We start from the raw sequence: 144,179 nt of genomic DNA, 5'->3' as shown, positions 1-144,179 counted from the left end.
AAAACTCTTCACAAAGTTCAAGAGGTCAAGACACAAAGGCTTTAGCAACTAATCCACACCTAATGACCCACCTAAGTGGTACTCAGGATATCACTCAAGAAATCACTCAAGATATCCCTCAAGCAACTAAGGAACAAAAGAAGAAAAGGCACACTAGCCTGGGAACTTCCTCTCGGCCCAGAACATTGGAGGCTATACACCACACCCCTCAACAGTATTTATAGGAACTCAAACACTGAGATCCTGCTCTGTTCCAGTAACAAGAAGCCGAAAGCACCAGCCTGAAGATGACGAGTGAGACCTCGTCGAAACGTCGCCTAGACACCCCAACTTTTACACGGGAAGACACCCGAGGACACCAAAACCTGCATATATATATACAGATGACGAGTGAGACCTCGTCGAAACGTCGCCTAGACACCCCAACTTTTACACGGGAAGACACCCGAGGACACCAAAACCTGCATACCTATACCCGTGAAAATCTACGAAAGCATATATATATATATATATATAAATTACAGCAGGTTGATAGACACATATATGGTTTGAGACAGAATCACTCACTCAACAAAGTTTCTAAAACACTTTTCTAAAACACAATTCTTGCCAATGGAACTTGTTTGATAAGCTTCAACATGTTTAAAGTCTGATCCTAAGCAATATTAGGCACACTCAACCCCTTTGAAATCCACAGGTAGAAGATGAAAGCCCTTTTAGGAGAACAATAACCCCAAAGCAGAGGGGGGATGAGCAGCTGCAATGGCTGCTACTATTCCTCCTCACCACTAGGGGCAGAAGTGGCTAATGGACTGGCAGTGGGGGGAAATGAGTAACTTGTACAGCAGCCAGTGTGCTCCCTCCCTCCATGACTACCATGGCAATTTTGGAGTTTCTAGGCAGTCAGAATTAGCTTGTGGTACACAAGGCAGTTCCTGTCCACTCCAAACCCACCCTTACATTGCCTACATTAAGAAAAAGTCCAGAAAACTAAATGCCAACTAAGTTATACTCAAAGTAGATCCACTGAAATTGACGGGCCTAAACCAGTTGTGTCTTTTCATTTCACTAGATACAGCCCCATGTGACTGATTTACTCAGGTCCTGGTTGTAGGCTTCCTAGAGACATCTGGTTGCCTAATGAAAATACCAGGATATTGGACAAGATCCAACAGAGCTCTTCCTATGTTCCTAGTCTGGAGGGTTCCTTTTTCACTGACGGAATCACCACCAAATCTGAATTGTTCCATCTTGCTTGCAAGCTTCCCATAGCTTCCCCTGGTTGGCCACTGTGAGAACAGACTGCTGGCCTCCAGTCTGCTTCATCAGGGCTCTTATCATGTCCTTAATTCCCAGCATGGTGATAATGTCAAGATTAGATAAAATATAGTCCTATATTACACGCTATTCAAGTACAAGAACTTCATTAACCCTGATGAACTATACTGAACTCTAAGGAAACCAAAGTTGCACTGCCTTATCCGGTTGTGCAATGAAATTTTTTTACCCACATACATGGAAAAGATTAGCATCTTTAAACTAGTAAGTAGCAGCTACTCAGATATTTTAAGAGGATTCCTGCAGTTACTTTATCCTAATACGGAAGGACCAGTTACCATTTATTATTTTTTTGCACACTATATGAATGAAGTACAATACACTGCATTTCAAAACCTTAAGTTTAAGTAATGATCTGAATGTCTGTGTTACGGCTGCAGGAACAGCTAAATGATTGCAGGATCACTCGGGTGATTTTGCTCATTCTTAACGGACAGGTCCCAGAGGGTGGTTGCTTCTGATCTCCATGGGTCTTCTTCTACAATGCCAGATTCCAAAGAAACAAAAGCCTCATGGAGACTTACTATATTTCACGCAATCCATTAACCATGCATTAGACAAAGGATCTGGGGGTGGACTCACCCTTCCTATTTCTTATAGACATCTGCTAACCATGGTGTAGCATGGCATTCATGCCAAGTAAAACCTAACAATTGTTACCTAAAGAAGAAGAAAACCCGATCTGCAAGCCAGATTCACCCCAGGATTTCAAACTCTGGTTAAAGCTAACCATGGCTGACATTAACTTTGATGCAGGGGCAATACTGATGTAACAGTGGTGAGGAATCCATGCAGGAAAGAGAAGGAGGGAACTTACAAACACATAAACATTGCCCTGGCTTGCACATACCACTAAGCCAAACTGTGGCTTAGTGTGAATGAGTAAACCAATGGGTACACAGAGCAAAAATCACAGCTGCTATACTCCTCCCCCAGTCCTGCTACCCAGAGCTAAGCCATGGTTTGGCTTACCATTATGTGCAAACCAAGACTCATGATATGCCTTGCTCCAAACTTGTCATGAGTATAGCCAAGGTTTGTTCTTGACTTATTGCTAATGGTTTGTTTCAAGTGAAACAAACTATAAGCCCAGGCTCACATGCAACACTTAGCTCCAAGGAGAATGGAAACAGCAGGACCAAGAGGAGAATGAAACAGCTGCAATTTTCACTCTGTATACACTAACGCTTATTCACTAGTGCCAAGCAATAGTCTGAGGTAATGCAAAATGCAAAATGCACCATGATGTACATAGTGTACAGAATGCTATACTTCTCTTACCTTTTCCCCAAAGCTATGGAACCACTTTCCCCTACATACTAGACAAACCTGAATTTTAGGAGGAAGGCAAGAACTCTTTATTGTGAGTCATTTCCTGCAGATGAGGCTAAACTGGCAGATGGCCTGGATTTCAACAACAAACACGCCAACCTTACACCAACCGCATGGGTGTTAAGATTTAGATTTCAGTGAGGTGGGACAACAGGTCAAAAGTAGATGAAGATGGGACAGCGTTTGTAGATTCCTGTATCAGACAAGAACCCGAGACACCAGGATTCAAATCCCCACTTAGACATGATGCTCATTGGGTGACCTAGTCACTGCCTCTCAGCCTAACCTACCTCAAAGGGTTGTTGTGGGAATTAAAACAGGAGGAGAACCACATACGTCCCCTGGGGCTCCTTTAAGAAAAGGTGGGGTAAAAATGCAATAAGTAAATGGGCAGCTCCATAAGGTAATTGGGATTCTCCACAAAGGCACAGGCCATGACACACTACGAGAAAGCAATTAAATTCAGCATTTGGAAAAAATACTCTGCAATGCAAGTTTACTAGCCATGGTGTATATTCCCACTGGATGCAAGAAGCCAGCATAATGCAGAGACTGTTAGCTCTCTCACCTATCCTTTGTCACAGAATTTTTAGAATTTCATATTCAACAGCACACGCTTAGTTCTTGGCATTGCATAACGCCAACAGCTCACTGCCTGGTTGTTGCAGGGTGTAACGCAATATGCTCCTTCCTCCAAAAGAGAAACAAAAGGGCTGAGGAACATTATATACTCATGGCATATAAAAGCTATTTGCGGACTTTTATGGGGAGAAAAGGGCAAATCTAAAATATTCCAACCTATTTCTTTGACTTTACGGACAAACCTGTTATGGGGCCAAGTTAAGCCAGTTCATTTATACAATGTGGTCTTATATGAAGCAACGACAATATTTAACAATATAGAAAGGAACCTGGGAAGCTACCTTTTTCAGGCATCAGACCATTGTCATCTAGCTTAGCACAGTTTCCTTAGCACAGCACCAGGATTTCAGAGGAGGGGGGTCTTTCTCAGTCCTATTTGAGACGCCAGGGAACTGAACCTAGAATCTTCCACTTGAAGAAAACGGCTGCATATACAGCGGTACCTCTGGTTACGTACTTAATTCGTTCTGGAGGTCCGTTCTTAACCTGAAACTGTTCTTAACCTGAATAACCACTTTAGCTAATGGTGCTTCCTGCTGCTGCCACGCCGCCACCGCATGATTTCTGTTCTCATCCTGAAGCGAAGTTCTTAACCCGAGGTACTATTTCTGGGTTAGCCGAGTCTGTAACCTGAAGCGTATGTAACCCGAGGTACCACTGTACTTATCGTTCAGCAGCAGAGTGTATAGCTTTGCATGCAAATGCATCTGGGTTCAATCCCTGACATCTTCAGGCAGGACTAGGGAAGACCTTGAAGAAATTGTGCAATTGTTGACAATACCGAGTTAGAGGGATCAGGTACAAGACCGGTTCCTCGGTTTCGTGTGCGAAGCATGTGCCCTACCACCAAGCTATGGCAGATGTTTATGCTAATGGAGTAGTCGGCAACTGAGGGCCTGTGTCTCAAATCCGGCCAGCTGACCCTATGCTCTCATAATGACTACAGAGAAAACGTTCCGTTCCGACTAAGCACACAATGGCTGGTTTCAAGAGGAAGGAGGAACAGAGACTCAAGGGTTTTTTTCCTTGCAGTTTCCCTCTCACTCTCAGCAGAAGAATGACATCAGTCTGTAACTTTCACCCACATCCACCTGCGGTGATCTGGCTAACCTAGGCAAGAGAGCAGGGGAAGAAGAGAAATGGACTGTGCCCTTCAGTGCACTGGCTTCACATTCAGTTCAGATACCAGCCATGGGAAGCTGGCTTATACCAGTATTGTCTATTCTACACTGACTGGCAACAGCCCTCCAGGATTTCACAAAGGGGCCTCTCTCAACCCTACTTGGGGGCTGAACCTAGGACCTTCTGCTTACAAAGCAGATACTCTACCGCTGAGCTGTGGCCCACCCTCCTCATTCAACCACATCACAACTGTAGATCGTTTTTCTGCCAGGAATTCAAACACCCTTATGGCACTTGATGAGAAAACGCATGCTCCACTTATTCCCGCGGCAGTGGCAATTCCAGCCATTTTACTGGTAGGGCTGGGCAATATATCAATATACCATCCAAAACCTGTTTGAAATCCTTATTGTGATATCAATTTCGTAGTTTTTGTCCTGGCAATATATCAGATGTCAAGGAAATAAACAATTATCTGACTTTTAGAAGACATCTGAAGGCGGCCCTGTTTAGGGAAGTTTTTAATGTCTGGTGTTTTATCACATTTTTAATATTCTGTTGGGAGCCGCCCAGAGTGGCTGAGGAAACCCCGCCAGATAGGCGGGGTATATATAATAAATTATCATCATCATCATCATCATCATCATCACGACTCATGGTGTGCGTTAAGGCAGGGTGATATGTCATCTAAAGCGGGTTTGAAGTCCATATCGTGATATCGGTTTCATAATTTTTGATCTGGCAATATAACGTGAATTATTGGGGGGGGGGGTGCTATGCAAAAATCACAATGCAGGAAAAACCGTGAAGCCAGTCAATGCCTCTACAGTAGTTCCATCCTTATTTCAGACATCGTGATGTATCAGTATATCACGATGTTTAGCTGGTGATATATCACCATGTTGAAAACTTGATACCACCCAGCCCTAACTGCTGGTGTTCCGCCCTCCCTCCCATCAACATGCTGCTAAGCCGTGATGGCAATGCACTGCCTCATAGGAGGAGGCAGCAATGCTTCTGAATATCAGCTGTTGGAAACTGCAGGAGGGGCGAGCGCTCTTGTGAAGCAGACGTTGAAAGGCTTCGGCCTGCCCATTTGAAAGCTTTCCTTAGAGAGGTGAGGAAAGAGCTGTCCCCGTGTTAAACCTATTGTACCTCAGCTCCCAAATTAGACTGTAACGTAATAGGTTTCAAAGAGTCATCATCTCTGCTGCAGAGATCTTGCTTTGTCACAATTCAAAAGAACTCCATACAGAGGGAAATCAATCCATGCGGAGTATAGTATATTGCAGCGCTCTTCCTCAAAATGACACCCTCTTTTTAAAAAAATAAATAAATCCAAAGTTACGTCTTTGAAATGTTTGGGACAGAGTATTGCCTCCACAGGTATTCTGGGGTCGTCCCCCCCCCCCTTAGACTCAGCCTAACTAATCCCTAACTAACTACAGTGGTGCCTCGCAAGACGAAATTAATCCGTTCCGCGAGTCTCTTCGTCTTGCGGTTTTTTCGTCTTGCGAAGCACGGCTATTAGCGGCTTAGCGGCTATTAACGGCTTAGTGGCTTTAAGAAAAAGGAAACAAACTCGCAAGAACTCGCAAGACATTTCGTCTGGCGAAGCAAGCCCACAGGGAAATTCGTCTTGCGGAACGACTCAAAAAACGGAAAACCCTTTCGTCTAGCATGTTTTTCGTCTTGCGAGACATTAGTCTTGCGGGGCACCACTGTACATGGTACCAATACACACCCAACATTAATTCCCTAGCAGACAATACACAAGTCCCAACCATTTTGGGGAGGCGAGGGTGTTAAGAACAGCCACCACAGTGCCTTTGAAAAAATAAAATTAAAAAAATTATACACAAGGAACTAAAGGTGGCACAATACTTTATCCACACAGCCCTGTGTAGTAGATTAGGCTAAGGCAGCATTCTTCAACCTTGGGTCTCCCGACGTTTTGTTGGACTACAACTCCCATCATCCTTGGCCATTGGCCAAGCTGGCAAGGAATGATGGGAGTTGTAGTCCAAAAACATATGTGCACCCAGAGTTGAAGATCACTGGGCTAAGAGATAGAAACTGATTTCAGCATAGCTCACATCTGAAGTCACACCGGTAAGGCTGAGGTGAAAAGCTAACGCTTTCAAAATTGTATACAATCGACAGATTAAAGGTAAAGGGACCCCTGACCATTAGGTCCAGTCGTGACCGACTCTGGGGTTGCGGCGCTCATCTCACTTTATTGGCCGAGGGAGCTGGCATATAACTTCCGGGTCATGTGGCCAGCATGACTAAGCCGCTTCTGGCGAACCAGAGCAGCGCACGGAAACGCCATTTACCTTCCCGCCAGAGCAGTACCTATTTATCTACTTGCACTCTGACGTGCTTTCGAACTGCTAGGTTGGCAGGAGCAGGGACCGAATCAACAGATTACATGAAGCCAATAAAGGACGGTTTTCACTGATCTCTTAAAGCAAACTTAGGGGCAGGCTGCACTAAACTCAAAAAATGAAGTTTCAGAGAGATTTGCATATTTAAGTGTCTGTTATTTATATTCTCTTCATTTGCTTCTGGAAACACTGATTTAACACTAGCATACCAGTGGCAAATGTAATTGTTGCATAAGCATAGAGCTGTTCTGTATACAGCAGATAAAAGACTTCAGTAATATGTTTAAGGGCTGGCGATTAGAAAGGATATTATTTTTTTAAAATAACATTATTTTGAAAGGGGCAGTGTTTAACAAAGTGCTTCAGCTAGCACAGGAGTTTCTGCTTGCACAACAGAACTTATTATCCCTCTCCTCATGCCCTCCTCAAATCTGTTCCAGAGAGTTTGGGGGGAGGACCCAGAATAGATGGGGGGTGCGGGGAGAAGAGAGGAAGGGAAAGTTTCGCTCGCACAGCCAAAAGTCGTTGGGATAGCGGAAGTACTTCATTGGGTACCCCCCCAAAATATTTATAGGCTGCACAGTCCTCACATGGCAGTGTATGATAAAATGAGATATATTTGTCATGCTCTTCCATTCTTCTGGAAAAAAAGGTCATAACTTTCTGCAGTGTGGGGGAAAACAACGAACCACAGATGAGATGAGAATAATGACAGGGTGATGGTGTTGTCACACGGTTGCCCTGTAAAACGTGAGCAAAGCATGACAATTCCATGCTAACCACTCGGCCTGGAACCCAACTCTCCAAAATCCATTTCCAATTCTCTACCTACTGGCTCTCCCTTCCGGATAATTTGAGCTCAGGAGGCACTAACACCAAGCATTAAACTCTTCGTATTATGATGCCGGCATTATCAACAAATCTTAGCGCATCAGCATACCAAAACATTTAGTAGCACCATTTCATCCCTACCTTTTAATATAAAACTTGCAAAAATCAAATTAACAGCTAGCACAAGAAACCTCACAGTTCTTAAAACCTGGTTAAGGCAAATACAATAATCCAATCTACAGCTCATACTCGAGTATTAAAAAGCATCCTAGCGAACAAGAGCCGCTGTTCTTAAACTGTTCTTAAATGGGCTTAATTTTTACTTTGGAATCAAAAATAAACTCTTAACTGGCACGTGGCAAGCACCTGACAGAGGGAAAAAACCCAACTATCTAGTCTCTGCAAGTTCAGGGTGGAAAGGGAAAGTTAATGAGAATTCCTGGGAGGATATGCAATATACTTCATAGCTATAAAAACGCTGATTAATGCTGCAGATTGTAATTAGTCTAATTTCTAATGCTTGGCATCTTGTCCCGAGTGTTCGGCACACAATGTGCAATAATTTCTAATCCAGTTTATATCATATACAAGATTCCAATCAATGTTTAATTACTAATTATTTTTATTTATTTATAAGACTATTTATAAAATGCAACGTCAAGGTGGTATACAGTGAAATCATAGAACTTTAAAATCTTAAACTTATAATGTTTATTTATAAAGAAGACTTGTATACCGCAACATCATTCTTTTAGAAAAATCAAACATGTTCATAACCACGCAAACATACAATAAAAGCCACATACAAAATATCAAAAAATCATCAGCCAATTTTTTTTTTTTACAGAAGATGCTCTCTCAATTGTCTGCGTACACCTGGCAGCATAGAAATGTTTTTAGCAAAGGTTTAAAAGTTAAAACAAATGGTGCCCGATGAATCCCTACTGGATAATCAATAATATACAGAACAAATGACCAACACTGCATCAGATCAATTCTCTAAAAAAGCTTGGCAAAGAAATAAATAAAAACAGAGGGTAGACTATTCAAAAGCCATGGTGGGAACTTTTCCAGCTGAAGAGTGGGATATAGATGCTTTGGGGGGGGACGGGACAGAAGTCCAACTTTGGTTCCTTATGCTCAATTGACAAAAGAAAACTGAATCTCTCTATAAAGAAAAACATAACAACACTCCAAAAGTACAGCCATCATCCTCACGGAGCAATCAGTCAGTGCATCTGGCTGTTTACCAGAAGACTGCTGGTTCAAGCCCATCCAGAGACAGATGTAGGCAGGATTCCTGAATTGCAAGGGGGTTGGACTAGATGACCCCCAGGATCCCTTCCAACTCTACGATTCTATCAAATCAGAACCGGAAGCTGCAATTGACAGGCTGCAAAAAATATTCCTACTGGCTGTTCCCCCTTTTCTGCGAGAAGAGGGCCAAAACACACGATCATCCTCCATATGGTTGGCTGCTCCCCCAATCCCCTCGATTTCTCCTCTCATCCAGTTCATCCAGATTGATTGCCATGACGACAAGTCATGATTTGTGCATGTCAAAGACACTGCGAGCTTGCACTTGGGAATGCAACAGTTGGCTATGCTGCAGTTTTGCAGAGAATATTTACCAAAACACATTTGCAATAAATAAAAAATTCAGTGTAGACATGTGCATGTTATACTTCTGCAAAGATTTGCAAAGAGTAGAGTATTAATCAAAGAGGTTCATACGACCTCGTTGAGAAGTTTCCCAAACTGTGTATCAAAATTGCCTTCATTATTATTTTTTAAAGAGCCTTCTCGGGTAACTTTTCCACGGTATGTTTAAGCTAGTGAGGCTGCTATCGTATTTCCATTTCGAGCTCTCTCTGTCCCTAAATTTTCAGGTGCTTGCGGGGGAAACACCAGAGTTGTCAGTAATGTTTTACTTACATAACACTTCCTGGTATGAAGAACTTGACTTTACAGTTCTTATCTCCGATCTTCCCTACTTAAGAGATAAAGAGACTGACAAAGCGGCCTGCTTGGTCCTGAGAATTTCGTGACTTCAGTAGGAATTTCAGGCTGGGCCTCCAACCAGGTCAGGAGGTATATATCCAATGCTAACATACCTTTCTTAGATTTTCTATTGCACATGTTTACAGAAACGAGCAAGGCTCAAAAGCACTTGTGACATCACACCTGAAAATGCTCTGCAGATGCAGATCGATCGTTCCTTCACAACCTAATGAAGGAGCATCTCCACCCCCATCATTCTACCTGGACACTGAGGTCCAGAACCGAGGGCCTTCTGGCGGTTCCCTCGCTGCGAAAAGCCAAGTTACAGGGAACCAGGCAGAGGGCCTTCTCAGTAGTGGCACCTGCCCTATGGAACACCCTCCCACCAGATGTCAAAGAGAACAACTACCACCAGACTTTTAGATGACATCTGAAGGCAGCCCTGTTTAGGGAAGCTTTTAATGTTTGATGCTTTACTGTTTTTTAATATTGTATTGGAAGCCGCCCAGAGTGGCTGGGAAAACCCAGCCAGATGGACGGGGTATAAATAAATTTTATTATTATTATTATTATTATTATTATTATTATTATTATTATTATTAACCTGCCCTGCTTCTCCTTCATAACAAGCTGGAACCCAAAAGCAGCCTGGGAAGAGGAGCTGGTGGTGACAGAAGTAATAGGGAATAAGGGACCATAAGAAGGAGTACTCATCAGCTTTGGGGAAGTAAGATGCAATGGAATCAGGAATCATGCTGAAGATGCAGGTGTTGGGTGCATTGGTCAACTTGTAGTAAGAAACATGGCTGTCTCTGAAGGTGGAGACAGAGCACAGCCATTATAGCTAGTTACATACTGTACTCATGACCCTAAAAGAACTGTGTTGATTGGCATTAGACTGGGCTTTCAAACCATGATTTGGAACCAAGGTTTTGACATGGATCTCCAAACCATGGTTTGGGGCCATCCTGGTTAAATCAAGCCATATTTAGCCAAAATATATATGTAACACTAAGCTACTGTTACAGCAAACTATGGAAGAGAGGCGGGGGGAGGGAATCATTCATAAGAGGGTGCACAGGAACCCACAGTGTGCTGCTCCCTGGTCACCAAACCATAGTTTGGAAATAAGGGACTGTGACATCTCAGCTGAGCAAAATAAGGGGTTCGTGCAATCACTCTCAATGCAAGTTACATGAGAACTGCTCAGAGACTGGAGAAAACCCCACCTACACCTTGAGGAGATTGTATGCTTTAATACAGGACATAGAAACATACTGGACAAATTCTAATAAATGGTCAAACTCAACTCATAATATATTCAGCAAGGGGGTGGGGCTAGAGGAGGTTTGCTATCTCCTCCAGCTAAAAAACAGGTGGGAATCGTGGAAGAATTCAGGCGGCCACAATGCAACTTTGCATCAAATCTACCATTAACTAGCAGCCGGGGTGCAGGGGTGCTCCAGCAATGTCTGAACTAGTAAATTATTTTCTCAGTAACAAAATACACGCACCCTGCCTATCTTATTAAGTGCAGGATTCCTGTTACTTTGAGTACAGATTCTAAAATTCCACTCTACCACTGCCTCCCCTTGTCATGCCTGCCCCTTGCTACTGTTTATTAGATGCAACCGGGGTTTAATCACTTTCCCATGTTACGGGGGCTAAACACATCATGGGAGTTTGCAGCACTCCTTCCAAAGTAGCCAGACCCACGGGCCTTGCTATATCCGGAAAGGGACGACTTTTCCCCAGTCTGCTCGCCATCGCGACAGGCCAATGGGGCTGGATATATACTGTCTATACTATTCAAACTTGTCTTGTGTTGCACTTGCTAAAAAGGCTAAGCACTATTACAAGCACCAGCCTCAAAGAGATGAAAGAACCAGATACTAGGTGGACCAAGAGTCTGCCTTGATATAAGGCAGCTTCCGGTGTTTTTAAGTCCACATCATGAAATGTTCACACTTAAAACAAATTAAAAAGGAAAGGAAAGTCTGAAATCCCGGAGAGCCCACAGCCTTCCCAATCTGGTGTCCTCCGGCTGTCTTAAACTACAAATCGCAAACATCCTTGACACTGCCCATTCTGGTTGGGGCTGACAAGAGTTGCAATCCAAAACATGCAGAACACTGGGTTGGTGCAGGCTAGCATAGACAGTACCAAACTAGCCGGACCAATGGTCTCATTCAGCACAAGGCAAGTATTTCTATGTTCTAGGACACGTCGAGTTGCGTAAGTAACCCAAAAGGCTTTCCTTCGACTTGGGAGGACATAAAATTCCTTTGGCATACCCTCATAGGGCACTCTGCTCACACAGCTAGGATCTGCTCAGGTTCCCAGATGCTCACATCTAGTTGAATATCTTCCCCTCCATAAACTTGTGATGCAGCAGGAGGGGGAACAACGGCGACTACCCCCAGCATTTTGCCAGGGCCTTGCAGAAAGCACTGAGGAAGTTCATGCATTGCATTTTGAGTCAAAAAGACTTGGAGATACTGCTTAGACAGTATAGTCAAACAGATGAAATCTCTCCCTTTTTCTTTCTTTTTTTGTTAAAGGAGCAAAGAAAGTACCCTTGGATTAGCAACACGGTCATACTGTTGTCTGGGTGTTTATGAATAAAGACTTGATTGTTCTCGCTTGCTTTTAACTTAAAATATTATCTGGAATATTTGATTTGGGGAATTCAGGTCAAGACAAGGGTAATAAGCAGCACAGAACAGTGGCTGAATAGAGCTGCAGCCACACATAACAGAAGTCATGGAAAACGGCCACCTTTGAAAAACAACTTCTTACAGCTGGCAAAAAATAAAATAAAATAGTGTTTAACCATTCAAGAAGTCTCCCAAATAGCCGTATGAAACCCCCCACTGTCTTCAGCGAGACCACTATATAACTCAACCTTGTGTTATATACCAAGACAATCGGCTCATTCATTTCTTCAGTTCTTAGTAGCACGAACCATTATGTTACCATTTTGGTTCTCAACCCAAAGCAAGAGTCTGTCTTGCTTTCCCCATTAATAAGTCCTAGAAGTCTTTGAACAGGAGCATGCAAATGGAGGTTTAATCGAACTCCCAAACAGCAAAGCGAAGAGAGACCCTGAAGTGCCTTTCACGTTCTTTAGGTTTCTCCAAAAAGGCTCTTGCAACGTTTAGGCCCATCTTGGCTTGGGAGAGAACCCTTTCCACGGCTTCACTTTCCAAGGGAGATGAGGCTGTCATTGCAAAAAGATGCTTGGTCCAGGAAGGCAAAACTGAGTGAGGCAGTCTATTAGTTCTTCAGATGTATGTGGCTCGCTCCATTAGAGAGCTTACCAACATTCTGTCATTTTTGCCTATTCCAGTGTTTAGGAAACTGCCTCGGTGGACCAGTTTACCAACGAGAGCATTTACGCCGCAGGAAATTCGCAAGGAACAACAAGCGTGGCTGCAACTTTCCTCAATATGTTATTCAGGAACCTTGCACATGTCTACATAATCCCCAAAGCCGCACATTATACCCCATCTGTTTTTGGTGAATCAGGAGAGGGGTGGTGGGGGTGGAGAGGAAGCCAAGCAAATTATAAGCTTTTCACATCATCATGGCTTTGGGCACTTTTCCTTTTTTTTTTTCACCTTGATCAGGGTGTTGTTATGATTTGTAAGGCTGGATTTCCCAACTGGCAATTACCGAGGTTCTAAGCCAAGCTGCACTGTGCAACTGCTCCTTCAATTTGCTCAGCAGACGATGATGATTAAGGAGCAAGAGGCCCGTCACATCCACATCCTCGGGAGAAGGGAGGGATGCTCAAGTGCCAAGTTAAAGAAGAGTCCCAGAGAAAAGGGAAAGGGAGGTTCTTTTGTCACAAACACACACATAGCATAATAAACCGCCGATCCTCGCTCCTTACCTGCAAAGCTCTGCGAACGCCTGGAAATTCAGCTTCTTGATTTTCTTCTCGCTCAGCCAATAGCCAACCCTTTTCCCTTTCAGAAACGTCTGCATCTTCCCTTCCACTTGCACCCCGGAGCAAGTTATTCTTTTGAAAAAAAGAAGAGGAGGAGGAGGAGGAGGAGGGTGCGTGCGCGTCGGGAAAGGCACCCCGTATGCAAAAAGAAAAAAGATGCAGGCACTCACTTGGAAATCTGCATATATCTCTCTATATGCACGCGCGTGTCTGTCTCTACAGGACACCCATTCAGTCTTTCTCGGGTGCCTGGGCACTCTGGAGGGGGAGGGGAAGGGCAGGTCTCTAAGCTTCCTGCTTCACATCTATTTGGGATTTCGCTCCTTTTAAGCAGCAGGACCCCTGGAGAGGGAGGCGGGGATGGCCAGGGAGGGAAATCTCTCAGCAGCCATCCGGAAACTTCGCCCCGCCAAAGGGCTTCTTGAAGGGCTCAGATCCTCCAGCAGCAGCAGCAAGCAGCAAGTTGGGTGCAACCCTTTTCTGCAGGCCCCTCGGCGGCGAGGCGAATCCCGGAAGGCTCCGAGGCGACGGGAAGAGCCTCTCCGGCTTCTCCTTCCTCCCCTGCCCGTTTTATAATGGAGCAGGCGCCGAGGCGGAGGCGGAGGCTAGCTGCTGCTTGCTTGCTTGCCGCCGCCTCCCGCCTCCCAGGAGCCGCGATGGCCCGAGGCGGCGGGAACCCGGAGCCTGGACGGGAAAGACCCGGGCGAAGCGGGCGAGTCTCCGGAGCCTCCTTGGTGCGCGGCTGCTTGCAAAGCCTTCTCCGCCTGCCCGCTATTCGCCGCCGCTTCCACTTCCTCCCGCGACGCCGGTCTCCTCCTCTCGCCGCCCCCGGCCAGCAGCGAAAGGTTGGGGGGCGCCGGGAGGACACGCCCTCAAGCGGGGGCTCAGCGGGGCCGGAGAGCCCGGGGACGCGGCCGGCCTCCGCAAGGGGAAACCAGCTCGCCTCGCTTCGGATCGACGTCGCCGGAGCCAAAGGGGGAAGGAGAAGGGGAAGGAAGGAAACGGGGCCCGGGAATCGACGGCGCCGGCAGGGGGCAGCGCTGCGCGGACAGCGGCGTGCCGCTTTCTCGGATGAAACCCCCGCGGAGGTCACCGGGGGCTGCTCGCCCGGCACGGGCAGACTTTTAAAAGAGACCCCGGTGCCTCCCCTCGCCGCCTCTGCGGAGGGTTCCTGTGTTCTTTGCCCCCACCCCGGGGTGGCGAGGGTGCCTCTGAGCTCGTGCAGAGCGGCTCTTCTTCTCCCACTGTGGCAGCACATGGCCATGGCCAGGGTTTATTTTATGGGGTGGGGGCAGGCTTTATGTTGGGGGGCAGAAGCGAGTTATCTCCTACCCTCCCACATTTCTCCGATGAAAATAGGGAGGTCCCATTCCATCATCATAATTTTATTATTTATACCCCACCCATCTGACTGGGTTGCCCCAGCCACTCTGGGCAGCGGCCAACATATATCAAAACATTAAACATTTTTTTAAAAAACAACACTTCCCTATACAGGGCTGCCTTCAGACAGCTTGTGGGTCAGATAACTCCATACCCTCCAACATTTCTTCTATAAAAATAGAAGGCCTAAGGAAAAGGGGACATTTCGGGATCAAATCAGAAACTGGGACAGCTTCTGTAAATCGAGGACTGTCCCTGGAAAATAGGAACACTTGGAGGGTCTTTTCTCTGCAACGCAGTTGGTCAATAATCAAGTATTTTCATTTATTTACTTGATTTGGGGGACCGCTGTTCCCCAACTCCCACCCCGCTACGCCATGTGACAGGAAGCAAGTTCAGATAGATTACATACAAACACACTCGCCCTGAGGGCCGTGAAGTACCATAGACTCACCCCAATTTTAGACAAACTATGTGCGGAGCATGAGACTCTTAATCTCAGGGCATGGGCATAGCCGGGGGCAAGTGCACCCCCTAACAAACGTCTCCCCCTCCAACAAAAATTCTGGCTATGACCAGGGTCGTGGGTTCAAGCCCCATGTAGGCAAAAAGATTCCTGCATTGTAGCAGCTTGGACAAGATGACCCCCGTGGTCCCTTCTATGATTCTTTGAGGTGCCTCCTCTTAATAAAATATATGTGTACCATTGACTCCCCCCAATTATAGACAAACCATGCCTCCTGGAAAGAGTAACTGGGGGGCAGGGTGCCAACTTGAATAAAATATTGGGGATCCCAGGTAAGCCCTGCCCCACATAATCACACACACACCATTTGAATGGCAGTGTCGATCAACTTGAGGGGAAGGAATGGCCTCAAATATTTTACAGGGAACTGCTACAGGGAAGCTGGCAGAGGGCCTTCTTGGTGGTGGCACCCACCCTGTGGAACCCCCTCCCATTGTTACCCTACAAAGGAGGTCTGGAAATAATGCTGGTCCTTTTTAGCCAAATAAAGACATGCAGTGTTGTGGAAAGAGCAGGCGAAGGTCAGTTGTGTATCAGAAACATGATCTGGGACAGAGGATGGGAGCATAGCTGTGCGTGTGCTGGGAGTTCTGACATACTTCCTGGGCCAGGACATTCACCTGGGTCCCAGGTCATGACACCCAGGTATCGCCATCAGATGTCAAACAGATAAACAACTATTTGGCTTATAGAAGACATCTGAAGGCAGCCCTGTTCAGGGAAGTTTTTAATTGTTGATGTTTTACTGTGTTTTTAATATTTTGCTGGGAGCCGCCCAGAGTGGGTGAGGCAACCCAGTCAGATGGGTGGCATATAAATATTATTATTATTATTAGGGTCCAAAGAGAACTTGGCCCCTAGGATTTGATGCTGAGGAGGTTCATTAAGAGGTCCAAGCACACACATACACACACCAGTTCCACACTGTCACAGCAGCTGCTTCTAAACATGTGCAGAGTGCAGAGCCAGTGCCAGACGTCAGCATCCTCAAGCACGTGCCACGGCCTACACATCAGCAATTGGGGGGGGGGGTACCAGTCCTTTTACCACTGCTGCCTGCTTGCTAATCTAGAGGGGGAGTGCAGTGGAATGGGCAACCTGCTTCTACCCACTAATTGCACTGGCTGTCAGTTTCCGGGCCCAATTCAAAATGCTGGTGCTGAACTATCAAGCCTTACACAACTCAGGACTTCCTCTCCCCATACAAAGTGACCTGAGACTCAGCTACATTGGCAAAGAAAAAACGCTTTATATGTGTTGTTTATGCATTCTAACAGTGTGACACCAGGTGGCGCTGTGGAGTTCCATGTTTTGCTTACCCAATTTCTCATACAAAGTTAGCAACACCTTTAACTTAAACGCTTCTTTGATGTGTCCAGCCCCAGCCCTAGGCCCTGCAATTGTCATCTGAGTACAGATGGAATGCTCTTCCCAGAGAGGCTCACCTGCCGCCATCATTACATGTCTGTAGGCATCGGGAGAAAATATTCCTCTTTACCCAGGTCTTCAACCATTCTATGACCTGTTCAATGTAGGGGGCAGAACCTGTTCTTATTTTTTTATTGTGGTTTTATTCTTATGCTGGGTAAATTATGTTCTCAATGTTGTACACTGTCCTGGGATCTTTAGAGAAAGGGTGGTATATAAATTGAATAAATAATAACATAATAATAATAATAATTTGCTCTTTCTCCAAGGCGGCGGTGGGGATTGGGCTGAGATGCAGCGGGAGTGCGGCAACGGACACACACACACACACACACACCTTTAAAAGTAGCATCCGAATCAGGCATGTACGGTAACTTTTTACAGGTCACATTCCTTGCAGACACCACGAGGCCAGAGGCAAATTTGGGCAATGAATGTGAATTTCACCTTTGTAAAATTCTCTCTCCTGCTTGCTGCTTTACTTCTAGCTTCTAGTTCACATCACATCCCAAAAATTCTACTCCAAACTCTGGCTTTGTCTGTTGAGGGAGGGGGCCAAGCCCATTTTTTTGTATTGCACCGAGCCCCTTTAATCCTTTGTTCTCTTAATGAAAGCTAGCCTGGCTTATAGTTTAACATTTACTGGATCCAGGATTTGGAAGGATCATCACACCCAAGCTTAACACCGCCAAACCGTAACAATATTTTATTATATTGTAAATAATAATAATAATTTAGTATTTGTACCCCACCCATCTGGCTGGGTCTCTCCATAAAGGTAAAGGGACCCCTGACCATTAGGTCCAGTCGCAGACGACTCTGGGGTTACGGCGTTCATCTCGCTTTATTGGCTGAGGGAGCAGGCATACAGCTTCCGGGCCATGTGGCCAGCATGACTAAGCCGCTTCTGGCGAACCAGAGCAGCGCACGGAAATGCCGTTTACCTTCCCTATTTATCTACTAGTACTTTGACGTGCTTTCGAACTGCTAGGTTGGCAGGAGCAGGGACTGAGCAACGGGAGCTCACCCCGTCGCGGGGATTCGAACCGCCAACCTTTTGATCGGCAAGTCCTAGGCTCTGTGGTTTAACCCACAGCGCCACCCGTGTCCCGGGTCTCCCCATAGGAAGCAATTAATAAATGAAATGATGGGGAAAGAGAGGGGGAGAGAGGTTTTCAACACCTCCTGACGAGAAGTAAGGCGGGGAAATGTCTTTGATCAGGTGCAGAGTTACTTTTATTACCCCATTCAGTCTTAAAATTATAGCCAATGCCAAGGTGTAACTATTAGTATGTAAAGCCCTCAACAGCTTGAGATCAGTTAAGTTGCAGGATCACTAACAGGTGCCACGTAATACTCGTTCCACACTTATAGAAAACAATCTGTCTGTGTGGCAGTACCCCACACTTTGGAACTCCCTGCCTATTGATATCAGACAGGTGCCTCTACTGTACTTTTTTCAGTGCCTGATTTAATTTTTTTTATATTATTATTTTCTGCCATCTGGCTGGGTTTCCACAGCCACTCTGATAGGCAAGCCTAAGCAGACACGTAGACATTTGCATGTTTTAATCTTATTTTAGTTACTGCTGATTTTAATCTTTTAACACATATTTTTGACTTGGGTTTTATCAACAATTTTCTTTGTTTTATTTTATTTTGTTAAATAAATAAAAAGAAAAGAAAAGAAAAGAAAGAAAGAAAGAAAGAAAGAAAGAAAGAAAGAAAGAAAGATGAGGAATAAGGGAAAATGCTATATTCTGTTTTTATTTAAAAAGAATATCTGTACTTGCTTTATTTTTAATTTGAATTTATTTTTCTCATTGTAATTCATGTAAACGCCTTGGAGATTTCCTTTTCTATTAAACAGTAGATACAAATACTGGTGAGAATAGCATATATCAGAGGTTTTCAACCTTTTTGAGTCTCATGGCTCCTTTGACCAAGTGCATTCTTTCTGCAGCTCCCCTGGGGGGAAATGTGCTCCGGAAGCCTCAGAAGGCCAGTTATGTCACCCCTTGCGTGCAAAGCTGGCAGCCCCTCACCCCTTTTCAAACACCCTCCCTTGTAAAGTGTTCGCTCAGCCCCCTCTCCTCTTCTCTGGCCAGCCCCAGAGGCACCATTTGCCTGGAGAGCTTGTAGCCAGGGCTGCTGCAACAAACAGCCACGCAAGCCTTTTGGAGGCAGAGATGCGATAAGGCATCAGAGGAGGGAGGGAAGGAAAGAGGGACAGAGGCCAGTGTTGCCTGTGGCAGCCCTGAGCATCATTCAAGGCACCCCTGGCATACATGCATAAAATTAGAGAACATTGCTTGCAAAAAATGTACACATTAGCGAAAAAAACATGTACAGCACAGTACAAAGAATGCTAAAATGCTAACAAATTTTCATGAGGATCTTCTGTAAACAAGATATCCAAACTGATGCAGGAATGTGGTGGACGTAGACTGGGAGAAGGAGAAACAGAGTGAAATTGAAATGGATAGATTTCTCCATAGCTGAGCATGTGCTCCTCTCATTTCCTCCTGCAGCCTGCTATTACACTTCCGGTGCCCCGCAGTGCCCTAGCAGGAAACAGATCCAAAGATGCTGAGTTAGGTGCTGCTGAGTCACAAAACTGGGTGTGACTCACTAAGCTGACAGTCTCTGGCTCCATTTCTTCCAGGAATGAAAGGGTACGAATGGGGAAAGTTGGTGGGAGGAAAGTGATGGAACATTGTGATAAGCCTCATGCATGTGGAAGGAGCCCTGGAGGTGCTGTTTGCATTAAGGGGAAAGTCAAGGAATACAGGACGTGAGTGGCAGCGGTTCACACAGAACTTCCCAAGGCAGGAGTGTGAAAATGCCATTGTGCTTTTTCTACAGGTGGTGCTTGGTGGCCAGGCTGCACCAACTAAAGAGGAGACACAAGAGGAGACACACTGAAATCAATGCAACTTAGGCCACATTCACACCATACCTTTCAAGCACTATAATAAAACACTTTGAATGGTCATGGCTACCTGCCCTGTTCCCCTCGCAGAGCTACACTTCTCAAGAGTTCCCTGTGAAGAGAGATTGATTGTTAAACCACTCTGGAAAGGGGAAAGAGGTTCTCCAAACCCAGATGCCAACTTTGCTGCCACATACACCCAGACAACACCATTACTGGCCCCAACAACATCACACATACCATCTCGGGACTATTTAATTGCTCATCGTCTAACATTGTGTATGCCATCAAATGCCAACAGTGTCCTTCAGCTCTCTATATTGGACAAACAGGCCAAACCTTACGCCAAAGAATTAACGGACATAAATCTGACATCAAGAATCACAAGACAGAGAAACCAGTAGGAGAACACTTCAATCTCCCAGGACATTCTATACAAGATCTCAAAGTAGCTGTTTTACTACAAAGGAATTTCAGAAATAGACTGGAAAGAGAAGCTGCTGAATTGCAACTCATTACCAAACTTAAAACCATGGAGAGACCTGGTCTGAACAAAGACATTGGATTCTTATCTCATTATACATGACAAAGCCATTTTTCACCTTCTCACCCCTTGCTTTTTCCTGTAAGACCTATTGCAGTCGTTAAGAGTCGTCAACAGGCTCATCTCAGCTATCTGCCAATCACCCATTCCCACCACCCTTCCCCACCTTCTCACTATATAGAAGGATCTGGCAACTTCTGTTTCAGTGTATCTGAAGAAGTGTGCATGCACACGAAAGCTCATACCAAGAACTAACTTAGTTGGTCTTTAAGGCGCTACTGGAAGGATTTTTTTTTTGTTTTTTTCTCCAAATACAGTGGTACCTCGAGTTACATACGCTTCGGGTTACATACGCTTCAGGTTACAGACTCTGCTAACCCAGAAATATTACCTCGGGTTAAGAACTCCGCTAACCCAGAAATAGTGCTTCAGGTTGAGAACTTTGCTTCAGGATGAGAACAGAAATCGTGCAGTGGCGGCGCAGCGGCAGCAGGAGGCCCATTTAGCTAAAGTGGTGCTTCAGGTTAAGAACAGTTTCAGGTTAAGAACAGACCTCCAGAACGAGTTAAGTTCTTAACCTGAGGTACCACTGTAACTCTCAGCACCAGGGCCGGCTCAAGACATTTTGGAACCTGAGGCAAACCACAAAATGGTGCTCCTCTCCCTGCCAGGGAAGAAGGGGCAAGTGAAAATCTACATCATGAACAAGGCAGGAATAAAAATCTGCATTGGGAACTGCTGCCCCTGTGCCTCCTGCCACCTGAAGCGTTGGGTGCACCTTGCCTCGTGGGTGAGCTGGCGCTGCTCAGCACCCTTAAACCACTGCTCCCAGAATTCTTTGGGGGAAGTCATGGCTGTTTAAAGCGACTGCATGGTGCTTTAAATGTAAAGCGTGAGTGTGGCCTAGTCAGGTTTGATAATAATAATAATAATACCCTGAGGCATAAAATCCAAATTTCATCTCCCTTACCCATAAATATAGCAATATTTTTAAAACATTAAAAATATAACAATAAATTATGTACAATTTACCACCTTTTAACAGCACACAAAATCTTACCTATATATGCCCACTCGACTGTACTAATCTGCCAAACTGGCACTGTTGCAGACGCCTCATAATACCTGTTCAGCCTTTTTAATAAAATGATCTGTTACTGGGGCAGCACCCACAATCTGGTACACCTGACTGTTGACGTCAGGCAGGCGCCTTCACTGTACTCTTTAAGGCACTTGCTAAAAACCTGTTGTCAGGAAACTGACATCGGAGCAGAGTAGAGAGGCTAGGCTCCCCAATGATGCCGGAGAGGGAACCAGTACAGGGGTAGAGAGGGCTTCCGCTGGGGAAGAAAGGCAAGGTGACACCAGGAAGAAAGAAGGGATTGAGAGCACTTCGGAGGGGAGGCTCCGAGACTCTTCAAGTGAGGTCAGTGAGGAGAGTGGAGGACCACCGGTGGGGACGCCCACTCTGCGCAGAAGGCTTCCGCGCAGAGAGGCGAGAAGGAGGCTGTCCGTGAAGGAATTTTTATGTTGGAAGAAGTTTAGGAAACGCCCACTGACGGATCCTGCCAGCGACTGAAGCAGTCGTGCCCAAGGGGGGCTGCTCAGCCGGGAAAAACGCAACCGCCTCACGCAGTTTGGAGCAGGTGGAGGTTACACACAAGGAACCCCAATTCCCATGATACCTGTGTAGGCAAGCCTATGTTGAAGGTTGACAAGTATTTTAATCTGGTTTTTAGCTTATCGTTGATTTTTTTTCTTTAAGGTTTTGAATGGTCGTTTTTAACTTCTTTTTTAACTGAAGATTTCATTGTTTAATTCTTTTTGGAAACCGCTTTAGAGGTTTCTGTTACAATCAAACAGTACATACATTTTGTGGGGAAAAACAAATAAGTAAATTCTGCTCCTGAGCTGGTGAACTTACGCAGCCTACCTCATAATGTGTACGGCTGCTGCCGCTGATGGCCAGGGCCAGCCAAATATCTTTTTCTGCCTGAGGCGAAGGACAAGACGTCTGTTCCCTGTTGCATGTACAGAAGCTGACTTCAGTGCTGATGACACCACAACTTGTCCACTACACTAAGCTAGCTTAAGAGGCAACAGGCAGACTATGCCGTTTGAGGCAGACACCACACACTACCTCATAGTAAGGCTGTTAGAATACTGAAATACTGTGTCCAGTTCTGAGCACCACAGTTTAAGAAGGATATTAACAATCTGGAACATGTGCAGAAGAGGACAACCAAGATGACCAAGAGTCTGGAAACCAAACCTTATGAGGAATGGTTGAAGGAACTGCGTATGTTCAGCCTGGAAAAGAGGAGACTAAGAGGAGATATGCTAGGCATCTTCAAATATCTTAAGGGCTGTCACATGGAAGAAGGAGCATGCTTGTTTTCTCCTGCTCTTGAGGGTAGGACTCAAGGCAATGGCTTCAAGTTACAAGAAAGGAGAATCCGACTAAACGTTCGGAAAAAACTTTCTGACAGCAAGAGCTGTTTGGCAGTGGAACAGACTCCCATGAGAGGTGATGGACTCTCCTTCCTTGGATGTTTTTAAGCAGAAGCTGGACAGCCATCTGTCATAGATGCTTTAGCTGAGATTCCTGCATTTCGGGGTTGGACTAGATGACTCTTGGGTCCCTTCCAACTCTAGGATTCTATGATTCTAAAGCAACAACAGCATGTGTCCAGGCATATGCGTCCAGTCTGGCAGGTAGTTTTTCTAAGAGATCTGCTACTGATATTGTGGTGATGAGGTCTGCACCGCATCCTGTGACTGCGATTCTCATTTTTCAGTACACCATTTCCTAGACATTTTCTCTCTCCCATGTGAAAACTTGTACGTAATGAGACAGAAACCTCCTTGCAGTTTGTCCGGACAGAAGTTGCCCCACCTTCCTAGCCATTCTTCTCTTTCCATTGCTGGAACATGTCTCAAAGTCCCATTGTGTACATGCCATGCAACCTCTTTGACCTCTGCATCCATTCCCTTTTAGCAAAAATCTCAACCTGGTGACTTAACTGTCCCTTTCCCCACACCCTTTTATATGGAGCTGTCTTAAATGCATCAGATAATGTATGGAGGTGCAGGCGAAACCGGGTAAACAACACACTGTTTAAGGGAACCACACTTGCAATTCTGCATAGAACAAATACTTGAATCTGTGAAAGACACCAGCGATCTGTGTCAGTGTAACAGCCATGAAGGTGCTTGGTAGGGAAGCGTCAATTGAGATCCTGGAAGGAAGGAGGTGGAGCTTGTTCTTCGGCCTGCTACTGTATTTATGGGCTCTTGTTACCCCTGTATAACACAAATTAAATTCATGTGTATGTCAGTGCTATTTTTCTAGAAAAAGAGGTGCTGGAACTCACCTTGAACACCTCCCTCGCTCTCTTAGAATGCCAATAGCACCCACCTGAGAGGTGTCAGAACTGAGTCCCGGCTGAAAGAAAAGCTCTGTGTATGGTTAGCTGGAAAGGGAACGGGGAACCATTCTTGTATGTCTGGTTTTATTTGTTTTAAATGTCTTATTTTATTTATTTGGAAGATTTCTATAACTTGCCACTTACTGGATAAAAGTGGTGTATGGAAAACTAAAGCAACAACAGACGACTAGAACAACCCACCCAATATTAGAAAAATACAGTTACACACGAATACTAGGCCTGGGCGATAGAAGGAGCAGACTGTGGTCCGGTTTCACTCAGTTCCTTCCTCCAGTGGGCGCTGCTAGCAGAGGGACTCAGGAGCTGCTGTGGTTTCAGGAGAGGGAGAAACAAGCTGTATTGGTGAGGTGCCAATACAGCTTGTTCCTCCCTCTCCATCTTTGAACTTCTCGACTGAGGAGTGTGCGGTTGTTGCCCTTACCTCAGTTGAGCAGTTAAAGGAGCCCCTAGAGAGGTACTGGGACACGGGTGGCTCTGTGGTCTAAACCACAGAGCCTAGGGCTTGCTGATCAGAAGGTCAGTGGTTCAAATCCCCATGATGGGGTGACCTCCCGTTGCTCGGTCCCAGCTCCTGCCTACCTAGCAGTTTGAAAGCACGTCAAAGTGCAAGTAGATAAATAGGTACCGTTCCAGCGGGAAGGTAAACGTGTTTCCGTGCGCTGCTCTGGTTCACCAGAAGCAGCTTAGTCATGCTGGCCACATGACCTGGAAGCTGTCTGCGGACAAACGCCGGCTCCCTCGGCCTACAGAGCAAGATGAGCACGCAACCCCAGAGTCGTCCACGACTCGACCTAACGGTCAGGGGTATCTTTAACTTTACCTTTAGCCTGGCACTGGCTCCCACAAGCCAGCAGCGGGGTGGGGGCTCTGTGAAACTGCTCAGCTGAGGGGAGCGCAGTTGCCACTCCCTGCAGCAAGCAGTTAAAGGAATCCCGATGCTCCACACGTGAGTGGCAAGAGCACTGGGGCTGTCTCAGCTGGAGGGGGGACGACACCTTCCCTCTCCCCAGCTGAGGAGGGCAAACAAGCCACATTGTCCCAGCCTGCAAGCCTGGGTGAAACCGCTTCAGCTCTTGAGGTGTGAGCTGAGCTCACCCAGTGTATCGCAGACACAGGCCAATGCATCTTGTTTCTTCAGCATTGTGGTATATCGCCAAACCGCAATGTTTGGCTGGCCGCGATGTTGAAAAGCTGATATCTCCCAGTCCTAATGAATACAAAGAAATATAAACCTATATCAACTCCTTCTCCTTCTGACACACCTCCCCATTCAGCTTGCACCCAGGACTCAACTCGGAGCCCCAAACAAGCTCACAGCTCTCCCACAAACATTGCACAAAGAGGAGGCTTTCTGGAAACTGCTGACATCACCCTAGTTGTTCAATCCAGGCTTGCTTTTTATAGGCAGGTGGATAATGCACCCTCCAGCTACACACAGCTGTGTCCCATTCAGCAGTCGGCTGCATTGTCCACAATAAGTTCCAGGTACAGGTTTGATGAGGAAGAGATACCCATCTACCCACAGTTCCTTCTACAACCTCTTCCTCTCCTCTAGCAGCTATGAGAATTGCCTAGCAGCTACATCCTTCAGGCTGCAGATCCTAAACCTGCCACTAGCTACGCCTGAGCTGCTGCAATGGGACTCAAGCTGTTTGCAAACAAGGAAGTGGCCCCTTGCTGAATTAGAGCAATGTTTGGAGTGGCTGACCGCAAAGTCTGCAAGCAAGAATTGTCTAATTTTCTCTGTGGACTCAAGAGTGTTAAAACAAATGGCTTATGCCTTCAGCTCTTTGGGGGGCTGAATTGTTTTGCATAGTTATGGTTTCAGCTAAAGGAAATGCGTTCACCTTAACCCCTCGCGAGTTTTGTTCCACCTAATCCCCAGAGGAGCCAGACAGGGAGAGGTTGCCCCAGGACAGCTGAAAAATAAAGCTGAACTGAAAAATAAAGAAGAGTGGCAGTTCAGACACACCCTAACTGTACTGCTGGTTTATCAGGAGCTCTCTGTATTGGAACCTGTTGTTTGCACTAACCTTACAAGGAAAACAATGTTATCAAATAAATGGCATGCCAATATAGTCTCTGAAAAAAGGAACAAGTTAGAAGACTTAATGCACATAGCTCTCCCACAGGGGGAACTGCACTGGCTGCTAGGTTGCCACCAAACTAACTTTAAAGTTTTGTTGTTAGCCTGTAAAGCGATATACACAACCCTAAACTATCACACCCAGCAGAGCCTTCTTTCGTTTAGGCCTGTCTGGAATGAAACTACTTGATGAATAGAGGGGTTAAATCCTGCTGCTTTACCGGCAGGCACCTGTTCCCTGTTCACCTGATTGACAATGGGGAAATAATTCAGGGGAAATAGCCTCACAGAACAAATTGGACTCCCCGGTTGTGTTAAAAACATATTTCTTAGCCCAGGCCTTCCACAGTCATTAGAACTACTGACTGGGCAGGGACATTACTAAAGGTAATCTTGGACATCTAAATTGCTCTCAGGGCTGAGGGAAGAAGAATGGCGGCTTCCTGGCTTTCCTCTCAGACTTCGTTCAACAGAGATCAGTTCCTTCTAAGCAAAGAAGAAACACCAAAGCAAATATATTGGATTAACTGTGGTTTCTTTAACTGTGCATGCGTAACTGATATGATGTAAGGGTCCAGGATGTGGCTGAAGAAATTCCGTGTAATTTTCCACTTTGGGACATGAAAAGAGGCCTATTAAGATGGCAGCAGGCTGATTTCTATTGCCTAATGCCTGAGAATCATCTAACAAAATCTCTCTTCCTCACCCCAGAAAGAAGATTGTACAGTTTAATGACTATGGATTAATTATGAGAACAATCAGAGGTTTGGGGCCAGGACTAAAAAGTGGGAAACAATCCGAAATAAACAATATCATCCTTCTGTGATGTGTAGCGATAATAAAAGCAGGTGTGTGTGGCAGGAGGAGATGCATAGAAGCATAGTTTTCCTATTTGAGGTTCCCAGATTCCTTTTCCTGCATCAAACTTTTTTTAAAAACCAACACTTTTAACAGAGAAATCTTATGACTTCGGTTGCTGAAAACTGTGGGAGGGGAGAGTGCTGTTGTGCTCAGGTCTTGCTCGAAGGTTTCACACAACATCAGTTATGCAACCCCCGAGTCAACGAGATAAGTAACTACATACAACCTTTAGAAGACACTTGGAGGCAGCCCTGTATAGTTTTTTTTAAATTGATTACAGTAATGTTTTATTATGTCTTCATCTATGTTGGAAGCCACCCCGAGTGGCTGGGGCAACCCTGTCAGATGGGTAGTATATAATAATAATAATAATAATAATAATAATAATAATAATAGAATAGGACATTCCTACTTTCATCAGAAAAAATGTTGGAGGGTGTGGGATGCCCACTGTTCTCAGAGTGACCGAGATGCCCATGGACCCGAGAACATCACTCTGCCCACCTGTGCTTTCCAGCAACTGCTATTCAGAGACATACTTCCTCCCAACAGGCAGCAGGCAAGGAGCGGTAGACTCGTAATCTGGGGAACCGGTTTCGCGTCTCCGCTCCTCCACATGCAGCTGCTGGGTGACCTTGGGCCAGTCACACTTCTTTGAAGTCTCTCAGCCCCACTCACCTCACAGAGTGTTTGTTGTGGGGGAGGAAGGGAAAGGAGAATGTTAGCAGCTTTGAGACTTCTTCTTCTTCTTCTTCTTCTTCTTCTTCTTCTTCTTCTTCTTCTTCTTCTTCTCCTCCTCCTCCTCCTCCTCCTCCTCCTCCTCCTCCTCCTTTCCTTTTTAACCAGGCCTTTTCTTAACCTGACTGACACCCTTTAAAAATGTGGCTCTTTTTTGGGGTGGGTGGGTGTGTTACTGGGTTATTGTTTTTATTTTTATTTTATATATTGGGATGCTTTCTGTGAACCGCCCTGAGACCTCCCGGTATAGGGCGGTATATAAATTAAATTAAATTAAAATCTATTAGCCCTTGGTAGCCTTATCCTCAATGAATCTGTCAAGTCCTCTTTTGAAACCATCATAACTTCTTCTTTTAGCAAATTCCATAGCCCTTTTGCCTTGTGAACAAGTACTTTATTTCCTGAACCTTCCAACCTTCAGCTTCATTGAATGTCCACAAATTCTAGTATTATGACAGGGAGAAAAACCTTTCTCAGTCCAGTGTGGTGTAGCGCAGTGTTTCCCAAATGTTTTTGGGCAACGGCACACCTGTTTACTAAAAAAAAATCTCGCGGCACACCACCATTAAAGCCCCGCCCCGTGACGTCAGCGCGCAGCGTCACGCCGGGAGGGACGCACAAAAGTGAAAGTTTTTTCCCTCCCCCTTGCTGGGGAACCTCCAAGCTTTGGGGGTGGGAGGAGGCAGCAGAGCGAGGGACTGAGGGACGGCGGCAACTGAGGCGGCGGCGGCTGAGGCAGAGCTGGGAAGGGGGTTTCCAGGGGACACGGCAGCTCCTCGAAAGGCTTCTCTCAGCTGCGCTCAATCCGCCTCGGAGAGGATTTCCCCTCCGGTCCCATGCGTTCGTTTGGGGCATCGCTCCGGCTGCTCCCTCTCCCGCTGCGCAGGAGCGATGCCTCTCTCTGGCTTTCCCTCCGCGCAGGCTGAGGGAGGGAGGGAGGGGCGCGTGTGACCCGTCTCTGCTGGGAGACCAAACCCAGCGAGGCAGAGTCGCGCGGAGGCGCCCAGGCAGCGCTTCCGGCTGCGAGGAGGAGCGCCAGGCAACAGCAGGAGGCGCGGCCTCTCCTCGCCGCCGCCGCCCCTCCTCTCGCCGCCCGACTCGCCCGCCTCCCTCCAGGCATCTCGGGGCACACGAGGCAACGTCTCACGGCACACTCGTGTGCCGCGGAACACCGGTTGGGAAACACTGGTGTAGCGGTTAAGAGCGGTGGACTCGTAATCTGGGGAACCGGGTTTGCTTCCCTGCTCCTCCACATGCAGCTGCTGGGTGACCTTGGGCTAGTCACAGTTCTCTGAAGTCTCTCAGCCCCACTCACCTCACAGAGTGTTTGTTGTGGGGGAGGAAGGGAAAGGAGATTGTTGGCCGCTTTGAGACTCCTTAAAGGGAGTGAAAGGCGGGATATCAAATCCAAACTCTTCTTCTTCTTTCCCTGCACCATGCAGAATTTTATACATCTCTACCATGTCTCCTCTTACTTGCTTTTAAGAAGCTCCCAGTACTGCAGCCTTTCCTCCTAGGGGAATTACTCGTTGATAATTTCAGTTGCCCTTTTCTGAACCTCTTCTAGCTCTGTGGCATCCTTTCCTAGGTGAGGCGACCAGAGCTGTACACAGTGTCACAAGTGTGGTTGCGCCCTAGATTTGTATATAACCGCTTTATGATATCAGCAGTTTTACTTTTCAGTTCCTTCCCTAATGACTCCTAGCATGGAATTTGCCCCTTTCGCAGCTTACTGCACCTTGGGTCAACATCTCCATCGGGCTCAATATGTGCCCTTTCCCTATATCAGTGAAACCCCTGAGGCATGGGAAGCAGCTGTGTTGCTGATTGCACCCACATGTCCCTAACTCCACATGCTGGTTTATCAATCACTGAAATAAAATTGAAGCAGGCATCTGCAGCTAGGTGGAAAGGCAATACAGCCGTACCTTGGTTCTCGAATGCCTTGTGACTTGAATGTTTTGGCTCCCGGACGCCGCAAACCCGGAATTGAGTGTTCCGGTTTGTGAAAGTTTTTCGGAAGCCGAACGTCCGACACGGCTTCTGATTGAGTGCAGGAAGCTCCTGCAGCAAATCGGAAGTTGCACCTTGGTTTCTGAACATTTTCAGAAGTTGAACGGACTTCCGGAATGGATTCCATTTGAGAACCAAGATACGACTGTACCTATATGCATACACTAGTCAAGCCAAAAAACAATACAATGCACATTTCGACAGAATGCAGAATAAAAACACAGGATAAAAAATGGAAATAAGTAAAACAAGACAGCAAAACAATACCGCCTTGCCACAATCACATTTAAAAGGCTGTATCATATTAATCAGCCAAAGGCCTGTTTGAAGAGGAACATTTTTGCCAAGCGCCTAAAATATATATAACGAAAGCGCCAGGCGAACCACCCTAGGGGGTCATTCCACAAATGAGGAGCCACTACAGAGATTTCCTGGTCTCATGTTATCACCCTTCAGATGTTATATGGAGGAGGCACACAAAAAAAGGGCCTCAAATGATGAATGCAGAGTCTGGGACGCTTTATATGGTTTGTTTTATGGTTGGTGTCAAGTGTCAAAATGTCTTGACCCTGCATTTGGAACATTATTCCACTAAACTTAGAGAAAAGGCCTAGACCAGAAACCTCAACTCTAAGGTTGTATCACAAATCTTTTAAAGATGCCACAAGCTCTTTAGGCCTTGTTAACGAACCTTGACTCTCATCAAGGTAATGTGTGCCATCTAGTGGGCTTCAGCGGAACTGGGACAATAGGAGGAGAAACCTTCAGGGAGGTGGTTGGTGCCTTTGCTGCCTGAATGGCTTTCAATGAGCACAGCAGATTTCTCTAGCTCTCACATAATGTGGCACGCAGAAAGACCGTGTCACCTCAGTTTCATAGGAGAAGGCCTTTTGGTTATTATGGTGTTGGGGGGGGGGTGAGGGCCCCTCAACAGATTTTGAAATACTAGGGACTTTACTTTCCAGCATTGTCTCTGGTGTTGCTTTTGTTAAGCATGGAAATTTAAGGATGCAATGAGGCACAGCGGAGGCTATAGTTTTCTTTATCCTATATGGTTTATTTACACATATATTTACAAGCTGAGCCTAAATCTTAGTCTGAGAGGTTCTGGCTTCTTCCATTGCTTAAGCAGACCCAAGCATTACAGTGGTACCTCAGTTTACAGACGCTTCATGTTACAGACTCCGCTAACCCAGAAATAGTACCTCAGGTTAAGAACTTTGCTTCAGGATGAGAACAGAAATTGTGCTCTGGCGGCGCGGCAGCAGCAGGAGGCCCCATTAGCTAAAGTGGTGCTTCAGGTTAAGAACAGTTTCAGGTTAAGAACAGACCTAAAGAACGAATTAAGTACTTAACCCGAGGTACCACTGTATTCTCAAACCTTGCTCCTTCCTCTTTGCCCCCACTCCCCCCCTTTCACTCCTCTCAGGAGTCACACATGACTCCAACACACTCTGGGCACAAGGGGGCGAGCACCTGCCCTGCAAGGGGGTGGAGCAAGTGGCAGAGAACAAAGGCATTGCGCAGCCAACCCCCCCCCCACTGGGTCGACCCCAGCCCCAAGAGGAGGCTGTTGCACCCTTCTGACACCCCCCTCCCCAGATCCCAGCCTTACAAGGCTGCTCGGTGTGGGGACGCGACGTAAACGAAAGTCACTTAGCTCGGTTGCTTTGCTTGTGTTTTGAAAGACACTCGCTGCTGCAGGGCGCCTGCTTGGGTGTGTTGTGTTTTCCTGTGGAAAATTCCGCTTCCAAGTTTGCCCCCACCCCACAAATCCAGTGGGATGGAGTCAGGCTTCGACCCCCCCCCCCCATGGCTCCCAGCTGCTGTTCAGGATGGTAGTGTTGGGAGGCGGGTGTGCAGCGCTCTCAGAGCCAAGCGCTGACACCGGGGAAGCGGCGCACCCGCCTCCCAGCTGGCTGGCCATTTTGCCACCCCCCTCACTGATGACACCCAGGGTGGCCTGCACCCCCGCACCCCCCCTTCCTATGCCACTGGAGTCACAACCCATTGCTTCCTAACTCTGTTACTTAACTCTGAATTGCAGTCCCTGAACTCTTGGCTTTATCTCTGGGGTCAAAGGGGCCCCGCCTCTTTTCCTTCTACAGTGAATTCCTTTGATACCTTGTTGTGCAAAACACCTCATTACCCCACAGGCTAACCCCTCCAAGGTAATTAAAGGTAAAGGGACCCCTGACCATTAGGTCCAGTCGTGGCTGAATCTGGGGTTGCGGCACTCATCTCGCTTTATTGGCCGAGGGAGCTGACGTACAGCTTGAGGGTCATGTGGCCAGCATGACTAAGCCGCTTCTGGCGAACCAGAGCAGCGCACGGAAACGCCGTTTACCTTCCCGCCGGAGCGGTACCTATTTATCTACTTGCACTTTAACTGCTAGGTTGGCAGGAGCAGGGACCGAGCAACAGGAGCTCACCCTGTTGCGGGGATTCAAACCACCAACCTTCTGATTGGCAAGTCCTAGGCTCTGTGGTTTAACCCACAGCGCCACCCGCGTCCCTCCAAGGTAATTAGGCTGAGTTAATTAGCAGCAGCTTGGCCTAATTAGCCCTTAACACATGCTAATTTCAGAGGGTTTAAAAGCAGTCTAATACACATCTTAAAACACACAGGTCTGGCATCCCGTTTTAAAACACAAGCTCTAATTAAATCCTAACGTTTACTAAACCCAGGCATTAAGCGCCCACAAACCTATAACAATAAGAAGAAATGCTTTTCTTATGTACTTGGGGGAAAAGCAGGGGCAAGGAACTAGATTCAGTCAAGAGGGCCAGATTCAGAACTGGCCCACTCTCCTTGGGCGGGTGGTGGGGCATCATATGAGATCAGACAATTCAAATTTAAGCCTGTGGCTGCAATGGAAGACCCAAGAGCACACTCTACCTCTTCCTTTGCTGCTTGCCTTCAGCACTTTTAAAATTTGGCACTTTTTTCTGTTGCCATGCCACCTGACAGCAGTTGACAGATAGGTGGGAGTGATTGGGCTAAGCCGCATTGTGCGTCAAATGGGGAAGCCTGCAGGTGTAGTTAGGCTGACATAATGAGGTCTGTAAGCTCAATTAGGCTGGATGTTCCCCTGCAGTGGGAAATTGGCAAGGAGTTTTGGTTGCTTATGTATTTCATAAAATTTAATGCACAGCTTGCTTTTCTTTTCTTTTTTTAAAACCACCTCAAACACTTTATACAAAAGATAAAACAATAAAATTCTGTGTGATGTTGTAGTCCTTTGGTTGGCAATTTTTCAAGCCAGTTGCTCAAATTGTGATATCTGAGCTGGGCTGGGCTCCCTTGGTATGTGATTCAGGTGCTGAGTTTGAAGTGTTGCTTGCTGTTTTTACATTGTAAGAGTAAGTTGAATCAGGTTTTTTTTAAAAAAAAAATTATTCATGGCCCCCAGCACATGCTGGTGCAAGCAGGCAAACTTTTGTTGTTGTTGTTGTATTTTTATTAACGATTTTCTTGATTTAAAGAAGTATGTGTAATGCCTCTCTCTTGTATTTTTTCTTTGTGGCCTGATCGTAACTTGGCGGCTTGGCGCTGTTGTGAACCAGCTCGGTAGGTATTTAAAACCGAAAGCTTTCGGATGGTCTCCCACCCTGCTATTCAGTACTGTACAAAAGCAGAAGCTACTTTTTCTTCTACATTATGGGATGGGGTTGTAGAGAGTGACTTAAGCCCGTGATCTTGCTCAGGAACGTGGGGTGTGTATGTGTGCTTGGATAAAGAGCGAGTCTGTCTCAATGAAGCACTAACGACACTTTTCTTCTCTCAAACTAATGCATTACAGTGAAGTGAGGCTACGGCTGCTTTCCATTCCAGCCTTCCCCTCGTACCCCGCAAATGGCAGCATTCGCACAGAACCCGGAAATGGGGCTCTGCGTTACTAACTCTTTACCCCTTTCCATTCCTGGGATGGGAGAATGGGGTGGAGGAACTTAAGACATTTTATTCTGTTTATTTATCTGTACGCCTTAGCGAGCAACGGTCCTGCTCTTTGCCTGCAGCAGCCTTAATTGCTGGGGGGGGGGGGGAATGCTAAGAACAAAAAAAATACAAATTATTTCCCCTCACCCCACTCTTTCCAGACTTTCCCCTTGGGTGGTTGACAAAAGGGCGGGGGGGGGACCCCGAGGCGGCATCTTCAAAGCGCCTGGCTTTGTCTTCCATTGCCTCCCAGCAGCTGCCGCCTCTGCAATACGAAGCTAACACACCTGGGAGCGGAGGTGGGGGGGGGAGAAACCAGGGTGTCGAAAACATCCCGGAAGACACGGTGCGCAGACCAAAGGAGCCGCGCCCCTTTGGCGGCGCCTCCGCAGCCCGTAAAAGCGGGAATCGTCGGCCAGGCGATTCGACCCTCCTCACGTGACTGCAGCCATGTCGCGCGGCACCGGAAGCAGAGCTCGGAGGAGGCGGGCCCTGGAAGGGAGGCGGAAGGGGTGGGCTCTGAGAGCGGCTCGGCAGGAGAGGCGGCGGGGTGAGGAGGGTCGGGCCGCTCGCGCTCTCTCCTCCTGGCTGTTCGTTCCCGTGTTTTCCGGCGGAGGAAGGTAAGGGCGAGGGAGGCTGAGGCGGGGAGCGCCGGAGAGGGGCCGGGGCTCTAGGCGGCTGCTCTGTCCCTCCCCGGCGCGCTTTGCATCGGCTCAGGGACACGCTCGCAGCCGCTGGCGGGGCAGCTCGGTCCGTAGAGAGGGAGGCTCCGAACCTCAGGCTCGCAGGTTCGAGCCCCACGTTGGGCAAAAGGGCATTGCCAGGAGATCGATGACCTTCCTATTCCACGATTCTGTGTTCAGCCTGACGAGGAAGACGGAGCGCAGCCCTGTCTCGAATTCAGTCTGAGAGCACGGGCGTAGCCAAGGGGGCACGTGCCCCCCCCCCCGTGAACAAAAATCAATACAAATCTGAGGTTCTGTCCCCCTCCCCCCACAACAAAAGCCTGCCCCCCTTCCTAACAGAAATCCCATTCCTGAGAGAGAAAGAGGCCACTTTGCTTACATTTGCTTTGAAGTTCCCTACTGGAAGCTCCTTACCCCCATTGCAAATTGGGGGGGGGGGGTCGAGGACGACGACACATGCACACCCTCCCTCTGTTTAGAAGCAGTTTTGCTTGAGTAAGTGAATTCCCATCCTGCCTTTCTCCCACAGGAGCCCAGGGTACTGAACGCACAAGCAGCTAAACAAACAAAACATCCCAAAGGTTCCATTGTACGTGCCCAGAGGCACTCTTATTTATATCTCAGTCCATATCCGTGCTGGGTTTTAGGTCAGATTTAAGTTTTGAGGAGTTATGGGGAAGAGGGAGCCCTTGGGAAAGGTTTAGAAGGAAGTATGGGCATGAGGTGCTGTCAGCCTTTTGAGGAAGGCAAAATTGGGAGAAGTAACTCTCTAGGGTTGAGGGAGAAATAGTGACGTGCAGACCATTCCTCCTCTTAATGCTTGGGTTGCATTGTGTTTGTGGTTAGTGATTTTTAAATTTTAAAAAAACCTATTGTAATTTGGGTATCGAATGAGTGATAATCTACCCATGGGCTTTCTGTGCAGTAGAAATGGGTGTGGGATATGAATAATTTTAGGCAGTTAGGTTACATTGAGGAAAGTGAGGGTAGATTACTATCTCACTTTAGGAAGTAGAATCATTTGCTTGGGTTAAACTGAAAAAAGTTTGACAGACTTGAGAAGCTGTCTGACAGATAAGACAAAGATGCTACTATATCAAATATAGCTCTAGCTCTTTAGATAAGTATTAGTCTTTTCTTCAGTGAGCGTTCATATGGAAAGGCTACTTCAAAATAGGTAGGTTGAAGAATGTGGCTGCTATGGCACTATTACAGAATGCAGTTGCTGTTGACCTGATGGCCAGAGGGGGCACATAATATTGGTAAAGTGATACGTTTTATTGTACTAGTGTCAGTGGGCAAGGTGAAAATCAAACTTTTTAGCATAGACGGCTCAGTCTCTTTTGCTTATTACGTGAGGCTTTAAGCTTTATTGAAAGAATGCAGGTGCACATGTAATAAAAGTAAAGGACTGCCAAGGACCCATAACTGATTCTGTCATGAATAAATGGTATTGGTTAGGGTAGTGTCAGCTGCAGAACAATGAAAGTAAAACCAGGATAATTAAGAATGTCATGATGTTTCTTCTTGCCTTTCTTTTCTGCACTCTAAAATTCCTTTGACTCCTGGTGGTGTTGATGATACCAGTGTTATAACTTGTTGAACAATATTCACATTAGTCCACTTTTGGAGACAAAATGATCTGTAGGTGAACCCAATTGGGGCAGGAGTTTGTTAAAAAGGTGAGCATCCTAATGGTATTGCCCAGGGACAAACTGCTCAAGGGATAGATATCCTGTAAAGTCCCTGCAGTGCTGGCCTAACATGTTTGCTTTGTGTTGTGCTGGTGAAATGAGCAGTGTGCTGCCTCCTAAGCATTTGATTTCCATTGGAAACAGCTTGAGTTGTAAGATTATGCTATGTATTTATAATACTATAAATGTGCCAATAGTTGCAGGGCTGACACTGACCCTCTCCCCCAGTACAGAAGTGGGGAGAAGACAATTTTCCACTTGTAGATAGCTGGCCAATTTTCAGTCAACTTCCTGCTGCTCATGGTTGTTAAGGTTCTTGGGTCTGATCCAGCAAAGTACTTGCAATCTTAAGGATGAGTGCATAGTTCAGATCACTTAATAGATTTGTCACACCTTAACTGATGAGTGATCCTGAGTATGTACACTTCAGTGGAACACAGCTGAATGGATAGGTCTCAGCCATAGGTGTCCTTATGTATTTTTTAGAACTCATCTGTTACTTTTGCAACTGTTCTGTAACTGTTTTGTTACCTTTTGTACATTATCTTGGGACATGCATGGAAAGAGATTAATAATAACAATACTAGCAAGACAAAGTTTCTAGTAGAGAAAGAAAAGTGTACCATGCAAGGACTGAATCCTGCTCACTTCAGCTCTAGTCAGTGTGGCTAAGTTGAGTTTCCAAATTCGGCTGCTGCAGTATACCATTTCCACACTGTGATAAACAAGTTGCCACAGGTTGCACTAAATAGCATCATGCACATAAATGAATTTCTCATTGTGACCTATCTGAAATGCTGTCTTTTAAATCTGCTTCTCATTCCTATAGCAACCTTTGCAACTGAAAGATGTATTGTATGCCTAGAATTGCTATGCAGATAAAACTGGCATGACCTGCACTGCAACTTATCAGAGTGCCTGAGTTCCCAGTATATTTCTTTAATTAGTTGTGCTTCAGAATTGCCCTTGAAACAACATTTTTTTGCAAAATTGTAAAAGGTCTTTGCAGCTATGCAAGCATAACTGAAAGAGGCCTGATGGACAGGTTTCATAATGTGTTGTGTCCTGGGCTGGTGACTGCAGAGCAAGGATGGCCAAAGTGAACTTTCACTGGATCATCTTGTGTTAACAGTGTTCACTTTGGTAATGAGATCCTTTAGCAGGCCTAAATAAATAAGACACATGGGAAGATAGGAATTGAGCTGTTAGTCATGCTAAGGTTAATCTTGCCCAACATTCCATTTCCAAAAGCTGCTGGCTAGATGTCTTTGGGAGCTCAAAACAAGGGGTGGTGGTGGTGGTGGATCTGCTGTCTTGCTCACCCCCCCCCCCGCCAATTCCATTTAGCATTCATATACTGCCTCTGTCTATAGTGGCGTCACAGCTATTGTTGCTAATAGCCGTTGATAGATCTGCCCTCCCAAGAAATCCAGAACTAAAACAATTAAAACATCTTCCAAAATGCTACCAGGCCTGCTTTGATTATTGCCCATACACTATCTTTAACCCTTTAAAAAGGAAGAGTTCAAAAACATTTAGTCGCAAAAAGCTGGCTGCATATTCGTGGCTTCAAGTTCATTGTGGTCATGGTTTGAAAAACAAGGTTCTAAAAAGACTTTTGGTTTTGACATTTACAAAGATCTGGCAGGGAATTCGCAAATATGTGAATTGACTTTATACTGTAGGCAACAGGCAACCTTTAGCGTTTTGGTAGTTGCTCAGTCCTGTTGCTTATTCCTAAAGATTTGGGGATGGCCAATGGTTGAGGGGAAGGTTGGTTCTACATATTATTTTTCTGACTAAAATGTGCTTGTAGATCTCATGATCAGGCAGCAATGAATGATAATGACAGTCACATGATTATTAGCTGGCAGTTGTATGTCACTTTTGTGGTGAGAGGGGATAGGTGGTGTAGATTATTGGTAAAACAAGTTCTGCAGCTTACAATTGTTAAAAGATAATTCTGTATTTCAAGTACAGATAAGTTGAAAAACTGTGTTGCTTAATGTTCTCTACTTTCCTGAGTGGTCATAACTGTTTAACTCTGCCCCTGGACTTTAGTTTCCCTTCGATAAGATGGAGCACTGAAGATCTATGGGGCCTTTGTGATATGCACATTTACAAATACAGTGGTACCTCGGTTTACGAACTTAATCCGTTCTGGAATTAAACCGAAACCGTTCTTAAACTGAGATGCACTTTCCCTTATGAGGCCTCTTGCCGCCAGTGCCCTTCCACCATTTGGATTCCGTTCTTAGACTGAGGTAAAGTTCGCAAACCGGGACACTACTTCAGGTTTTGCAGAGTTCGTAAACTGAATCGTTCGTAAACAGGACTGTTCTTAAACCGAGGTACCGCTGTATACAAACAGACTCCTAAACTGGCAACAAGGCTGCTAATCTTGTTTCGGGATTGCCATAATACTGAAGAGCAAGAAGTGAGCTGCACTACAGAGTTTACAGTAGTTTCATTTTGGATGGAGACTTAGGGAGTTTTTGTTATTCATGTTAGTTGACAAATATTATCGTTTTGCTATTCTTAGCTTGTTTTAATCAAGAAGTTATTTTATGATGTATTAAATATTTCCCCCTTATAATGTGTTTGACAGGTAGGGAGTTAAGTTCTAATAATTTTCTGTGGTGTGTGTTAATATTTTTGTGTCCCCAGCTACATTATGGGATGTCTTGCCTGCTCTGGAGGTTCAGCCATCCCCTCCCATTGGTCGATGATTACCTTTGTATACCTGCAGGTTTTTTGCTGCATTTCCTTAGATGCGGTTCTGTGTTGTGGACTGTTACCTTCCATGTTTGTGTTTTCTAATTGTGTTTTATTATGATCATGGTTTCACTTCATGTAAACCGCTTTGAGAAAGGTGTTGGCCTCAAAGGCATAGAAGTTTTAAGAGTAATAAAAATTCAGCAGACTGAATGCCAAGTGTGCTTCAGTTTTAGCAAAGCTCACAGCTCTTTCTGGGTGGTATTCAACTAAGTTTTACCCCAAGTAGATTCACTGGAATTAATGAACACCACTAAGTTGGGTCAATTGATTTCAGTGAGTAAAACTAAGTTGAATACCACCGCATGTCCAAATTGGGACTTTACACAAATAGTTTCCCTGCTTCTCAGACAGGCGTGTCATTCCCCCCTCGCTCCCAAGAAAGGTCAGAAGAAACTTCTAGTCATCAAACAACTGATCATAATGGATGGTTTCCCCTTCCTCTTTCCTTCTCTGCCCCCTCAAACAGTAACTATTTCAAGCACATGTTACAGTGGGCATTTTGCTTTTCTTGTCTGATGCAGTCCAGTTCTTTGTGTCTAGGTCAGAAGATGAAATTAAATGAGATAACCTTGCACCAGGGATATCTTCTAGCTACAATAAATCCTGCTTTTGTTGCAGGCTTAGGGACCAGCCAGAATGTCTCCCTGCTACTTGTTCCTCTTTCAGTCAAAAATGAGAAAGGAAAAGTTGCAACTTGTTCTTCTTGGGGAAGGAGGTAATTGGTAGACTGTTCTTATCACAGGCATCAAACTTCATTGGTCTGTCATTTTTGCAGAAGACTGGATAAACGTGGAAGTCTAGTGTGGTATTTTGAGAATCAGAAAGCAAGAGGAGGAAGCACACAGCAGAATGGAGAACAGTTTTAAACTTCCTTCTTAACAGTACTGTACTTAGCCAAGAAAACAGATTTTTCTGGGTAACTACCAGCCTAAAACCATTAAGGTTCAAAGCACTAGCCCAGTAGTCTGTTTCTTCTACATGTGAGCAGCCACAATACGGGATCAGGCACTTAGGCGTGGAAAGACTGGTGAGAACCACATGCTACAGAGTTGCTGTGGTTTTTGTGATTGCAATGATTAAATGAAGTGATGAAAGATTTGCCCCGAGGGGCTCCATGGAGCCATGTTGGCTGGATAGGAACAAGTATTTCCCTGACTTAAAAAGCTGTTGATGATGTTGTTAGTGTATTAATGCCAGCAGGGCCAGTGGTCAGGGATGACAGGAATTGTAGTCCAAAAACAACTGGAGATCTTCATTCACTTGTAAGCATGCCCATCAGCGTCAGGGAACCTTTTGCAGCCCAAGGACCACATTTCCTTCTCGGCAACCTTTCAAGGGCCACATGCCAGTGGCGGGCAAAGCCAAAAGTAAAAGCAGAGAAAAAAAATGTAAATCTTAACTCTTGAGTGGTAAGCCAGTTTCTTTGTGCTTGCACACACGGCCCTCCTCTATCCAGAGAAACAAGAAGCAGTAGGACACATTCCAGCCATGCCAAACACTCGAGGAGGGTGTGGCTTAGGAATACAGAGGGTATATGTGACACGGGGAGACTTCCAGGGGCCAGATAATAAGGCCCTAAGGGGCATGTGGTTCCCCATCCCTGATGTACATGGATTTTTTGGAGGGGTGCATGCTCTTGACTGCAGATGTTTACTGAAAGCCATGTAAGCCCGTTTTAAATCTCATAAGTGATACTTATACAACTTTGAGATTTATGCAACTCTCATAAAGTGACAGTTAAGGAATACAGCTGCTGTATCTATGGTACTCTTCAAAAGGGAGCACACACTCTCGTACATGGTATTATCCGCCCCGCTCCATCAGAACAAGATGCATAAGTTTAGGCTCCAAGTTCCCAGAGGTGTGAAGGCCCAGAGGAAAACGGGGGGGGGGGGATGGGAGTAGGGTGGGGGCATGGTTTTCCCCTTGGTCTTCACATCTCTCCTAGCTCCTCCCCACTTGTGTTAACTGTCTGGGCTGGAGGGCCAGTGTCGCAACCTCTGTGCACAGGCTTTTGCTTCCCACTCGGTTTTCTCAAAGGACGCCTACACCAATTCTTCCTCCCTTTTCCACTCGGTAAAGAGTGAACATTGCTACTGAAACTGTCAAGTTTGTGGTTGGCTGCTAACTCTCAGGTTTTTGTGGAGGGGTTTAGCTCAGGGGGCAGGGCATCTGCTCTGCATGCAGTCGGTTCCAGGTTCAGTTCCAGCATTTCTAGGTGGGGCCTGGAGAAGTTTCTTCCTGAAATCCTGGAGAACCACTGCTGGCCAATGCTAACAGTGCTTAATATTGTTGTATTGCCACCCCAATCTCTGTGTGGTGCAAGATTCCATCGTTTCCAGGCACTTAACCTAGGGTTTGTTTCCTTTCAGAAATGAGGCACAGTGAAGACTGTGTTGTCTTTATGATATATGGTTTATTTACACAGTTACTTAGTCTGAGCCTACGATGGAGGGGTCCGCAGCTTCAGCACCCCAAGAGGGTCTTTCTTCTCCCATAGCCACAGCCCTGGTTTTGAACAGAAGCCAACCATTGCTCTGCCTCTCTGGTTTTCCAGCTTGCTGCTTTGCTTCTCTGCCACAATACCCTCCCTAACCTCTCTCCTCTAAATCCTGACTTTATCTATTGAGGGAGCGGGTCACCACCCACTTACCATCTCGCACACCCAGCCCCCTTGATTAAACTGGAATGTTGGGGAATAATGTAGCCTAACATGGCGGGATAAAAACCTGATTAATAAGTAAAATTAAATTGGCTGCACTGTAGAATAAATCTTTGAAGATTGCAGCTTATATCCACTTGGGATCAGTCTTCAAAACCAACCATCTCATCATCTCTTTCACTTCTGCTGAAAATTTAACACCCTGTCTTTAGCACTTTGCACATTACATTTCCTACTGACATCTACTGAGAGATTTTTTTTTGGGGGGGGGGGGAGCAGAAACAGCATTTGCCCAGTAACACTTCAGCTACACTTAGAAAATAGTATCCTGTAACATGACAAGCTGATATTTCTTTAAGTGCTTTCATTATCTTTTTCCTTTTTTTAAGGTTCAGAGCATGGAGAATGATGAACTTCCGTCAGAGGATGGGATGGATTGGTGTGGGATTATACTTAATCGCAAGTGCGGCAGCATTTTACTATGTCTTTGAAATCAATGAGACTTACAACAGACTAGCACTGGAGCACATCCAGCAACCTCCTGAAAAACTGAGAGAAGAAACGACCTGGATGCACTCCTTAAAAACACGGCTGCTGTCCGTACCCTTTTGGCTGTGGACTATTATCTTCTTGATCCCTTATTTACAAATGTTCCTGTTCCTTTATTCCTGTACAAGAGCTGATCCCAAAACGGTGGGCTACTGTATTATTCCGATTTGCCTGGCTGTCGTTTGCAATCGTCACCAAACATTTGCGAAGGCCTCCAACCAAATTAGCAGATTGCAACTGATTGACACTTAAACCCATCTGCGTTTCCCGATGAACGCTTTTAGATAACCTGAAGGATCTTGGCTGCATCAATTGAACATACAAATGGAATGTGAAATTCTTTTTCTCCACGTTAACTACTGAATAGAGCATCAACCTATTTTTTGAATAAGTTGACTTTGAGTATGGGTGCATTCTATTTGGTGGAATAACTGAGCTTTCTTTGAGACTCGAGATGACATTCTTCATATTTGCCTTATAATGCAGAATTTCTACACTCCTGAAGTTTTTGTGGAGAAAACCTATTTGAAATCTTATTTCACTGTGCACCCCCCCTTTTATCTTCAAGCTTCCCTCAGGAGAAGGATCAGTGAAAACAGACTTTTCCTTTGTTATAATCTGTAAAGTTTGGAATGATCATAAACTCGCATTTAAGATATTGTGCTTTTTCCTTAAATAATGTTGCACTCAATAAAACAGGGCTTCGTTCACACACATGATTAAAAGAAAATGAGCCCTTTGTTCATTTATTGTTTTTTTGACTTCCAGTTCAGTGTAAGTTGTTAGGCCAGTTCTTCAGAAACCAATTTTCCATATATGGGAACAAAAATGCAACATGTGCTATATGTCAAATATAAAGGCTGTGTGTGAAAGGGGAAAGAGACAGAGAGCCGCTCTCAGTTTTGCTTTAAAATGCATGTGAACTGACAATTAGTTGCTGTTCATGTGTTAGGAAATTATGGCACTCACTGCATTTTCCTCCCAGCAGCGCTCAGCAATTAAAACATAGTAATTCAATGTTCATTCTATTATGAACATTGCTCTATCCAATAAAACAGCCATCAAACATTAAAACCAACATCCAGACCACAGTAATAAACCCAGAAACCAACACCAATTTACCAAGTAGAAAATTCTCAGTATTTGCTAATACAGAAAGTAGTTTTATAATGTAAATGTTTCAGCAGAAGCCGTTTTATCTACATTATTTGCTCAATGTGAGTATAGATATCTGCATGATCTAAGTCTCTCCCCCCCCCCTTTTAGTAAAGTACTTAAGATATACCAGTTGTCTTTCTAATTGCATGGCATCTGAGGGGAAATGCAGTTAACTGCAACTGAGATGATGTACTTTAGCATCCTCCTGTGGCCTGGTTTCTATCAAACCAGAGAAGGTTATTCATTTCATTTGGTATAAATATGAGTATGTTACTAGCCACAAATCCCAAGAGATGTTAGCCCTGCTAAGTCCAAGCACTTTATTTGCTTGACTAATTTAATGACTGCCATAAAAGTGTTCTACTCTCTCTGCATGGCATGCTCCTTGCTACAAAATTACTAGTAATGGCATAATGGGGGGGAAAGCAGTGGAAAAAAATCCTTTGCCTTTTTAAATTTCATGACTTCTCACAGATTAGTAGAAAGACATTTGCAACCTCCCTGGCTACTCGCCCATTATATATATATATATGTGCAGTTCACTAGTAAAATCTTGTTTTTGGCTGTCTAGGCAGATCAAATTCTTGTCTACAGCTGAACAGGGAAATATTGAATGGCTGTATATCTCTGTTGCATCCATTGTGGCTGCTTGGATCAATTGTGTACCTAATGTTCAGTGTAGCTAGGTAGCCATTCAAGTAAGCAAGAATGAAGGGTTTTGAATTTGTAGACCTAGTCAGGCACATTCCCCATTTCTGTCCAACTCAATATTTCCCCCACATTTTCTACAATTTTAGGGAAAAATTAGGTTAGTATATAGAGTTTATATGCAGTGCAACGCATTGCACAGTCAGAAATGTATGGCATTTTCTGGCTGGTATTTATTAGAGTGATATGTGATGCTAAGGATTTCCAAGGAAAAGTGTTTTCTAAATTGGATTTCATGTGGACCTGATTTGGATGTAACGGGAACAATGTTTTCATTTCAGCTCCTCTGAATAGTAGAGCAGTTAGAAAATTAAGCCTGCAGTCACTATAACAGTGTGCTTGTAAAAATTGTTCCATTAAATACAACTCTCATATGCAGCAGCCAGTTCATCACAAGCATAACTTTTAAAAGGTTCTTGCTCCATCTTTGTTATAGCACCTACATGCTAGTAATACCATCCATGAACATGGACTGTGTCAAATGAGTGCTGTTTTGTCAGGTGGGCCATCTGAATCTGTTTAATCTTGCTATTGGCTTACTGAACTTGGCAGTCATACTTGTTTTATGGAACATACAGTAGTCTGGTGAGAAAATCCAGGCCCCAGCATCTAATAAACTTGGTTGCTACTTCACTGAGACATAAGAAATGCCCAATAGCCCAAATGGAAGCACTCATGCCTCTTAGAAACAAGGTGTGACTGCAAGGCAACTGGAAGCTCAGCTTTAATTTAAGCAACCTTTGCATTAACGCTGACCAGTGCTACCTCTATCGTCCATTAGATTGACAGCTTTTGTGATGGATTTGAAGACTAGTATTTGAGCTATTTATATATCACTTCTTCACTGAAGTTATTTTATTTCTACACTGAATAATACTAAGCCACCCAACCTATATAATCTGAACTGTGAGAAACACTTTGGAATGGTAGGTTAATTCTCTCCCAGAACAGATTCCCCTTATTAGCCAAGTGTCCCTGGAGCCAGGCAGGAGGAAAGCAAAGTCCACCCCTTGGCCTGTTTGAGCCAACTTTTTTTCCTTGTCAACACAAAAACAAATCCCTTGCTGGAACATTCACACAAGAGTCTTATAAATTACTGTCCAGATTCTTTTGAACTGCACCAAATCATTACTTTCTTGGTTACAAGCCAGTGCCTCGTTAGACAACCGGTCTACTAATTGGTTGCTACAACTCAATAGAGCCTTTATGCTACCGAGGAGCATAAACAATTGACATGCTTTTATACATAATTTGTCTGTTTATATGTATGTAAAGACCCAATGCCCATGGGTGCCAGGGTGGTGATCCATGTGTTTTGAGGGGGAAGGGTTTTTTCTTAACTGATAGGTACTTTCTTAACCTGTGGAGGGGCTTTTGGGAATTTGTGGGAAGGAGGAATGCTCAAGCATGCTGTGTCCATCTTAGATATTTTTCTTGGTACTGGGGAAGACTTCCTGTTACTAGATAGCAACAAAATCATGGTATTTGTGTGGAATCAATATTGTGTGTTCTCCACAATGAGGACCAGCATGACACAGTTGACTTCCCACAGCAAGCGTGAATTTGGCCAGGATGTGGGGAGTAGCATGTCCCCATGGCAGCCGTTTTGAGAGTGGCACCCGCAGCACTTGCATACTGGCCCAAAATGATTGGCACCCCAATTTAAGGTTATGTCCAAACCCTGCACTGTGATTGATTTTAATTATGGTTTATTGAAACAAGATTTTATAAGCCAGGTTGAAGTTGGCTTCTTTCGGTAAACCATAGCTTTGCCTAGGTTCAGACATAATGTTAAACTGTTGTATAGAAACAGAAGCAAAAGCATTTAATCTCATCTTCCAGAGAGGAAGGTGACTGGCATGAAGCATGTGTGTGTAATACTCAACAGTAGCTAGCTTTGCATCTGAGTGACAGCAGTTTTAATGCATGTCATGGAAAGTAAACACTTGGACAGCATATAAACGAACACAGTTCATGATATATTCTACTTTGTTGTATTGTGAATGCTTGATGCACACGCCCAGGCACATTTTCTTTGTCTCCAACTGTTTATTTACATGGGAAACATCTTTAAATTTCTTTGATTTAGTCATAGATTACAAGTGTAGTCTTTGATACGTTTGTTTGAATTACTTTTGAGTTATTGTTCTGCCTCAGGCTCTTTTAAAGGGATACTTAATTTAATTTTTTTTTTAAATCTACCACAGAAAGAACTTAAAGTATTATTGAAATGTAAAATTCTCATGGTCTTTCATTCTTAGGTAATGCCATAGACAAATGTCACATTAGAAGTTGTGCTTAAGACAGGAGGCTCTCAAAACTCTCTACTCCCAGGGCTCAATTAAAAGGTGACAATTACTGAGGCCCATCAGTGACTAATAATAATAATAATAATAATTTATACCCCGCCCATATGGCTAGGCTTCCTCAGCCACTCTGGGCAGCTCCCAACAAACACGATAAAACATCAAACATTAAAAACTTTCGTAAACAAAATGCCAAAATGGAGGTGCAGGGACAGAACCAGTCATATAAGCCTGTTGACTATTACACATGTACCATCTTGCTTGTCTTTTCAGCCTCCACTGAATACTTTATTCTTTCAGAAAGCCTTCAGAGATCGATCTTAGTTGGCATCACTTTTGCCGTCACTGGAATTGTTAAGAAGTTTTAATTTTTTTAATCACTCCAATGAGAGGATTAGGATATACATAACCACATGCAGGCAGTTTAGCACAATCAGCTGGCAATTGTGGACACCATTTTCTATTGGTATCTAATCCATCTTGGGAAATTGCTAGATTCTTTGCTACAGCAGTTTCCTACTGGAAATGAATTCTATAGTTCAACTTTTCTCAAGCTAAGCGCAGCTACTGGAAATACTGTGATTCAGCTTCCCCATTTCAGGAAGAATTTGCTCTAAGTGACTTAAAATAGAAGCTCTTTTCTATTTCCCCCCTTCCCACCCCATATATCACAAAGTATTTTTTACTCATAATTTCTTCTCCCGTTCTTTCATGTTCATACCTTATTTCCTCTTCCTGCTTCCATTCCTCCTGCCTGCTCCTTTTACATTCACTTCTTTCTCTTTTAACAATCTTTCCCCTCTATTACTTCCTTACTTTCTACTCCCAGTTTATTTATGAAGTTAGTACTGAAAATAAACAACTCTAATTTATTTCACTACTGGCCCTTTCCCCTCAAAGAAGGGAGATAATTCTTTCTTATATACATGGTCTTTTCCTTGGTTGCTTCAGTATTTCACATAATACTCCACAAATAAGCTTCCCTTTTGATTTGTGGTAACAGTAAATAATAAAAAGGACAGTGCATTTCTAGTTTAAAAAGTAGCCCAGAAGTTTCCTCAGGAGGAAAGTGTCTAAAAAACAAAACTCAAATTCCATAGGAAAAAACCTGCAGTTTTCATCAGGGCTGTTTTAACAAAACATCCCAGAAATTTTCCCAGAGGGAAAATGTGTATGTGATTAAACTCAAATTCAGTAGAAAAATGTTTGTAGTTTTCATCAGGACTGTGTCTTTATCCGTTTTAATGGTGGTCCATCAGCACATGCTTTGGCAATGACATTTTCTTCATCATCATCATCATCATTCTGTTCATCATCATCATCATCATCATCACCTAAAAGAAAAAGATTTCATTGGTGTTGCTTGAACTGGGTATAAGAAGTCAAGAGATACTAGCAGTTAAGTGTACTTTTGCAAGAGGCATGTTCAAGAGTTAGGAATGTATATGCAAAGTGTTCGTACACAATGGATGGGAAACTTGTGTGGCCCATGAGACATTGGACTACAACTCTGATCAACCCCACTGATAAGACAGTTTTCGGAGACTATGGTAACTGTAATCCAAAGCTTTAGGGTTTAGGGCTTTAGGTCCTCAGCAGATCATAGAAGAGGTATATTAGCATAGACCTGGTCTGCACAAGCAGAATTACATGTTAAGAATAAAGTGGTATAGACTCTATTCACAAATGGTATTGAAGTTAAAGCTCAGGGTAAACCCAGCGAAATCAATGTACATTAGTTAATTATGCCTATTCTACATTTTTATTTTTTTGATTTCACAAAATCATAGAATTGTAGAGTTGGAAGGGACCCTGAGGGTCATCTCGCCCTGCAACGCAGGAATATGCAGCTGCCCCATTACAGGGCCTGAACCTGCAACCTTGGCGTTATCAGCACCACGCTCCAACCAACCGAGTGACCCATTGCCCTTTCACTGATTTTATTTCTATGCCTCTTTCCCACAACGAGTTGTGCCCAAACACTCAAAGCAGAGGACAAATATACAAATACAAACATGGAGACATGTCAGTAAATTCAAAATAGCCAAAATAAGAACCGAAAGGCTTTGTTGTGGCATCTGAGGAGGCTCCACCTGCTGCTGAGTTCCAAGTACCCAAAGGGGCACTTGGTTGCTAGGAAGCAGGACGAGGCCTCTTTCCTCTCCTCTCGGGCGAGGCGGGAACTCGTGGCCGAGACCGGGGCCTCCTCACCTCCAGGCCCGGCTCGGTCGCCGGCGCCGCTCTCCTGCTGCACCAGGGGGCCAAGCAGCGCGGAGACCTGTTCCCGCAGCTGAGCTAGGCCGCTGAGCAGGCCCCGCAACTCTCCCGGCGGCTCGCAGCGGACCCTCAGCGGCCGCTTCAGCCCGTCGCGGCCCGTCAATTCCGCCCGCAACTCCATCGCTCCGCTTCCCCTCTGCCTTTCCCCCGCCCTGGAAACAGGCAGCCAATCCCTAACCGAGGAGGCGGCTTTTCCAACCGCCACTCTGGCCCCGCCTACCCGGCGCACGCGCCTCACTCAACTGCTTACGAGCCGTTTCATTGTCTTCTCCTCCCGCCTTCGTCTCCTCCCCCTTTTGTGATTGGCTTCTGGAGCTCACGTGGGCCTCGTTGGCGTCGCGTGAACCTCCCTCCCACCCCCCACGCCCTACCTCTCCTTCCTGCTCCTCCCCACCGAGCGCCTTTTATCTCGTAGCGTCTGGGTGGCGGCGGCGCAGGACAGCGGACCCCTCGCTTTCCGCTTCCGGCGTGCGCCGGGCGCTCTCTGGTGGCGGTTTGGCGTTTTCCCGCCTTTTCCTCCCCCTCCTCCCCTTCACCGACCAGGGAGGGAAAGGGAGCTGCGTGCGTTAGTTGAGGATGGAGAAAGAGGCGGCGGCGTCTGGCGCCGGCCTACCTGGCGACGAGGGCGAAGAAGGCGAGAGGAGCGCGGAGGAGCCCGTGGTGTCGCTAGCCGAGGTGCTGGCCGAGAGCGAGGAGCTCGAGAAGGAGGCGCGCGCCGTGCTGGGCGGGAGCGACCACGAGCGCTGCAGCTACTCTCAGGTGAGCCCCGCGGGGGCGAGGAGAGAGGGGCGGGGCCCCGCCAGGTGGGACTTCCCTTTGCAGCCCCTGAGGGGCTTGGGGGGGGGAGGAGGGGCGGTTGAGGGGGTTGGGGGGCCAGGGGAAGCGGGGGCAGAAGGAAAGAGGAATGCCTGAGCTCGGGTGGGCGCTCCTGTTTATTTCGTTAGTCATTATTTGAAGTAACTCCGCTCCTTCATCATCATCATCTTATTATTATTATCATTATTTGAAGTAACTCCGCTCCTTCATCATCATCATCTTATTATTATTATTATTATTTATTTATTTATTTTATTGTTTATACTCCGCCCATCTGGCTGGGTTTCCCCAGCCACTCTGCTCAGCCTACTAAAGATTCATGGACTTTCCGCTCAAATGAATCCCAAAGTGGCTGACAAACAAACAAGAGCCTCGCATATGCATCGTAAACCCTATAATGCAGTTTAAAAAAATCATCTGTAGAAACGCACCCGCAGTGGTCAACAAGATGGCAACGCGGCGGCCGAGCTCCATTCAACAGCGGCCGAACGTCTTGGTGTTTTTCTCTTTAGCTGACCTCGTGCTTTTGTTAGTTTCCCTTGTACTTTTTAAAACCCTGTTTGGAAAGGTGGATGGGATAGGACTGTGTTAACAGATGTGCATGGATTATAAAGCCAAAGAGCATAATGCGTATATGGAAAAGGTAGCTAGGCTTTTACACCCGAAAAAAGGTCTTGTGGAGCAATAGTTTTCTTTTGCAGGGCAACCAGTCACGGGGATCTTTTCTCCATACTTTGGTTTGTTCTTCTGGTCCCATTGTAATCAGACTTTAGTGTGGTTAAACGAAATGAAGGGCATGGAATGGTCATTGGAATCTTAATAATGTCTTCTAAAAGATTACAGTACAGTGTACTTAATATTGTAGTTACGAATGCCCCCTTTGCCTACTCTCTTTTTTTCATGATTTTGACGTAACTCCATTCTCACTGCTCCAGGAGTGTATTCTGGCCAGTGATGATCATTCTGAAGTTTGTTGATCATCTGGCTGCATCTCTTGTTTTTCCTCATATTGGCATACTCCTGGACAAAAGTTAGGCGTCACATATCTTGGTAGTATCTTGCAGTAACCTCAAGCCGTCTTGCGATAGCTGAAGCAAGGAGGAGGGTGTGTGGGTGTCTTGGTATGTTTGAAAATAAACTGGGATAGCTTTAGACTAAGGTTCATACACCTAAATACACTGGACAGCGATCCCCATCTGTGCATGATACTCTTTATATACCTTGTTCATTAGGGAAGAAAACAGCTGAAACATCAAAATACGCTGCTTATACATTGCCTGTGAAACAAGGAAGAATTGTGTAAAACAGCAGTGAATGATGGTTGCCTCCTACTGTTGCTTAGGCAAGGGCAATTTTGTCCCTTTCCGCTTATTTTGTCTGACCCCCCCCCCCATCAGTAGCTTGTTATCTAGATAATGAAAATATGGGATTATTTGGAAGCTTATTTATACTGCAGTGCACTTATACAACACCATGTAACACCCTGGTACTTTTGTTCCCTTTTCAGAAACAAACCTGGCATTGAGTATACAGCATTTTTTGGCTGCCTGTTATTTTAGCTGCCTAAGTGAAATTTCTAATGTGGACACATCTTGTTGGCTGAATCTGGAATAATCAGTCCTAAGTTGTAGGACACAGCTACTTGAGAACATGGGAGCCATTATAGAATCTCCTTTGAAAATGAAAGCTGGATTTGGTTTCTGTACGCAGAATTCAGTTTTGCTCAGCTTCAAATTCCCAGACTGGCATTCCCTAACATCTCCATTTTTATGCTGCTGTCTCTTTTCCAGGGAGCTGTAAAGAGGCAAGCCTTGTATGCCTGCAGTACGTGCACGCCGCCAGGAGAAGAACCAGCAGGGATCTGTTTAGCATGCAGTTATGAATGTCATGGCACCCACAAGTTATTTGAGCTGTATACAAAAAGGTAACATTGACTGATTGATTGAATTTATATCCCACTCCCTGAAGGAGCCCAGGGTGACAAACAGATCTACAGTTTTAAAAACCAGAACATTATAAATCAGTTTAATTTTTAAAAAAAACAGTTACAGTAAAACCTTCTAAAATCAGTTATTCCACCCAGTGATCTCAGGGTTGCCAGCAATAGTAAAGTAGTATACCTAAAATCAATTTATTTCCTCTACTGTACAACATTAATGCAGCTAAACTAAATGCAGGCTGCATTTTAATGTTTTAATTGTTTTAATGTATTTTAATATTTTTTTAAAGTTGTATTTCAATCAACTTGTTTTTATCATTGGTTGTTAGCTGCCCTGAGCCCGGTCTTGGCTGGGGAGGGCGGGGTATAAATAAAATTTATTATTATTAAACTAGAATTGCCATTTTGTTGCCACTGTAACTCTTTTATACAAGCAGTGGTGGGGGCTGGGCTGGGGCGCGTCCTGGGGGCGGGGCATGCCACCTGTGGGGGCCCAGCACGGCCGGGGGGGCAGCTGCGATGGGACCCCACCGGGATCGTGCTGCCAGAGGCGGTGTTCTCCCCCGCACTCCTCTTCCTCTGCCAGTGTATACAACAACTCTTTGAAACTCAGGATTGTAACTGCGAGGAAAATGTTACTGAGGTTTAGCAGACATAGAAAAATATTGGATATGTTAGGTTTAAAAGAAAAACCTTTGGCTGCTGTTTATGAGCCTCCAATGAGACACAACCAAAATAAGTAGTGCTACAGACTCACCAAAATGACATGATCTTGTTCATGATAGTATAATAATCATCAAATTTGTAACTCAGATGTCTGCTTTGATAAAAACCTTTTTGGGTGTGGTTGAATGATCCTGGTCAGAAGTAGGGATTTTTCATCCATTTATGAATACAGTTAACTTTCCTGAGAAAGTTAACTTTCCCCTCCCCACCTTCTCACTATATAGAAGGATCTGGCAACTTCTGTTTCAGTGTATCTGAAGAAGTGTGCATGCACACGAAAGCTCATACCAAGAACTAACTTAGTTGGTCTTTAAGGTGCTACTGGAAGGAATTTTTTTTGTTTTGACTATGGCAGACCAACATGGCTACCTATCTGTAACTTTCCTGAGATGTAACTGATGTTGCTAAAACTAAAAAAAGCCCTGTCGGAACTCTTTTTTCCCCTCTTAGAAACTTCCGCTGTGATTGTGGAAACAGCAAATTCAAAAATTTGCAATGCAAACTACTTCCAGTAAGTATAATTCTGTTTCATTTTTGGAGTGTGATTGTAGCTAAACTCTTGTTTCTTTAGTGTGAGAACTTTTACTTGTAATTTCTTTTCTCCTCTCTCTCACAAACATGCATTTCAAAAGTGAGATTGAAATGAAATTTGCAAAGTTCTTCATAGCTGTTGGCCCAGGCTAGCTTTATTTAGTGTCCAGTGGATTGACTCTGCACAGAAATGCAGATTTCATTTGCTGGCTTATAAGAAGAAGAGTAGAAGAGTTTGGATTTGATAATTTGCTAGCACCACCTCTCTAGCTTTGTTTGCTCTCTCCCTCCTCCCTTCTAAATGACGATAAGCCCTCACACAAACTAGCAAACTCTTTCATCTTCACAGGTATCTTTCCACTTAAAGGTCAAGGGGTAAAGGGACCACTGACAATTAAGTCCAGTTGCTCATCTCGCTTTACAGGCCAGCGACTGCTTCCACAGTTTTTCTGGGTCATGTGGCCAGCATGACTAAGCAGCTTCTGGCAAAACCAGAGCAGCGCACGGAAACACCATTTACCTTCCTGCAGGAGCGGTACACTGCGTGCTTTCAAACTGATAGGTTGGCAGGAGCTGGGACTGAACAATGGGAGCTCACCCCGTCGCTGGGACTCGAACCTCTGACATTTCCATCGGCAAGCCCAGGTGGCACAGTGGTTTAACCCACAGCGCTTAGGGCTCAGCTAATTTTGCAGAGCCTGCTGGCTAGACAATGAAGGTCCAGCAATCAAAGATCCAGCTGAAAAGTAAACAAATAACTGGAAAGCACATCTTGCTTTCCTCAAACTCCCCCCCCCCCCCACTGATGGAAGTTTTCATTATTATTTTTTGGTGGTGTTTATATTGTTGGTTCCCCCTTAAATAGCTTTCCTCCATATCAAAAAGGAAGGGTTTTTTTATTTAAAGGAAACTATCTTTTTGCTTGCTTGCCCTCCCTTTCTCTGATAAAAAGAGAGAGATTGGTGGGATGAGGGCTTTTGAAGAGGCCCTTCTGTGTGGGGGGTGGGGTGGGGGGTGGGGATGGAGGGAAGAAGATTTAGCTGGCTGCCTTTTGGTGAAATGGGAGAATGATGGGGAGGGTGTTTTTCAGTAACCAGTGCAAGCTCATGTGTGTCTACTCACAAGCGAGCCCTACTGAATTCAATGAGGCTTACTCCCAGGAAAGTAGAAGTAAGTTCAGTTGAACTTTGTGGGGCTTATGCATGCATAGATTCCACTTAGACCTCTGAGTGGGGAAGCAGATACAATCTGAGTAGTAAATCACTTGAATTAGTTGAAAATTATATCGAAGTTTATTTAATATTTTTATTAAAACTACTACTTCTTTACATTTTAAGGCCCTCCACCGCAGCAGGGAGTCTCGTCAAGGCCCTTGGTTGCTGTGGGGAAGCTTGGCGCACCCTCCGCTGCTGCAGGGAGGTATGGCGGGACCATTTGCCAGCAAGGTCCTCCACCGTCGCCAATATATGTTGGGATATATCGAGATACTGTGATATTTAGCTGATGATATATAAATATTGCTCAGCCCTAGAGTGTACACTGTTGTCTGTAAACATGATATTAATGTGCTTTTTATTAACCTGCTGGACTCAAGTACTTGGAGAAATATGAGTGTGCTTTTTAATGTGGGCCACAGCTTGCAGTCCAGAGATGGCATCTGAGTCAGATGGGCACATTGAGTCTCCATTAACTTCAATTGAGAGAACTCTTTTCTTTTTCTTTTATTGTTTGACTCTGCCTTCAAGGAAAAAAAGAGTTCATCCTCTTTCTCTTCTGATTACTTCAAGTTCTTTCCCTTCCAAAACCTCAAAGGTTTATAGAGTATATAAATTTTTCAGGCTTGAAGTGAGATTCAATAAGGGACATGTGATATGCATTTAATATGACTGGACATAATAGCAAAGTTTAGCTTTCTGGGATGGCTAAAAGTAAGATACATACCATGATTTAATGGTTTTTCTAGAGTATTTGTTTTCCTCTTGTTTTTTGTTTAAGACATATGTCCTAACTTATTTCTAGGAGAAGGCAATGGTGAATCCAGCAAATAAATATAACGATAACTTCTTTGGATTATATTGTGTTTGTAAAAGACCTTACCCAGATCCTGATGATGAGGTAAGATGCTGACGTCTTGTACATGCAAATATTTTTATATGTGTGCAGTTCTAGTAAATTTTAGTAACTTTACTATGTTTTGTTATCCATTTTAAAATAGGCAAAAAGAGATGTTTGACAGAGGTAGTTGGTGGAAAACAAAGCTCTGCAATGTGTACATTGCTACTGATCATGTGCCATGATGCAAGAAATTGCACAAACTGGCAACATCAGGGTATTTTTTATGCAGGCTATTTCATCGTGTTCTCTAGGCTTATCCAGTGCCAAATTGACTTTTCATAATATTGGAACTTGGAGCCATCCATTATAGCTAAATGTTGGAAGATTGAAAACAGACAAAATAAGTATTACTCACACGGTGTTTAGTTAAATTATGGTGTTCACTACAGTGGTACCTCGGGTTAAGAACTTAATTCGTTCTGGAGGTCCGTTCTTAACCTGAAACTGTTCTTAACCTGACATACCACTTTAGCTAATGGGGCCTCCTGCTGCCACCGTGCGATTTCTGTTCTCATCCTGAAGCAAAGTTCTTAACCCGAGGTACTATTTCTGGGTTAGTGGAGCCTGTAACCTGAAGCGTCTGTAACCCGAGGTACCACTGTATTAGAAAATGTAGTGATAGTAGTGTTCCCTAAGGTAATTGGGACCCTAACAATTTAAGGCTTTAAAAGTTAAAATCATGGAAATGAATCTGCAGGCAGGGCAGATGTTTTAATATAGGTGATTGAGGAGATTGCTATCTCAAGCTTCTCAATAAGCAAAGTACAGCACCATTTTGCACTCGTTGAACCATCTTCAAAGGTAGCCTGACAAAGATAATTTTGTAATATTTTGGCTCTATTTTTAGATTCCAGATGAAATGATCCAGTGCATAGTTTGTGAAGACTGGTTTCATGGAAGGGTAAGCCCATGTAATAAAATCACTTCATTAAATGGAAAGGGTTGGAAATGTTAAAGTGATAAATTTAACCTGTCAGACCAGATTTTCTAACTTGTACAGGGCTCGCTTCCTCAGCCTCCTTAATTCAAAATAATTGCATAGATCCCTCAAGCAATACTCTGGAATAATTGAGTTTATGTTGCAAACCTATACACTTAAAACTGTTTACAGTTGGATAGTTAAATCTCCTCCTTATTGGAACAGGCAATGTTTAGATGAGGTTTAGCCATTACATGTTCTAGTAAGGATGAAAGATTGTAAAGTAAAGTTAACCCTTCATTTACACAAATGCCTGGGTCACACGGTATGCCATGGGCAGAGGTAAAATTAGGGGTGCTTTCTACATTAAATATGAAGGAATATCTGATTCTCAATTTCTAATTAGATTGCTGAATTTCTGGATTCTAAGCTAAGCTCTTCTTTCTCCCCCATCCCTCCCAGGGGGAAATTAGGAGTGGATTTTTGTGTAAAAGGACTGTGAACTCAGTTGGTATTAAAACAAACTCCTGAGCTGAACATAATATAATAATCATTTATTATTTATACCCCTGCCCATCTGGCTGGGTTTCCCCAGCCACTTTGTGCTCAGAGACACCCTGATACTTAATTTGGAGTGCTACAACTCTCCCAACAGTTTGACTTCACCCCCAGAAGCGCACTCCTCCATTATTTCCTGAGACAGATGAATGCCACCAGTTCACTCCTATGAACTATTTTGTACCCAACTTCATTTTTAATAAAACACCAACTTCTAAAGATTCCATAAGTGTTCGTACAGTGGTGCCCCGCAAGACGAATGCCTCGCAAGACGGAAAACCCGCTAGACGAAAGGGTTTTCCGTTTTGGAGGCGCTTCGCAAGACGAATTTCCCTATGGGCTTGCTTCGCAAGACGAAAATGTCTTGCGAGTCTTGCCATTTCCCCCCCGCTTCCCCCCCCTTTTTCAAAGCCGCTAATAGCCTTTTAGCAGCTTAGCCGCTAAGCCTTTAATAGCCGCTAAACCGCTAATAGCGCTAATCTGCTTAGCCGCTAATGGGGTTGCTTCGCAAGACGAAAAAACCGCTAGACGAAGAGAATCGCGGAACGGATTCTTTTCGTCTTGCGAGGCACCACTGTACCTAGTTTAGAGTGTAAAGAAGAAAAAAGATGTGTTCCAGTGCTTGAGGATCACTGGTTTCCCATTTTGTTGTTGAAGAATAATTTGTTAATATGTGTTTCCCGTGTGTTCTCATTTCCACCTCCAGCATCTTGGTGCAATCCCTCCAGATAGTGGGGATTTTCACGAAATGGTGTGTCAGGCTTGCATGGATCGTTGCCCTTTCCTGTGGGCATATGCCTCACAGATAGCAGGTGAGGAGAATAAGGGCAGCTGTTGTGCTAATATTTTTAACCTGGAGCAGCAGCTTAGCCTCACTAATGCAAGTTTTTGATTTTACCCATCTTAGTTTCATTAAAATTACCACAACTTTGACTTGTTTAGGTTGCAGCAGTCTTAATTTTGGCTGAGTGAATTGTGCTCTTGCGCTTTGAGATTTCTTAATGTTAGGTATAGTGTATCACCTGACCTTTTGTGGTGGGTAATAAAAATTAATAATTTTATTATTTATACCCTGCCCATCTGACTGGGTTTCCCTAGCCACTCTGGGCAGCTTACATAGTATATAAAACATAATAAAGCATGAAACATTAAAAACTTCCCGATACAGGGCTGCCTTCAGAAATCTTCTAAAAGTTGTATAGTTCTTTATCTCCTTGACATCTGAAGGGAGGGTATTCCACAGGGAGGGCACTACTACCGAGACAGAAATAACGTTTCAGGTTTTTGAGAATGAAATAACATTTTGTAGCGCAGGCATGCCAATATTAGTTGTGGGTGTCTGTCTTTTGCAGTTCACACTGTGACCAAAGTTACTCCTGCAGCTGAAGATCAAGTTGTGCTGAACGTTGAAGAAACTGAAGAAATAAAAAAAGAAAATGGTATAGATAATCAAATAAAGACCGAAGAAGAAAAAGCAGCACACAATAATGAGCCATCCACCAGCTCTGCCTCTGAGTGTTCTGAGGTAAGCTTTGCATTTATTCTTTTGTGGTTTATGGTCAAAATCTTTCTTTCGTTTGTGCTCCGAGCAAGAGAATAATTGTATTTATTTATTTTGTCTAGCTGGTCATTACAAAAGATAAAATATATAAAATAGAATAAAAACGGAATAAAATGCTTCACACATTGACTTTCTGTTGGGGACAGGTCCTCCTACAACTCTGAAAAAGTGGCCTGTTTTCCCTTACAAAGGCAAGAAAAGTTTGTGTCAAAACTACGTGAGCATGTAACTCTTTGTGAAGCATGTAAATTCATGTAATTCAGCTAATTACCTGGCAGACAGTTTTGTGTGTATGAGCACCCTAGTGTCCAAGCCATATGGGAACTTGCTGATACCAGTAGCTACATGTGCAGCTGTGGAATGTAACAGGAACCCCAGACTCAAAATAATTATATGTTATATCTAGTGTTCATAGACCACTGAAATTGATGGAAGTAACTAACATGGATCTGTTAATTTTAATGGGTCTTCTCTGAGTAGAACTTAGTTGGATACCTTCACAAGTGGGACTGAAATGAACAGAAAGATTCATGTCAAATGTGCCTGTGGAGTCAGAAAGCAAGTATTATTTCCGGTGTTACAGTGTTTGTGCATTTTTTGACTGAGAAAACAACTGTGAGCTCCTCTTTTTGTGAGATTTATCCAGATGAGGGTTTTTCCAATACAATGTCTAGGAAGAACGTGAAGGCTAATGTATTTTGGGAACCTCAGGAGGAATAAATGGAGTTAGGCTTGGTGAGGTATTTGCTATTTGTTTTCCTGGTTCCCCAGACCTCAATTCAAGTCTGAGCCTCATGTGCATATTCCATTTTTTAGTTATGGCATTACTATCGTCTTACTGCTACCAGATCGCAGTTTTGTAATAAGTTTGCAGAAAGGTAAGAAGTGTACAGGCTAGAATGAACAACACCTATGGATATGGAAAAGAAACTGACCTTTCATTTTGCAGCAGACAGTTAAGAAAGAAGAATCCACCTGCAGATTCCAAGAACTTAAAGCCAAGCAGTACGTACAGAAGAACAGGGCCACCTTTTGGCCACACAACTGGCGAAGCAAATTGTGCACCTGCAAAGAATGTATGGTATGTATTTTTGAAAATCTCCAATTTTCATGTTTGCTTTAGAACTATCTAGAATGCAATTCACCTATGAACTTGCAAGTGGCTGAATAAAAATGGAAGGAGTGGGAAAGCGTAAACCTGCAAGACTTAACCTGTTTTTGTCTGAAAAAATATAATGAATTGTATCGGGCAGGTTACAAGAAAGAGTGATGCTTGCTTGTAATTTGTCTATTCATTTGATTCACAATTGGAGTCTTTTCTAGTCATCAAATTTCAAAGCTCTATGCATACATGGGGAAAGAGGTAGTAGCTGAGAAATGTCCCATTTTTGCTTTTCCTCTTCTACCGCTGTTCTTGCCCTTTAATTCTTAATCCTGTGTGGATATGTTTGCTGGCCTTGTATCCCATTACCTAGGTTTCCTTGCCTGGCTCCATTTGTCACTTCCACCTTTTGTTGGCTTGCGTTGAAATTTGCAGGCTCCAGCTGCACATTGTTACCTCTTCCTTTGAGGTACTTGGAAATATTTAAGGTGGTAGTCAGATAAGTTTGAGCATAACTAATTTAGGTTCATGAATTTCAGTGGGTCTAGTCTGAGTAAAACTTAGTAACTTTTCCCCCCCCAAGAAGGGAAGTATATATTACTGGTTGATTGCATTTGTACACCAGAGGCTCCCAGAGTGGCTTGCATAAACGGGTCAGAAAGGAGAGAGTAAAACAAATGGAGCTGGACTGTCATAGCAGAGGTGATAGAGTGAGCCCTGCTTCCTATGTATCCCATTCATAGAATGGCTGCCCTGAGGTGCCAGTTGAGGGAGAAGAGGCCAAGGTGATCAGTTCATTTCTGTATTTAAAATAAACTCTTGTTTTTTAGAAAATGTATTGTGACCTGGAAGTCCCATTTCTAACAGAGGAATGTGATACAGTCTTAGCCTATGAGAATAAAGGGACAAGTGACCAGGAAGCAGACAGAAGAGATCCTCTAATGGACACACTTAGCAGCATGAATAGAGTCCAGCAGGTGGAGCTAATCAGTGGTAAGTGATTGAGATTTTATACTGGTGGGAGGGCACCAGGTTGGGGAATGCTTAGGCAGAATGTTGTGCAGAATGCAGCAGCTTGGTTTCAGTTGCTGGTCATAGAATCATAGTGTTGAAGGGAGCCCCAGGGTCATCTAATACAACCTCATTCAATACTGGAATCTCAGCTGAAGCATCTATGACAGATGGCCATCCAACCTCTGCTTAAAAACCTCCAAGGAAGGAGAGTCCACTACTTTTTGAGGTAGTCTGTTCCACTGCTGAACAGCTCTTAACGTCAGAACGTTCTTCCTGATGTTGAGTTGGAATCTTCTTTATTTTAACTTGAATCCATGTTTCAAATCCTACCCTCTGGAGCAGGAGAAAGGAAACTTGCTCCATCATAAGGCTTGGTATTCCAGACCCTTGATCATCTTGCTTGCCCTTCTCTGCACGTGTTCCATCTTGTCAATATCCTCCTTAAATTGTGGTGCACAGAACTGAACACAGCACTCTGTGTAGTCTGGCCAATGCTCAATAGAGTGGTACTGTTACTTCCCTTGAATGGAAAATCCATGCTAAACTAAGTTGATATGTTGAGCAAAAAAGCAGAGCAGAGGAGCGGGGAGGTAGACGAGCAGTATGAGTCTTGGACCATATTTGGTTGCAATTAGTCAGCTAAATGGGAGAAAAACAATTCATTAAGTCAATTCACAACTACAGTAACACAGTATTTTTTTAAAATCCAGAATACAATGACTTGAAAACAGAACTGACAGACTATTTGAGAAGATTTGCGAATGACGGAACAGTAAGTATATAACTCCATAGCGATTCTCTTTTGTTGATTTACAGATTAATCATACTCAGTTGTAACAGGATTGGAAGGTAATAAGGCTTTTAGGCTTAGGTCCTCAGTTTCTCAGGTCACTCATAAAGCTCACTGGCGACCTTGGGCCATATCTTCCTCATAGAATTGTTTTAAGGGTGTTAATGGAGGTAAGAGGAATTTGTGTATTAGCTATCATGAGCCCTTAGGAGGAATTAAGCCATTTTTCAGAACAGACTCAATAATTCATTTTAAAGTGTAATGTCTCAAAATGACCTTTAGTAGTTTGACTTTCAAAACCTTGTTTAGCATCCCAAATAAAATGCCTTGATTTCTGCCCTATTAGCGACCACCATGCTTTTCATCCAGGCCTTAACTTACATTTAAAATGTGTCAGTTCCATTATTTTCTTCCACCAACTTTTATTTGCCATCAGGTTGTTAAGAGAGAAGACATTCAGCAGTTTTTTGAAGAATTTCAGTCTCGGAAGAGGAGGAGAACAGACCGGATGCAGTACTACTGTAGCTAGACTGGCCTGGAAATCGAAGGACAAGTTTTTTGCTACCCCTTTTCATTCTTCCCTCCCTTCTGATTTAATTCGACTACCTGTTCATCTTGGCTTTTGTCCTATAAGGCAATGCTTGCTGCTTTACAGCTTAAACATGTGCTCTAATTTCATGGCAGCTGTGCTGAAAATTAACAAGATCATGGTTTCATAAAAATGCCAATTAATTTGTGTTGAAGGAATTGGGGATGGGGTTAGTGTCCAAAGGTATATACTTAGAAAAAGATTAACAAGCCTTCTAAACAGCTGTAGGTGATGAATCATTCTTCAATTGGTTAAAAGAAAAACCTAAATCACTGACTGAAGTTTACAGAACAATGTTTTTAATCAGGGTACCCCTTTTTCATGCAGATCTGTTTTTAAATAAGAATTCATACCTGTTCAATTTAAGTACACCCTCTTATTAATTTTTAGTACAAATCATGTTCTGTAGACATTTTGCTTGTTTAAGAGAGTGAATACAGGATTAGAATGTGGTTTAATGAACCTCTCATTGAATGAAGCATAAATTCTAGCTAAACTTTGAAATGAACAGACTGACACATACAAATTCTAGATAATATTTCCTTGATAACTCCTACTGTATAGCAGCTTTTTACAATGAAATTACTGTAAATGTTAATTTCCTGCCCCCACAGAATGTAAATACATTGGTTGCTGCAGGATGCTACTAGGTTATCATTGTACTTTTTAGACTGCAAGGAATCTCTGGTTTGGAAGCTTATATAATGTAATTGTTCTAGTTTGTATATGTTTCAGAGGGGTAGCCTACAAAGGTATTTACCCACCTGTAAAATAATGAACTTGTGATCTTTTTGTAATAATTTTAGATAATAAAACCAAGGCAAGAATATTGTAAATAATGTTAAAACCAATGTTCAGAAGCAGTTTTCTTATTAGTGCTCAACTTAATGATCTAATTATTCAAGCAAATCTTAAATGTGTGTATTCAGAACCCTTAAAGCGATGTCTTCTTCAGCCACCATTTGGTTTTTTTAATCTCAATAAAGCAGTTGGTTGTAATTAGTGATGTTGCTAAATTTTGGAATGATTGTGCCTGTTCAAAAACTTTTGCAAATGTGGTTTACTCAGAGCTGCTTCATTTTCATTCCAGCAGCGCAAAGAGGATAGTTCCTACTCAGTCTGGTTTGAAACAAGATAATGGTAGGCTTGCTCTAGAGATTATGGGCTCCTAGAGACATAATGCAAGATTTGCTTATGGCAGAGCAAGCAGGTGTTTGATAGCCACGCTTCTAGTCTCATCAATGTTAGTATGCTATTACTGTATCAGCTAGTTTAATGCCAACGTCACTTGTCTTTGCATGTGACTTGTGGCTTCCCTCACTTGGCTCTGCCAACCCCCCCCCCCCCAAAGTATCTGCTGCAGGAAGCATGGCAGCTGCGGAGAAAAGGATTAGCCCTTCCCCCCTTCCAAATATGTAGGCAACAACCTTCCATGGATACCTGTGAAGATTCCCTTGCCCAAGCACGCTGTTGCAATATGTCTTATGCTCAAAGAAGGGAGGCAACAGTGGGCTGGGGTAATATGCCCATACTAGAGCAGTTTGCTTGGGGTGACTAGGCTGCATTGTGAGAGAATTTAAAGGAATGTTAAGTAGGAGAATGGGGTACATGCTAGTGATAGTGGAATGGCTGTGGCCTTGCTTAGATGCAGCCTTGCCTTTCCAGCCACTCTGGAAAGCTCCCAACAGAATATTAATAATAACTAGGGTGCCAGTGTGTTGTTTTGCATATTCCCTCAGCCAAAACTCAGGACTACATGGGTAACTTGCACTGTGGTTGATTTTAATCTTGAAGCTGTTACACTACCTATCTATGATGTGCTAAATGAAATAACTTCTGTTCAGCAAAAGGTCATTGGATGCACATCCACATTGCTGTAAACAAGGGAAGTAGTGCAATACATGAGTCAGATCCGTCTAGTTTGACACAGATTGTAGTTTTGCATTTTGAAAAGCACCGTAGGAGGTAGTGAGAAAATTGATATACTAAGTATTTAATACACAATACTCGCAGGGTCTGGGTTGGTTCATGTGGGGAAGAGGTGGTCTTCAGCCACATCAGGCTTTGCAGGTCAAAACCAGCCTTTTGGAAACTGATACACAATCAGTGTAGTTGTGCTAGAATTGATGTTATATGGACTGGCTGTCCTACCCAGGTCAACAATCTGGCCGCTGAATTCTGCATCACCTGCAGATATTGAACCTTCAAAGGCCACCCCATGTATAGCACATGTACAACTAGGTTACCAGAGCCTAGACAACAGAAGTAAGGCTGGGCCCACCAGATGGAACTGACAGAAGGCCTTTCACTCTACCAAGGTTACTTGGGCCTTGAGCAACAGCAATGATTCCAGAAGTGCCCCCGAGCTACATACTTGCTGCTTCAGAGGGGGTATAACCACATCCTTCCAGTCTTGGCTGGATTAAGCTGTAGGTGGCTCTTATCCAGTCTTGTTGCTGAGGCTGAAGACAGAGCCCAACACACTTTCAGTGTAGGTTATACATGCATATCCAACAGTAATATCCATGCTAGTTCATTAGTGAGGGGAAACCGAAAAGATACAGCAGAGTAACAGCCTTATTGGAATCAAGTAAAATGTATCCAACTACGGAGCAAGCTTTGGCATAACCTGAAACCTGTGGGATAACCAGCCTCAGATAACCAACATACTTAAGTCTCATTAATGAATGAAGTGGTTAATGCAATAGAGTAAGCTGTCTTGCCAGGCTTAGGTCACTCCCACTCACCTTGGGAGTAATCAAGCCTATTGTACCTCAGTCTGCCTGAGCAGCTCACTGCAAAGAGGTCACTCCAAGCTCACACCCCATGGCTCTAACAATACTTTCTTGTGTTTCTATACCAGTCACCTAGGAACTTTCAACACTGTAACTAAGCCAAGTTTTACTGCCTGTGTTTTATGACTGATGCATAGAAAAATCACATAAACCTGACCTTTGGAAAGTTTGTAAGTAAACCATTTTTAACCTACCAAATCTGGTTTTTTCTATGCTAAGGGAAGAGGGAAGTTTTGGAACTTACAGGGCATATTTTAAAGGGCTAACAACATAGATTTACACACTTTAGTTTGCTGGGATTCTCTCACCAAAGAGTACTTGCCCCAAACTGGAACCTTGTAATCCAGGAATTCTCCTCTTATATACCAATCTTTTCCCTGCCACCAACAAAATCTGTATTGTATCTACCAGTCTAATTCTGCAAAGCACCTCCTGTACTCCATCTTTGATAAACTGTATTCCTATCCTATACAGTCTTTTCTAACTTTCCTGCCTACCCCTTTGTTTTTTTTTTATACCTAACCTGAAGAAGAGTTCCAAAGCTACTTTGCAACATTTTAGTTCCTAATAAAAGTTATTGCCTTGTAGCCTTGAGATTTTACTGACAAGTTGGTACTTCTTTCAAGACAGGAAATTAATATAATCGGAAGGAGTAGGCTTGGCAGCTGTGCACAGTAATGTGTTTTCGTCTCAGGCAGGAGGAAAAAATGTTACTATACGTTAGCATGCTGCATGCAGAAGTTGTCTTTTATCGTGACTGAATCAAATAAATTTTACACAGGATTTTTCTAGACAAGCCATTTATTTGAAATGCCAACTATATGTAGGATAAAGTCAGTGTTAACATGCTTCTCAGCAACAGTAGAAAAATAGAACCAGTGAAAACCTTTTTACAACTGTAATGGTACTCAAAAGAGAAATGTATTGTTTTACAATGCATCACACAAGACTAGAATTCAATTCTAGAGGTACCTAAATAAAAATACTATATTTTCTTTAAAAACCAATATGTACAATTGAAGCGTAAACAAGTTTTACAAAGTACTGGTTATGCAGGTTGTAGAAAAAACACTTGCATAGGACATGAAGTTGTTGTAAGAAAATTTCTGAGCCTTTAGTATTGAAGGCACTTGACTTTATACCAGTAACAGCACAAAAACAACGCAACATCATGGACACTTAACACCTTCCAGAAATACAAACATGTACGGAAATAGCATCCCCTCCCCCTCCAGCTTCCTCTAGCATTCCACACACAGCCCCTCCACCATTTAAAAGCACAGACATTGGGAGAAGCTAGAATAATTGTTCCATCCATAGCCCATTTCAAAATAAGTTACATAAGAGATGAAAATATGGTTTGGAATAACAAGCAAGAGCCAGTCTCTTCATTTTCTCTCTTTTTAAAGGAGAAAAAAGAGATCAAAGACAGGAATTAAAACATGAAACGTAGATGGTCACTGTACGGTAGTCTTACAGGATAACAAGGATAACTGAAGAATTAACTCTTAACAGTATACTTTCAGAAGACTTATTGTAAACACATTGGCTGGGATACAAAGTGGCATGTCTACATGGTGGTTTTTCCACTTCCTTCTCCTGGCAGGAGAACCCTTGTCACTTCCCAACCCACACAGCCCTTTGCACCTCTGGAAGTTTAAAAAAAGAGAACAACCCACGCAAGGTAGATGCATGGAAACACAATGTGTTTGTGTGCGCACATGCACACACACACACTTCTAGTTCCCAACCATGGATTAGAACACACAGTTTTTCCTAGCAGGATGGATACCAAACCAGTTTTGGACACGACTCTTCTGTTGCAGCAGAAATAGCCAAGATTATAGTTTTAAATTTCCATACTGAAGCATCTTTCATTGGTTTACCAATTGTTCAGTAAGTAATTATTTCTCTTTCAAAGCCACAGCTGTATGGTTACTGAATACTTGGAATTTCCTAAAATGTATTCAAAAGTGCTTCATGCAAACAAAAGATTATTTATTTAAGCTGCTAAAACTGTATTGTGCATTGAAGATGCCAAACACACAGCATAGTTGTCAATTACTGAAACACTGAATAGCTGGGATTTGCTCATGAGTCCTGATTTTTGGGAGGACAAAGGGACCAAGCGGTTGAGGTTCTAAGTAAATCATCTGCCCAGCAGATTGTAAAACTAATTTCAATTATGGCACAATACATGTTTGATCAATTTGTTGCCGGGCCAAGTTAACACCCAGACAAAACCGTTGCATTGCACTGTTCCTTCTTGGAACAGGGGGGTCATTTCAAATTTTGGGAGAGTGCTGGTGGCTCGAGTCACAAAGTGCCTCCTAAGGTGGGGGTCATGGCAGAACACAAAATTAGACAAGCACCCTGACAACCTACCACAGTCAGCTATGCCCTGATCATGGAGATCACACTACTAATCACACGTGCACTGGTGCTGTTGCTGTCTAATAACAGGGAGCATTTGTCAGTGTCAAGAAAAATATACAAGGTGGTCACGTCACGTTCACTTTCATTTCACAGAAATCACTTAGAAGGTACCAGCACATTTTGCCCCATAACTAGAGACTTGCCTCTTTAAAAAAAAGAAAGCTTGGAGTCTGGGGAACCTGCCCAGGGGCACAAACGAAAGCCTTTGTGGGCAACACGGTGCCCAATGTCGCCAGGTTGGCGACTCCTGCTCTATCGAATCATGGATATTAAAGTTTGGCTTTAGTTGGCCAGTTGCTCATAAATATAGATATCAAAATATAGATATCAAAATACGCCTTTGCCTAAGGAAGTGCAAGAGGAGTTGAATGCCACTGGATGAATAAATGAGCTACCCAGAGGTCCTGCTAAAACTGCACCAAACTGATCAAACCCAATCTGACCACTGCTGGGAAACGGATCTAGTTTAATAAGCCAAAGAATCCGAGAAGAGTTTTGTTGACACATTAGAAACAGCAAGTTCTTAATTAAAGCCATAGAGGTAAAGAAGCCAGTTTCTTGCATTCTCAAAAATTTCTCTGGGAACATTTGCACCCCCCTTTCTGACTTAATACAAGTTGTTTTACATTGTATAAATAACTCCGTTATCTTAAGGTATGCTACAAAATTATGTCTCTTACCAGGATTTGCTTTCATCTAGAATGCCGTCCCATGGTCTGAAATGGCAACTACCTGACTTCAAAAGCGATACGTTTTGTTCGCTGGGAGCCAATATGCACCTAAATAGCTTCTCACAAAGCTTATTCCACAGTAAAAACCATGTGTAAACTAAACCTGGGTGGATTATTTCAGCCAACTCTATAGCCACTACTGAGATCAAGAATTTACCCCTCGGGTAACTCACAGACAGAGCTAGGCACACATTACACTACTAACGTACTGAAGCAAACAGGCTCTGTTTCAGACATGGACAAAATGACCTACTTGAAATAACAGAATATGGACGTTTCTGTGTGCTCTTGTTTGGGAGAGTGGGTTTAAAGATATATTCGGTGTGCATGAGTAAGTGGATCAAAGGTAAGTCTTGTCCCAAAATTCTCTGGAAGGCAAAGCCAATCTCACAAACTTCTCCTATACCATGAAAGACAGCTAAAAAGCACTAGACAAGATGATATAGTAGATTCTCATCTTCCCTTGTCCTCAAAATTAAAAAGGCAGAGGATAGAAGACTTTATGCTTTATGCATTTGCACCATTGTAGCAAAGTTAATGTAGTGTGAAAATTCTGGACAAGATACTCTCTCACTCATACACACTATCCATCAAGGATCCAGAACTTCTGTTTGCTTTAACAGTGTTTGCCCCCGAAAAGAAATAGGACACAGCAACTGAAAGGCAGGAGCTCGTCCTCTTGTTAGAGCTGAAAACAAAAGTATGATTAAACATTGAAAAAGTGTACATTTAAAACAGTGTCAAGTATCTAAAATCAAGAGTCAGATTTAAGGTTAGAACAGCCTTTAGTTAGTATTCTGACTGAGGTCTTCTGGTGATGGAAGATCTGCATTTTAGAGCTGGCCACCCTGTCAGGCCTGTATTGGGAGATGCCACACAGCAGCACTGGGGCTTTCCCCAATACTTGCATGAGAAAAGACATGGTGGGTGCATACAACTGCTGACAGCCCAAATGGCCATCATTAGCAGCAATGGGCGTTTCTAAGCAATCGGCCCCGTCTCTTTACTTTGTGTTCATAAAAGCACAGAGTCCCCAGAGTCTTTTTAAAAAGACAAAACCAAACGCGCGCACACGGAAGAGGTTGGGATGAAGAAATTAAGTGCTAAATTGCTTACAGCTAATTTAAGCCTTAGGCGTTCCTCTTCAATTTGTGATTTCCGTCCACAAAGCAAGAGACGGGGTCCGGGAGCCCTCAGTGATATCACTAAGGTTGAAGCCCTTGGTTGCTTAATCACAGGTGGAAGAAAGAAGGTAGAAAGCACTCCTTTGGGTGCCTCTACTGGAGACAGGCAGCTTCCTCTAAGGAGATGGAGCGTTAACACCAAAGTCAGGTGTTATGCAGCATCTTCTCACTGTCCTGGGTTGGTACAAAACCTTCCCATACCTGCATATCCTTACTCAAAGGAAAAATTGATGAGAGTGTTTACAGTACTGTCACAATTTGCAGTACCAGGTGTATTCCAACAAAAGGAGTTAACTAAGTGCTTCTCAGAGGTGTTATGTCAGCCCCCAAGGCCTGCAAGAGAGAGAGAGAGAGAGAGAGAGAGAGAGAGAGAGAGAGAGAGAGAGAGAAGATTTCAAGGAACCCAAAGAGAGTTATACTCCTCACTTCCACAGAAAACCTCGGCCACAAACATCAGTGAGGGCTTGCTACATCAAGATGAAGGCCAGCTGCCATGGACTTGGTAAACAGAACAAACGTATTAGGCTGGATTCTTGCACTAGTGGTAGACCAGGAAGGCTTGAGACTGAACCAGAGCAGTTACTTAGATGTGCTGTTCTTTGGAATTCCTATAGTCATTCAAAAATAAAGACAGACATTGTCACCATTTGATAAGAAAATACATATCTCAGTGCGCAAACCCAATGCGCACAGGAAGCCAGAAGGTGAATTCTTTTTTTAAAAGCCACCCAAGAGAGCATGAACATTGTCCTTTAAATATAACAGCAAGTTTTAACATACTAGTACAAAAACTAAATAAAATTAATGTACAGGTGCAAAAGGCTACCTTTCATTTTTTGTTAAAGGTGCCGGCTATTTTTTTTTTAAAGAGGCTTAACAAAATCTGTTCCGGACACAAACTCTGGAGCAGCATTCCAAACAAACTGGTAGCATGCCATCTCTAAGGAAGCCATGTATGTACAAAAATAATAATTAAAAAAGTGATGTGGCAGCTGGCAATAAATGAACTTGCCCAACCAAAGTCAGGCCAGAGGTGGCAAAGACTGGATATTTCATGACTCTTAGGCACAGAGAAGAAGTGGAGGTGGTTTTCAGAGGGCAGATTTTTTGTACAGGAAGTCTGGTTTGCTGGGAGACCTCCTTCCTCTGCTTACTGCCTCTTCCCTTTCCAAATCCACATTTCTCTGTGCTTCGTGCTCCAAGGGGTCGAGGTCTGCCAGCCTCCGGCCGGACTGCTCTTCATGGATCTCTGAGCTGTATGCAGGTAGAGAAGGCCGGCCAGAGGTTAACCCATAGGTTAAGTCAGTTTCTATTTTTGTTCGCCCCCTTGCGTGAACTGGGCCATTTCCAGCATTCTCTTGGGCAGCCAATGCCAAGTCCAACCGCTGGGGAGGTTGTTCTAAGACATCGAGGTGTATCGGTTCATTCTTTTGTCTATGCGGATGCCCTTCTTGAGAAAGTGCATACTCCCTCCGAGAGTCTTCAAGCTTTTTTGGAGAGATGTGGTTAAGTAAGTGGGCGGCCTTTAAGCCGCTGGGTGATGCTTTATTGTGGCTGTACAAATCTGGGCCAAAATAGATACCTTGAGAAGGTGAAGGAGTGTGCCTGCTGGGGGCAGGAGTAGACGGTCTGCATGCAGCGTTGGAGAAATCGTAGAAATCTGGGTATTCCTGCGGATTCTCTCTCGAATCCAGTTTTTGTTCAACTGAATGTTTTTTCCGGGAACTGTGCATGTGCCTTGTCTGAAGGCATGAAATGTGCTGGGCTGCTCCTGGCCCAACTTCCAGAACAGGCTGGCTCAGTTCTGTGTCAGCAGTGAGCTCTGGCAGCCTCCTGTCCTTCAGAGACATTGTCGACACACCCATAGCGATATCTGGCATCAGTTCATTCAGCACAGGTTGAGTACCCTGGAAAAGAGAAGAGAACACCCATTTCTACTTGTGCTATTTATTCCCCTGTGTTACAGCTATAAGCAACATACTTTCGCCTCCCTCAGAACTATTTCAGCTTAAGAAAGTCCAAGCTTGCCACAGGCCACAGCTACATGTTAAGAGCACATGCTCTCTTAAACACACACACACACACACACACACACACACACACACACACACGTGGGTTTTTGTACTATCAGCATGAACAGATGGGTTTAAGAGCATTTCCAACTATAAGAGGAGTTTTATTTTATTTTCCGTATTTCCCCGTGTATAACACACACCCATGTATAGGACGACCCCTATTTTTTGGAACTGCACCAAACATTTGGGGGGGGGGATTTTTTTGGGGGGGGGGATTGCCCAGTTGTTGAGCTTTTTTTTGGGAGGGGTCACCACCGCCAAACACTCTACAGCCCACCTGCCACTGGAAACAAACAATCACACAACAAATCAGCGCTGCCTATCTAATGAAGGCTATATAATGAAGCTATATAATGAAGGCGCAAGGTGAACGCAGAGTCCGGGTCAGTTTATATGGAGAGAGGGGGTCCTTGAGGTGCTGTGGTCCTGAGCTACAAAATCTGTATAGTCCACTCTTGGGGCTTACAGTGGCCAACTTTAGAGCATTTTGCTATACAGATTAGCTTCCAAAACCAATTATTTTGGACATTTAAACTTCAGCGACATAGTTATCAGAGACGATTGACAACAAATCTAGAGACACTGATATCAGTTCAAGAAATCTATGTAACTGAAGCATATACAAGACTCAAAGCCAGATGAATTTAACTCCATGAAGGACTTTTGCAGCTGGGCCATCTAATAAACAAACCTGACATTAGTGGAAGAAGCAGGAGTCAATGTCATCAGAGAAACTGTTTTCATATGTGTGGGCTTGTTGTATAGAATTATTTCCACCTGATAGCAATGCATTTTGGACTGATTATTATTGGCAGGAGTTTCATACTGGATTAGCTAACTCAGATATGAAAATCAAGTTCTGTAAAAAAATTCTTCAGCGCAATTTGTTAGAAATTTAGGCTGCAATCCTATACAAAATTACTTGGGATCCAATCCCACTGAACGGAATGGTGCTTGCTTCAGCATAAGAAACAGAATGTCAGCTCTTCTGATACAGAGCAAACACTCACCAGGCTGTTAATAGAGTAGACCTCTGCATGTTTCTTTTCTAAACACTATCAACTAAGTGCAAAATAAATGCATGGATATAAGCAATCCTGGTTAATCACTTCCCATTCCATTCCGTGCTTCTAATTTGACCAAAGCTATGGAGTCATCCGAGTTAAGCAATATTTAAACCTTCAGACTCCTGAAAGGGGACAATGCAGACTTTTCAGCTGCAGGGTGCACAATGCACTCAGGAGGTCTAAACATGTAACGACAGATCATTTCCTCCTCCAAATGATTTAACAACAGCTGGATTCCAAGCCGGCTACCACAAACATGCAGCCACAGTCAGCCTTGTCCAATAAAATATTTATCTTGTTACTCAGACCAAGCAAACAATATGGATTTAGCAGGAGGAAATGATCTAGACTAGAACACAGCTTTCTAAAGAATAATTACAAAGGAGACAATTCTTCAAGGAACGGACGGGAAGTGAATTTGACCTATTTCCATTATGGAAGACGAATTGTTAACTGAACAGATCCTACTTTCAGTGTCGGAAATTCACATTTTGCTCAAATGTTACCAGATTCAGCTGGCTAATGTATCAATGGCCTTTCTTTTCTAATTTGTTCCAGACCAGCCATTATTGTCGTCTTCAGTGTGTTTTATATAACAGCAACCAAAAGCCACTGCGACATATTTATAAAACAAGCCCGTTTTAAATGTTTATACTGGACACTGTATTTTCCTTGCTTACAGCTCAGGTTTGGTCTGTATAAAACAAACAACAACAACAAGCAGGCCTTAACCTTGACTCATTAAGCTATGCATTTTCTCTTAAGCCTATCCCATCTCTTTAGAACCTTCCCATGCATTATTCAGCTGAGCACAAGCTGATTTAAAAGTATGATCATGAAACAAAAATCCTCAGCTTTGGATGCCATCTATGCTGGTTTCCAAAGCTTGAAAAACCTGATACATTCCGTAGGAAAAATCGACTTCTGTTGTACCAGTTTTTTTGTCCCTTGGCATCTAAAGGGGGTTGGAAAAGAATGAAACCCTAAGAAGATGGTTTCTTTTAAAAAATAAATTATAAAAGGAGAGCAAGAACTCCTTTCACTACCATCTATGCTACTCTATCTTCCCCTTCCATTTAAACCAAGGGTGGATTCTTACTATGCAATTATTTGCTTTATTTTACGCATATGGGCACCATGCATGGCAAATGCCAGAGGAAATGCATTACGCTGTAAGGGGAGAGGGCCACAGCTCACTGGAAGAGCATGTGCTCTGTAGGCAGACGCTCCCGGGTTCAATCCTCAGCAGATCCAGGTAAGGTTGGGAGAGCCTTCCGTCTGAATCCCTGAAGAGCAGCTGCTGGTTAGTATAGACAACACTGAGCTAGCCAGGCCAATGGTCTGAATGCCCCTGTGTTTATTACAAAGATATTCCCAACTGGATGGTTTGTTGGGCCCACAAAACAAGACAGAAGCTGCAACATGGTTGCACGTGAATGCTATGGAATAACCCATGGGTAGACTCCCAGAAAACTACCTAGCTGCTCAGTGACAAAGCCGAAAGCTTTTTGTACGGGCAAATTCCAAACAGTTTCAGCAAACACAAAGTCCTGTTCGCATCACCGGGGCAATGCATCACTCTACCTTAACATCCATGCATCTGGAGTTTGTGTATGTCTGTGGCATACTTACTACTTGCTTTTCAGCAGCCATCACAGCTGCTGCGGCAGCAACTGTTTGTCTTCCCAGTCCTGTAGTGTTAGTGCAATCGGGAGGTGTGGCTTTGACACCAGACAGGTAGATGGGAGGGGGGCCTTTCGGTGCTGTTCTGGCATGGAACAGGGAATGGTTGCAGGGGTAAGAAAAGGAACGCGAGGGGTGCTGGCTCTGCGCCCTTTGCTTCCAGCCGACTTTGAACTGATTGTGGATTGGAGTAGCCGGCGGGTGGTAAGGAGGTGGGGGAGGGGGCAGCGGTGGATGGAAGGCCACAAAAGAGTCTAATTCTGTAAACATGGTTTCCGCTGTGGGTGTGCTGTTCACGCGACACCGCCCCGGCTGTCTCAAGGTCAAGAGCGGGCTTTCATCCCCAAAGTGCTCATCTGGAAAGAACTTGTGAGGATTCTGCAACAGTAAGAGAGAACACAAAAGAGGCTGAAAAATCCATAGGAACTTCTGCTGCAAGGCCTGGGCATTGCTTACACTGCATTATCTGACCCTGCCACGTGCGTGTCTCCAAAAATAAATAAATGTGCTTTTCTGGAGTCCTAGTCTTCAGCCCATATTGCAGCAGCAAAAAAAGTTAAGTTAGACATCCTAATACATGACCACTTTTGCTAATGCAGCTGAATTCCTAAGCTGCAGATCTTCCACGTCAGCAATCAGGTATGGAAATAGAGGTTTTGCACTATGTAATTATTTTGCAAGCAAAAATACACAACATGTCAGTTGCAATCATTCTGGAGCATATGGCCACAGTTTTGGAGAGTGCAAAAATATACTCAGCTGTGGTGCTCCTGTTCCGTTTTTAAACAGCACAAAACTCTTCTGTACAAATCTCTGTTTTGCAGAGCACCACTGGGTGGCTCCCTCTATGATTTCTTTTTATAAAGTATATTTTCTTAAAAATAAAAGCTCCCTCGCTTTCTTGCTTGGAACAGCAATCTTTAGATTTTAACGTTTATTTCCCCCCTCTCCAGAACCACATTTTTTTGTTTGGCAAGATCAGGAAGAATGTTGATGTGACAATGCAGGCTTTAGACTGAGATTCTCAAGTTTGTTATCCTTCTGCAGGCCTGTGGTTTAAAAGCTCTAGAAAGTAGACTTACTATGATCAGCAGCAATTTGCATGCTGGGTGTGGGGTTTATTTTTCTGGGGCTAATTCATTTGGAACATCCAGGGCAGAGCAGCACCAAGAAGTATGAGGAATAATCTCCTGGCTTCTAATTAGACATGAGGAAATTTGGTGGGTGTCTGTCATCTAACACAGTCTCCTCTTTCCTTGCCTAAAAATACAGCAGCAACGCTACCTAACATTCCCATTATCTCTTCCTCCACTCACGCCTAAACTGCTGCACACTTCATCTTAAAAGAGGCTTACATATACAGTCCCATTTTCAAATAAATCATCATCATCATGATAGCTGATCAACTTGAGGACGGCCAAGTGTCTGCTGAGGTTACTGTCCGTGTTTCATACCTGCAAGAGCTCAGCGGCAGAATCAGAAAGTCCAAATTCCCGCAGTACACGGATCTGAATCTCGTAGCTGACAGTGGCCCCTTCTCCACAGTTCAGAGCGTAAGCTCTTTGCACCTGCTCGGTATGACGGAGCTCCTGCAGCCGCTTGACCATCTCTTTCACAACAGGGAGACGAGGAACTGCAGAAACAGCAACAGACAGAAAACCCAAGCTGAAATGACTTCCTTTGCTATTCGAATGAGCAGCAACTGATTCCACGGGCCAACAAGAGAAGGCTTATAAGGAACTGAGCCGGGACTTGTTTGCGCTAAATAAAGCCACGCAGAAAAGTGGGTTAGGAGGCGCAAGTGCAGCCACGGACTTGGGATACTGAGCTCTGCAGAGGTAGGTAAGGCAGGGCAGCAGGACCCCATCTCCTCCTCCAGCCCTGTGTGAACAATGAATAACTGATACTGAAGGAAAGGCACCCCACTTTCCTCTGCCTTGCATATCCCATGTTTGCTGAATCGTTGATGTGTCTTGTGAACTACCCGTTCGCAACCTGTTTTGTATTTTCATAATAAGTGGGTGCCTGTTGTAGGCCACTTTGGGCACATCTAACTGTGGAAAGGTGGCATATAAGTAAACTAAATCAACCAGCCAACCAATCATTTGGTTGGCCACTGTGAGTACGGGATGCTTGATGTGCCTTTGGTTTAATTCAACAGGGCACTTCTTTCTTCCAATCTAGCTGCTGCGTTAGCCCAGCAAAAGCCTGGCACCTTCCCTTTGCCTGCCAACATGCCCCAAGAGCCCTCTTTGCTCCTAGTCCTCTGGCTTTGTCCTTCCATAATAATTTAGCATGCCCTTCTTTCAAGAGTTATCTCCTCTCCTTCAGCAACCTCCCAGTTAACCCCTCCAGTCAATCTTGCCTTCTGTACGTACTACTTTCAAATATTTGCTGAGAGGATGGGAATTATATTTGATGGTCACAGCTTTCATTAAGACACATTTCCCCTCTACACACACAAACACCCCTTGATAACCTATTCCTTAAAACACACCAGCAGCAGAAAAACCATTTGCTTACAATGCTGATTTCATAGAATTGCAGAACTGTAGAATTGGAAAAGACCAAAAGGATAATCTAATCCAACCACCTACAAAGCAGGAATCACAGCTCAAGAAGCCAGATGACCATCCAACTTCTGTTTAAAGCAATATTCTCTTTGCTTCTATGTCAGCGAGTTATCTTTGTGAACCCCACTTATCTTGTCCTTATCAATTGTTTTGATGCAGAGTATCTTAAAATCTCAAATTTACACTTCCTCCGGATGGAACCAGCCATCTCCAGATTGGTTTTCTTGGCACACACTTGATAGGTTGGGTTGAAGGCTGAAATCACAAGACCACTGGAGAGCCAGTAATAACTTCAGAAATTTTAATTTTTTTTAAAAAAAACAAAAACAACCCATGCAACTTCTAAGCCAACAGAAGCTCGGGGAAATTCCACTCTTCTTAGAGAACTCATCTGATTTTGACTCTCCTCAGAAGAGATCACATGAAAAGTTACTTAGACACTCTATTAAGATGTCCCAGGAAAATTCTTGACAAGCTCTTATCAATGCTTTGAGGAGCAGCATTTCTGAACCCAGCAGAGACAAAGGGAATATTTATGGTTGCGGAATTAGAAATCAAAAGTAAAGTATTTGTGTATGCATTGTTTTATTTGTTTTAATCCCATACCACCTTCACCAAAAGCAAGAACAGAACCCAACAAGACATTGCGGATTGAAATATCCACTTAAAATATATCAGAGAAGAAAGAAATTAAAATGACTATATAGCTGCCTATTTCCCAACCATGAAAAGTGAGTCTGGATTTACTGCACTGCCATCAAATATTCAAGTATAGGCTATGTCAACTGTCCAGGGGGAGGGAGATCTCTTGCTGGGGAGATGCTACTTAAATGTCTCTTTACATGCCCTTGCCATTAAAAATTGACTCTGGGAGAATACAATGAAAAGAGCAAACTTCCAGACAGTCACTGAGAGCAGTTTCCCATAGGGCACATAGCAAATGGTTACAGAGGCCATGAATGACCGTGCTGCTAATTCATGAACAGAAAAGAAGGTTCCCGGCTGAAACTGGAGACTTGAGCTATCTCTGTAATGTTTAAAAAACACATTCCAATGTTCCTTTGGAAAATAACTTTCCTCTTTCCACTAGCCTTCAAGGTGGAGATTTTTAATCCTAGTCAGTATCTAATGGAATTGTTTTTCTATGTGTAACTGTTTCAACTGGTTGTTTTTAAATAAAAAATACACACACAATGGTTGTACATAGATTTGATTGTTTTGTAAAAATTGCTTCAATATGCATTTCATTTATGAAGTGCTTCTAGGAAACAACAGCAGCAGCAACAACAAAAATAACAATAGAAAAAGACCAACCAAGCTGTCCCTAGGCCAGGTGTGGGAAAACTTTGCCCCCCAAGATGCTGCTGAACTACAACTCCCAACAGCCCCCATAAGCATGGTCAAAAAGGCCAGGGATGCTTGAATCTGCAGCTCAGCAACCTCTGGAGGACCGAAGATTCCCCACACCTGCCCTGAGCAATAACCAGCCTATACAGCTTAGCTGACAGGTCATTTACCAGTTCTTTTTAGGTCCAATGTACTGTGGGGAAAGAGACATTGATCAGAATGCAATAAATAAATGCAGCTGAAAATGGCATGAATTAAATTAAAGGAAGAAGGTCCCTCTGTGCATTTTTTTGACATCATTAGAGCTCTTGAACGGTATCTGAACTACTGACCAGAAAATGTGTCTTCCTTTCCCCCCTCTTTTTGACATAGCTCTCGTTTTAAGTGCTTTAAAGCGATTTGTAACTTTTAAGACACTTGATTTTGAGGACACACTTTATTTCAACATCAAAGCTGAAGCAAATTGACCAGGACAGCCCAGCTTCACTTCTTCACGTTAACAATCCCTGCAGCACTTTTGATCTAAAGTGTTCTTTTGTTTTCATTTCCACTAGTGTCTTCCACCCTCCTGTAATTTAGCTGGCTGTGATTAAAAGCAATTTGCAGTCCATTTCAATTATTGTGTCAGATGCCAGGATCCAACTGGTATTCATGTATCTTTTATTCTGCAAGGTCTTATTCAGAAATGGATACCCTTGAAAGCAAAAAATCTTAAATCTGTCACTGATAAAACCTTGCAGGTCATGGGGATCAGTTATTTTATCATCACATTTTCAAAATCTATTTGTGCAACATATGTGGGATTAGTTTGTTGTTGCTTTTTTAAGACTGGGCGCTTGGACAGACTAACAAGAATTCACAGATTCACACATCAAAGATTCACAAATCAGCATGTTGACACCCCTCATCGCAAAACACACCCACCCACCAGAACTGCTTTCCTGTTTTAGATGTTAAAAACAAAAGCATGTTCATCATGTCAACACTATCAACAGGGCTCTGTTGGTTTCTAAACCTACACCAGAGTCAAAATGCTCAGTTTCTTCCTTTGACAGCATGAGGACTAGGTTCTGCATAAGGTCCTGGACAGCATCTTCTCACTTGCTTGTGAAACTCTGATCTTGCGGATTCTGAGCTATTTAACAACATTTTAAATATTGATAACGATAAGCAATTTATTATGGATCAGCTTACAAACTCACCTGGGATTTCATTGGCTACAACTGAAGGAGCGCTGGATTGGTTACTGTTTATTTGCTGGTGACTTATCATATGACAGCACTGCGGAACGGCATTGTTTACCATGTAGAGAGTATCTGGCACATTGGACATTCTAACCATCCGCAAACGAACCAGGTCAGTCTGTTCCACCATCATCTCATCTAGAACCGACTGAAACAACACAGGTTGAAACAAGAGAGTTTACTTAACATTTTCTCTGATTTCCTGTCAACATAAAACAATAAATGCCATCAGTGTGACATTACATTATCTTCCTTTTCCAGATATGAAACACATAAAAATGACCTGACCATGTTCAGGAGCACATGTTCCCTTTAAAAACATCAAACATCATGTTCTTTTCAGTCACTGATCTTCATCTGTGCTCATAACTTAATCAGAATAATGACATAAACTCCAAAAGCCTCAGCCCAGCACCAGTACTGAAAACAAATTAATAATAGTAATAAAAACGTTCCACTTCTACTGCTGCAAAACTCCACACCTCATTCCCACTTGAGCAAAACCTGAAGCAGCTCTTAAGTAGAAAGATTGCTGGAGGCTGCAATGCTTGCCTTTAACACATCTGAATACTTCTCTGTGAAAAGAAGAGGGGTGCACAATCATCTAAGGGTCTTTCTCAGTAATAGTCCCCCATTTGTGGAATGCCCTCCCTAGTGAACTGCATCTGCCTCCCTCATGTATTGAGTTTCAGGTGGAATTTAAAAATATTCTAGTTTATACAGGCATTTGATGGCTGAAAGGTAATGTTCCTGGCAAACCTGAAACCACTGACTGAGAGAATATGATTGCTTTTAGCTGTTTTTATAATGTTTTTACTGATATTGTCATTGATATGTTTGCCACCCTGGGCTACTTTGGGAGGAAAGGAAGGATATAAATCACCACCACCTTCATCTACATATAAAACCACAAGTAGCATGTTCATACAGTTACTGCAGGAAAAGGGAATCCTAACTTCTTTCTCTGTGCCCAAGGAATACCCCCTTGTTGCTTCCAGCCCCCTTTTGTTCACCCATGAGTTTCCTAACATATAAACATGAGTCACAGCAAGTATGTCTTTTTGTTTAGGAGGCAAATCTGAACTTCTGGCCCGGGAGAAAAAAACTCAGGGAAACCCAAAGAGGAAATGAAAAAGAATGTAAGCCCTTTCAATGTATGTACAAGGGGGCAGCATAACAGGCATGGAAAAGAGAGCTGAAACCTTCTTCCACTGGGGATAACTGCACTAATGTATTGGTGAGTTACAGAGATGGAAGGACCTTTGTCTTCTGTTTGGCCAGATGCCCATATTCTCTGCAGGTGCAGGCAATGCACTGCCTTCCAGATGTTGGACCACAACTCCCAGAACCAATGGTCATGTTTTATGAGAGCTGTAGTCCACAACCTCTGGAAGGCACTGGAGTGCTTTTAGACACTCAGGTCTTTTTGAACACCATTATGCATCCAGAGCATAAGGACACAGGTGGTGCTGTGGTCTAAACCACAGAGCCTAGGGCTTGCCGATCAGGTCGGCGGTTCAAATCCCCGCGATGGGGTGAGCTCCCATTGCTTGGTCCCTGCTCCTGCCAACCTAGCAGTTCGAAAGCATGCCAAAGTGCAAGTAGATAAATAGGTACCACTCCGGCGGGAAGGTAAACGGCGTTTCCGTGCGCTGCTCTGGTTCGCCAGAAGCAGCTTCATCATGCTGGCCACATGACCCGGAAGCTGTATGCCGGCTCCCTCGGCCAGTAAAGCAAGATGAGCGCTGCAACCCCAGAGTCATCCGTGACTGGACCTAACGGTCAGGGGTCCCTTTACCCTTTACCTATGCATCCAGAGCACCTAGTTCAGACGCATTACAAAGCAAGGTTGTTAACTGTGTGGTGAGTTATGAGGCACACATTCTCAGAACCTACTAAGTAGTAAGTCTTATTACCTTAGCCTCCTCCACATATGGTGAAAACAGCCTTGGCCTCACATAAATGCCCGCATTCTTTTGTCGCAGCCAGGCATTTGACTTTCCACCTTCCGCTGTCGGCAACATATCCGAAGGAGGAGTGCTGATGAGACCTCTCTTCATCTTTAACAGAAAAAGGTGGCATCTTACAAAAGAGTTCAGGAATGTTTACGTTCTTTGTAGACAATAAACCATTTGCAACATATATGGGCAGGCTGGTGAATAACAACCAAGCCCGAATTGAGCTTTTTTCTACACCAAATTTGAAGGTCTGCAGTAAGAGTCATCTGCAACATCCCCAAAAAACAAACAAGACATTTATCTGTGTGATATAATGCCCCACAGTGACCTTAAAGAGACACTCACAGAATCAGTCAGGACTTCACTGTTCATCGGCAAAATATGCTCAATACGGACAAACGGTAGGAGAGGAGAAAGGATCTCTTTCAGTTCCTCAATGTCAAGATCTCGCCTCTTTACACCTCGCTTGTTCACACTGTGAGCTGTACCACTCAGCAAATTGGGCTCTGCAGGAGGGGAAATAAGCAGACAGTTCCACCTGAGCATTTTTTAAAAATCTATATCTCTTCTACAGCAAGGGATGAAAGCTAACGAGAGATTCCCATACGGTTTGATATAGCTACTTGTCTACCAGGATTTTAAAAAGCAAGGACACATATCTCACAGAAAGTCATCTATTGCAAAACTATTTTTCTATCTGACTGGGGTTGTTACTGAAGCTGCAGGTCCATTCTTTAGAGCTTCTTCGGGGCTTTACATTCGCACATCATCCCAGGATTTTTAAAAGAAACAATAGTCTTTTCCACAAAGGAAATCCTACCATGTGCTTAGGAAAAGAAAAGGAGTGCAAGTCAACAATGCATCTGTATCTGTCGTGTGCAGGGAGAGCCCTACCATAAGCCACTTGGCTCACATGGCAGACTGGGAGGGGTTGCATACTGTGTGTCCCTGATACCCTGTCCACCAATGCTGCCACTCTCTAACTTGTGATACTCAGCGTGAGGAACTGTGGACACGGTTATGTAAAGAGCACCTGTAACCTCTGCTTTGCTTCCAATTACTATTTAAAACCCCCTAAAAATGATTATAATTCTAAAGGTAATTTTAAATATCTTGCCACTGCTGCAACAAGAGAACAGTGACACAGACTCTGCTCTCTGAGCGACCACGCTCACAATGCCTTGCTTTGAGGAACTGCCTTTGATAAGAACAGTTTTATTCAAGTGGATTGCCTCATTCATCTGAGTGCAGCAGGCACCTTCTAGTGCTCTTATCTGAGCTGCTCCATCACCATCCATCAAAGTGAATGGAGGAGTTTTTATGGGCAGGGAAGCTCTATGTGAACACTGGAGTTCTTATGTCTGCAAGGAATCTGTGAGATCGGGGCAAATGAGTTTAAGGCTCAAGATGCCAGAGAGATGTCATGAATTTCGGTACCGAGGCATAATCCATCAGGAACATCTCCCGAAATGGGGAAGAGATGCTAAAATAGAGACAGGAATGGCCATAAATAACTCAGTGGTAGAGCACACGTTCTGCATGCAGAACGGTCCGGACAGGTTCACTCTCTGGCATCTCCAGTGAAAAAGATGCCAAGTAAAAGAATTAGGAAATCTCTCTCAGATTCTGGAGAACTGCTGCCAGTTAGTGTGGACAAAGCTGGTAGTACAAATCTGGCAGCTTCATATGTATTATACATCTCTACAGTGAAGGATCCAAGGTTTGTTCAGCTTTTTAACTTACAGATATCAGTTTCTCTTTTAATTATTAGTTTAGATATGGCCATTAAGAAGTACCGTACTTACCTCGGTCTGCTATTCTTTTCATCAGCTGATGTTCACCCCATTTAACAAGATACTTCAGGACATCTTGCTCACTCGCCTATCAGAGAGACATTCAACAAATGAACATTGGAGCATCAATGAATTACACCCAGCCAAATTGCTCAGTGGAAACAGCATTTATTACTCTTGCTCACAACAAGAGGGACCTCTCAGAATTCTAGATAAACTGTATAAAAATGCAGCAAAAATATTATTCCTATAACACAGAAGAATTATACATGGGTGGTATTCAACACCAAATTGTTCAATTTAAATTTAGACTTACAATTTGCAAAATGACAATTTTTGGAAAAATAAAGCAACAGATATCTTAAAGCACATCCTTAGTGATATCCTTATGACTATAAACTTTTGCCAATAGGTACTGAAGATTATAAATAAGATTATACTCTTACGAAAAATTTCAACATCAAAACATGCTTCATGAGGTATCTGAAAGGCATAGTAAATGAGGAAGATCTGAAACCTAAGATGATCACTAACCTTAGTCACTAACCTTAGTGATCCTAAGCCAGGACCACTACAGCTAGATTACACCATGCTAACACCATGAGGAAGGGACGTGGGTGGCACTGTGGGTAAAACCTCAGCGCCTAGGGCTTGCCGATCGCATGGTCGGCGGTTCGAATCCCTGCGGCGGGGTGAGCTCCCGTCTTCGGTCCCAGCTCCTGCCCACCTAGCAGTTTGAAAGCACCCTTAAGTGCAAGTAGATAAATAGGTACCGCTTTATAGCGGGAAGGTAAACGGCGTTTCCGTGTGCTGCGCTGGTCCCGGCTCGCCACAGCAGCTTCGTCACGCTGGCCACGTGACCCGGAAGTGTCTCCGGACAGCGCTGGCCCCCAGCCTCTTAAGTGAGATGGGTGTACAACCCTAGAGTCGGACACGACTGGCCCGTACGGGCAGGGGTACCTTTACCTTTTTAACACCATGAGGCTGATTCCGCCCCCCCTAATATTCTGAATGTGCCAAAGGACAGCAGGGAGGGAAAGGGCAAGAACTGACAACAGATAATGGCTGTCTACTAAGACCAGTAAAGATTTGTGGGCCCCTAACTCTACTTTAAGACATGTGTCTGGAAATATTACTTGCAGTCTGCCTTTCTAATTAAGGATGCTCAGGTATTCTCTTCTGGCATAAGCTAGATGTATGGACCAAAACAGTTTCCCATCCCTCACAACACACCTAGAACGCAAATCACATAAGCATGTATTGAAATTGCATCATGAGTAAGTAAGTAAGTAAGTAAAGCTCATTTGAGATGAGGTAACACACACTAATGGTGTTTCCTCCATTGATTAAATTGCAGAATGGGGCCGGGGGAGGGGGGGGAGAGCGGGCACTGAGTAGTTGAAATCAAAGGGATTTTGTACAGCTCCTGCAAGAAAAGTGTTTAAATGATGAGCTAGATTTTCCCTTTTCTTCCCCAAGACATACGTTTTTAGCGTGAGAACTACTATATAATTTCCATAAACCTCTGAACAGGCAAGGCAAAAATTAAACCAAGAAGAGTTTCAGTTAAAGTAATTTGCAACTGCTTCTAGACTATTATTAGGCTTTCAAGAAATAGTTTATACTGCCAGTTTGGGTTGGGTTATGTGCCAAGAAAGCAGAATAGTTTTCTTAATCACTACCTCTGCTAGAGGCTTGTGTGTACATATGCCAGAATAAAGAAAGAGTCCATTCTGTACACACACACACACACACACACACACACACACACACACAGCTCTCCCCCCTCCCTCCCTCTGCAGTTAAGATTGAAGATCAGCATGCTTCTGTTCTGTACTACTGGTAAGTGATTAACAAAACTGGGTTCAGGACATAATTGGGTACAATTTGACACAGAGAGAAGGAGAAATGATTACCTGTAAGTAGTCAGACTGGATGGCAGTTTGCAGGTGGTCTTTGCCGAGTTCATAAAAGACATCTGAAGTCATGACCTGTGTAAATTCCTCACAGAGGAAATGCAGTGCTTGGCGATGAACCCACTTGGAGCCGTACGGCTGAGAACTCCACTTGAGAATGGCAATAAAGGTGTCTAGTGAGATGCTCTCAGCGATAATATCCTCACAGCCTACAAAGAGCAGAACACCAAATACTGTTCAGTGAGGTTCAGCTCTTCAGGAAGGAACACGAAGTGCCACTGTGTATAGAACTACGCCTGCCTTTTAAGCAAGATTACAAAAGGATTTAACTACCAACATCTACTTAGTGTTTAACACAGTTGTGAATGGGGTACAAAATTTCAGCCTAAGAATCCAATTCATAGGATGTGTCGTCCTGTAGTGTAAATTATGTGGGCAGCAGTTCCCCAGCCTCTTAGCCAGAGGTCTTTATAACTAGAGATCCTTTTATTGAACTGAAACTGAATCTGGGCTACATACATTCAGAGAATGCACAGCGAATTATGGCTTCTTCATGTACATTTCAGAACTCTATGCTGTAAGTGCCACTGATCTTTTAACAATAAATGTGTCTGCAGTTCACTTTACACTGAACTGAATTAAGCATTCAGTGTAAATTAAGTTACCTTCAGGTACTTGTGCTAAAGTGGCACATACCATGTGCAAAGAACTCAGAATTGCCTTAACTATTTTGTATAAAAGCTTAAAGCTTTGGTACTTTCTGCAATGAACTCAAGTACCTATGTTGTCACAAAGTGCTTTAAATGCTATTTTTGTCCAAACTTCAGTTAAACTTCTTAGAATTATGCCTAATCTAATTATTTGTTGTCAGTCCTGCAGTATCCTAATGGTAAACTTAAGCATTTGAAAGCTTTTATTAAACACATATTTCAGCCACAAATAGTTTGTCAGACAATTGTTATTTGGAATTCACAGCTAAAGAAACATGATTACTAAACATTCATTATGCATATATTTTAGATAACATGGAATACTATTCAGAAGACCACATCATTTTCTTCAGTTGCAGGCTTGAAAAGTGCCAATAATTTTGCAAATCAAAGAAGCCCAATCCCTTAAGTATTTTAAAGGACTCAATTGTGAGAAAAGCAGGGAGATCATGAATACCATACAGGAGATTGTTCAAAAGACACACAGAATATATTTATGAGAACAAGGCAGTATACTGTTTTATTTAATCCATTTGGGCTGGCGTATAATGAATTAAGAGGAATAGAAAGGCAGCACATTTTTAGCAAAATCACACACAGATTTTGCATAGAGAATGGTGTGCTCCAATAGAATGCAAATATTTTACACACATTAGTCAGAGTTTGAAAAAAAGAGTCAACATAAATGCTTACCCTCTAAAATTATTTATTAGCATATCAGTATCTATGTTAATCACACATGGCATATCAAATGCCTACAAGCCACCTCATTTTCAAAATCTTTCCAACAGATCATCAGAAGTCTAGCCAGCAAATTTATATTACAGTAGCCAAAGTCACAATGCTGCTTGTAAACACAAGGACTGCAGTAGGTTGTTAATTTTCTTCTTTCAAGAACCAATACAGTGGTACCTCAGGTTAAGTACTTAATTCGTTCTGGGGGTCCATTCTTAACCTGAAACTGTTCTTAACCTGAAGCACCACTTTAGCTAATGGGGCCTCCTGCTGCTGCGCCACGCTGCCGGAGCCCGATTTCTGTTCTTATCCTGAAGCAAAGTTCTTAACCCGAGGTAATATTTCTGGGTTAGCAGAGTCTGTAACCTAAAGCGTATGTAACCTGAAGCGTATGCAACCCGAGGTACCACTGTATAGCATAGTCAAACCTTGGTTGTCGAACATAATCCATTCCGGAAGCCTGTTCGACTTTCGAAACGTTCGACAACTGAGGAGCAAAGTCAATGGAGAAAAAAGAAAAAGAACTCCCTGGAAGCCATTTGGCTTCCAAAAATCGTTTGAAAACCGGAGCAGTTACTTCTGGGTTTTCGGCATTCAGGAGCCGAAACGCATGATAACAGAGGTGTTCGGGAGCCAAGGTTTGACTGCATACACCTTCAATGACTATGCCTCTACCAATGTACCTCTTATAGGTATCAATGAAGACAGTGGGATGCTTACAAACATGCTGGGCTTCAAAGTCAAATTCGAGTCCCATCCATCCGTCACAGAGATTATATTCTAGACAAGTTAAGCCACTGCACAACACAGAAATATGATAAGAGAATAGCAGGGTTTCAACGGTAAAGAATCACATGACAGCTTGTCAAACTGTAGAAATGTTGATCTCACAGTCGGATCATTTCAGCATTAAGCTTGCTGACAACTCAAGGTTTCACCTGTTCAGTGGCGTAGCATTTGGGGGGGGGCACAGGGAGCGGTTGCCCCAGGCACAAAATTGTTAGGGGTGCAAAATTTCAACACCCAGCGCTGCCTCAATACAGCTGCACACTTCCATCATCGCACTCCACTGAAAACGGTTTCTCCATGCGAACTAGGAAGTGACCTCTCCAGACAATGGAATGACTCTTCTTATCTCTACAGCTGCAATCTCCTGACACAAATGCCATTAGGCAGTTCAATGTACACACATACTCCATCCATTTCCCACCTCACACTCTCCGCACGGCCCTGGCAACCCACGCTACACTACTACACCTGCTACTTGCTTTTTCCAGACTACATCCAACCTATCCAACTTCTGTGTACAAACTGCCAGAATGAGCATACCTCATGATGAATAGAGAATGATTTCTAATCCTCATAGATGGGCTGGAGCCTAAAAGAATATCCTGGGTCCACTAGACCAGTAGCCTTTAACCTTTTCAGTCCTGGGACCTATCTTTAACATAAACATGCCTTATGGGATTTGTTTCTTACACCTTAGATCAGGCTATGACCCACCAGTGGAAGAACAATGGACTAGAGCAGAGTGACATTAGAATTTGCTAATTTCAGTTGACAAGGGCATGTCTACTAGTTGTGAAGCTCAATAGATCAGCATTAGTTCTATAAATAAGAAATTTCTTCAGCTTTAAATTCTCATGATTATTATTTTTTTGGCGGGGGAGAATCTGACAATAGCAGCATCTAATTTATTAACCCTCAACTAATTAAAGTACTTCCCTCTTGCTAACTATAGAACAGGCACATCCAACTTCCAAGAGACAGCAATCTACTCCCACTATAAGTAAACAAGCAGTGATCTACCCATTGGATTGCCCAGAATGGTTGAGCTTTGTGGGGGGAGGCTTCATCAAAGTTGTTGACCTTTCCTTTTTTGGAGGAGGAATTACCAAAGTTGTTAAGCTTTTTTGGGGGTGGGGTGGAGGATCAGGATTCCACAGTCAACCATGACCACAGATCACAATCATCTGGTTGGACATCCCTGCTATAGAAGAAAGCTCAGCTCAAGGGAGCAAACTCATAAGGGGTCCACATCCTTTCAGCCCCCCAATAAAATATTTGAGGGTGCCAGCCCCCACCAAGTTTATGGGCATTGCCATTGCCCCTCCTCTGTGAGAAAGCCAGCACTCGTTCGCACACTCCCCAGCTCCCTCCCTCCCCACCGCCATTCTGCTGCCAGGCTTGGGGATGGGAAGTGACACTAATGAAGGCAAATGGACTGTCTGCAGGGACAAATGATCAGGGTGGGGCTTACCTGCCCAGCACTCAATATTTTATTCAAGTTGCTATCTCTGGCTCGTCTCCCATTTTCTCTGAAAAAGAGGCTCTTCAACTTTATTCTAAAATACTCATTTTTTAAAAGAATCCTAACCATGATGCATAAGGCCCAAGAAACCACTATGAGCCAGTGTGGTGTAGTGGTTAAGAGCGGTAGTCTCCTAATCTGGGGAACCGGGTTCGCGTCTCCGCTCCTCCACATGCAGCTGCTGGGTGACCTTGGGCTAGTCACACTTCCTTGAAGTCTCTCAGCCTCACTCACCTCACAGAGTGTTTGTTGTGGGGGAGGAAGGGAAAGGAGAATGTTAGCCGCTTTGAGACTCCTTAAAGGGAGTGAAAGGCGGGATATCAAATCCAAACTCCTCCTCCTCTTCTTCTTCTTCTTCTTCTTCTTCTTCTTCTTCTTCTATGACAAACTACACAACCCGCTCCTCCACTGTAACAGTCCTTTTGGCTTCAGGGGGGAAATATCAGAAAAGCTCTACTGGCAAGTGCAATACAAGACCAGCAGGGCCCAGGAGGAGATTTGTGCTAGTATGTTTGAGGAACAGATTAATGTTTATAAACAAGGCAAATGAATTTTCATCAAAGGCACGATGCTGCATCTAATCTTGCATAAGGATTCTCTTTCTGCTTAATTCCACTGCAACTGTGTACAAGCTGGTTGTGAAACTGTCGTGTTTGCAGGCAAATAACTCTCAAGGTCTTGAAGGAGACAGATGAAAAACATATATTTTTGGTCACAAGGAAAGGAACAAACAGCTGGTCAAAAAGAGAAATCTTGCAACTGTTCTAAATATGTTTGTTTTGAAGTGATTAAAATGGTGTGGCAATTTCTCCTGTGCTAAAAAGCTGCTGAAGAAAAAGCCTCAAGAAAAAGCCTTTGCCCACAATCAATTGCTAACAGGGAAAAATCTGTACTAATGAAAAGCTACTAACCAGCTAATATGTCTGATATGTTTTTAGTAACCAAGAATGTGTGGCAAGGCTCACGTTGACAGTTGACTTCCAAAAAGGAAGATGCATGATAGATGAACCCCAATTCAGCATCCTGAGAACCTCAGCTTTGTTTTTTCTTAAGCATCAATTTCTAGATCTTATGGCTGTGATGGCAGGCTTGAATGCACTCACCCAATATGTGATGACTTATCAGGAGGTGGTGCGGAGAACTAGGTACAGCCTTAAAAGTATCAGTGTCCATCAGAGCCCCTTCCCTCTCTCCATAGCCAGGAGACCAAATTGACTAGAGTATGCAAAATGAGCACAGGGAGGGAAGCCATTTATTTCACTTTCGTAATTTATACTGGCACATAATTTTAATATTTTTAGCATATGCTTTGTACATCCTTGACAAACATTTGTTGCTAAAAGAAACTCAGCTTTTGAGGCTTTTGTTTTGCTAACAGAAGCCACTGTTATCCAATCATGAACTTAATGAACTCTGCTGGGAACAAATGTGCAATCTACAACCCTCTGAAAACAAAAGCAAAGGTGCCAGTTTTAAATAATCAAGCAGGAAAGCACCCTTCATTTATGTATAATATCAAGATATATTACATGACGGCAAATTCAAAACAGAGTAGACTTGTTTAGAACTCCAGTTACTGCAGACTTCAGCAACTGGCTTCTTTAACATGCTATGCCTTCTAGCTATGCATGCAGTAATGACAGTGGTGAGGAAGAAAAGTTTATGTAGGTTTTTTAAAAAAAGGTTAGCCCTTCACATGTAGCGCTGAAGCATCTTGGTCATCTGCAAGATCCAGAAGTTGCTTTGATCCTATTAGAATTCAGTAGAACACCCTTCCCACAGATGAGTTTTGCGAATGCGATAATTCAAAATGGAATGCAACATACAAGAGACTGAGCTAGTTTACACATCACACGAAGCCAAAGCTCTTTAGCCACTAACAGCTCATGGTTAGCGAGGAGAGAACTTAACCACAAGCCCGGGGTTGGACAAAAAGACCTGGGGAGAAGCAAAGTGGCTGTGAGTTCCTTTCCAAGAACTTGCAAGTTCTCATATTCAAGTCGATAAACAATGGTTTATGGGCCCAAAGTTATTGTGTCTAAATTAGGCCTTAGCTTGAGAACTGTACTGCTGCACCTTGTATGAATAGGAGCCCTTTCTAAGAAAGGCATTCAGATTTTTAGTTCCTGCACAGCTTCCACGTGTATCACTCTTCTGGAATCACTGCAACAACACCCTTGTGGAGGAAAGGGTGTGACAGAGCAAGCCCTTAAGTTTCCAACATCACAAAGATCACCACCCTCTGCATGAGCTAAATAGGGGGTGGGGAGAAGACCCAGGTAACTACCAACTGGTGCGCTTGATGTTTATACTGGGAAAGGTATCAGATAATTCAACAGTCTGTCTGTGACACTTAGAAAAGGATGCTGCGTCTACTAAGAAATTCAGCATGGATTTCTCAAAAACAAGTTATGCCAGATTAATCTCATTTCTTTTTTTGATGGAGTTTCAAGCTTGGTGGATCAGGGAAATGCTGTGGACATGATTTATCTTGATTTTAGTCAGGTTTCTGACAGTCTTCCATGATATTCTAATGGAGAAGTAGGTAAAATGTGGGCTGGAACAAGGTAACCATTATGTGGAGTTGTAACTGGTTGAACCCAAAGTGTGCTCACTAATGGTTCCTCAACATCCTGGAAAAAAGGGACAATTGAGGTGCCAAAGGGTCCTGTCCTAAGCTCACTGTTGTTCAACATATTTTATAAATGACATGGAGGAAGGAATTAAAGGAGTGCTGCAGATAACAGATTGGAGAACTTGGACTACTGCAATGCGCTCTATGTGGGGCTACCTTTGAAAGTGACCCGGAAACTACAACTAATCCAGAATGCGGCAGCTAGACTGGTGACTGGGAGCGGCCGCCGAGACCATAAAACACTGGTCTTGAAAGAACTACACTGGCTCCCAGTACGTTTCCGAGCACAATTCAAAGTGTTGGTGCTGACCTTTAAAGCCCTAAACGGCCTTGGTCCAGTATACCTGAAGGAGAGTCTCCACCTCCATTGTTCTGCCCGGACACTGAGGTCCAGCGGCGAGGGCCTTCTGGCGGCTCCCTTGCTGCAAGAAACCAAGTTACAGGGAACCAGGCAGAGGGCCTTCTCGGTAGTGGCGCCCGCCCTGTGGAACGCCCTCCCACCAGATGTCAAAGAGAAAAATAACTACCAAACCCTTAGAAGACATCTGAAGGCAGCCCTGTTTAGGGAAGCTTTTAATGTTTAATATGTTATTGTATGTTAGTGTTTTACTGGAAGCTGCCCAGAGTGGCTGGGGAAACCCAGCCAGATGAGCGGGGTATAAAAAATAAATTATTATTATTATTATTATTATTATTATTATTATTATTATTAGATAGGAGAAAAGGATCTAGGGGTCTTAGTAGACCACAAGTTTAACGTGAGTCAACAGTGTGATGCAGCAGCAGCAGCAGTAGCAAAAGAAACCCTAATACTATTCTAGGCTGCATCTACAGAAGTACAGTGTCCTGGTCAAGGGAAGTAATAGCACCACTCTATTCTGCCTTGGTCAGACCACACCTGGAGTACCGTGTCAAGTTCTGGGCACCCCAGTTTAGAAAGGAAATTGACAAGTTGGAATGTATGCAGAGGAGGGTGACCAAGATGATAAAGGGTCTGGAAACCAAGCTTTATGAGGAACTGTTGAGGGGGTTGTGTATGCTTAGCCTTGATAAGAGGAGGCTGAGAGAAGAGATGATACCAATCTTTAAATATCTCAAGGGCTGTCATATGGACGGAGGAAGCTTGTTTTCTCCTGCTCTGGAAAGCTGGACCTGAACCAATGGCTTCCAGTTACAAGACAGGAGATTGCAACTAAACACCAGGAAGAACCTTCTGATAGTTAGAGCTGTTGGACAGTGGAATGAACTCCCTTGGAAAGTGGTGGACTCTCCTTCCTTGGAAGTTTTAAAGCAGAGGTTGGAAGGCCATCTGTCATGGATGCTTTAGCTGAGAATCCTGCATTGCAGGGGGTTGGACTAGATGACCCTCAGGGTCCCTTCTAACTCTACAAGTCTATGATTCTATGGAAATGTTAAGAGTGGGCAGAAAAGAAGGCAGCAGAGTTAGCAAACAGGGACACAGTCTGTCAATGATCATTAGTATTTGTTTGAAGCCCTGCATTCCTAGAACACAAACAGGCTGCTGCAGGGGGAAAAAATAGGTCATTGCTTTCAAATTGCTTCCCTGCTGGAGTTCAATTTCTTTGAAATGTCAATTATAACTTGACTGTGTAACAGGCCAATCTTCCATTCTCACTGCATTAGTGTATTTACTGTATACCATATTTATTTCTGCATCTCAAAAGATAAGCAAACGATTAAAGTCAGCAACTGGCTTGAGACTAAGTGAATAAAGGAATAAACAGAAAAACAACTGCCTTGTGATATGTGTCCTTTGACTATTTCAGTATTCATGCTCCAGTGATCTACAACTCTGGCATATATCCATTGTTCTGAAGCCAGCACCATGATTCAGTCTATAAGCTTTTCTGCTCTGGGATATCTAACGTTTGGATGTTTCAATCACGGTGAAATCCAGTGAGTTTTTGGGCACAGGATAATACATGCATGCAAATGAACATTTGAAATTGTTAATGCCTCAGAGGAAACAGATACAGCAGGAAAATCATGAAGAATGATTAATGCAAACAACATCGGAATACCAATTTTGAATTCATTTTAATGTTTGGAATACTAAAAAGAAACTCACTGCTTAGAAGTGGTGCAATGCAAATACTTCAAAAATTTATACAGACCATGTTACAAATATTTCCTCTCTGTGTCATCCAAGATGAGGCATAAGCTACTTACAGAAGCAGGGACTGTCAAAGAAACACTTTGCATGCGGTGGGAGGCTGGGATTTGGCACCTGAAGCTAACAAAGCAGAAGCCCACTCTGGAATATAATGATCTCAGGAGAGTTCTTTAGGATTTCTGCTAAGAAAGAAGGGGGCCAAACCATGGAGACAATCACTGCTGTACGTGTTTTTGACACATAGCCCATTTTACACGACAAGTTTGAATCACGGGCAGAGTTTCTTGCTGTGTTCCTCTGTGTTCAGCAATGCAGCACATACAGGCCTCTGCCAAAAACAAGCGCAGACAAAACCTCACGGACAGTCAAAAGAAATTCCATTAACGTGGCACAATGCAAAATATATTCCAGCTTGGGCAAAGCTACAGCCATGACCACTAAGTTCTGTGTGCTCTGTACACACACAAAACACACTTAAGCTTCTCAAATGGATACAATCATTTTAGGCTGAAATCCTAAACATATTCATTGGGAAACCACTGGAAATTAATATACTCTGTGTAAATAGTCTTATGAGTAGAGTGTTAATCAAAATGGACTTTAAGGCATTTATATGGTGCTTTAGATCATTAAGCAAACAGTCTGTGAGCACCTAGAAAGGAATGCTGTGATCACCAATAGTCAGCATGGATTTCTGAAAAATAAGTCATGTCAGACTAACCTGATCTCGTTTTTTGACAGAATTACAAGCCTGGTAGATGAAGGGAACGCAGTGAATGTAGCCTACCTTGATTTCAGCAAGGCATTTGACAAGTTTCCCCATGATATTCTTGTAAAGAAGCTGGTAAAATGCGGTCTTGACTATGCTACCACTCAGTGGATTTGTAACTGGCTGACTGACCGAACCCAAAGGGTGCTCATCAATGGTTCCTCTTCATCCTGGAGAAGAGTGACTAGTGGGGTGCCACAGGGTTCTGTCTTGGGCCCGGTCTTATTCAACATCTTTATCAATGACTTGGATGATGGACTCAAGGGCATCCTGATCAAATTTGCAGATGACACCAAACTGGGAGGGGTGGCTAACACCCCAGAGGACAGGATCACACTTCAAAACAACCTTGATAGATTAGAGAACTGGGCCAAAACAAACAAGATGAACTTTAACAGGGAGAAATGTAAAGTATTGCACTTGGGCAAAAAAAATGAGAGGCACAAATACAAGATGGGGGACACCTGGCTTGAGAGCAGTACATGTGAAAAGGATCTAGGAGTCTTGGTTGACCACAAACTTGACATGAGCCAACAGTGTGACGCGGCAGCTAAAAAAGCCAATGCAATTCTGGGCTGCATCAATAGGAGTATAGCATCTAGATCAAGGGAAGTAATAGTGCCACTGTATTCTGCTCTGGTCAGACCTCACCTGGATTACTGTGTCCAGTTCTGGGCACCACAGTTCAAGAAGGACACTGACAAACTGGAACGTGTCCAGAGGAGGGCAACCAAAATGGTCAAAGGCCTGGAAACGATGCCTTATGAGGAACGGCTAAGGGAGCTGGGCATGTTTAGCCTGGAGAAGAGGAGGTTAAGGGGTGATATGATAGCCATGTTCAAATATATAAAAGGATGTCACATGGAGGAGGGAGAAAGGTTGTTTTCTGCTGCTCCAGAGAAGCGGACATGGAGCAATGGATCCAAACTACAAGAAAGAAGATTCCACCTAAACATTAGGAAGAACTTCCTGACAGTAAGAGCTGTTCGACAGTGGAATTTGCTGCCAAGGAGTGTGGTGGAGTCTCCTTCTTTGGAGGTCTTTAAGCAGAGGCTTGACAACCATATGTCAGGAGTGCTCTCATGGTGTTTCCTGCTTGGCAGGGGGTTGGACTCGATGGCCCTTGTGGTCTCTTCCAACTCTATGATTCTATGATTCTATTCTATGATTCTATGATATGCCTCTGAATACCAGTTACTAGGAATTGCAAGCGGGGAAGAGTGCTCTATGTGAGAGTCACATAGGCACCTGAGTGACCATTGTGAGAACAATTCTTTTATAGACCTGAAGTTAGGGTTGTCATATTTCAAGAGGTGAAAATCCGGACACATAAAGTTGTTGAGTTTTTTTAGGGCAATCGCCCGATAGTCCCTCCACCGCTGTTTGAGCCAGAGCCCAGGTTGCCCACACCAGATCCCGAGAATGAACCAAAGCTGCACACACAATTTTTTAAAAAAAACAAAACCAAACCAAAAATCCAGACTATTTGCTTTAAAATGCAAAATTCTCCCTGGATGAGGATGTAGGACACCCAAAAGAGGACATGTCTGGGAATTCCTGGATGTAGTACAGCTTCCCCATCAGAATCTGTAGCTGCAGAAAGACTTCACTAAAACTGAAGCTGGAATCAGATCTCTTTGGATTCAGTACAATATTCCTGCAACTCTCTTTTAAAGGAGGAGCAGTTCTTTTTCCTGGGGGGATGCATGGCTCTAAACATTTTGTGAATCTAAGTTTGGCCTCATTGAGGGGCAGTATTTCAATATGCATAGGAAAATGAGAGTACAGTGGTACCTCTGGTTACGTACTTAATTCATTCTGGAGGTCTGTTCTTAACCTGAAACTGTTCTTAACCTGAAGCACCACTTTAGCTAATGGGGCCTCCCACTGCTGCTGCGAGATTTCTATTCTCATCCTGAAGCAAAGTTCTTAACCCGAGGTATTATTTCTGGGTTAGCAAAGTCTGTAACCTGAAGCGTATGTAACCTGAAGCGTATGTAACCCGAGGTACCACTGTACCCCGAAACTTTTTTTTTTTTTAAAGAAAAAAGCACTGGGGAGGAGTATACTCTTTCAGCTCCATAAAACTGGGCCAGTGGAGGGAGAAGAGGGGACAGCCTTGCTCTGGAATGAAAGAGATTGTTCACTATGATTAACATGTTATTAAAGCCCATTTCCCCCCCATATGAAATAGCTGTAGCAGCAGGATGGAATCATGTTTTCTTGGCACTCCAAAGTACTAGTTTGAGTGCTGGGGAAATACCCCAAACAGAAACCCTGCCTTGAGAAAACTGGGTTTCTACAGTAAGTCAGCAACAAGTATACATTACTGTGCTGAAAGCAACAGTCTAACTATGCAAAATGGAACCTAACATGGCTTAATGCATATTTTCTTATTGTAGGGACCCAGACAGCAAAATAGGATGTATAGCTAGCAATCTGCGATAATATACACCCTCGTGCAAATTAATTGCAAAAGGATGTTTTCTATTTTACTCATAATCCTGTCCTCAAAACAAACACAAAAAGTCAGTTGATCATTATGGTGTCGGACGCCTGCAGCCAATAGAAGGAATGATGCACTCGCCACAATATACTGAGGTTCTACGAAAGAGAGTTATTCCAGAGCTAGAAAATAGGTATCCTGATGGTACTGGGATATTGCAGCAGGACCTACCCCCTGTCACACATCGAAAGTGGTGAAGAAATTAATAACAGAGCAGCAAATGCAGGTACTTGATTGGCCAGGGAATTCCCCAGACGTAAATCCCATTGAGAATTTGTGGCTATATGCAAAAGTCGCCTCCGTGCTGTAGACTGTACAACTATGGGGAAACTCATTCAGGAGCTGATTCAAGTGTGGTACAGGGATGTGAAAATCAACAGTGACTGTTCGAAACTAGTACAGTGGTACCTCCGGTTACAAACTTAATTCGTTCTGGAGGTCCGTTCTTAAGCCGAAACCGTTCATAACTCGAGGTGCACTTCTGCTAATGGCACCTCCCGCTGCGCGACTTCCGCTCGCATCCCGGGACAAAGTTCACAACAGGGAGCATCTACTTCTGGGTTAGCCGAGCTCGTAACCTACAGCGTGTGCAAGGAGGACGGTACGTAATACAAGGTTCTACTGTAGGTAAAGGTACCGCTGCCCATACGGGCCAGTCTTGACAGACTCTAGGGTTGTGCGCCCATCTCACTCAAGAGGCCGGGGGCCAGCGCTGTCCAGAGACACTTCCGGGTCACGTGGCCAGCGTGACATCGCTGCTCTGGCGAGCCAGAGCCGCACACGGAAACGGCGTTTACCTTCCCACTAGTAAGCGGTCCCTATTTATCTACTTGTACCCGGGAGTGCTTTCGAACTGCTAGGTTGGCAGGCGCTGGGACTGAACAACGGGAGCGCACCCCGCCGCGGGGATTCGAACTGCCGACCTTTCGATCGGCAAGCCCTAGGCGCTGAGGCTTTTACCCACAACGCCACCCGCGTCCCTACTGTAGACTCCATGCCAAACCGTGTTCAAATGCTGCTTAAAAATAGCGGAGGTCATATCTGTTACTAATGTACGTATATGTGAGTTTTGTACATGTATATGTGAGTTTAGTACAATAATCTACATTGTTTGTTTCAATTAATTTGCACAAGGGTGTATAATATATGCACGCCTCAAACATGTTTAATGTAGATTTTTAAAAATACAGTATCTGTCCTTCAACGGTAGCCACCCAACAACTGTTTTGACAACTGGATGATGGAATGGCTGGGGAGGGAGAGGAAGGCAGGAGTTTGACAGTGTGTCTAGAAGTGGGAACAGGAAAAAGGTTCAGCAGCGGAGCTAGAGAAATGGACCATAATATTTCAGCAGTGTTTATCTGATCTTCCAAGACTGAGGTCATGTTTCAAGTCTTTCAAGTTTGTTTGCTACCACAGTTTCCATAACAGTTCCAATTTCAGCTCTCTAAGGAAGAATGCAGGACAATATTTAAACCAAGAATCTTTGCTTTTTTACTGTCACATTTTCTTTCACCTCATTTCCAGTCCCCTCTTTATGGCAACTTTAAGACACAAGCTTGTATTTGCAAATGGTTTATGCTCTACCTTTTCTTTTGGCCTCATAGCCTTTGTTTCAAAGCAGCATTTCCTACCATAGATTTAGGCACGGAGCAGAGAATTAATCTAATATTTACTGCAGCAGAAAAAAAATACAAAAGCAAAGTGAAGGAATAAAATGCCTTCCTAAGAAGCCAAACAGCAGTTTCCTTTTTCTTATCGGACAGGCTGTAGGTTAGGTCATTTGTTTTCTGCTGCATAACTGCTGGCTACAAACATTGCTAGTTTCTTTGAATTATGTTGGAAGTGACTCCTTTCCCCTCAGGATTTCAGAAACAGATATCCATGTGATCTTTTCTCTCAGGGTACACGAGAAACTGTGCAGGAAAGAACACCTTATTTCAACATGGCTATCTTTCAAGACACTGTGTGATAACAAACTCCTGGTCTCCCCCATAATGTTTCATTGGCCACAAGAGTAGGCAGCATTTGGGAATTTCCTGGTAGGGTTACAATGAGTCAGCTTGAGGACCTTGTTCCAGCTTGTTCAGTTATTTGGGAGTACATGCCATTGAACGTTGAAGGATTTACTTCTGCATAAACTTGTTTAGAACACTTGCTTTAGCTAACTGCTCTAACCGAGGAAAGCCGGGGGGAAAGACTGTGAAAACACAACATTGATTGCTTTATGGATGATCAAACAAGAAAAGGGAAGGCCACATGTCAGATGCAGATCATATATTTTACATGCGGAAGGTCTCACACTTAATGCCCAGCCCTTTCAGTTAAATTGTTGGTAAAAGGTGATGGGAAAGACCAGTACCAGTGACATAGCAAAGCTGCTGCAAGTCAGCGTAGACAATGCTGGACTACACAGACTTATGGCAGGGGTGGTGAAACTGTGGCCCTCCAGAAGTTGCTAGGCTACAACACCCAGCATCCCTTACTATGGGGCATGCTGACTGGGACCAACGCGAGTTGGGGTCTAACTATCATCTAAAGGCTACAGGCTCCACACTATTGACCTATGATCTGACTCTGTATAAGGTAGGGACAAGGAAATCTTTTTCAGCCCAAGGGCCACGTTCCCTCCTGAGCAGCCTTCTGGGGCCCACATGCCAGTGATGAGCAGGGCAAGAGGCAAAAGTGGGCTGAATATCAAATGTAAACTTTGCCGCCGTACAGATGTTACATTTGCAGCTCCAAAGATGACCTCAACATGATCAAATAAACCAGTTTAATAAAGTCTCAAAATTCCTCAAATGGCATTATAAAGGCGACATTTCTATTGGAAGAAATAACGTCACTAAAAGCTTCATAATGGTTGGCTCTGCATTCAGCTGCTGCCGAAATGGCCTCTAGCATAGAAAAGGAGTAAGTTTCCACACAATTAAGAGAATGATGGATGCTCGCTTAATGAGTTGATTAGTATAATCAAGATACATACCATTTGACACTTTTATTCAAATTGCTGATTTTCAAATTAGAATACAGGGTAGTTTACAAAGGGATCAAATAGCATAGTTATTCTGATTACAAGATTCATTTATTAAAACACATAAGACATACAGATAAAAATTCTAGGGGCCATTGATGGAAGCTTTTCAGGGTCTCAGGCTGAAACCTCTTTCAAACCTGTCACTTAAATTTTTCCTCCCCACTCAAGAGAGAAATTAACTTGATTTTTTTTTTTCAGAAGACATCAAAGCACAGGGCAGCTTATAACTGAATATATGTAAGATACAGGTATCACAATTCTAATTTAATGTTCTAATGCAACCTGAGTTAATAGATTTGTTGTAGTGGTCTTATATTATTCTATAATTCAATCAAAATCCTGAACTGCCAACAATGAAAACTTCCCTTCCAGCCCATAATATGTTAAAAACTGTGAAGAACTTCAACAGGAGTTGACGGGGAATGAACCCAGGGCTCTTAGCTTGAGTCATGCCCCCACCCCTTTAAAGAGTAATAGACCTTATCTTGCCCTCAGCATGGTGCAAGATGTTAAACCTCTAGTTGTGTTTTCTGATCCTTCAAACACACAGCAAGTCATCATTTATACCTGCTGTTCTTAACAAACATAGTTTTGGTTTTCAGTACGTTTTGCTTCAATCAAGATGGTGGTCCAAGACCCCAAAAGTCCTAGAGTTGTGGGCAAAAATCTCTAGGTGGCAAAAAGCCACAACTGTTGCTGCTTTATGCCTCCCAGCAGCCCCTTCTTAGTTTCACCTCCCCTCCAAAAAAACCAATGCTGCTGCTGTTCTTGCCATGTCAACACCTCCTCCTGCCACTTCTCCCAGAGAGCCCTTCCTGCCATCAAATTCAAGCCAATGATTTGAAGGAAAACTTGGGAGTGCTGCCAATGCTTCCTTTGCATCAAGAAGTTGGCATTTTTAAAAAAATTGGCACCATTTTCTGTTGCCAAGTTCAGAAAGAACTAACTTTTGGATTCAAAGGGAGTGTACTTAGAAGGTACTTGATCCACTTTAGGTGTGGTTTTAAGTTTCAAGTCACAGCTTGACATTAGGCGTGGGAAAGGCAACCATGGTTTCCCCTAAACAGACGGTTGAACCAATCTTCAAGGTCTGCCTGGGTCTAATTAGGCCCACAGGCTAAAGATTCCCTACCCCTGTATTATAGCTCCATTAACGAGAGGCAAGACGACAGTCACAAAGGAGGAGAGCCCAACACTCCAGCCAACTGCTACAACTTCTAATGAGGCACTAGGTTTTGCAAAGCCCATCCCCAGAGTGGAACATAAAACAGAAGCTATCTCATGAATTAATGTGTCCACCTTGATGAATTATCAGCAGCACCAATCTGCACGTATCCATGAAGTGTTCAGGAGCTATAGCCAGCAAACGCCAGGGCTTCCTCACCCAAATCTAATTATTTATTGATTTCCCACCCTAGTCTAATTTGATATTGACATCTGGAGTTTTGAGGTTGCCACTGCACTGTTCTTCTTGCACCGCATTTTAAGTAGCAACAACCAGTGTCTGTTGATTTAAAAGCCTCTTACTGCTCTCAAGTTTCCCAAAATGTCCTCAATACGTCAAGGAAATTATGTCAGCTCTTTTGCATAATCTGCATAGCCAATCGTTCTTCTTTTTTTTTTTAAAGAATCCAATCTTCTTCAAGGAAACACAATGCCTCCATATGGAAATTTAGCGAATGAGGCTGTTTTAAAGCACCCAGCTCTTCTGTGGCTGGGGGAAATGACACAAAGAGTTCATTTACTGATTTCAAAAGCATGTTCAGCACCTTCTTATTTTTCACAGAGGCTTGATGCAAGTTTAGCACTTTTCAGCATAACTGAGACAGGGAATGAACTTCCCCAGCAGAAATCTCCACTCTTTCCTTAAAGGTAAAGGACCCCTGACAGTCAAGTCCAGTTGCGGACGACTCTGGGGTTGCGGCACTCATCTTGCTTTACAGGCTGAGGAAGCTGGCGTTTGTCCGCAGACAAGTTTTTCTGGGCCATGTGGCTAGCATGACTAAGCCGCTTCTGGCACAATGGAACACCGAAACCAGAGCGGGGCATGGAAACGCTGTTTACCTTCCCGCTGGAGTGGTACCTATTTATCTACTTGCATTGTGTGCTTTTGAACTGCTAGGTTGGCAGGAGCTGGGAACGAGCAACGGGAGCTCACCCCATTGCGGGGATTCGAACCACCGACCTTCTGATTGGCAAGCCCAAGAGGCTCAGTGGTTTAGACCACAGTGCCACCTCAACTCTTCCCTTGGTTGCACTAATTATGGTTTAGCAGAACACTAGTCCAGAGCTACCAACCACCACCACAACAGCTTGACTCAGATGCTTACCAACGATCAGGAAAGATACTACCAAGCACACGAGGATGCCAGCATGGTTAATGAGTAGAGTCAAGGAAGTTATTAGAGACAAGAAGACATCCTTAAAAAAAAAATGAAGTCCTGCCCAAATGAGGAGAGCAAAAAGAAACATAAAATTAGGCACAATGAAGTCAAAGGTGTGCTTTAAAAGAGGTTAGAGAATCAGAGAAGTTGAATATTTTTTGTCTTCACTGTGGAAGATGCAGGGCAAATACCTGAACCAGAACAACCATTCTTTCCATGTTATCAGGGTTCACCCTTAAGCATCATTTGACAAACCTTGATTTCAAAATCTGGTTAACATGGAAACATTAGTTAATCATTGTTGGTATCAAATCTAAGGTAAACTAGGGAAGAGAGGAAATAATTCATCCCAGGGAAGCAAAGGAGAAAAGAGAGGGAGTATGCCTTTATAAGCCATAATTTGGAATCTGTAGCTAGTACAAGATGCTCAATGGAGAAGCCAGATTTGTACACATTTGCACACAGGGCTGAAAGATCTACTGCCCATGAGCTACTAAGCCAGGTTCAAAATTGTGGTTACTGACATTTGAAGCACTAAACAGCTTGGTACCAGGATACCTAGAAGGCTTCTTCTAGTACTGTACAGAACAATCCAAATCATAAAAGCTTTCAAGGAAACCTTGCTGGGCAGTCACTTGGTTTGGAGACCCTGCCTACTCTGAACGGTATGTAAGCCAGCTGACTGTGGCCCCTTGGTGTGCATCAGGACTAGGTTAACATTATTCACTTGTGTAATAATTTTGATTTAGTATTTGTTATGTGACAAGTCTAGATTATTTCAATGTAATATTGATTTCCCCCCTACATTTATCGACAGTTGGCTTATTGTTCCTCGAGTCCACTATGGTAGGCATTTTGATAGTGTTAAATGTTTTACTGTGAGTCATTTTGGGCACAGTTTGCTGTGGAAAAGGAGGACATGGCTAAACAAAATATTAATAGGTGGTCAAGATAAATGTGTGTTCTGCAAAAATCCCAATCTGTGCATGGCACTTTGTAGACTCACTGGTTGTTCATCCTTCCTGCAAAACATTCCCCAAAGTCCTGAAGTAATGTGTCCAAATTTTCTGCATATTCAGTAAGATCTCAGCTGTGCTCCAAAGAATGCCTCTGGAGCACAAAGAGTTTAGTTGGGGGGTTGGGGAAGATCTGCACAAGGATCACATGGTGATGTTTTGCAGTTAAAGGAAGAACACATACACACTTTTGGCCACCGAGTAGTGTACGCCATGCCAACCCCCTGAAAATTTCTCAGAAAAGAGGCAGAAACACAGTGAGTGGTAGTGGAGGAAGAGTTCCCCAAAATGGTGGATGGGGTTCAGTCCTGTACTGGTATAACCAGATCAAAGAATCTGTGGCACAGAAGTGAAAAAAACAGCATTTTAATATCTTATGTTGATTTCGTCTATAATAAAAGTACCACATCATTCAGCGTTTCTTTGAAGGGGGTTATGCTGTGATTTTTATTTTTAAAGCTAAGGTTGATTTTAAGGGCAGAAAAAGAAAAGAAAAGAAAAGAAAAGAAAAGAAAAGAAAAGAAATCATTTCAGAGTTTCCATGAATTACATTGTGGAATGATATTTGAAATAAAATTGAGAGGTGAAAAGTATGCAGATGTTATAGAAGACAAATTAACGACTTGAACATAGGGGCATTTCAGGTATTATTCCCATAGCAACTAAAATTTCCCTCTGCCTTTGGTGTTTCCGCTAATAGACATCAATCCTTCAGAAAAGAAATAGTCAATTGGCAGAATGCCACCTACATTACAGTGTATGGCTCTGGAGATTCCTTGTACTAACCCCCAAAACAGGACTGTGGCTGATCACATGTTTTCCCAGTACAGTCACATACACCTGTTTGCCAAGGGGCTTTGTCTTAATGTGATTTGTATAGAAAGCTGCATTTCACAAAAAAAGCACTTTTTTTTTTTGAAAAGTACTATAGCCCTGTTCTATTGCATAAATTCTTTTTCTCATCCACTGGAGGCTAAAAACAAAACAAACTCCACCCCCTGTAGATAGTCACGAACGTGCTCAAAATGATGAAATTGGGGTGGGGGTGGCAGATGTTTAAATTAAAAATAGAACTCCCTTGCATATTTCAGACATAATTTTTATTCCCATTAGCCTTTCCCAAAGCACTGGAACAAGTTCCATATTTGCCTAAATGCTTCCCTACTGTAAAATTTCCAAAGGGTTGGTCTGTTGTATCTGAATCAAACAATACTTTCACCTTAAAGGTAAAGGTAAAGGTACCCCTGCCCGTACGGGCCAGTTGTGTCCGACTCTAGGGTTGTGCGCCCATCTCACTTAAGAGGCCGGGGGCCAGCGCTGTCCGCAGACACTTCCGGGTCACGTGGCCAGCGTGACGAAGCTGCTCTGGCGAGCCAGCACCAGCGCAGCACACGGAAACGCCGTTTACCTTCCCGCTATAAAGCGGTACCTATTTATCTACTCGCACTTAGGGGTGCTTTCGAACTGCTAGGTGGGCAGGAGCTGGGACCGAAAGACGGGAGCTCACCCCGCCGCGGGAATTCGAACCGCCGACCATACGATCGGCAAGTCCTAGGCCCTGAGGTTTTACTCACAGTGCCACCTGCGTCCACTTTCACCTTAAAGACCAACAATTATCATTGCATAAGCCTTTGTGGACCTGGCTTCCACTAAAAAACAAGAATGATGATGATGATGTTCAAGCGAGTTGCCCAAGGCATTTAATATTTTGCATTAATATATATACTAAGCATTTATAGATCATTACAGTGGTACCTCTGGTTAAGAACTTAATTCGTTCTGGAGGTCCGTTCTTAACTTGAAACTGTTCTTAAGCTGAGGTACCACTTTAGCTAATGGGGCCTTCCACTGCCGCCGCATGATTTCTGTTCTCATCCTGAAGCAAAGTTCTTAACCCAAGGTACTATTTCCGGGTTAGAGGAGTCTGTAACCTGAAGCGTTTGTAACCTAAAGTGTTTGTAACCCAAGGTACCACTGTATAAAGTGCTTTTCACCACCATCACCACAGAACACCCTCTTTCATGTAGGATTTGAGTTGCTGCTCACATATTTTGGGTTGAATTCCCGAGCACTGGTCAACTATAACAAGCACATACTTGGAGTATGGCATAATTCCTAATCTGAGTTGTGTATCTAAATCATTACATGACAAGAGTAATATCCAAACATTCTATACAGAGAACCCTACAGTCATGCATGAACACTGTAATCTCTGCAACTAAAATACAGATTCCCCTCCTACGTCACTCTTGTGCTATAGCAGCAGATCCACTTCTGAAAACATTGTCCAACCTGATGGGGAACCTGTTGTAGCATGATTAAGCCCAAGAACCCTGGAAAAGCAATTAACACTGCAATTCACAAGTGCTGTAAAGCAAATACAGTGGTGCCTCGCAAGACGAAATTAATTCGTTCCGCAAGTCTCTTCCGTCTTGCGAGTTTTTCGTCTTGCGATGCACGGTTTCCCATAGGAATGCATTGAAAATCAATTAATGCGTTCCTATGGAAACCGCCTTCAGACCAGGTCCGGGGACAGTCTGTCCCCCGACCTCTTCTGAAGGCTGGGGGGGGGGGTGAGACAAGGGCTTTTCTTCCCACCCCCAGCATTTTAAAAAACCCCGGGACAGCGGAGGACTTCTCCGCTGTCCGGAATGATCTTAAAATGCTGGCAGGCGGCAGCGGGAGGTGTTCCTGCCCCGCCGCCCGGCTTCGGAGCATCCTTCCGAAGCTGGGCGGCGGGGGGAGGTGTTCCCGCCCCGCTGCCTGGCTTCGGAGGAGCCTTCCGAAGCCGGGCGGCGGCGGGAGGTGTTCCCGCCCCGCTGCCCGGCTTCGGAGGAGGTCCGAGGACAGTGGGGAAGACGCGCTGCGCTTCCCCGCTGTCCCGGAGATTTCCCTATGAGCTTTCGTCTTGCGAAGGAAGCCCATAGGGAAATTCGTTTTGCGAAGCGCCTCCAAAACGGAAAACCCTTTCGTCTAGCGGGTTTTCCGTCTTGCGAGGCGTTCGTCTTGCGGGGCACCACTGTATTACCTTCATTTTTTCCCCACTAGCCTATAAAATTTCTTTAAACAGTATACTTTCAACAGGGAAATCCCTCACAAGCTTAAAAAGTTTTCTGATGTTCTAAAAGTGGATAATTTGAAAGGGAATCATAACTGACATTGAAACTGCATTCCTGAGAATCTCCGGACAAGTTGGTAGATAATATTCAAAAACACGCAAGGATTTCTGTGCAGGGCTCATGTTTTTAAAATAAAAACAAGTCAGTCCTGATCTTACCCAACACTACTTCTTGGGCCCATGTAAAAAGAGGGGGGGAGAAGAGTTTCCAGACTCCTATTTCTTGTTCGAAATAAGGTAATTTAGAAAGAACATGTCAAAAACCGTCAAAGGAAGTGCTGTTTCCACACTGACAGAGCATGGTATGTGCAAGCCCTTGCACAAGTAGGGTTTTTTTTAAGAGTGCAATCCAATGCACATTTACTTGGAAGCAAATCTACTGCGTTCAGTGCAGCTTACTCCCAAGCACACATATTTAGGGTTTGTTTTGGAGGTAGCGTCCCACCAAAGAGCTGCTAAATCACATGCTAAGCATGCAGAACTTCCCATGTTTAATCCCTGGTGTCTCTGGATCAGGGGTTGGCAAGGTTTTCCTCGCCTGGGCCGGTTCACTCCAGCAGAGATCCCTCCATGGGCTGGATTGAGTGTGCACGTGAGCGTGCGCATTCGCAACCTCCAGCGTTTGCACTTGCGCAAATGCGATTTCTGGCGCAGCGGAAGCGAGTCCCCACGGCGCGCTGGTATAGTGCAGCGTGCGGAGACTCCCCGAGTGGGTGGCTCGGTTCAGGGGTGGCTCGTGGGCCGGTTAAATGACCCCTTGGGGCTGCTTGTGGCCCATGGGCCTTAGGTTGCTGACCCCTGCTCTAGATAGAGCTGGGAAAACTCTTCCCTGAAACCCTGCAGAGCTGATGCCAGTTAGTGCAGAAAATATAGAGTTAAATGGACCAATAGGCTGATTTGGTACAAGGTAGCTTCCCATCTTCCATTGGAGGCTGTCGTGTACACATTAGGAATTGTTTAGTTGATTAGTCTTTTTATCAGTTGAAGAGCTCCAGTCAGGAAGCAGGCACCATTAAAACATATTTGTGAAATTACTTTAAAAACCTGGTGCCATCTTGTAAGAGACAGTACCCCTCTCTCTTACACACATATACAAATTGCTCTTAAGTTGGTGCCTGCTGCGACACATGCATGCATGATCTAAATGCAAATAAATTATCCTTTTTTGATAGAAGTATTGTTTATCTTCAACTTTATACATATTAAGGCTGCTCTCCTATGTACATTTATCTGGGAGCAAATCCCATTAAAGACAGAGCAAATTGCTTCCAAGTAAGAATGAACTTAGTTAATTAATTATACAAGCTTTAATTAAGATTCTTTTAATCAGTTGATAATTCCAATTTTGACAGCTTCACTCACAGAAGTCTAACCTTAAGACATTTTTGCCTAGCTAGCGTGAGATGGCTATAAGCACAGTCTTCAATATGCAGAAACTACAGCCAAGAAAACTCTCTCAACAAGAGTCGAACTTAAAATTTGCATTCAGATTCAAGTAGGGCAACAGGTTCTGAAAGGTATAAAATTACTACATACCTTGCGCAAGCATATTGAACTCCAGGAAGAGAGCAATGTGGTAAAGTTCCATAGCTTCTTCAGCCCTTGTCATGTTTGGCTTTCCTGCTACAAGAGCCTGAACTTCGCTTAAACTCCCCACTGACGGACTGCTGTGCAAAATAGAGAGGTCCACCAAATCTGTGTACATACAGTTTAAAATCACTCTCACGTATTTTTTTGGTATGATAGATTCATCCAGTATAATCCTTGTTGGAGTCCTTAGCGTTCGATCTGTGATTTCTTCACCGGTCCGTATTCTCCGCTGTAGTAGATGTCGAAAAAACGGGGACCGTGATGAAATTATAGCTTTGTGCGCTCTGAGCTCCTCATCTAAGCAGCTCTGACTTCCACCATAAGCTTCAACCAGTTCAGAGTCAGAGGAAAAGCTGAGAACCACATCATAGTAACACATGTAGTCCAACAGCCCTCGCATATCAACATCTAAAGAATTTGGTGTTCCAAATTCTTCACTGAGCTGCATAAGGATGTCAACGTTTTGAAATCTCGAGTCCTCCATTCCAAATTCTCCTGTGTACAAGTAGTGTAACAATGCAGAAAACATGGGCAGGTCTATACCAGCTGTGTTGATATCCATTATAATCTCTGCACCATACTCCGGTGAAGAAGAAAGTAGGGTCTTAAAAAACGGGCACCTTGCAGCCAAAATTGCACGATGCACAGGGAAGCAAGTCTCTTGAAATATTAGATCTACATCCGTACAGTATTTGAACTCATACAGTTCAGCCATGTCTTTCTGCAACGTTCTGGCTTCTGGTCTTGCCAAACTAGCTTGTAGAGAAAGCTCTTTTAAGGCTAATGTTCCTTCATACTCCTCCACTAACGCATTGACATCTCTAACATCCCAGCCTGAGAGTAGCTCACGCATCTGCTTGGCATGATCGGCAGACCGGCTAGACTTTCGGCGCTTAATAAACTTCTTTTTGAGGGTGGCAAGCCCAGAGCTTTTCTTTTTCTTGTCTTGAGGTTTCTCATGGCCATGGTCAAGGCTATACAGTTTGGATTCACAGCCATAGCCTTGATGAGAATAGGAGGATGTTCCTGAAACAGAAAGGAGAACTGTGTGTGGATCTAATACGGAAAACCCTGGAACACATGGTAGTTAAATGTGTGCAGCAAGCATGTTCTATGCTTAAGATATAATATTTTATTCTCCTGCTAATTGTGCTCTTTTAAAAGGTGCATTTTACATTTAACTTTCTTAAGTAATGTTTTCTTTTGAAATGTTAATTTTTTGTTAACTTTGCTGCATTAAATGTGCATTCTGTAGCTGACCTCCTTTGTAATGCTTTAGTCTGAAATCTTTAAGACAATATTTTAGTTTCCTGTTAATTATGTTGCTATGAATTTATGTTATACAAAGTGGTACAGAAATGAAATAAACAACAACTACAAATAGTAGTAATAATAATAATAATAATAATGCTAGCAGTTATACTATTATACTAAGTGATCTATAGTGTTAAGTGACTTACAATAACAAATTGCCAAAACACAATAATAAAAACAAAAACCTTCTATAAAAGCACAAAGTAGAGCAAAAAAAGTGGACCAACCAAGTCTACAACCATGGACTCAAAAGCAGTAACACGCACAGGAATAATTTTACATTGGCAGTCACCAACTTGTCAGACCTAGGACCAACACTTAGCCCTAACCTGCAGTACAGAGACACTTTTTAAAACACTGAATCTTCCCATTGCACTCTCATCAGACCCCCCCTCCCCTCTTTCTGCTTCTCTGAAAAAGAAAACAGCATTGGCAATGTTGTCCTGTCTTCGGTCAGAGGGGTACCAACCGATCAGTTAAAGACCAATGCCATAGACAACAAGAAGATTGAGTTCCCTCCTTTTCACATCAGCTACAAAAAGGAGAATTGGCCTGAAACTATAATCATTTATCTGGAATATGTGACTAAGTGGAAAAATCCCACTTGCTTTCCTGTGGTTTCACTATTTTTATCTATTTTATGTCTGTTCATTATCCTGTTTCTGAGGACTATCCATGTTTGCTAGTCATATACGGTCTTCTGGAAAGCCAGTACAGTGAGATATCGTACAAAGGATACATTTTTTATTTATTTTAAAGATAACTGCATCCTGCTTGCATCATTTATCACAGAGATAAGTGGCTCCACAGGACAGGTCATTACTGGGATTGGCCTCGCAGGGCAAATTTGACAGGCAAGCGGACAATCACATGCCATTATAGTGGTACATAACTGCCAGGTGGGCACCACTGCCCACCTCTCAATATCCCTTGCATGGGATTTCCATGCACCCTGGTTGTCTGGCTCATGGGAACCTACAACAGCTGCAAAGCTGTTCTGTTGACTGCAAAGGGATTGAAGACAGCTCCTGCATTCCCATGTGAGCCTCTGGAGCCTGAAACGGAAGTGTGGGTGGGGCTGTTGGAAAGCCCTTTGCAAAACCACTCTTTGAAGCAGTGCCCCCCTCCTTTTAACATCACTCAAGCAATGCTTAAAAGGAGGGAGACTACTTCAAACAGCAAGTTTGCAAAGGCCTTTAAGACAATCCCCACGCTTCCACCTGAGCCTGCGAAGACTCACAGAGGAGCCTTAAAGCACTTGGCAGAAGTGGTATTTGTAGAAGTTCCATGCTTCTCCTTTAAGAGAGCATTGGTGGGGAGAAGAGAAAGAAGCCTGCAATGTACAGGCTCCTTTGTCTTCTCGCCTGCCCTCTTGCTTAAATGAGGCACAGGTGATGTAAGCTGATGGGCAGGTGCTTTAAGGAAAATGACTTTGTGGGACAAATTGGACTCCCCGTCAGGTCAAAATATCAGCTTGCAGACCAATTCAGAACCTTCTTCTATTCACATTATTCCTCTGGGTAAGCCTAGCATCTAAAAATCCGAGATTCATTCTTAAGAATGTAATGGTAAAGGTAAAGGGACCCCTGACCGTTAAGTCCAGTTGCGGACGACTCTGGGGTTGCGGTGCTCATCTCGCTTTACTGGCCGAGGGAGGTAGCACCTAACAATGTGAAATGTTTGTAGTCCTATGACAGACATAGAAAGCACTTCTGTCTTAAACTGTTTGTACCTCAAGGCAAACTGATGCCTGTTTACGTAACAATATCTATATCTGATTAAACTGATGCCATGCAAAGGTACCTCATGCAAAGGTTTCATTCAACTTCTATATTCCTTTTCACTCTCTTGTGCTTTTGTGTAAGTATCATATACTTGGCCCAAGTATAACACAGAGTTTTAATCCACTAGCAAATACTACTTTTCTTAGCTGCCACTGCCTTATGGTGTCTTGGATAGGCCACAAAACAAAAACAGAAGGCATGAGAAGCAAGGTCTCTGGCCCTGTCTCATCTAACCAAGTCTCTGAGCTCTCTTGCTGATCTGGGCATGAAGCCAAGTGCATAATCAAGCAGTCTTAAGATGACTGTGTTAACAACATAGGTGAAATCTAATACTGATAACTAGTCAGTAAGAACTCTTTAAAATAAATAGATTATATTAGATTGAAGTACATAGGAACAACATAAAAAAACCCCTCACTTAGACAAAATCCTTCCTCTGGTGGATTGGATAATACTACTGAGCAGGAGATATAAGCTTGTAAATTCCAAAACGTTAATTTTTCTAAACTATTTCAAATATGGAGCAAACCAAAAGGTGCCTGGCTCATGGGATCAAAAAGGAAAGCACCCTCCCCCATGATACACTCTGTTTAAAACAAACTGTAGATGATGTGACAAAATTGTTGTTCCACCCCTCCAAAATGAACCAATCATTATTGCTAGGGGGCGGTCATGTGAAACGCCAATCAAGACTAGGCAAGTCAGGGATGACATCATATGCCATCAAGTCTCCTGAAGTTTGTCCTGCAGCAGCTATTACCATTTAAATGGGTGAGTCCAGGACAGAACATGTTTAGAGGATGCCCTGCCAGGTAACAAATTAACATATAACAAATCAACATTTCCACCTGGGAGGTCCAGGAGGATAGGTCAGCTGTGTGACAAAGGGGATTAGGTTACACTAATCTGCAAGCTTTATGATGGAGGGTGTGCTGAATCTCGGCAACATTACGTTATGTTGCAACAGTTTCATTGTTTCACAGAAGGCATGAAACAAATCTGCTTTGCTTACGTATAAAATCCTACCTAGATATGCTTGTTCCATTTTAATTAAGGGCCAAGGAAGCAACTCAACAACAATTCTTACATTTCCATAGAACAATACTTTTGGGACTGTCCTGAAATCCATTTTAAAGATACTCTGCAAGTTCATTATAATTACTTTCAGTACCCTCTTAATATGGATTTGCATTCCCTGTTCAATTCCACAAGTTGGTTGTAGCTTTCTAAAGGAAAGCTTGAAAAAGAAGCCCCACCCTGCCTTGTCCCTGCTACACACACCTGGGGCCATTTTACCATGGATCCTAAAAGGCAGTTCAAACAAAAAAGATCTAACATGACTTTCAAAAAATGCTCCAGAGAAAAGTGAACAAAACCCAGGCTTGCTGCAAGTTGGAAATATTCAAGTAGTAATTGAGGCTTCAAGGGGAGCCTCCAAAGGACTTAGGGTTAATTAATACCCAAGATTTACCTTGAGCAAGAACAATCTTGCTATTAAGTCTGATGGGCTAACAATGAGACGTTATTTTAATAGTGTACTTATTCCAAGTTTGTGCCAGAGGCAAAACCTGACAAAATCATGGAGTTCAAACACCAAACTTCCAGGAAGCCTAGTTTTTAATTCTGAAATCTGCAGTCTCCTACTAGTTTCCAGACCCACAGTGTTGGAGGGTGGAAACTCATTTTTGTTAAGTGCGTTCTCCTTATCTGATCTGGCCTTTTATTTTGTGGCAGCTGAGAGAAAAATTTTATCCATGAGAAACTGACTTGCAAAACACTTTGAACTTTAGAACAACTTCCACATGCCACAGCTTACACACACAGCTGAGCAAATTGTATTTTAAGGGGTAGCTGATTGCCCAATAAAGCTAAAGTGACCCTTGTTCACTCCTATTACTAATGCACATACACTTTACTTACAGTGGGACTTGGGATTGCGCCAGCCCACCCTGCTGCTTGCTTATGAGCCTAGATGTAACATGCATGTGGAAGTTACAACAATAGAATGATATATCTCTAGGATCAAAAATCTGTGGTTGTATCCAATGCCATCCAAGTGATGACACATGTGCAAGGGGAAATTACTGCCCCTAGACAGGAGACTCACAGCAAAATATTTGGATGTGGGGAAGAAGGTTGCTTGTGGGAGAAACTGAAAATCAGTTCGAGGCAGCACCATTAACACACTGTAGAAACTGGTAGAAGGGCAAGATGAAAACTAGATTCACAGAAGAAACAAGGAACGAGGTAAAAAACAACAACACGGACCCAATTTTGACATAACAATAAGCACTGGATTATTGTTACATGCATAAGCCTTTGTCTCATGCATCCCATCTTCTCCTTTGGCATAGCCTTAAGGAGACTGAGAATTTTTACTTCTGATTTCAATTAGCCACAGTTTAGCATTTCGGCCACATTCTAAACTGTGCTTGGTCTTAACTATGGTTAGTTGGAACAAGATAGCTGCATAACCCATGTCTTGAAGCTGGCGTGTTTCAGCTAACCATACTTAAGAAGGCCAATGCGTTTGTCAGGCTTCAGACATCACAACAAGTGTGGCTGGTTTAAAAGAGATGTGAAAACTTCCATACACCTTCCTGCTGCACCTGAGGGGAGGAGCTAGTGAAGGAGTCTGGGAGAGGCTAGGCATGCTCTCTTGACACTGAGACCACTGTCACCTTGTATGGACACTTTTTGATTTTGCCATCCAGGGAGTTTGAATAAATACTACAATGCATTTAATTCAAGGTAAGTATTCCAAATGTTATAATTACAAAGTACATCCAAAACAGATAAAAACAATTTTGCCATGGTAGTTACCAATTATGAACATATTAGACCAGTTCTTTTTCACCTTGGTTGCCTCCAGATTGAGTTCTGTGGCCAAATCAAAGTGCTGTTTTTTACTCATTAAACCTGCATGGCTTGGTATTTTCCTATATATATCTAACATCATCAGTGAATGCCCTTTGTCAAATGCCTCTTAATCCTATTTAGAGATTGGCTGCACAAGCAGAGAATCTTCACTACTGTGCCCCACCCCCAATTATAGGATGCTCTCCCTAACCCTACATTAAAAAAAATTCAGTGCCTAATACTTTGCACAGCCTTGATGAGGTTTTGATGTTTGATGGTTGAATAACCTTGATTTAGTGCCGAAAAGAAGTTTAATCTCTCCTGGTTGGATGCATGTTTTAACTTTATAAGACTGTTATTTTCCTTTTATGTCAGTGGATATGCTTAGAGTTACACTGTACTGCCCTGGTTGTTGGCTTTTAGTGTTTACTTGAGTCTATTTATGATTTTGTTAAGTCCTTTTATTTGCTCATTGCTCAGAGAACATTGTTACAGAATGACTCATAAATGTAATAAATGGAAATTATGTGAACCCACAAAGTTCACAGTATCCTAGTATCTTAGATCTATATAACTTGCTAGTCTTTCTCCTTTCTTTCTTTCTTTCTTTCTTTCTTTCTTTCTTTCTTTCTGATATCACAAGAAAACCTATGCCCTGGAAATTAAAACTTAAAGGCAGGAGAAACTTACCTATGAATGTCTGTTGTGCCTGAGAATTTCCCCCTACCCTTGGGGAACACGAATGAGGGTAGTTCGAAGCATTAGCACCCATTTTCTTCAGTCACTCAGGCATTCCACTTGCTGGCTCATCAGCACACAGTTCCATAATCCATTATAAAACTTCAAGACATGGCTCAGGTAGGTTCTTTGCCTCCATTTCTGAACAAAAAAACAAAAAAAGAATAATCATAATCACTGCTGTCTTCCCAAGTACACAGCTGTACTTAATACTGTACTTAATTCAGTAAGAGAACATTCATTATGACAAATGCCTGAGTGAGAAAAACGCATTTAGAATGCAAAAGCAAAATCAGCAGTGCTGCTACAGTTTAAGAGATTGGTAGCCCAATGTTATGCATGTTTGCTGGGAAGTAAATCCCACTGTATTCAGTGGGGAATAGTGCAGCTTTAAAATGTTTAAAATGTTTTCACACATTACATTTAAACCACAGCAGTTTAAATAAATGCAAAATCTGTGGTAGCCAATATGGAGATTTTCAAGACAATCCTATTTCCCAGCTCAATGGGTGGCCTTATTTCCGTCAGCTTAACCCAACACGGGATTGCCATGCAGGACCTTAAGTACCTTGGAGAAAAGTTGGGTTCTGTGTTCAAAATTAGCCAGGTGCTTTTTGCTACCGGTGTGGGTCCAACTGCAAATACATGGAGATTTCTGGGTGCCAGGTTAGCGACCACAGTTTAAAAACCTCTGCCTTACTCCATAGTTAATACCATTTCCATTTCCACTGTGTGTGTTTCTCCTTCTTGCATACTGGGACAAGTACATTGTTGTAAGAGCAAGCTACAGTCAAGCAGTAGAGACCATAGAATGATGGAATTGTAGCATTGGAAGGGATCACGAGGGTCATTTAATCCAACCACCTGGTGAACAGATATTCTGTTGGGGCAACCACAACCTAGATTCAAGGTGCTGTTTGGCGCCTAGTTTATATACACCCGAGTTTCTAACTGGTTGGGTTATAAAGGCAATAAAGTGCTGTGTATGAGGGACCAGTTCTTACTGCACACTTTCCTTGTGCTGAAAATATGCCATCATCTAATACCAAGTTATCTGTTCAACTCAGGTCCTCCTGCGCCTTTGATGATGCTATCCCAGCTTTAATTGTTGTTTAGATGTACATTTTTATATTCTTAATGATATCTGAGAAAAAATCACTTCCTATAAATGTTTCAGATGTGCAGGTATAGTGGTTTTATGCAACTCATGAGCACACAAAAAGTGCTGTTGAAAATCTGTCTGTCTGTCTGTCTATCACCCGCCCTTCACCCCAAGGTCCAGGGCAGGTCTCAACATTAAAAGCCATTAAAAACAACTTGCACCCATATAAATAAGATGGGTCCTAAAAATGTACACCTTTGGGACAGATACAATGGTACCTCAGGTTACATACGCTTTAGGTTCCATACGCTTCAGGTTACAGACTCCGGTAACCCAGAGATTGTACCTCGGGTTAAGAACTTTGCTTCAGGATGAGAACAGAAATCGTGCTCTGGCGGTGTGGCAGCAGCAGGAGGCCCCATTAGTTAAAGTGGCACGTCTGGTTAAGAACAGTTTCAGGTTAAGAACGGACCTGCGGAACGAATTAAGTACTTAACCCGAGGTACCACTGTATTGGACTACTGTAATCTGCTCTATAGGGGGCAGCAGCTCCTAGGCTTTGATCAAAAGCTGCAACTGGGGCCAAATACTGGGGCCAAGAAGGCTGTTAGTACACTATACCCTTGGTTCGAATCCGCATGACGAGGTGAGCTCCTATTGCTCTGTCCATTGCTCTGCTAGCTTCTGCCAACATAGTTCAAAAGCACACCGGTGCAAGTAGATAAATAGGTACCGCTGCAGTGGGAAGATAAACCGTGTTTCCGTGCGCTCTGGCACTCATCACGGTGCCCCATTGCGCCGGAAGCGGTTTAGTCATGCTGGTCACATGACCCAGAAAGCTGTCTGTGGACAAACACTGGCTCCCTCGCCCTAAAGTGAGATGAGCGCTGCACCCCATAATCCAGGGGTCCTTTGCCTTTTTTACCTTTACCCTTTTCTGATTGGCAGTTTGCACTGGTTGCCAATTTGCTTGTGAACCAAGTTTACGGTTCTGGTATTGACTTATAAAGCTCAAAATAACTTAAGACCCCATTATCTAAGGCAATGCATTATCCCACCTGAACCTGCCAAGCCACTCATATCTTCAGAGGAATTCCTCCTGGAAGTGCCTCAGCCTGCTCTACTTGACCAGGCATCAACCAGGAAAAGGGCTCTCTCTGCAGTGGTGCCTGCATTATAGAACAGTCTCCCCACAGGGACCAGGCAGGCACCTCGGTAACATATTTCTGATGGCAATTAAAAACACTTTTGTTCACCTAGGAATTTGTGGATTGGGAATTGCTGGCTCTATTTATTGCGCTTATGCAACTTATTTGGTATATTCTGTTTTGTTTGAACCTAACATTGTTGATCAACCTGTATGCTGCTTCGGTAAACCACATGAAAAGCAGTACAGAAGTATTTTCAGAAATAAAATAATGAGTAGAGATGCGTGTGGTTGTAAGTCAATGTAACTGAGTTGCGATATGTAAACCTACAAAATGAGATGTGCTGCATGTAGGATCTTGTATGTGAAGCAATGGAGGCACTCCCTTCCCTGTAGCGCTTTTGAGCCTAACAAAAAACTGGGTGTGTGAGAGTGAGTAAAATAGCAGACAGATCTTGAGATACTGTGCTGCTCTGGCCACATGACCCCAGTAACCCAAGCCATGCACATGGGCAAGTAGGAACTCTCTTTGACAAAGGGTCACCACTTTCTGTTGGATCCTGTCTGCAAAGAAAAACAGTTACAGCCATCTACTCAGGTTCAATTAAAATGGACCATGGTCAGCAATGCTGTGAAGAGGACAAGATTCTGGACTTGTTCCAGAAAAAAATGTTTTACCTTTCTCAAATTGCAACATACCATGCTGCGTCATAAGCAGTGCATTATGCCTCCACAACCACAGGGGCCAATCTTTTTTCTTATCTGTGGGGTACATTTGGCTGAAATGAAACCATTCCTTTTACAAATAACAGTTCTGCATGAATCTCAAGGGAAATTTCTATAAGATCATGATTCACTGGAACTTGACCCAACTAGCATGAGCAAAAAACACCCAGCAATAAGCAACCGGTGTTGGAAATGTAAAACTTTCACATGATTGGGAATGTGCAATAATTAAAATATTTTGGGAGTCTGCGCTAACAGAAATAAAGGACATCCTTTGTCAGAGCTCCACAGAGACCCTTTTGCAACAGTATCCGGATACTGCAAAAGACTAATTTCAAAAGACAACGAAGAAACAATAACATCAGCAAAGATGGAAAGTGGAAAAATTCCCTACACTGTTAATAAATTCCTGGCTCTCCAGAGTTTAAGAAATGGGTTATATGTCTAAGCTTGTAAACTTAAAAGTAAGAGAAGGAAGACAACTTCTTTGTATTTTATTGGAATAACGAAGGGCAAGAACAAACAAATGCATATACAGTAAATTGTTAGGAGACGTTTTGAAACATGAAACTTTGCTTTTATAGCAGATTTTCATTTACTCTTTCACTCTAAATGACTGACAAGAGTGCAATACAAAATATATTAACATATATACCTCAAATTTCACAACTGATACTTATCAGTTATAAATAGGGTCAGTTCAGTATCTAATACATTAAATTATTTAACATTAAGTACAGTATTGTCTCATGTACAGATAATTTATATAATACTATTTTATGAATATACTTTTCCTTTGATCTTTTTGAATAACAAATAAAAACATACTTCTTTGCTAGGGCAGATTTAGAACTGAGTCCTGGCATTGTGCAATTTTCATTTTTATGGCTCCACCATGAGGGTTTGCTTCTGATGCAACACCACAAACAGACAGGAAGTAATAATATTGGAAGCTGCCTTATATCAGGACAGTCTATTTGTCCACCTAGCTGAGTATTCTCTACTCTGACTGACAGCAACTCTCCAGGGTCTCAAGAGGAGGTCTTTCCGATCAGCTGATACTTTTAACTGCAGATGCCAGGGTCTGAAGTTGAGACCTTGTGCAGGCACAGCGTGTGTTGCACCACTGAGCTATTTCACACACTTAACTAATACCCTCTTTTCAGCATGAGCCATAAAGTACTGTACCTTATTTTTTTTCTTTCACTTGTGATTTAAAAACCCTAAATTCCAGGGGCAGGTCACATCTGTTTACAGGATGCCTCATCTTGCCCCTGTTCCTGTACAGCTTATGCCAACTACCATACAGTGGTGCCTCGCAAGACGAAATTAATCCGTTCCGCGAGTCTCTTCGTCTTGCGGTTTTTTCGTCTTGCGAAGCACGGCCATTAGCGGCTTAGCGGCTTTAAGAAAAAGGAAACAAACTCGCAAGAACTCGCAAGACGTTTCGTCTTGCAAAGCAAGCCCATAGGGAAATTTGTCTTGCGGAATGACTCAAAAAACGGAAAACCCTTTTGTCTAGCGAGTTTTTCGTCTTGCGAGGCATTCGTCTTGCGGGGCACCACTGTAGTTATTTCTATGGCTACTGCATAGGCAGGAAACCTCATGACCAGGAGCTCCGATGTAGCTAGACCAGTTATTTAGAGTTGTGTACACATTCGGGCCTAAGAACTCTCTTCAGGCTCAGAAGGCAATGGAGGTACATAACAACGGCTGCTGAGGCTAGCATGCAGTACAAAAGCTCTGACATGGCTAGTGTGAGTATAAATACTAGGTGCATTGGCTTCTGCCCATTTCCTAGTCGATAAGATCAGTACTTTATGCCTGTTGGACTTTAGACACACCCTCAATCCTTCATCCTACCTCCAGCAACTGATCTCAGGGCTCAAGTCCTGGTAATGCAGCCCTCTACCCTAGCCTGGCTCACAGCCAGACTTCCTATTAGGTAGAATGATTCTTGCCTCAGGCTGCTGATTTTGGGTGTCATGAAAAGGCATTATTTAATCTACTGATGTTCTATTTTTACTGCCAGAAAGAGAGGTGCTTCTGGGAGTTTTTTTACCTGAAATGCCAAAGTAGCTTGACCAGCCTTTGTTGGGTACTATGCAACTTGACTGGGGGAGGACATCATTTACTGCTCCATTGTAGGCAGAAATATGCATTGAACCACCCTTGCCGGACATGGGAGGCTATAGCATCAGTTGGCATGGAGACGTACAAAAGATGTTTAGTTTTAGTTTTAACTAGCGTTTAGTTTTAACTTACAACTAAAGTCACCGTTGTAACCTCTATTTCATACAGGTGGAAATTCCTTTTGCCATTTTGAAAAGATAGGGTTTTCTCTCTCTTGCTAAATAAAGAATAGGAGTTCCCCGATTAAACGTGGTTAGTTTGAGAAAAACTCCCAAGCTAATGACTCAACTATGCTCTTGTTCCTTCTCTCTCTGGATGGAAGAAATCAACACAGTCTGTTAGCATTATCACTGCTACAGTCTGAATACTTTAAAAAGGAGCAAAGGTGAAAGGCTACTCAACTCAATGTTCTTCTTACAAGGACCTCTTATGTGTGCCGGATGAGCTAATCCACTCCCCCCTTGCACAGTTATTTCAATGGTGATAAAAGACCAGTGAAAAAACACACTGATAACTGCCTTGCGAAATCAAGGTCCATCTAGCCCAGTCACTAAACAATGTTAATATACCAGAGTGAATACGTCACTGTCACATTAGCAATAGCTACGATTCCTGTGGCAATTAGGAAAATATGTCCATGGCCAAAGTTATTCACTAACCAGTCCCTGATGTTACGTAGCAGCGCTATAACAATATACAGAAAGCTTCCCTTAAAGTGGCTACTCACTAATGTGGTGAGCAATTCTTCAGAGAAACTCACCAGACACACAGCTTAGGCTCTCTCTTGACTAGGGATTCACTTTCCCCTCTGTCACCCCATGACATGATAAGGGTGACAAGAGGCATAGCTGTCAACTTACAGATTTGAAAATAAGGGACCAGCAGCCAAAATAAGGGACCTGCAGCCTCACCTGTTCCAGGCACTCCAGTCTTCCTGTCCTCCTGCAGTCTGGTCAAACTCAGGCTGGGTAGCTTCGAGAACACTGTCCAACCAACTTTGCAACCAGAGGTTCAACTGAATAGAATCTGAATCACATGTACCAAAAGGTCTATGCAGCCTCAACTTAAGATGGCTCCACGGCCTGGCTTTGCACTGCAAAGTTTGCAGCAGCATGTGCAACAAAATGGTGTCCAGCATTCAAAAAACCCCTCAGCTTGCATTAACTAGCCACACACAAGGCATACAAGCTCCACCCCCCAGTCGTTCTTAGACTTCTTATTAGGTGAGCAACACAGCGAAGCAACACAGTTGGAGCCTCCCTCCTCCCTGGCCGGCAGGGAGGGAGGGAGAGAAACTGCTTCCTTTGAAATTTAAGGGACATCATTTAAGGGACATTTAAGGGACAGCAGCGGGACATGGCGCTGGAATAAGGGACTGTCCCTTCAAATAAGGGACACTTGACAGCTATGACAAGAGGATATAGCCGCCCTTTCTATATAGAAGCTGCAGACCAAGCAGGAAACACCCATATACTGAGGTTTTTTGGCAGGGGCTCAATACAACAAAGACGGTCTGCGTCCCTCCCCAGCTTCAAATTAGAGATGTGGATTGCGCTGGCCATTTTGGCAGCCAGCAGCTTACTACCTCTCAAACAAGATCCTGCTTTTCCCTCTGCGTTACCCTTGGCTGGCCAGCAGGAACACAAGCTCATGCTGCTCTCCCTCAGTTCATGGACTAAGCTAAGGCAGCAAGCTCATGGACATTTATTTGGGAGTAAGCCCTATTGAACACAATGAGGCTTAGGTTCAAGATGAGCATCTTGGCTCGGCTATTAAGGCCAGCCAGAATTTGTGTAACCCAGCTTTTGACATACAGTACTATAAATGGAGATAAACACCAAAAATTGCATCTGCCTAACTGTAAAGTTGCCTTCAGCCCCAGTTCCAAAATCCCTGCTCCAAAGTTATCATTTATCACACATCAATACTGGAAAAATGAAATGTGCTTGATCACCTAGAAATGCAACAGCAGCACCCAGGAATTTTGACCATTTACTCAATTCTATGTGCAGTGTAATGCTGGCAGTATAAAAAAAAATTCCAAGGAGTACTGAAGCCAAGGAATCTGAAATATTTCTCGAGCCCTAGCATTCATGTTTAAAAGTTATCTTCCTTCCGTTCTTCAGTTTTGGGAAGAACATAAAACCACAGCTAGTACCTTTCCATTGATTTCCAAGATGATGGTTATATACCCAACATTTTAGCTCACTTTTACTGCTAACTGAAACACGAGGAGGTGCCAATTCCTCCCAAATACAATGCTCAGCACATAACAAATGTACATGATTCGTGCCACAATAAATATGCAAATTACTCTCCCACAAATTGTTAACAGCTTTTCAGCGTGGTACTTAAAAAAAATTAGTTGCATGCAAAACAGTAGAAATCTCTATTTGGGGAAGATGAATTTAAATAAGAAAGACAAACTGTAATATGTCAGCACCTAGGTCTGCAATACAGCAAACATCTCAGGTTCCCACCATTCCACAACTTTAGAATGTCTAAGGAAACTGGCAATAATCTGAGGCATCTGGGCTTATAGCCAGGAGTCCCCAGCCTAACAAAAGCTCTGTGTACAACTGGGCTTTGGGTAACAGCCATGCTTTTGTATACAAGTTTCCTCTCAACACCAGCATTTTCATACTATTTTCCACTAGGACTTCAAAGCGATTAAATGACAAGGTGCAAAACAAAAAATGAATATTGTGCAGCCAAATACTTCAAACTTCTGTTTCTTCCAAAAATGGGTATTCTCAGAAGAATAATGAAACAGCCAAATCTTCAGAGTATGCAAAGCCTGTTAATGTGTGAACTAATGTTATTTAGACAGATTGGCTTTTAATGTTATAATAATGTGAGAGTCAAAATGGGAGAGAGGGAAAAGTAATCCAGATGCACTACACTAGATCGTAAATTGCAAAACTTTTTCCTGTTATTAACTTGTTTTGAGAAATTACAAAACAAAAAACAAGCACTGTGTTCTTTTACCAGACTATATCCATTATAATAGCTCTGCAAACCTTACATTTTCCCATACACATACATGGCTTTGCTTGCTGCTGTGTACATATAACACAACACAAATTGGCCGATACAGGGGTGTCACAGTAGGGTAAAGCCCAATAGGACAAGACCCTAGGACAAGGGTCAGATCTACCATTCTTGCATGGTTCAGAGCTTGGAGAAAAAAGCTGCAAGTGTATTGCAGATGGCCACCAACTTGGATGCCTTTAAGAGAGGATTAGCCAAAACTCAAGGACAAGGAAATCAAGACCTCCTGGTCATTCCAATGGTTATGCTTTGCCTCCAATATCAGAGGCAGTGTGCCTCTAAATACAAGTTGCTGGGATTCACAGGTGGGCAGAATGCTGTTGTGCTTGGGGGATTCCCAGAGGCATCTGGTTGGCCACTGTGAGAACAGGATGCTGGACTAGATGGGTCACTGGACTGATCCAGCAGGGCTTTTCTTATGTTCTTACTGTTCTCACTCTCATACAATAGACCTGAGACACATGTTCCCAAAAGGTTGATGACTACTGTGGTATAACTTTAGCTTATAGTGGTTGTTTTGAACTGATGCCACTAGTCTCTGTCCTCACTTAAGTTGGGAATTGATTTGTGCCTCCACACTCCAAATTCTGTTCAGTTCATCTAGTGGAGGGAATAATTTGTCTCTCAATTGCTTATAATAAATTGAGATCTGTTTTTCCAGCTCCCTAGATATTTCAAGATTGCCCAGAGATGGTATATCTGAATGTATGGCCAAATGCAGCAGGGTAACAATCTAAAATTATCTTTTAATATTCTCCAATGTCGCAAGCACCTTCTGGAGAGCCAAGTGCCTCACATCTTTCCTGGCCCAATTTTTTTCATGTAAAAAACTAACTGATTTTAAAGCCCTGAATTGGTGCTGTCTAGTGAGGATATGGATGCAATTTATGGTTGCCAGTTAAGCTTTTTTGTTCAACTTTTGTTGAATACTGCCTGTATAGTACATTCAATAAGATGAGTAAAACCAAGATCAGTGTAAACTAAGTGAAAGATTGTATTTTTCTAGTTTGACTAAACTAGAAAAAGCTGGATAAGGAGTGGATAAGAAGCTTGGGGAATAGTCAGGTGCATTCATTCCCCCTTGGAACTCAAACCATCTCTGTGGTCTCAGAAAATTTCCTGTCCCTCCATTCCACTAAAGCTCAGCTGACATTTACAAGATTCACATTTCTGGAAGCAAAGTAGAAGCTAGGGCATGACACACATTGGAGTGAATAAGAATACTAGGGGCTAATGTGCCTCAAGTCTACTCAACTATGTGAATTTTTATTTTCTGGCATCCACTTTAATCTTTAAAGTTAGAAAATGCATGAACTAAGTGAATTATTAGTGTGATTGAAGAGACAGTGATTTCTTATTTTTTCTATAAGATAAAACAGCACCAACCTCTTCTTCCTTGCAAGACCAGCCAAAAGGCATCTTTACCTTTTATAACTTTGTTCCAATTACATGCATGACTACATGTGCTCTGCCAACTTTCCATGTCAGAGAAAATTATCTGTCTCAAAGATTAAATGTCATTAAGTCTGTATATGGTATATAAGATCTATGCAAAGGAATTTTAGTTTCACTGTGCCAATATTTATTTCTATAGCACCCCATCTATATTTCTATGGCACTCCATCTATGCTTCTTTAGCAGAAACATCTTTAGCATAAACACACCAATTTATAACTGGGTTGACAAACAGCAGTACAATGGGTAAATATTTCTTAAATGAACCCATTCCCCACAAGCAAACAATTTTAACACTTCATTAATGCTAGAGTGAGGCAACACACACACACACACACACACACACACACCCTCTGTACACCCTACTAAAAAGTCAATGAAATGACTCTTAGTACCTTTTCTACTATTTCATGTCACACAATGCCTACAGTATACAACCCAAGTTTCCTTAACTAGAGAGTCCCAATTCTCTGCTTAAAAATCTAAATGTTCCTGAAATTTGTCCTATGCAAATCCTGTATGTGGGTGCCAATGCATTCTTGCATTTATCTCCATTAAGTGATCTTTCACTTTTCAGCCCTCCAAATATCATTTTTTATTACCCATTAATACTTAAAGACAGAGGATCCTATTTACAACCCAGTTCTCTATCTCTCCCCCCCCCCCCACATTTTCTTTACCAGACAATATGGAGCAGAGTTCCATTCAGATACTACATTTCTTCAAGTTGCATTTCTGGTAGGATTGGAACTAAACACATGTAATCCTTGGCAGAGTGATAGTGTCCATGCAGTGTTTCCTGGATATCCATAGACACTGGCCTCTCATAGTTAATTTTAACTATGTTTGAAGATTGCTTAAACTAAAGGTTCCTTCACAAATTTTAACTTTTACAGAAACTGCATGGCTCAAAACATGTGTGAACACACTGCAAAACTGGCAATCAGATCATAGTTTGCCTTTATTTATTCTCTAACCACATAACAAACTCCTGCAACCAGAATGCAGGATTCACGTAATGTGCAAGTCTAGAGTTGGTTACTCACTTAGCATTTTAAGCTTATAAGACTACTACCAAGATGGTCACAAAGTGGCTTTCAAAAACAAATACACACACAGAAATTGAAAAACCATGTACAATATAATATAGAAGCATGGGAAGCATTGGAGGGGGAAGCTCCTTTCAAAGTTTATCACTTGCACCAAAAAGGGGTTGCAAGGTTTTAACCAAAGGCTAATTCTGTCTTTCAATACCACGAGGCTGCAAGTGTGCCGAGATGAGAAATCATGTTTTTAAGAGTTTAAAATGCCACAGTTTACACATTACCCAGCACATTGACCCTGTAATGGTATACGTTATATGATTTCCCCATACTCATTTTCTATAGGTTGGACATTTATATCTGTTGTTTAAGCATGGTCAATGTCCAGAGAAGATGTGGCTCAGCAATGTCTGGAGGTCCAGAGGTTCCCTACACATGCACCACAGTGTTTTGTTGCATTTGAATTGCTCATCAGCTATCAAAGATAATTTTGGCCTAGTTTTAAAAGCCTGTATGACAACAAATGACATCATTGTTATATACTAGTAAGTGATTCAATACTCAAGTACCCATGACTGTGGAATGAATGTCCAACACACCACTTTAAAAAGGAAACTATATTTACAATCAATGTTATAAGAAACTAAAGGAATTCACTGATCAAGAAAAATGAATTACTTAGCAGTTCCATCTTCTACATGTCTACTTAAGCCCCACTGAGTTGCATGGGGCTTACATATAAATAAGATGCATAGAATTGCAGCCAAAGAGTAATTTTACCTGTTGAGAATTCAACTCGGATATTTGTTTAATTTCTTGGTCCACCATGAGGAAATTATATATTTCAATTTGCATCAGGTGGACCTCCCTGTAATTCTGAAATGAACCTTAGCTTGAAGGAAAAAATATACTTGGGAAAATAAACCTCAAATGAAAATTATTTATGAATTAGCATAGAAATGGTAATTAAGCTCTTACTGAACTACTTTCCATTTAAGTATAACTATATGCTTCACACTAATATTGTGATGGCATAGTTCACAAAACATTTCCTTCCAAATCTCAAAATTCCAGAACTGATGCAACCAAAATTACAGCCCTTTATGTCCCACTTATTTTGATGGTAAGGTTAGAAACAGTAAGCATAGCTGATTTTGACTGATTTGTGGCTAATCCACTGAAGTCTGTGCATATGGCTCTTTACAGACCACTGGTCACCAGTGAGAAATAAGAGACATTTCTACCATTTGCAGAGGATTATCTGGCTTGTCTTTTGCAGTGCTACTGTGATCTTTAAATAGATAAACTTTGTTTCAATTGAACAGTGTGGACACTTGATCACCAGCTAAGCTTCCCAGTTCTGCTTATCTTCTCAGAGTGTTCAAGTCACTTTCCTACTCTAGTTTTCTTCCATCCTGTGAAATGAAAACAATTCCTAGTCCGTGTAAGATGCACAGCTGTATACTTGTACAGCTCAAATACAAAGTCATCTCAACTGTCTTGATTGCATAGCCAATGAATTTAGGCTTGGGAGCTGCTAAACTCTTCAGAATAAACACCTAGAAACTGACCACTTTGTGCATTCTATCACTGCAAAGCAATATTTCTCAAGCTGTCAAAGAGACCCCTTCAGAAACAGCAAAGTGGAAATTGATTTACAAGTCATACTTGAAAAAAAGACTATAAACAGTCAAGGTTCAGGATTTCCAAAAATGTGGGTCACAACAACACAGTAATTGTGATTCTGCAAATGTTGTGAGACAAATATTCTCAGGGGTGCATTCAACACTGGTCAAATTCAGAGTGGACCCATTAAAATAAATAGGCATGGCTAACTTAAGTACATTAATTTCAATGGGTCTACTCTGAGTTTGACTAACGCTGGAGACAACTCACAAGACTAGACATGAGGTGGCATTTTTAAAGGTGTGGCAGATTAGGAATCGTGCTGTCTTGCAAGTTGGAAGCAGGCAAATGTATTCCATGAGGTTTATAGGCTGGCATTGCTGGAAGAAAGAGCAAGATCAATCTCATCCAACATTCATTTTCCAAAGGTTCTGGGAGTTCACAAGTGTAAGGATAAAGGCGATCACTCTCTCCTGTGGCTCCCAGCAACACTTTATCACCAAAACAAACTTGAGCCTGGAGAGCTCAGTTCGTTAGAGTGTGGTGCTGATAATGCCAAGGTTGCAGGTTTGATCCCCATTTGGGACAGCTGCATATTCCTGCATTGCAGGGAGGTTGGACTAGATGATGCTCAGGGTCCCTTCCAACTCTACAATTTGAAGATTCTGAACATGGTACTTCTATTTAGCTAGCATGGCCAACAGCTACCATTAAGCCTATCTTACACTGTTCTTTTTCTAATCCTTTTTTCAAAGCTACCACATGTTCTACAAGTGCATTCTGTACATTAATTATGTGTTCTTTCATCTGCCCTAAACTGATTTTACTGGTTGACCCCAAGATCTGTCGTCACAAGCTGGAGAAACAACTTCTTTCCTCCACAGAGGTTAAAGGAGTGCAAATCACAGTCTCACTACAAAAAACACAGCCTCTTTTAGCCTTTTCTCACAATCAGTTTAAGCCCCCTCAGGACATGTGAAGTTAAGATTTCTTGGCCAAATGTATATCACTTCACACTTGCATTTAATCTCATTTGTTATTCCGTTGCCCATTCATCCACTGTGTAGAGATCCTTTTAGAGCTCTTTACAGTCTGTTTTGTGTTACACCACCTTGGCTGTCTCTTAGTGAAGACTGAGGTCATTGGACCTGAGCGACCACAGCCCTGCCCACCATGACACCACCATTGGCAGGACTGGCAGCAACAGCAACACATTATGTTTATTAAGAAACTACTTGCTTAAGGTAATGTTGTATTCTCTTGCTAATTACGCTGTTTTAAATGTGCATTCTGCACTTGACCTCCTTTGTAATGTTTTATTTTGAAACCTTAAGTGAAAATTTTAGTTTCCTAAAATACTGTAGCAAATGTATACAGGCAACAACCATTTCATGCGTGTTCAGAGCATGTGCAGCTGTGCACGTGCGTACAGTGGTGCCCCGCAAGACGAATGCCTCGCAAGATGAAAAACTCGCTAGACGAAAGGGTTTTCTGTTTTTTTGAGTCGTTCCGCAAGACAAATTTCCCTATGGGCTTGCTTCGCAAGACGAAACGTCTTGCGAGTTCTTGCGAGTTTGTTTCCTTTTTCTTAAAGCCGCTAAGCTGTTAATAGCCGCTAAGCCATTAATAGTCGCTAAGCCGCTAATAGCCGCTAATAGCCGTGCTTCGCAAGACGAAGAGACTCGCAGAACGGATTAATTTCGTCTTGCGTGGCACCACTGTATTGCTGCAACCTGGAAGTGGTGGAAATGGGAAGGTAATGAGGCAGGGCAGGCTTACACGTGCTCCGCCAATATACGCGGGGTTCAGGAAAGCATCCCCATCATTTCCTGTACTTTATATGTGACTTTCTTCTCTAATGTTTGATTCTGGATTGTTTTATTTGATATTGTAATGAAGGTTGTAAACTGCTGTGAGATTCCCGCCCCTAAAAATATAAAGTAGTATAGAAATGAAATTATTATTATTATTAATCCTGAAAAATTTGGTAACATCTGCAAACTTGGCTGCCTCACTGCTCACCCCTGATTCCAGTTCATTTATAAATAACTTAAATAATTCAGGTCCCAATATGGATCCTTTGGGACTCCATGGTTTATTTGACTCCATTTGCTAGTCATTTTCTGGATGCCATCACATTAGTCCTTTACAGCTACAGAGATTGCATAAAGGCCTATTAAATGTCAGGTTCAGGAGATCTGGAGATCGGTATTTCACCTTAAAAAACACATCTTTTACAAACGTATTATATATGGAGCGTGGGCTGCACAATGTGACACATAACAGCAACTTCTAGTTCCCAAGATACTCAAATGGGCTCCTCAGGGACTATGATGGTTTGAAAGCTCATCTTCTTGACTTTAAAGGTACTTCCTCATAGGTATGTTAATCCTAGCTGCACTGATGCTAGAGATGAGAAACTCAGAACACCACTTTGTTTTCTCTTTTCTTCTCCTCGCTTGCCTTACTGAGATGTGCTATTAAACTAAGCTGAAACTGCAAGTATAAAAAAATATCACTCATTTGGAACAATTTATTGATTTAAGCACCAGAAAGTTGCCAGGCCAAAGGCTATTTAACCTATAGGTTAAACAGATGGGCAGAGAAAGCCAGTGAACTTCTGGCTGGACATTTAATTCTATTTTAGTTTATTCTGTTTCATTCTATTTTTATATCTTGTCCTTCATCCATAGCCACCAAAACTGGTAAATTATCAAATTTCTGTAATCCAGGCATATATTAAAAGGCTGGCAGAGGGGGGCAGATTTTCAGATTGCATGCTCTAGCTGAGAAGGTCTAATGATGGCCTATAGCTCTTTGAGCTTCCCACAAGGATGGCACTACCAGCAAGGCCTCCTCAGCAGATCAAAGGTAACAAGTTGCTGGTATGGAGAGAGGTGTTTTCTTAGGTAAGTGGGGCACAGCTTGTTTAGAGCTATGCAAGTCAAAACTAAAACCTTGAATTGGTAGCCAGTGAAAACATTGAAGGGGCAACGTTTTATGGTCTCTCACAGCTGCATTTTGCAGTAGGGGCAACTTCCAAACAGTCTTCAAGGGCAGCCCAAAGTACAGCAAATTGCAATAATCCCAATGGAAAGTTACTAAAGCGTGGATCACAATGGCCACCCTTTCCCGGTCTAGGAATAGCTGTAGCAGGTGAACCAGTCACAAATGGAAAGAAACTCTCCACCCCACTGAAGACACCTGGATCTCAAGTGACAAGGTGGAATCCAGGAGCACCATGAGACTATGGACCTCATCTTTCAGGGGGAATTCAACCCAACTGAGAACAGATCTTGTACCTAATTCTTAGACATGGGACTACCAGTCTACAATGCCTCCATTTTGCCAAGATTCAGCTTCAGTTTGTTGGTCCTCATGCAACCCATTATTGCTTCAGACACTGGTCTAGCAAAGGGGTCTAACCGGGTATAGTTTTGTACCTCAAAGTAGAGAGGGTTACACATAATTGCATTCCTATCTTTGCCTTGATTTTCCCTTCCCCTGCTGTTTCCCACACTCACAAAATCTGGATTAAGTTGCTGAGGCAGGACCTGTCTTTTGCTCATGTTACTTAAAGCATCATGTACATTGTAGGTGCTTATAACTGACAAGGAAACAGTAAGAAGGTGCTCAGTAATTTTGTCTTAATATTGCATTTATCCAAGTTCAAGGAGCAATCTAGAAGCTATTTTCTTAATGGAATAGTGAGGAAAAACTTAACAAATAGGACATTTTCTGTTAGCATACCAAGTGTCTCATTTTGTTTTGTCTTGGTATGAGCTCAGCGTACTAGCTCAGACCCTGTCACTTTGAAAAATAATTCTCAGTACAAATATGCAACTTTATAGACAAATAAAGGGCACTTTGAAGGAACAAACTCAACAGATAAGATCCCTAGACACATTAAGGACTCCCAGCCCATTAACTAAACATGGCAAATTACGATCAAACACCGTACAGTTCTACAACAATCTGTCAGAATTGTTTTAGAAGCACATAGTTGAGAGACTAGACTGTTTTGACAAAGACATCTCATTCTGTCTGTCTGCATTCTCTTTAAAGGGTTTTAAAGCAAGGAAACCAACTCCAGACCTTTAGTATATTAGGTTTAAAGCCGACACTTATAAGTACTGATGTTTTCCGAAAGTCAAAAACAGAATGGCTGGAGGAGTTCCGCCAGTTCTGAAAATTATAGTTCTGTCAGCTCCGAGGACTGTAGTGACAAAGTCCTGTGACACTCGCAAAAGATCTTGCAAGGGTCAGATTCTAAAGCATTTGCAGCACAATTCTACACATGTCTACTCAAAAGCAAATCCCACTGAATTTAATGGTGTTTACTCCCAGGTATGCATATTGCTAAATATTCAATCATGATTCATTTAGGAAAAGACATTACAAGATGTAGATTACCATAATGGTCACTAAACTCTTCTCAAAGATGGGATGTTTTGGCAGCTGTCAGTAGCAACTGCAGCGGGGAGTGGGAAAGAAGGAGGGGGAAGTGACCATGCCATATGACTAGCAAAGAGACCAAAGCCAACTCAGCAATATTGCAGCCATATTAGTCAGGGTAAACTGGCCTACTGATTAAAGTAAGCTCATGTCAGCAGGCATAACTGTGCCCATTTTGTAGAAATGCAACCTACGGCACTAGACACTTCTCACAAATGTCAGAATCTGATTCCTCTTCTCTAACATACATGATGTTTAAGACTATTCATACTTGAAAGTGGGAGGAATTTTTCAATTTTAAAAAAAATTGTGACAGTTTTAGTAGTCAAATGATTGAAGTTTTTCTTATTTCCCACCCTGTTGCCTTGACTCTTCCAATTCTACCATCACATATTCTGCACTGGAAAATCTGTTTTTGAGCACACATGTGGCTGCTTTTCAGCAGCCATCACAACTGGACACAACCAATCAAGTAAAAACCAACATACCCAAGTATTTAAGCCACAAGCAGAGAAAAGGAACTAACAACGCTCCATGCCCGAGATGGCTGCAGGACAGCAAGCTGCAAATGATTAAAAATGAGCAATGTAATGTGTTATTGGAAACGCATCAGTAGGTTTTCTTAACAGGACAGGAACTGGTACTCATGTTCTACATACTGTGTAAGAAGCTTTATGGAACATCTTGGCTGCACCTACAATATGCTTGCAATAAATGCTATATACCGTATTTTTCGCACGATTGGACGCACCGGACCATAGGACGCACCTAGTTTTCAGGGGGGGAAATCAAGGAAAAAATATGATTTCCCCCTCACCGCAGCCCCCATCTCCCGCAAAAGCCCGCAGGAGGGAGAAGGGACTGACTTGGCCAGTCAGTCCCTTCTCCCTCCTTGGGGAAAAGCCCCCAAGAGCTGTGCGCTCTTTAAAGGGTGCGCGGCTCTTGCAGGCTTTTCTGCGAGGTGGGGGAATTCCCCCACCTCCTAGAAAAGCCAGCAAAGCCGTGCAGCCCCTTTAAAGAGCGCACGGCTTTTGCCTGCTTTTGCGGAGGTGGGGGAATTCCCCCATCTCCCGCAAAAGCCCGCAGGAGGGAGAAGGGACTGACTCGGCCAGTCAGTCCCTTCTCCCTCCTTGGGGAAAAGCCCCCAAGAGCTGTGCGCTCTTTAAAGGGTGCGCGGCTCTTGCAGGCTTTTCTGCGAGGTGGGGGAATTCCCCCACCTCCTAGAAAAGCCAGCAAAGCCGTGCAGCCCCTTTAAAGAGCGCACGGCTTTTGCCTGCTTTTGCGGAGGTGGGGGAATTCCCCCATCTCCCGCAAAAGCCCGCAGGAGGGAGAAGGGACTGACTCGGCCAGTCAGTCCCTTCTCCCTCCTTGGGGAAAAGCCCCCAAGAGCCGCTGGCTCTTTAAAGGGTGCGCGGCTCTTGCAGGCTTTTCTGCGAGGTGGGGGAATTCCCCCACCTCCTAGAAAAGCCAGCAGAAGCCACGGAGCCTCTTTAAAGAGCGCGCAGCTTTTGCCTGCTTTTGCGGGAGGTGGGGGAATTCCCCCATCTCCCGCAAAAGCCCACAGGAGGGTTGGAGAGTAGCGGGAAGGCGTCGCGCGCCTTCCTGCTGCCCCCCATCCTCTGGGGCTGGCGATGGGGGAAGCGCTGCTTTCCCCCCCGCCAGCCTCAAAGCCGGGTTGGAGAGTAGCGGGAAGGCATCGCGCGCCTTCCTGCTGCCCCCCATCCTCTGGGGCTGGCGATGGGGGAAGCGCTGCTTTCCCCCCCGCCAGCCTCAAAGCCGGGTTGGAGAGTAGCGGGTAGGCATCGCGCGCCTTCCTGCTGCCCCCCATCCTCTGGGGCTGGCGATGGGGGAAGCGCTGCTTTCCCCCCCGCCAGCCTCAAAGCCGGGTTGGAGAGTAGCGGGTAGGCATCGCGCGCCTTCCTGCTGCCCCCCATCCTCTGGGGCTGGCTATGGGGGAAGCGCTGCTTCCCCCCCCCCCCAGCCTCAAAGAGCAGACTCTCCTGGCTTCAGCGGAAGCAACGGGAAGCCTCCGGAGCGCAGGCTTCGGAGGCTTTGCCTTGCTATCACTGAAGCCAGGGAGCCTGCATTCGCTCCATAGGACGCACACACATTTCCCCTTCATTTTTGGAGGGGAAAAAGTGCGTCCTATAGAGCGAAAAATACGGTAATCAGCTTGTTGACAACAGAAATATTTACATGGGATGCTTAATTTGGCAGGGGCAGTTCCTTATCGAGCTCTTTTTTCCAGTCATCTTCTCTTGACGGGAAACGTTTTCACATATGCCAATACTACAAAAAATTGCTACTCAAATGCCATGTATATCCAGGTTTTTGGCATTTGGGAGCCGAAACGTTCAAAAATGGAGCCGTTCAACAACCAAGGTTTGACTGTACTCACTTGCCATGGCAAGTGTGCTGCTGCCATTTTGCTTCCAGCCTTGGAGTTGTAGAGATAGGCAGGGATCATTCTGGCAGGTATGCAATAATCCCTGCCTCTTCCGCAGCTCAAAAGTTGGGAGAAATGCTGAGAGCTCTTTAGCTACTAGGCTGCTTGGAAAACTCAAATGTACAGTCTGTGTCACCCTTGCCTGCTTTGGAGAAGAGGAAAGTAGAGAAAGTGGAAGATTTTTGCTAACGCGTGACTGAGGTGACTAGGCACTTAGGCAAACTCTACAACACATTTTCCCATCTCAAGTACTCACCTGAGACAGCCAAGCCAACAAGGGGAGGGGCAGCTGACCATAACTTTTGGTTTGACACTGCTAAGGCCAGTCAAGAACTGGGGGCGACTGTTTGAACATGTAGCTTTGGAGGTGGGATGAAATATGAATGCAAATTGAAAAAAGGAGAAGAAACCAAACACTTGTCAAATTCGGATTTTATGGCAGATTATAGTGGCTTGGTCCCTGCTCCTGACAACCTAGCAGTTCGAAAGCACGTCAAAGTGCAAGTAGATAAATAGGTACCACTCCGGTGGGAAGGTAAACGGCATTTCCATGCACTGCTGTGGTTCGCCAGAAGTGGCTTAGTCATGCTGGCCACATGTACGCTGGCTCCCTCGGCCAATAAAGTGAGATGAGCACCGCAGCCCCAGAGTCGGTCACGACTGGACCTAATGGTCAGGGGTCCCTTTACCTTTATAGTGGCTAAAAGTGGGAGATGCAAGTCAGGAAGTCCCCAGAACAGCCCCTCAACCAGGAACTCACTTAGGCAAAGCATTATTTCAGCATCAACTTCCCATCAGCAACATGGACAGCATACCAGTCTACCTTACAAGCCTCTTGATGGTATACAAATGCCACATGTATTTAAGAAGAGGTTTTTAAGCAAAGGTTGGGTGGCCATCTCTAATGGATGCTTTAGTTGAGATTCCTGCATTGCAGGGAGTTGGACTAGATGACCTCCAAGTTGCCTTCCAACTCTATGTTATTCACAGATATGCCTTTAGAATAATATATTATTCTTATTATTCTTAATACCCTCCCATCTGGCTGGGTTTCCCTAGCCACTCTGGGCAGCTTACAGCACATATAAAAATTTGTAAAACATCAGACATAAAAAAATTTCCTGATACAGAGCTGCCTTCAGAAGAATGTATATTTAAGAATTTTTTCAAAGTAGGAGAGAAGAGGCAGAGAAACAAAAGGTTCCCAGTAATTTGATACCAATGTTTAACTTCCGTGCACAACTGAGAATTTAATCATAGAGGTTTTCAGGACAGAGTTCTGTTCCTACAGCTAAAATGACATTAAATGAGTATCAAGTTTTTAATTCTGTTCTGACTGTAGATTGTGTAGTTAAGCATACATAAATATTAGTATCAAATTACTGAAAAAAAATGTGAAACGGAATGACCTGCTTCCACATTATAATTCAAAATAGTTTGTTACGTATAACTAACATCGGTTTATAAATGAAAATTCAGCTTCAGGCGGAAGGCATTCAGTACCCATGACTACCAAACCCATGAAGGTGCTTCTGACAAGGTACCCAACTGGTCTTGCTCCTTGAAACTAAGCAATGTGCATGCCAGCCATGCCCTTTGGCCATTATACACTTGGTGCCTGTCTGAAGGGAATCTAGCCACAAACATCCATGTTGTCTAGGGCCCCCTATAGTCCAACACTGACTGCATGTCCCCTGCGTCAAGGCTGATGCCTACAGAACAAGACTAGTTCATATTGAACAAATGAAGAGGACTGATATGTTTTCAAGTTCACAATTATTTTCTTTGATCATGTGTGTTTAATATGATACTGGAGCCATGAGCTCCAGATAATTTTTAGCACTTTTGGCTGTAAACACCATTTCCAAGGGATAAAGCAGCATCCTTTTACATGGGTTTTCTACTTCTGGGCAGATAGCTAATAACACACAACACACCTTACCATTATTCTGGATAGGCACAAATTTCTCCCGCGCTTTGGCAAATGATATTTTTCATGCACTGAAGATGTATGTAGGATGGGTTCTCTGTGTTATGGCCCATAGTGGTAAAACTGCTGTTCCACCAATCTAAGTTTGGCAGTTAATTGTTTGACAAGTGCTGAAGTTTTTAAAAGATGTCCGCAATTAACTACTCTAAATTATCTAGTTAATTAAGACACAAGTCACACAGTTAGGAAGTACAATTCACATTAAAAATGTATTAGATAACAGCCCATGCAGATCAAGAATCACTTCTGTTATCTCTTAGAAACACAGGAAGCTGCCTTATACTAGGTCAAACTATTGATCTGTCTGGCCCAGCATCGTCTGCTCACTTACAGTAGCTCCCTGGAGTCTTAGGAAAGGAGAGAGGACTTTTCCATCACCTATTTCAACTGGCTTTAACTTATTGTCTCAGTAAAAAAGGAACAAAACAAAGAGAAGCTTATCTGTGAAGCTCAGAAATTCAAACAAAAATCCCAGTAGTTGGAAAAGTTATAGTAAATACGTGTTGGGATGTTTTAACCGTTGCCCAATTTTATAAAGGAAACTGCCTTCATAACCATTTGCTGAAAATAGCATATAAATATTCTAAATAAAACAGTGCAATAGTGTCATGATTTTAAATTCAACTCATGTATCTGAGAATGTGATTCACTGGGTTGTAATCCAATGAAGTTGCCCTATTAGTGCAATGCCTTCAATTTGCAGAACAGAACATCCCCTCTGTCTCCTTTTCTTGTTACTCTCCCAATGTGCTATAGAGGATTGGGGGAACCCTCAGAACAGAACTGGTGGAGGGGAGGGAGGGGAAGTTTCTTTGGGCAAGCAGAGGTCCATGCAGCAACAGGACAACTTCACTGGATACAACCCAATCCTTTGAACATTTGAATTTGGCAGTGCCAAGTCTTTTATTCATTCCAACTGATTAATGCTGGGCCATAGCTTTCAGTAAAATTAACAGACATGCAATATTATTTGAAGTGCTGAAAAATATATTTAAAAGGGGAAAAAATTGCTGAATTCTACCTGACTTGAGGCAAGGTTCCAATATGCAAGCTTGGCGAAAAGTGAACTTTCACTTCTCAAGCGTATGTAATTATCAGCTGACATTTATAGTAATTGAACCTTCCTAAAACATTAATTTTAGCTCAACTAGTTTGGTTATATTTCAGTCAACTGAAATTAATAGCTGTTTTTAGAAACATCTAAAGATCTGCCACTTCTACTGTCATACCAAAAAGAACACAAACCTAGCCAGACATGCAACATGTCCATCATCATGGGTTGTATACTTCTACTTGTGCAATGCCTGGCACCTATCTACTGTGGCATCCCCTTCCAAGAGACACTCCTGAGGAATTGGGGCGGGGGCTCCAGTACAGAAGGTAAGGTGACTGGCAAAAGCTGGATGCCCTACTTTCCAAAAGGACAAACGGAAAACCACCAACTTGTGCGACTTAAGCTCTTCCAAATTAAGCTCTTCCAAAATGGGTAAATACAAAAATTGGTATTTAATTACTCATATCACAGTACAAGAGTAGATTCATTTTTATTATTTTTATAGTACATGCTACTTTACAAAACAAAAGGACTGGCCTCTACCCTGAATAGCTGACAAGACAACTTTTGACAGCAAAAGGATAGGAATATGAGACATCATCATCTTATTTATTTAATAATAATAATAATAATAATATTTCCTGCCTTTTTCCCTGATGGCACTCTAGGCAATTTACAGAACCACTACAGTTTCAGATGGTGGTCAAAAGGGCTGTAGCCAAACATTTAACAGAAACGGTGAATTTTAAGACAGGTACTAAAGGAAGAGAGGTGACAAAAGTGACATGGAAAGGTGGACCAGGCAAGAGGGAAAATAACAGAGGACAGAGTCCCTTAAAAGGACAGAAGAATCTGCAATGGCAGAACCTGAAGGGAACAGGATAGGAAATAAGAACAAAGAGCTAGGGTGGGGCAGTAAGTGCAGAGCCTTAAAGGTAAGGCAAAAGAAATTGTTCTGGATTCAGAATAAGACCTGTACAGGGATTTGAGCAGGGGTATTACACGTTGTTTGCAATGTAGTGCACACCCTGAGTACATTTTCAAGTAGGAAGGTAGAAAAGAAAATATTTAAGTAAACAAGGTAGCTCAAAATGGTCTCAACAGTGAGAATGGTGAATAAACTGGACAGCAGAATCTCAAATAGAGGTGAGAAATATGATAAAGGAATACCAGAAAAGGTTTTCCAGCAGTCAAGGTGAGAAACAACCAGAGCCAGGACCAGAGTTTCAACAAAGGGAACAAAAAGCAAGTTGTCGATATCTGTTGTGCTGTACAGGGGGAAGAGACATGATTCAGTAACAGACTGAATATCAGGAGCAAAAGCCATGTATTTGGGTCCGGATAGGATTGATGCCAATGCACAGAGAAGAAAGGAAAGCTTAGGAAGCCTGGGTGAGCTGTTTGAGATAGTGATGGAACACCTAGGGAGGGACAGATAAAACAGCTGGAGATAAAGAATTGGATACCTGGAGAGGTATAACTGGGTGTCAACACACAGGTAATACAGAAAAACTATATGTCGTTTTGTGTCAACCAGGGGTGGGAAACTGGATCTGACTGGAAGAATATAGCCAATCCTCTGTGGGCCACCATGACAGGTAGGAGGATATTTTTGTTGAATTGATTTTTGTTCCAAGAGCTTGTATATGTGTATTTTATTCTGTTTTCATCATATATACTGCTTTAATGAAGTGGTCTGATAATGATAATAATAAATAATAATAATAATAATAATAATAATAATAATAATAATAATAATAATAATACAGTGGTGCCTCGCAAGTCGAAAATAATCCGTTCCGCGAGTCTCTTCGTCTAGCGGTTTTTTCGTCTTGCGAAGCAACCCTATTAGCGGATTAGCGCTATTAGCGGCTTAGCGGCTATTAGCGGCTTAGCGGCTAAAAGGCTATTAGCGGCTTAGCGGCTTAGAAAAAGGGGGGGGGAGTGAAAAAAATCGCAAGACTCGCAAGACGTTTCTGTCTTGCGAAGCAAGCCCATAGGGAAAATCGTCTTGCGAAGCGCATCAAACAACGGAAAACCCTTTCGTCTAGCGGGTTTTTCGTCTTGCGAGGCATTCGTCTTGTGGGGCACCACTGTAATAATAATAATAATAATATCGAAGGCCTGTCAGGCATAATTAGGCCTATAGGCAAAGTATTCCCCACCATTGGTGTGGAGCTGCAAGAGTCCAGGAGAAAAATGCTGATGAAACCCAACCAGGAGTAAGCAAGGTGTTGTATCACCAGTGCTGTACCTATCCACCACCATCAAAAAGAAGGCAAAGACAGATTAAAAAATCTTAATATAGAGCTCATCAAGGTAAACCAGAATAATTATTAATATATAGGTGACTCCTTGTCAGATCTTCCACAGTCACAGACTTGTATGTGTACACTTAAAAAGCAAAGGGTGGATACTACAAATACATCATATACCGTAGATAGTTCAGTTGGTTTGAGCATGGTGCTGATAAGGTTGCAGGTTCGATGCCAGTATGGGATGACTGCATAGCCCTGCATTGCAGGGGGTTGGACTAGATGATCCTCAGGGTCCCTTCCAACTCTACAATTCTGTGATTCTGTAAGATCAACTCAACAAGGAAACAATATTGTGCCCTCAATAGGGTACTGCAGCCACTTTGTGGCAAAACGTAGCACATATTATGCTGTGGGAAACTATATTTCAGCTTAACCTATACCCCAGAGAGGTTGAGGGAAGGAGAAGGATTTTTAAGCATTTTGTGCACCGAAAAGAATACTAAAATAATAGAAGCGAACAGAAATGAATCTAAACTTTGCACTTCCATACCATTAGCCAAGCAAATGATCACTTATAATGTTCTGAATTACATCATGTGAAAATCAGTGAGATCAACACTTCAATCAAGTTATCAGAAATGCTATTCACAGCAGGCACAGAGCTCATGTGTGTCCGTCCCCCCACTTGCAAGAGCAATGGTTTTGAACTTGGCTAGGGCAGTGGTGGGGAACCTGTAGCCTACAGGCCTCACATAACCTCTGGGAATATAATCCTGAGGGAAAATAAGTGTTTTCAAATAAATGTCTATCCCTCATAATTGGAGAGGAAAAGTTAGTAATATACAATGCATAATTTGCTGATGCAATCTGCCACACTGAACTAGTTTCCCATCCCTGTTGTACCACACAGCCTTGCAAAAAGTGGTTGGGAAGACATACGGATGTACTCCTTTGTTGTCCCATCACAGTTTACACAATCGTTTAAATGGTGTTTGAGTCGGTTAGAGAAGCCTATTACAGTGGTGCCCCGCAAGACGAATGCCTCGCAAGACGAAAAACCCGCAAGACGAAAGGGTTTTCCGTTGCGGAGGCGCTTCGCAAGACGAATTTCCCTATGGGCTTGCTTTGTAAGACGAAAACGTCTTGCGAGTCTCGCCATTCCCCCCCCCCCCGCTTCCCCCCCTTTTTTCAAAGCTGCTAAGCCGTTAATAGCCTTTTAACAGCTTAGCCGCTAAGCCCGCTAAGCCGCTAATAGCGCTAAATCGCTAATAGCACTAATCCGCTTAGCTGCTAATGGGGTTGCTTCGCAAGACGAAAAAACCGCTAGACGAAAAGAATCGCGGAACGGATTCTTTTCGTCTTGCGAGGCACCACTGTACTACTCTTTTAGGTTTTTTAAAAGCTTTACCCAGAGGTAATGCCAGGACAGGTCTGGTAAGGAGAGTACCATGTGAGCATGTATTTACTCCTCTCCCACCTCCCCTACTACTAGTTTTCTCTAACTCTAAGAACATGAGAGCATGCTGAATCAAACCAGGGGTCCAGTTCTCACAGTGGCCAACAAGATTCCTATAGGAAGCCTGCAAACCGGACCTGCATGCAACAGCAGTCTCTCCTTCTATAGGTTAACCTGACATCCTAATTGGCAAACTATGGTTAATGTTAACCTCTAAAACCATTGTTTGCAAACCTCTTTCAAATAGAAACTTCAAACTGTGCTTCGGAGGCAAGCTATAACCATTGTTTGGCAATTCATAACAACAAGAGACTGAGAGGAGCTATGATAGCCATCTTAAAATATCTCAAGGGCTGTCACATGGAAGATGAAGCAAGCTTGTTTTCTCCTACTCTGGGGGGTATGACTCGAACCAATGGCTACAAGTTACAAGAAGGGAAATTCTGACTAAACATCAGGAAAAACTTTCTGATAGCTGTTCCATAGTGGAACGGTCTCCCCTGGGGAAGTTGTGGAATCTCCTTCATTGGAGGTCTTTAAGCAGAGGTTGGATGGCCATCTGTCATGGATTTGCAGTGCAGGGGGTTCGACTAGATGACCCTTGGGGTCCCTTCCAACTCTACGATTCTATGAAATCAGGGATGAAGGAGCATAAAGAGCTACAAGAGTGTTTCCTAAACCATGCGTAAGCACTATCTCTGAACGGAGTTGATATGCTGAGTTTGTTAAAAAGCTCTCTGGACACACTTTTCTCAATGTATAGTCTACTATCAGAAATAATTTCAAGGCAACAAATTCCTACCTAGGAAACAAATGTGATTTGGTTTAACAAACAAGAACTTGATTAGTAGAAAAAGAGTTACTCTTTAAAAAATTATCTACCATGTAAAATGCACTCAATTACTGTTACACAGAAGGTGAGAGAATTAATTAACATTTGCAGAGAGCTACCACATCTTCAATAAATACCGTATATCAAACCTCTAATATAAAAAAACACCTTAAATCAAACTGTATCTAGGGAGCACAGACAAAGTGGCCACTAATAAATGCAGACTACAAAGGGAGCAAGAATTACAGCAACACAAAGCACAGCTGCATCAACTGAATGAAATATTTTAACTACTTCCCATAAATGACAATGGAAAATGCTACTGGTAATTGTGTTATCCACCCAGCAAAAAAATCATGTTGCAGCAAAATTTATCCAGTACAAGAGAAATGAACTGTATCATCATCATTCTATTCCAAAAGGTGTTTATATCTGCAGTCTGCATCTATAAGCCTTCCCGGCTTTTCTGGATGCTAACAGCATAATAGCCAGCTTTTCTGTATTGCCTTTCATGCTTGAGAATCTCAAGAGTCTACAGAGAGTCTGCCTCAGATACGGATGAGAAACTTTGCGCAAAATGAGAAAAGTCACCCTAGAACCTTGATTCAAGGAAGAAAAAATTATTATGTGATCACAGAACAAGAAAGCTCTATAGACAAAGATAGGATTAATTCAGTGGCATAAGTGTACTACAGTGTGACCTTTTTGAAAAATTAGCTGATCCAAGATATCCTGAAACAATTGAAATTGTAACACTAGAGCTTCATATATATTGCACCTCACCAGTGAGAGAATAGTAAAAAAGATATAAATAAATAAATAAAAAGTCAGTCTCTATAAGGCCCTCTCAAGCATCAATAGGGTAGGGGACTTCAGTGTTGCAGTGCTTCTGAAGTCCACAACAGGCAGAAAAGCTTTAAGTAAGATTATCTCTCTCTACACTACACTTTGGACTCTAATTGCTTACTACATGGTACATACTAAATGATTTCTAATCACTGAACTCAGCAGTTCCTCTCCATGGTGTGGTGTATTGATTCAATCTCTATCCCAACTTTTAATTAGTGATGGCCAAGTCTGCTAACAAACAAACAAAACCTAACAAATACTGCACAAAGTAAGGGATCAACAACTTCCATATCCATTCCAAACTCCACCAGCAATTTTCAGATAAACTCTAACTATCCTACCAGTCTTTGCACTGCCATCTAAACTTTCTCAGTTTAGATGTTGGCCTCCCTGGAGAGAGAATACCCAAGCTGTGATGTGAAATGGTTGTTATTACCACAAAGCTGTTAAGCAAGACCATTATTGTACCATACCCAAGCAAAACTAATGAGGTGTCATCTAGAAGAAACACAATTACCTCTGTCAGGGAGGTTGAAAGAATAAACTCGCTCTAAGTAAACACTTTTTTTTTTTAAACAATTTATCACTCATTTTCACAACTCTAAAAAGCAAACTGAGAAATAAGGAGTTGCTTAATGCTTCTGAGCTTAAATCCACAGGAAAGAGAACAAATGAATAGAAAGGGGGGGGGGGGAATGCATTTTGGATACACACATCCAGAACACACAAATCACACTCTGAATCTTCCATGCCAGTTCTTTGCAGACTCACAGCACAATCATGTCTGTGTTTATTCAGAAATAAATCCCACTACGTTCAATAGGGCTTAGTCCAATGTGCCTGTGTTAAGGCTACAGACTTCTTCAGACAGACGAAAGAATGCAAGCGGGCGCAGGATCTTCCTGTGCTGCGATGTTATTATGGAAGGCCCACTACAAATCATATCCTTTTGGGAAGAGCTCTCTGCTTTGGCACTTCGGTGCCAACTTAAAAGAGTAAGGAAGAAGAGCCTGTGCAAGTACAAAGCAGAGAGAGAGAAAACTTGGACCCAGGTCCACATTCGAACACTATGAATCCCGAATTATTGCAAAGGATACCGAAAAGGGGAAAGTTGTGGAGGGGCGGGGGGAGGAGGAAGAAAGAAAGAAAGAAAGAAAGAAAGAAAGAAAGAAAGAAAGAAAGAATTAGCATACCAAACCCTAGTTTAGGATGTCAAATGCTCAGGACCCATCTCCCTTTAAAAAAAGTAAGGGAGCCGGGCAAAAAAGCCAAGCCCGAGGACGTGAAAGGGAGCGGGGGGATGAGCTTGTGGGTCACCCCGGGGGATAAAGAGGCAAAGGATAAAAGGGGGAAGATTCAAAGGGCGGGCGTTCGCCACAAGTGTAAAAAGAAAGAAGCTGTCAAGGAGCGCACCGCCAGGGCTCCGAAGTGTGCCCGGCGAAGTAAAGTGGCCGTCGGAAGAAAAGAGGCGAGCGCTTGCCGGGAGCCTCGGGCATTTGGGGGGGGGGTCGCCTGTCTCCCCAGACCCTCGCCTGGGTTTTGAGGGACGGAAGCACCGGGGCGGAACTCGCTGCCACCCAAACACCGGGGACAGGAGCGCAGGGGCAGGACCCCGGGGTTTGCCTAGAGGCAGCGGAGGGAGGACGACGAGGACGGCGGCGGTGGAGCGGGGCATCCCCCACAGGGCCCGGGGAAAGGGAGGGGAGATTCGGGGGGCTACATAACAACCCCCCCCCCCGCGCCATACACACGCCTCGCAAGTGCCCCTTTGGACCCCTTTCCCCTCCTCCCTGCTCTCACCGAGCGCGTCTTTCAGCTGCAGCCCGGAGCCTCCATGATCCCCGGCTGGGCTGCAGGGGCCGGCCCGCCTCAGCGGCTCTCGCTACTACCCCCTCCTCGGTCTGCTCCGGCCGCCGCCGCGGCCGCCATTTTGAGCCACAGACTCCGGCCAGACTCGTTCGGGAGGAGGAGGAGGAGGAGGAGCGGGAGAGGGGGGGGAGGCGGGAGGAGCGAGCACGGAGCATGCGCAGCGTCGCCCTGGGCACGTGGTGCGCTGAGGGAGGGAGGGAGGGAGCGAAGCGGCAAGGAGAAGTTGCCCGCGAAGAGGCGATGGGTGGGTTTCCCGTGCACGTCGGAACGCAGGGAAATGCTTTGCGCCGAGTCAGGCCGCTGGTTCTCCGGGGTTTGAGGCAGAGGCGGAGTCTCTCTCTTCCCCCCCCCAGCCTTTCCTGGGGATTGAACGAGGGGCTTCCAGCGCGCAAAGGGCTGGCTCTGCGCGGCGCTTCTTACTCGCCAGTAAAGCGCGCGCAGGAGTGCGCTTGCCATGCAGAGCGCGATCGTATGCACACTTTCCAGTGCACCTTCCTGTCACTGCAGAGAGTCCAGGAGCTAATTCTGGATGCAGGTTTGTTGCACAAGAGTGCCAAATCCATTTTACATCTGCCGTTATTCCATTAAATCTCACCTGCAAAAAAGTGACAATCTACAAGTGACATTCGTCTTTTTCTAGACAATCAGTTAATTACTTGGTCTCTGTGGTGTCATAGGACAAGGCACCTTTCTTGGCATTTGCTGAAACAGATCAAACATGGCTGCCCTTGTGGTATTGGTTTCACCAGTAAAAGAGGCTTGAAACTAATGTGGGCCACCCTAGAATTGCATGTATAGAAAGACTTTGGGAAACTTGTTGTTGTTTAGTCGTTTAGCTGTGTCTGACTCTTCGTGACCCCATGGACCAGAGCACGCCAGGCACTCCTGTCTTCCACTGCCTCCCGCAGTTTGGTCAAACTCATGCTGGTAGATTCGAGAACACTATCCAACCATCTCGTCCTCTGTCGTCCCCTTCTCCTTGTGCCCTCAGTCTTTCCCAACATCAGGGTCTTTTCCAGGGAGTCTTCTCCTCTCATGAGGTGGCCAAAGTACTGGAGCCTCAGCTTCAGGATCTGTCCTTCCAGTGAGCACTCAGGGCTGATTTCCTTAAGAATGGACATGTTTGATCTTCTTGCAGTCCATGGGACTCTCAAGAGTCTCCTCCAGCACCATAATTCAAAAGCATCAATTCTTGGGCGATCAGCCTTCTTGATGGTCCAGCTCCCACTTCCATACATCAATACTGGGAAAACCATAGCTTT

General features: G+C 43.4%; 5 protein-coding genes across 9 annotated transcripts in view; 2 read left to right on the top strand and 3 right to left on the bottom strand.

The window, feature by feature from the left end:
* ITPK1 (inositol-tetrakisphosphate 1-kinase) overlaps positions 1 to 14,687 on the bottom strand; it is a 124,536-nt gene extending 109,849 nt beyond the window's left edge. Inside the window, exon 1 of the mRNA XM_028717223.2 lies at positions 13,549 to 14,687. Within this exon, the coding sequence (XP_028573056.1) occupies positions 13,549 to 13,643 (95 nt within the window). The 5' untranslated portion in view covers positions 13,644 to 14,687. The remainder of the gene's footprint in view (positions 1 to 13,548) is intronic.
* A 19,253-nt stretch (positions 14,688 to 33,940) lies between these two features.
* Positions 33,941 to 42,586, top strand: LYSET (lysosomal enzyme trafficking factor). Its single transcript, XM_028717170.2, has 2 exons — positions 33,941 to 34,125; positions 41,715 to 42,586. Exons 1-2 carry the CDS (start codon positions 33,956 to 33,958, stop codon positions 42,124 to 42,126), a joined length of 582 nt encoding a protein of 193 aa, XP_028573003.2. The 5' UTR covers positions 33,941 to 33,955; the 3' UTR covers positions 42,127 to 42,586.
* Positions 42,587 to 45,769: 3,183 nt separating this feature from the next.
* On the bottom strand, positions 45,770 to 48,589 carry GON7 (GON7 subunit of KEOPS complex). 2 transcript variants are annotated; one of them, XM_028717190.2, is made up of 2 exons: positions 48,258 to 48,580; positions 45,770 to 47,380 (listed from the first exon to the last, which is right to left on the bottom strand). In XM_028717190.2, the coding sequence occupies exons 1-2, from the start codon at positions 48,442 to 48,444 to the stop codon at positions 47,265 to 47,267; spliced, it is 303 nt and encodes a 100-aa protein (XP_028573023.2). In that variant the 5' UTR covers positions 48,445 to 48,580; the 3' UTR covers positions 45,770 to 47,264. The 2 variants fall into 2 exon arrangements, with proteins under 2 accessions (XP_028573023.2, XP_077780668.1); XM_077924542.1 differs by having other exon boundaries at positions 47,362 to 47,380; positions 48,140 to 48,589.
* Positions 48,590 to 48,714: 125 nt separating this feature from the next.
* On the top strand, positions 48,715 to 61,985 carry UBR7 (ubiquitin protein ligase E3 component n-recognin 7). 3 transcript variants are annotated; one of them, XM_077924532.1, is made up of 11 exons: positions 48,715 to 49,082; positions 50,930 to 51,063; positions 52,255 to 52,315; positions 54,355 to 54,450; positions 55,298 to 55,351; positions 56,634 to 56,739; positions 57,280 to 57,452; positions 58,441 to 58,569; positions 59,421 to 59,583; positions 60,315 to 60,376; positions 60,831 to 61,985. In XM_077924532.1, the coding sequence occupies exons 1-11, from the start codon at positions 48,900 to 48,902 to the stop codon at positions 60,921 to 60,923; spliced, it is 1,254 nt and encodes a 417-aa protein (XP_077780658.1). In that variant the 5' UTR covers positions 48,715 to 48,899; the 3' UTR covers positions 60,924 to 61,985. The 3 variants fall into 3 exon arrangements, with proteins under 3 accessions (XP_077780658.1, XP_077780661.1, XP_077780656.1); XM_077924535.1 differs by having other exon boundaries at positions 48,716 to 49,082; positions 57,310 to 57,452; positions 58,438 to 58,569; XM_077924530.1 differs by having other exon boundaries at positions 48,717 to 49,082; positions 58,438 to 58,569.
* A 2,576-nt stretch (positions 61,986 to 64,561) lies between these two features.
* BTBD7 (BTB domain containing 7) lies at positions 64,562 to 143,022 on the bottom strand. 2 transcript variants are annotated; one of them, XM_028717148.2, is made up of 11 exons: positions 142,849 to 143,022; positions 113,378 to 113,566; positions 106,677 to 107,756; positions 83,786 to 83,994; positions 81,882 to 81,957; positions 80,422 to 80,582; positions 80,035 to 80,178; positions 78,077 to 78,266; positions 74,409 to 74,587; positions 72,904 to 73,332; positions 64,562 to 70,036 (listed from the first exon to the last, which is right to left on the bottom strand). In XM_028717148.2, exons 2-11 carry the CDS (start codon positions 113,457 to 113,459, stop codon positions 69,221 to 69,223), a joined length of 3,366 nt encoding a protein of 1,121 aa, XP_028572981.2. In that variant the 5' UTR covers positions 113,460 to 113,566; positions 142,849 to 143,022; the 3' UTR covers positions 64,562 to 69,220. The 2 variants fall into 2 exon arrangements, with proteins under 2 accessions (XP_028572981.2, XP_028572989.2); XM_028717156.2 differs by lacking the exon at positions 106,677 to 107,756.
* Between the last annotated feature and the right edge of the window lie 1,157 nt (positions 143,023 to 144,179).

This window comes from Podarcis muralis, chromosome 1, assembly GCF_964188315.1.
Source record: "Podarcis muralis chromosome 1, rPodMur119.hap1.1, whole genome shotgun sequence".
In the NCBI taxonomy this organism is placed as follows: Eukaryota; Metazoa; Chordata; class Lepidosauria; order Squamata; family Lacertidae; genus Podarcis; species Podarcis muralis.
The sequence above is the reverse complement of the archived record's forward strand: the minus strand, read 5'-3'. Positions and strand labels throughout refer to the sequence as shown.

Coding starts and splice junctions, on each gene's coding strand:
- LYSET (XM_028717170.2), top strand. CDS start 33,956: ATGTCGCGCGGCACCGGAAGCAGAGCTCGGAGGAGGCGGGCCCTGGAA. Junction 34,126..41,714: donor GTGTTTTCCGGCGGAGGAAG/GTAAGGGCGAGG, acceptor CCTTTTTTTAAG/GTTCAGAGCATGGAGAATGA.
- GON7 (XM_077924542.1), bottom strand. CDS start 48,444: ATGGAGTTGCGGGCGGAATTGACGGGCCGCGACGGGCTGAAGCGGCCG.
- UBR7 (XM_077924530.1), top strand. CDS start 48,900: ATGGAGAAAGAGGCGGCGGCGTCTGGCGCCGGCCTACCTGGCGACGAG. Junction 51,064..52,254: donor TTTGAGCTGTATACAAAAAG/GTAACATTGACT, acceptor TTCCCCTCTTAG/AAACTTCCGCTGTGATTGTG. Junction 59,584..60,314: donor GCAGGTGGAGCTAATCAGTG/GTAAGTGATTGA, acceptor TTTAAAATCCAG/AATACAATGACTTGAAAACA.
- BTBD7 (XM_028717148.2), bottom strand. CDS start 113,459: ATGGGTGCTAATGCTTCGAACTACCCTCATTCGTGTTCCCCAAGGGTA. Junction 107,757..113,377: donor GGCACAACAGACATTCATAG/GTAAGTTTCTCC, acceptor TTTCTGTTTCAG/GAACATCCTCCTATTCTCAT. Junction 70,037..72,903: donor TGGCTGCTGAAAAGCAAGTA/GTAAGTATGCCA, acceptor TCTCTTTTCCAG/GGTACTCAACCTGTGCTGAA.